This window comes from Pinus tabuliformis, chromosome 5_2, assembly GCF_031772625.1.
Source record: "Pinus tabuliformis cultivar Carrire ecotype Pingquan chromosome 5_2, CPIR1, whole genome shotgun sequence".
Lineage (NCBI taxonomy): Eukaryota > Viridiplantae > Streptophyta > Pinopsida > Pinales > Pinaceae > Pinus > Pinus tabuliformis.
This window is the reverse complement of record NC_142306.1, coordinates 214,683,822-214,828,000: the sequence shown is the minus strand read 5'-3', so window position 1 is coordinate 214,828,000 and position 144,179 is coordinate 214,683,822.

Below are 144,179 nucleotides of genomic sequence, written 5' to 3'. Positions count from 1 at the left end.
CTGACTAAACTAACACACTTGCTAGCTAGAAAGGAAATCTAACCTATCTAAAAATTTCTCCATCCACCATTTTAAGCATAATACCTCTTTAGGTAAAGTCCATTTCTGGGTTTGCCCAAAGAGTCCCCATCAAAATCAACTAACTCATAAGCCCCTTTTGCTAGCTTTCGCTTTACAATGTAGGGCCCATGCCACATGGGAACGAATTTTCCAGCACCTAGCTTATCGTTTGCTTGATCATATAATAGTACTAGGTCTCCTTCCGAAAAACTTCGAGGGGTTACATTTTTATCGTACTGAGCTTTCATTCGTTTCGCGTGAGTCTCGATAGCTAAAGTAGCGTCACGTCGAGTCTCATCTAATTTAGCTAAGTATAACAACCGTTTCTCCTCTTCGGAAGTAGCTGGAAGTAATTCGACAGCCATTTGAAGTGATGGGATTTCGCACTCAATAGGTAACACAGCTTCTAAGCCATAAACTAGCTGAAAAGGGGTGAAACCTGTTGAATTTTTCACTGAAGTTCGATATGCCCATAGTGCCGAAAATAACATGTTATGCCAATTCGTTCGATGGATACCAATGATCCGTCGAATCATGACGACTAGAACTTTGTTGATTGACTCAACCAAACCGTTGGCTTGCGGATAATAAGGTGTAGAGCTATCGTGGCGCAAACCAAGCTGGCTTGTAAGTTCAGTCATCATGACATTTCGAAAATGGCTTCCATGGTCCGTAATGATTGCTTGTGGGACACCAAACCTAGTTATGATATGATTGAATACGAAAAGTGCAGCTGTCTTGCCGCTTGCGTCGAATGTAGGCATCGCCTCGGCCCACTTAGTAAAATAATCAACCGCAAGGATGATATACGCATGCCCCCCGGCCGAGTGAGGGTTACAAGTAATAAAGTCAATGCCCCATTTGGCGAATGGACCAGCGGCAATTATAGGGTGGAGAGGAGCAGGTGGAGCGCGCATCTTGCGATCAAACACTTGACAGTTGTGGCATTTTCTGACGGCAAGGATACAATCTTTAAACATAGACGGCCAGAAATAGCCAGCGCGCAACACCTTCTGAGCTGTGGCATACCCAGACATATGACCGCCACATGCTCCAGAGTGACAATCATTCAAAACTCTCTCAGCCTCATCGTGAGTTAAACAACGTCGAAAAACTAAGTCTGCCCCCAGGCGATAAAGTGTATCTCCAATAATTCTGTATTGCTGGGATTGAAACCGAATTTTTCGACGGTTTTCCTTGGAAGCTTCAGGCCGAAAGGTTTGGGTTTGGAGATAGATGATTATATCCCCATACCACGGATCTACAGTGCTAATAAGAAACAAAGATTCGTCCGCAATGGACTCCTCTGCCACAGTCTCTGTGTCAGCACTCGGGAAATCACACATCAATTCCGCGAAGACTAAAGATTTCTTAGACTTGGACTTCTCAAACTCCAAGTCGAACTCTTGCAGGATGACAATCCATTTAGAGTACTTGCCCCCTAGCAGTTGTTTTGTCAAGATATAAATCATAGGGTTGCAATCCGAAATAACAGTAGTTTTGCGGAGAAGAATGTAGTGACGAAAACGCTGGACAGCTTGAACGGCTGCCAGGGCCAATTTCTCCACATGCGAATATTTTAACTCAGTTGGATTTAAGGTTCTGCTAAGGTAATATATCACATGCTCTGCCTTGAATTCATCTTCTTGAACTAACACCATTCCAATGGTGGAATGCGAAGCTGCGAGGTATAAGAAGTAGTCCTGGTTGTAGTTGGGAGGATGCAATAACGGTGCATGGGTCAACGCGTGTTTCAGTGCATCAAAAGATTGTTGAGCAATCTCGTCCCAAAAGAATTGTACATTCTGTTTCAACAACCGTGTAAAACCTTTAGTGACCTCGGCGTAGTTAGGGATGAATCGGCGTAAAAAGTTTGCTTTCCCTTGCAAGCTTTGGAGTTGGCGCAAACTCGAAGGAGGAGGCAATTGGATGATAGCCTCGACTTTCGAGGGATCGACGCGAATGCCGGTTTTGGAAACAACAAATCCCAGCAATCGACCTGTTTCTATACAGAAAACACACTTGTGGGGATTCAACCGAATTCGATAATGCCTACACCTCATAAAGATTGCTCGTAAATGGACAAGGTGATCAGCTCGGTGTAAAGAATGAGCAGGCAAATCATCGAGATAGGGTTGCACAATGTGCTTGATGTCATGAAATGCATAAGACATGGCCCGTTGAAAAGTAGCACCGGCATTCTTAAGGCCAAAAGGTAATTTGCAATAAGCAAATGTCCCCCATGGACAAATGAATGCTGTTTTTGGTTGATCGGCAGGTAGAATATTGATTTGATTATACCCGGAGAAACCATCCATGAAGGAAAACATCTCACTTCCGGCACAATCATCAATAATTTGATCGATATAAGGCGTAGGATAGTTGTCTTTTGGACAAGCTCGATTGATATCCCTATAATCGATACAGATTCTTATTGTTCCTTGTTTTTTATTGACGGGAACAATATTCGATACCCAATCCGTTAACGGGATCGGATAAATGAAACCTGCTTTCAACAGCTTTTCGACTTCGGCTTTGATTGCAGCTGCTTTTCGAGGGTGAATCTGACGCAACCGTTGCCGAATGGGTTTAGCATCCGGGTAGGTTTTGATTTCATGAACAACAATGGCAGGATCGATTCCTGGCATTTCTTCGTAGGACCAGGCAAACACGTCGCGGAATTCTTGGAATAGGGCCTTGTAAGTTTCAATTTCTTCGTCAGTACATGCGGCACCTATATGAATGTTCTCCTTGATTCCGGGCTTCACTGAAATGTCAATGGGAATAGTACGAGAAATATTCCCTAAATTCAGCTCTGAATCAGAATGTTTCGTTGGATCCTGAGCGTCTTTGACATATTCAGCGGTAAAGATAGATGAAAAATCATTTTCAAAGACATCATCCTTAGGTAAAAACGAAGATCTGTGATGGAGATCGTCCCATGGTAGATCATCTACACTTAGGATTTCGCGAAGTTGTTCGTCAGATGACACTTCTTCGGGAAACGTTATCCGTTCTAAGGGTGAGGTGAAAAGTGACTCTTCACTGACCACATTCATTTGGTCGGTTGAATGAAAGTCGGTAAAAGACATAAGAGCTTCATAAGCAATCTCATACGGACTCAACGGCATAACATTACCGAGTGAGTCTAGCTCAGAGTCAGAGGGAACATACCAAGGATCATCATAAATAATGTTTTCTGACGTGATCATATGAATTGTTGCGAACGAAGGGTCTGCATTGAGTGGAGGGAGAGGAAAAGTTCCCAGTAAACCGGAATCCTTAACTAAACCTACACCAATGTCCCTATAAGGGATCGTCGTTTTACCAACATGCTGGATAGTTTCTAAAGAGGTTGGGTCGGATGAAAAGTATGTCAGCTGATCAATAGTCACGATCTTACCGTTATGTGGAAACTTAATGACTCTGAAGACCGATGAAACGACCGCTGTCATAGCATATGACCAACTTCGACCCAAAAGAAGGTTGTAGTCTAGAGGGGCATCAACCACTTCCACATCCAGACTAACGGTTTTACCTTCGACCCCTATAGGCAATTCTTGTAGAATACCAAACGGACGGAACCCACGGCCATCAAAGGCCTTAAGGATGGTGGGGGATTGGTTCAACGAAGGAGAACCAAGCGATCTCCAACATTGAATCGACATAATACACGTAGAAGCTCCCTCATCAATCACAGTCCGATGAATAGGCCTGTTTTTGACTATCACTGGAATTTGGAAAGCCATTTGATGGGGGAGACGCGGTGTACTACTTTCTAGATCAAAGATCATTAGGTTCGGGTCCTGAACATCGACAGCTCCAATAGCCGACAAAAGCAATTTTCGTTGCGCTGGACATGATTGCAGCACTTCGAGTGCCGACATTGCTGAAGGTGAAACAGCTAAATCTTCAACAATGTTGTAATTCTGGGCTGCTCTCGCATGTGGATTGAAAGCAGACCTTCGAAGTACACCCTTGGCGGGCGGCTTAATCACTAAGTCTGGGTTAGGTTTTTCGATCTGTAGTGGATCGGAACCAGGAGCTGAGGTTGATGGGTTAGAGTTAGAAGATTCTGCTTCTTTACCATCAACAGGAGCCTTACTACCATAATCTTGCGATCGAGTCGCAATCCTGACATGAGACATCATCAAAATGGGTTCTTCACTGGCATTCGAAGAAGAACCTATCATCTTATTTTCCTGCTCGGGGAATGGATTCTTTAACACAGCAGGAGTCGGAGAACCTTTAACTATTTTCACTACCTCGGCCCGATGAGGGCAGTCTCTCGTAAAATGATCTTCTTCACAAATGAGACAAGGATAACGAGGTTTGCGCTTTTCGTCATTAGTTTCCGACTTTTCCGTTTTCTCCTTTGGAGCCTTGTCTGCTTTAGCCTTCTTCTTTCCTTTCTTCTTTCCACCGTTTTTGGATTTGGCCGTAGATGACTCTACAGTGTGAATGTCGGCGGTAAGTTCAGGAGGAGAAGACTCTCCTGTCGGAGAATCAGGCAAAGTGATAATTGGAGTATTGGAGGTCTTGGAAGACTTCTTCTTACTCTTCGTAGTCACGATACCGATCATACCATCAGCGGCATGAGATCCCGAAGGAGCAGCAGCGATTTGGTTTGACTTTGGAAGATCCGGAATTTTCTCGTGTAACGTACCCGACTGAGTGTAAACTAAGTCAAGGTATTGTGCCTGAGCAATGACTTGCTCCTCAGTAACTACGCCGGCCTTAGCTACATCTTCAGTAATTCTTGGTAATAATGATTTTACAAACCATTCAGCTAAAATTTGGTCCGGGATAAAAACTTTCACTAATCTCCTTCGACGTCTCCACTCATGGATGTGATCAGAAATGTACGTGGATGTCGATTGTTTTAGCGAAGTTAATAATTCCGTACCATTATCGTATCTGACTGGTAACTGAAAATGAGTTAAGAATGAAGTAGCTAACTGGCTAAAGTTGTAAAAAGAAGCCCGTGGCAACTCAATGTACCACTTGGCTGCGAGACCAATGAGTGTACGCTGGAAAAGACGTAAGCGGATAGAATCATCTGAGATGGAATTTGATGCACACCAGAGGTGGTAAGTCATCACGTGATTAGACGGATCCTCTCCAGACTTACCTTCGAACTTAGGTATATCGCTGGGCAACTTATTTGGCATTGGCGGCCAGAACGGAAGATATTGAATTGGATCGTTCGTTAGGCGCGTCAAGTCGGGTAAATCTAAAGTCGCAATAAATGGTAACTGCCGGTTAGGATCTCTGAAACTCTGAGTCACAATACCAGCCCCAGGAGGAGGATATCCAGGATAACTAGGAACAGGATTCGCATTGGGGATATTATATCCTCCTGGAAAACCAGGATTAACCGGACCGTACTGGGGTTGTTGAGGTGGTTGATAATTGTACCCAGGATACGGTTGATACTGGTAAACCGGTTGTTGGGCAGCTTGACCAGGTTGATACTGTCCCTGGTACGGAGGTTGAACAAATTGAGGTTGAGTAGTAACAACCGTACTTGTACCAGGTTGACCTACAGGCATCTGGACTGTGGTTTGAACCGTGGGTCCAGACAACGGTACAGATGTCTGAGGAACGGTTACAGGGACAGTAGAAACCGGAGCTGCCGATACTCCAGATGTAAGCATGGTAGATGAAGCGGTAGCTGCTGCAGCCGTGTGAGGTGGAGTACTCGGTGCAATTGGCGGCTGAGTAACTACAGAAGTTACAGGGGTCTGAACACTTGACTGGACAAGTTGCGGTTGCTGGGGTGGACCAGGAACTGCAGGTTGTCCTGCTTGAGGTACCGACTGTATACTTGGTTGCGACATCTGTTGACCCTGTGACGGATCCCATGTTAACATTCCAGGGTATTGACTCGTAACAGGTTGAGGATACTGAGATCCATAGCCGTATTGAGGATAGGGTTGATAACTGTAAGGTGTAGTCCCATATGATTGCCCTTGAGGTGGTTGATAACCTTGACCAGGGTATTGACCCGTAGGTTGATAACCTTGAGGTAAATACGAATACTGGGGTTGACCTTGACCTTGAGGTTGGTATCCTTGAGGTTGATACCCTTGGGGTTGATACCCTTGAGGTTGCCCCCCAGTCACAAATGAAGTACCTTGAGGTTGCCCCCCAGGCATTAACGAAGGTTGCCCCCCAGGCGGTAATTGGCCACCTTGAGGTTGGTTAATGGGAGTTGAACCTGACATCATATAAACTTCACCTATACTCAATGGTACATTACCACTGTTTCCAACTAATAACCCATGATCAACAGGTTGAGGAGATGCTCCCGCAAAGGTACCAGAAAGTGACTGATACCCAGTAGGAACAGAAGGACCGCCATGTAAAAATGATTCAGGACTTTGCGAAAACACAGACGACTGACCAGACATATTTACAGGAGAATGAATTCCTCTAGGTGGAACCGGAGTACGAGGTGTAGAAAAACCTACTGAGTTGTCTAAAAAATTGGTTAATGCAAGGTACCAAGACTCACTTCTAGGAGGACTGTAAAAGATGGATTCACGCTCCCTTAGATCAAGGGTAATTAGATCTTCAGAATCAGAAACGCCTATTTCTTCCTCTGGAACAAGTTCTTCTATAGCAATTAATCCAACAGGAAGATTTTCGGTGATAATTCTTTCTATTCTTGGTGAATCAGGAACACTAGGAGTTGGAGTAACAGGTTCTGAAATTTCAGGTTCTTCGCCTGTTTCACTGGCAGATGAAAAACTACCAGCAAGCTCGGAAACTGTAACAGCTTCGGGATTGTAACCTGTTTCTAATCTTTGGTAATCTGGATGGACTACCAAAGAAGATTCTCCTTCTTCAGGTGAACCTACTCTACTGCCACTAGGAGGAGTTACAAGGACCTTTAACCCTTCTAAATGACCCGGAATGTTTTCAGGAGATTCACCCCGCGATTTACGGAGTTTTCTTAACAAATCTATCCCGGTAACAATCTCAGGAGACTTGCCCCGAAGTCTACGGGACTGTCTCGGTAATTCCGCCACAATTAAAGATTTTAACTACAACACACGAAATCAAAGTAAAAAATTTCAAATCAAACCACCTAAAGTCTTCTAAAGAACCAATCAAATTTGAAGCACACGCCTAAATAATCTAGAGCGTCAAACCACACACAAACAGTAGTCTTCCGGACCAAAAGCGCTAGTTGGTGATTAGGCCCAACCTCGCAGGATTCAGTACAGAAATAGTGGGTGGAACAGTTACCCCGGCAACCTGCTTAATGAATAGACTGGACCAAGTTCCTCCACTTTAACCGTCTCGAAGTGAAGCGAACCCCCCAGAAAATCCAAGTGAGTATAACCGACGTCTGCTCCAGGTACAGTGGGACCTTCCCTCCACCGTCACCTTGGGTAGAATCCTAGATATTATGGCCACTAAGGTTACCAATCACAACAATTACACCTGGGGGAACAGTCTAAACTCCGACAGCACGCAAGGGCAGAGTAGCAAGCTCCAATCCCCTTACCGGCTCCTTGACAACAATCCAAGGTTTACCGATAAGTGACCCCTGGCTCCTCGACAATGGTTAATCCGAGGTTTACCGTTTGTAATACGTACTGCCTGGCGTCGTTCCCAACGAGGGAGGAATGATCCCCTCACTGGTTCGGACACGAGCTCGTGTTTCTCCTTTAAGAGGAGCTTTCCCAGAATGTAACTGAAACAATTGGATTTGTTCTACTCAAGATAGACTATCTGTTTGGTTTTGTAGTCTTGGAGAGTTAAGTACTCACCTACTCCAAGACCCTAGCCTAAGCTATGTTGGTGCTTCAGAGCCCTAGAAAAATAAAGATTACTAGATTGATTTTAATTTAAGCGTTACTTTTAAGGTTGTTTCTTAAGTCAAAAGGTGATGGAAGTGAAACTAGTGGTATGTTGACTCGACTCGAAACCACTACAAAATGCACCTAAAATGATTTATCCACTACTTTACTTTTTCGATGAATTGCTTAACTAAAAAGTTGAGAGAATGCAATCCTTATAAAAGCAACTTCTTAATTGAAGACAATCAAAGAAACAATTCGTTTTTCTTTTCCAAGCATAAAAACATAACTTCTCTTTACATGCACGAAAAAACTCTTTTCGTCTTTTGAAAACAAAAAGCTACTTGAAACAAGACTTTTAAGAAGATGTTTTTGTATTTTTCTTTTAATAAAGCAAATAAATCTAATATAACCAAAAATCAATCTTAAAAACTCTTAAAATCTATGAAAATGCACTCATAAGCAAACTAAAGGCAAATTTACTCTAAGCAATCTTAACGAGGCCAAAACTAACAATGATTATTTCTAAGGTGTTTTACTTGATCACAATCAAATCAAGGACTAGCTTATTGCAGAACCAAAAACTAGTCAAAACAAAATTCTAATCTTTTTGTCCTTTTTGAAAATGGAAATCAATACTTTAAAAACAAGCAATTCGAAATTTGACCCAAAACAACTCAAATGACAAGTTGCTCAAACAAGGAGACTTTACGGCAGGCTCAACTTCTAAGAAGGTTGACTAACCAGAGATATCTAAGGCTGGACAACTTTCTAAGCTCAAAGTCACTACAAAGCCTTACCAAAAATCAAACCCTAGGTCTAAACTTCGTTGAAAACCACTAAAACACTCAAAGCTCACAAAACGAGTTCAGGTGAGAATTCTTGACAGGGTACTAAAGGATCTGGGCGGAAAACACTAAGAAAAAACAAAATCTAAAAGTAATTTAAGGCAAAAATGGAATTTTCTTAACTTTTACAGGAAGACGCAGGCCAGCAGTTGTCGCAGGTGCGACCCCGCACTGTGCAGTCGACAACAGCGCGTCCAAGGACGCACTGTGCAGCACACAGAGACTGCGTCTTTCTGGAAAAAGGAAGAAAAACTAAAGCCAACTAAAGCTACAGCTAAGCCACCCAAATACTAATTCTCACAGTCAAAAACCAGAAAATAAAAATGATTTTCTCAAAGCAAAGTTCATATAAAGGAAAAGACTCTCTCATTAATGGATTCCCCAGCGGAGTCGCCAATTTGTCACACGGAATCTGTCAAGGGTGCGGACACGACTGACCTTCCTAGAAGTCTAAGACATTCTAATGACAAACAAGACAAAATGGAATGATCTTTCTCTAAATACACCTTTTACAACATGAAAACTACAAGTGTTTAGGCTTACCTTATTCCAAAACGCTGTTGTTGAAGTCCGTTCTTGACGATCCGGATGAGCTCCTCCTTCAAGTCAATTCCTGCAACCACAAACAATCAAACAATTACCAAGCACTTGCATTTCATATAATAAAACATATATTCAACATGCAGACCAAGGAACACATGAAATAACTCATTAACACAAGCTATTGAGAAAAATAAACCAGTTTGTATTAATAACGAAACAAAGAAACTCTTACAACCTGGCCTTGGTGTTGTGCAAATTCCTCCCAGGGTCCATCAAGGGTTTTCCTCTACTTTGACAAAGCTCACCCTCTCCCAAGTAGAATCAAGTGAAGACAATCTCTCCTCACAAAGGCTCTAATGGAAGACCTAAATCCTGCAGCATTTACCCAAAGAAAATGTATAGCTCCAACCTCCTCTCCTTCTGGCTCAATGCCTTCATTTATAGTGCTGTAAAGAGGTTATTCAGGTCCACTATCAATGGGATCATCCCCCTCTATGGGTGGGATAGCTCCCTTATTGATGGGATAAGTTCCCCCTTAATAGAGATACATGAACCAACTGGAGGCGCATCCATTTCATCAAACCGACCTCTAGAATGTTCTAGAAGTAACCACAAGTAACTTTTTCAAGATAAAACTCGCGCATTTTGCCTTTTACAGAGGGACGCACCTGTCCTTTAACATACAGAGCGTCCATGGACGCAGATTTTGTGAACATGGTCAGCGTCCCCGCAGGTAAGGCTAGAGAGAACCTGCGACCCCAGAGATAAACATGATTTTTACAAGACTTTCTCTCTTCTTTGAGTTTGAGATGGATAACAGAGGCATGAGACTTGCCTAAGAGGGTAGCATGACTTGTTGATTGGAGCCATACTAACTGTAAGTAGTCAAGGTGACATTTTTTAGTGTAACAGCTTCCTTAGATAACATATGAATATATGAATAACTTTCACATCCTCATATTGCTCTGTGTGTGAAATATTTTCTTTTGCCACAATTCTAAATGAAGGACCTTAAAGGCAATTGTTCCATTGAACTAGTCCACGAGGGCTTTTGAATCCCCAATACTTTAACATATTTCCAAAGGGCAATTCTCATTACACACCACATAGAAAGGAATTAAAATTTATGCCTTAGCCAATACTTAATTTGTATTTACACAATAGATCCTAAAAGAAGAAAATGACTATACCCACACCACAAGCCTTCCTGCCACTACTACCCACCATGAGAGAATCCCCATACTATAACACTAAGACACTCAATTTCAAATTCTAGCTAATTGTTTGACCAATATCATTAAACAAATCTACTCTAAAACCCTCATTGAAATTTCTATAACTTCATTCAAATTTTGCAGATTCATATTACAAGTGACAATATAATTGAAAAATAAGAATCCTTATGAGATGTATCCAGAAGATAATCTAAACAATAATGAAACTCATAGAAACCTCAAAGACAAGATGACAATACATTGTTCCACTAAAACCTTAAAAAACATACAATATAAACATAATAAGAAAATTTTGGCAAAACCTCAATTTTTACAAATCCTGACTGATTCTTCAACCAATATCATTAAACAAATTTGATTTAAAACCCTCATTCAAATTCTGTAACTTCATTCAAATTCTACAAATTCTTATACCCACCTCAATTTTTCAAATCCTGACATATTATTCAACCAATATCATTAAACAAATTTGGTTTAAAACCCTCATTAAAATTCTGTAACTTCATTCAAATTCTGCAAATTCATATAACCACGAACAAGTACATACATTGTTCCATTGAAATCTAGAAATCAGAAGTTTGCTGAACACGAATAAGACTACTTGCCAATGAAGCATTTCTATGAAACCATGTAAATCAAACTGAATTGGACAAAATGATAAAAATAATCCACATAAATCCTTATATTAAAATCCAAAGACATGAGAGCATTGTATCAACACACAAAATGTTGTGTATGAGAGCATTTGTCAAACCTAGCATTCATACAAAACACCATGGAAAATCCAAAGGCTTCATTCCACTGGAATGACAAAATGTCTGAACATAACAAAATTTGCTAATGGGTAAACATTTTTCTGACGTAAGATTCAGAGAAAAAGACTTAGGACCAGATCATATGACCGTGCAAAGTTTTAATTTCATATGAAAAGCCATGAAAGGTGCAGAGAAGGTTATCTGATCTTGTGCTGCATTTCCACTGGACAACCTCCAGGCTTGGCTACCTTCATCGGACGTCGTCCACTCTTTGGTATCCAAATTCAAAAATTTCATCTTCCACCCCCGAGTCTTTGGAATAATTGTGACGTTCTGTTCTCCATCGTACGCCGCTGCTACCTCCTCGTAGGGTGGCTCACGTATTGAAGTAGCCAACGTCTCCGTAGTCAACAGATTCCATATCTCAGTATTGGGAGTTGCCTGCCATAACCCTAACAAAGTAGCGTAAAGCCTTTCAATATATTTAAACCCGAAGATGATACCTAACAGAAACACTTGGCTCTTGTGAACCAGCAGCTTAACGGGTTGCACCTTATACATTAACTTGTGTAATCGCCACCGCCTGCGTAATTGCCACCGCCCCAACTGTAAAAACATTTGTTCAGGAGCGAACAGGGCGGTCTCTGTATTATAAGTAGCCAGAATAGCTCGATTTACTGACATGAAGAAAATGGTGTCGCCAACTGCTGTGGAGTGGAATGGTCCCTTGAAAAATCTGAAGTTGATATCTGGGCACGACCTTACAATCCATTTGTCTGTAGATGAGCTGTAAACAAGAGCGTGCACCATATTCGATCTCAGTTCTCCCCACACCATCACTTTAAATTGGGCGGCGTCTACAACCAGGTGGATGGACACCGACGACTGCACAACCTTACTAGGTGCGGAGTTGTTCTTGTTCTGCCCTAGTTTTTTCTTCAAACTCGATTGGAGCCCAAGGCGCGGGCTGACCTTTGTATCCGGCAGCAGTCTGATGTGTTGCGTTAAGAGACAAATGACCATAATTTTTCCTTCAGTGCTTACGAAAAGCATAAGCCCATCGGCAGCTGCCTGGAGACGCCAACATTCAGTGCGATCTAAGTGAAAGAGAGCCGGGATGAAATACCACTTGCTAGGGTTTTTGTTGAAGAGACCAAAGTGGTAGGGATTCTTGGGATCGCTGGTGAGAGCAATCCATGACTCCCGGTTTCTTTGGTCGTACAACAATTGGAATATCTTGCAGAATGAAATGGTGTGGCGCCAAGCGCGACAAGTAGCCCGAGCTTTTAAGAGGTCGCTGATGGACATGCGAGACAGAATGTCTTGCACAATGTCTTCTGGTAGACGGTCCAAAAAGCATTCCGTTGATTCATCTTCGGGCCGCAGTTTCTTGACAGGATTACTGATCTGCACCTCATGAGGTTGATGGGGGAGTTTTTGATCAATTGTGCATTCGCAAATCCTAGGGCTTTTAGGGTTCGTGCAGAATCTCCCATCACTATTAGTTCTCACATTCTTGTCTTTTTGCCCGTCATCTTGAATCTCAGTAATCTCAATGCTAGTTCTCATCTTTCAGATTCAAATGGTTGCAGCCTTAACCCTAAATGGTTGCAGCCTTAACCCTTAGCGAGAGAAGCAATATCATGAATCAGAAGCCAGAACTTCAAGATCAAGCGAAACCATAAATCACCACTAGGTATCGATTTACTTACAGGAACATGTTTATATCAAGGCTTTGGCATAAAAAATAGGTTAGATGGGCAATAGGGTGAGTCTCCTTCCGGAATTGCGGGATGTTTTATTATGATAATATGTTTTAAACAGTATTGATTTGACTATGTCAATGGTTTTGGATGTCTTATTATGATAATATGTTTTAAACAGTATTGATTTGACTATGTCAATGGTTTTGGACGCTGTATTTATTATTTATATTGGTTTAAGGTGTGGGATTAAAGGATAATAATTTAGTTTTAGTTAAAATTATTATTATTATTTTTAATTTGGTTTGAGAAACTGTTTATTTAATCAGTCAAAATCATCTAGGATCATATCTTGTTTGGGCCATACCACAATTAAGTTGATTAGATTTTTTACTTTTTTAGCATGTATCCACGCTAATACTTGGGCAACAACTTTAGTGAGGTTTGATTTTGGGTAGTCTTACTAAGGAGATCTATTCTCAATTGGTTGTGCTCGTTTATTTGATAAAAACTATTGTTTAATTTAATAAAAATGACTTAGTGTATATAGACCAAACAAAATTTTTCACTGGAATCGGGTAAAACAATTTCAAAAAAGATTGTGATTTTTTGTTATTTAAAATGTTTTTTTGAATATATAAATGGATTCATCACCTTAGGAAACCACTCCGGCACTCCAAATATACAAATTAGATAACTTAAAGTAGAGTTTTTAAAAATTTCTACAGAATTTTAATTACAATTAACCAAAAAAATTGTCATGAGTTTTTTGTCTATAGATTCAACTACACTACTAAAAATTTTGTCAACTATAAAAAAAAATTGAATTTTTATTTTTTAATATATATATATATATATATATATATATATATAAATAATTCTAAAACAATTTAAATAACGTAGGGATAATATATTTTTTAAACTCTTTTCTATATATAAATAATCATAATTTTACATATTACTATTTCTTTAATGAAGAGATTGAAATAGTCTCTAAATTTCTCTCCAAATTTATTAATTGATAACAATTTACATATTTTATGATATTATTGTGTAAATTTTAAATTTCAAATGAAAAATGCTGAGAAGGTTATCTGATATTGGGGTGCAGTTCCATAGGGTGTTTTCATCATTAAATATCCACATTGAGAAATGTCACTTTCGAGCCTGCTTTTTTGTTGTTGGAATAATTGTCACGTTTTTCTCTCAGACTCCATTGTTATACCTCATATGATGAAAACTGTAAACTGTGTAGTCAAAATCTTCTGTAGCCATAAACCCATGAAAGCAGAGGAGTGCACTCCATTAAAATTATGACCGACAATGAGATCTAATAGAAATACTCGTCTTCTTTTAATGAATGAATAAAAACTTGACTTACAAAAAAAGTACTTTTTAAATTTTAAAATATTTTCATAAATCACACACGCACACAAACATAATTTGTTAAAAATAAAAATTATTAAAACATATTAACATAATGAACTTTTCTAAACGTTTTATGACGATACATTTATGCCAAGAAAACCAACACTAATCAGTTTGAAATCCTCATCAAATTTCTATAGCTTCATATCAATTTTCTATAACTTCATTTGAATTTTACAGAGTAATATGTTTTATGGAAACCTTAGGAAACATATAACATGGATATGATAAGAAAAAATGTTTTTGATATTTTATAGGAAATTTAAAAGGACATTCCCTTGCATATCAGTACATTGGATAAAAAAGTAATTTTGATATTTTATAGGAAATTAAAAAAGACATTCCCTTGGTTGCATATCAGTACATTGGATAAAAAATATTTTTGATATTTTATAGGAAATTAATAAAGACATTCCCTTGATTGCATAGAAGTGCATTAAATGATTTAAAAAAAACTAGCCTAACATCTATTAAAGCTTCCTTAGATAACATATGAATGTATGAATAACTTTCACATCCTCATATTGCTCTCTGGACCATATTTTCCTTTGCCACATTTCTAGATGAAAGACCTTAAAGGCAATTGTTCCATTGAGCTAGTCCACAAAGGCTTTTGAATCCCCAATACTTTAACATACTTCTAGAAGGAAATTTTTAAATATTTTCATAAATCATTCATTCATATATATATATAATTTATTAATTTTTTTAATTAAAAATATAAATTATTAAAACATATTAACATAATGAAATTTTCAAAAGGTTTTATGACGATTAGAAATAAAAAAATTTATGCAAAGAAAACCAACACTAATCGTTTCAAAACAATGATCAAATTTCTATAACTTCATATCAAATTTCCTTAACTTTATATCAAATTTCCTTAAATCCATTTGAATTTTATAGAGTAATATGTTTTATTGAAACTTTAGGAAACATATAACATGGATATGATAAGGAAAAAATATTTTTGATATTTTATAGGAAATTTAAAAGGACATTCCCTTGGTTGCATATCTGGATAAAAAAGTATTTTTGATATTTTATAGGAAATTAAAAAAGACATTCCCTTGGTTGCATAGAAGTGCATTGAATGATTTAAAAAAGCTAGCCTAGCATCTAACAAAGCTTCCTTAGATAACATATGAATGTATGAATAACTTTCACATCCTCATATTGCTCTCTGTGTGACATATTTTCTTTTGCCACAATTCTAAATGAAGGACCTTAAACGCAATTGTTCCATTGAACTAGTCCACGAGGGCTTTTGAATCCCCAATACTTTAACATATTTCCAAAGGGCAATTCTCATTACACACCACATAGAAAGGAATTAAAATTTGTGCCTTAGCCAATACTTAATTTGTATTTACACATTAGATCATAAAAGAAGAAAATGACTATACCCACACCACAAACCTTCCTGCCACTACTACCCACCATCAGAGAATCCCCATACTATAACACTAAGACACTCAATTTCAAATTCTGGCTAATTGTTTGACCAATATCATTAAACAAATCTACTCTAAAACCCTCATTGAAATTTCTATAACTTCATTCAAATTTTGCAGATTCATATTACAAGTGACAATATAATTGAAAAATAAGAATCCTTATGCGATGTATCCAGAAGATAATCTAAACAATAATGAAACTCATAGAAACTCATAAAAACCTCAAAGACAAGATGACAATACATTGTTCCACTAAAACTTTAAAAAACATACAATATAAACATAATAAGAAAATTTTGCAAAACCTCAATTTTTACCAATTTTTTACCAATCCTGACTGATTCTTCAAGCAATATCATTAAACATATTTGATTTAAAACCCTCATTCAAATTCCGTAACTTTGTTCAAATTCTACAAATTCTTATACCCACCTCAATTTTTCAAATCCTGACTTATTATTCAACCAATATCATTAAACAAATTTGATTTAAAACCCTCATTAAAATTCCGTAACTTCATTCAAATTCTGCAAATTCATATAACCACGGACAAGTACATTGTTCCATTGAAATCTAGAAATCAGAAGTTTCATTTCATTTAATTACTGCACACGAATAAGACTACTTGCCAATGAAGCATTTCTATGAAACCATGTAAATCAAACTGAATGGGACAAAATGATAAAAATAATCCACATAAATCCTTATATTAAAATCCAAAGACATGAGAGCATTGTATCAACACACAAAAAGTTGTGTATGAGAGCATTTGTCAAACCTAGCATTCATACAAAACACCATGAAAAATCCAAAGACTTCATTCCACTGGAATGACAAAATGTCTGAACATAACAAAATTTTCCACTGGGTAAACATTTTTCTGACGTAAGATTCAGAGAAAAAGACTTAGGACCAGATCATATGACCGTGCAAAGTTTTAATTTCATATGAAAAACCATGAAAGGTGGAGAGAAGGTTATCTGATCTTGTGCTGCATTTCCACTGGACAACCTCCAGGCTTGGCTACCTTCATCGGACGTCGTCCACTCTTTGGTATCCAAATTCAAAAATCTCATCTTCCACCCCCGAGTCTTTGGAATAATTGTGACGTTCTGTTCTCCATCGTACGCCGCTGCTACCTCCTCGTAGGGTGGCTCACGTATTGAAGTAGCCAACGTCTCCGTAGTCAACAGATTCCATATCCCAGTATTGGGAGTTGCCTGCCATAACCCTAACAAAGTAGCGTAAAGCCTTACAATATATTTATACCCGAAAATGATACCTAACATAAACACTTGGCTCTTGTGAACCAGCAGCTTAACGGGTTGCACCTTATACATTACCATGCGTAATTGCCACCGCCTGCGTAATTGCCACCGCCCCAACGGTAAAAACATTTGTTCAGGAGCGAACAGGGCGGTCTCTGTATTATAAGTAGCCAGAATAGCTCGATTTACTGACATGAAGAAAATGGTGTCGCCAACTGCGGTGGAGTGGAATGGTCCCCTGAAAAATCTGAAGTTGATATCTGGGCACGACCTTACAATCCATTTGTCTGTAGATGAGCTGTAAACAAGAGCGTGCACCATATTCGATCTCAGTTCTCCCCACACCATCACTTTAAATTGGGCGGCGTCTACAACCAGGTGGATGGACACCGACGACTGCACAACCTTACTAGGTGCGGAGTTGTTCTTGTTCTGCCCTAGTTTTTTCTTCAAACTCGATTGGAGCCCAAGGCGCGGGCTGACCTTTGTATCCGGCAGCAGTCTGATGTGTTGCGTTAAGAGACTAATGACCATAATTTTTCCTTCGGTGCTTACGAAAAGCATAAGCCCATCCGCGGCTGCCTGGAGACGCCAACATTTAGTGCGATCTAAGTGAAAGAGAGCCGGAGCCGGGATGAAATACCACTTGCTAGGGTTTTTGTTGAAGAGACCAAAGTCGTAGGGATTCTTGGGATCGCTGGTGAGAGCAATCCATGACTCCCGGTTTCTTTGGTCGTACAACAATTGGAATATCTTGCAGGATGAAATGGTGTGGTGCCAAGCGCGACAAGTAGCCCGAGCGTTCAAGAGGTCGCTGATGGACATGCGAGACAGAATGTCTTGCACAATGTCTTCTGGTAGACGGTCCAAAAAGCATTCCGTTGATTCATCTTCGGGCCGCAGTTTCTTGACAGGGTTACTGATCTGCACCTCATGAAGTTGATGGGGGAGTTTTTGATCAACTGTGCGTTCGCAAATCCTAGGGCTTTTAGGGTTCCTGCGAATCGATCTGCTGCAGAATCTCCCATCACTATTAGTTCTCACATTCTTGTCTTTTTGCCCGTCATCTTGAATCTCAGTAATCCCAATGCCAGTTCTCATCTTTCAGATTCAAATGGTTGCAGCCTTAACCCCTAGCGAGAGAAGCCAGCGAAACCATAAATCAACTTCAAGATCAAGCGAAACCATAAATCACCACTAGGTATCGATTTACTTACACAAACATGTTTATATCAAGGCTTTGGCATAAAAAATAGGTTAGATGGGCAATAGGGTGATCTCCTTCCGGAATTGCCGGATGTTTTAAACAGTATTGATTTGACTATGTCAATGGTTTTGGACGCTGTATTTATTATTTATATTGGTTTAAGGTGTGGGATTAAAGGATAATAATTTAGTTTTAGTTAAAATTATTATTATTTTTTTTTAATTTGGTTTGAGAAACTGTCTATTTAATCAGTCAAAATCATCTAGGATCACACTTTGTTTGGGCCATACCACAATTAAGTTGACTAGATTTTTTATTTTTTTAGCATGTCTCCACGCTAATACTTGGGCAACAACCTTAGTGAGGTTTGATTTTGAGTAGTCTTACTAAGGAGACCTATCCTCAATTGGTTGTGCTCGTTTATTTGATAAAAACTATTGTTTAATTTAATAAAAATGACTTAGTGTATATAGACCAGACAAAGTTTTTCACTGGAATCCGGTAAAACAATTTCAAAAAAGATTGTGATTTTTTGTTATTTAAAATGTTTTTTTGAATACATAAATAGATTCATCACCTTAGGAAACCACTAGGGCACTCCAAATATACAAATTAGACAACTTAAAGTAGAGTTTTTAAAAATTTCTACAGAATTTTAGTTACAATTAACCAAAAAATTTGTCATGAGTTTTTTGTGTATAAATTCAACTACACTAATAAAAATTATATCAACTATAAAAAAAATGAATTCTTATTTTTTAATATATATATATATATAATTTTAAAATAATTTAAATTATTATTATTTTTAAATATTTTAATTACAAATAAAACCATTTAAATAACTTAGGATAATATATTTTTTAAACTCTCTTTTCTATATAAATAATCATAATTTTACATATTACTATTTCTTTAATGGAAGATGAAATAGTCTCTAAATTTCCCTCCAAATTTATTAATTGATAACAATTTACATATTTTATGATATTATTGTGCAAATTTTAAATTTCAAATGAAAAATGCTGAGAAGGTTATCTGATATTGGGGTGCAGTTCCATAGGACAACCTCCAGGGTTGGGTGTTTTCATCATTAAATATCCACATTCAGAAATGTCACCTTCGAGCCTGCTTTTTTGTTGTTGGAATAATTGTCACGTTGTTCTCTCAGACTCCATATGATGAAAACTGTAAACTGTGTGTAGTCAAAATCTTCTGTTACTCACCAACGGGATTTGTCTGCCATAAACCCATGAAAGCACAGGAGTGCACTCCAGTAAAATTATGATGGGGAATGAGATGTAACAGAAATACTTGCCTCTTGTAAATCATCAACTTAATGTTCTGCACCCCTTCCAATATCAATCGCAAAATTCTTTCTTCAACAACGAACATGCCGGTTTTTATGTGATAACTCACCAACATAGACCAATTTAATTATTAAAAAAATATAAAAAAAGGTCTTAGTCTAGAAGGCTAACCATTTGGTAAAGAAAAAAAGGTTTTCCCTATATAATTTTAACAAACGTTTCGAGGAATTCTTTGGAAATTTAACTTACAGCTGTCATGTTTTAAAATTTTTGGTGTTCTAGATATTTTCGAAAGTCTTCAATTTTTTTCCATTATTAATTTTTTTTTATAATGTCAAATTAAAAATATAAAAAAAAAAATTAGGTGCTACCAAGGTTCTTCGGTATGGTGAATCCATTTTTACTATTACAAAAATTTAAATATTCCAAATATCCAATTTAAAAAAAAAAACACAAAAACAAAAGAACACCCTAGTTTTCAACTAGAAAATGATAGTGACGCCTAAATTGCTGTACAATTAAAACAAATAAAAAGCTAATTTATTTATGAATATTCATTTTTTTTCTTCTTTTCGTATAAATAAATGAGAAAAGAAATAATATTTTAATGACATACAATAAGTATGAACAAGCTTTAGTCTCCGAGACTATCAATATCCCCAAAAGAAATATATATAAATTTTGATGGTTTTTTTTCTTTTAATAACTGTTTTTAAGATTTTTTTTTTATTAAGAAATTATACATGGTTATGTTAATTGCAGAGGAGATTTGAAAATCGATCAGAACATAGCAATACTGAAATCCCACTCCAAGAACCAGCTTAAGTAGGGCGAAATTGAAAAATGACTCTAAGTATTACGTTTTCTTAGTATGATTACATGTTTCAAATAAGTTTTTAACAACTCAAAATACAAAATTAAGATTTGGAACATAATGACTATTTACATTAATGTGTACATTCAAAGAATTTACTTTTAACTAAAACCAAAAGAGTGATTATAAAATAAGTGTGATTATCCACTTATTCCCTGTCCTCATAATTCTTATTCATCAAATAATCTGGACAAGATTGAAGATTTTCCAAGAAAAACAAGGGAGCCACTGCTGTGGCAGTAGTCCCTGCCGAGGTCTGCCATAACAACAGAATACAAAGGCTCTGTGCAACATGTCTATACACTCGATATAATTATCATATGTCCAATTATTAATGTTATTCATCAAAATTAGATTACCAACAATATTTCCTATGTATAAATTCTAGTAATTCATGCTCATAAGTTCACTCTATTACTGAGCATATTAAGAGATTGAGCTGTAACTCAAATATACTCCATAATCATTGCGCAATACCCATCCAGTTACTGAGACTTATTGATTTTTATACAATAATGAACTGACAAGGAGGGACGTTGGCGTTAGAACCAAGAAAGAAAGAAATGGCAGGGCAGGGGACTTTTATTGCTAAGATTAATGGTGTGCATCGCTGGCTTGCATTACTCACTTGGGATTGCTCGTTGGTGCGAATCTATTGCTAGCTGGTAGGCTGGCTACTTGAGTTTCTATTCCATATCTAGTTGAGCCAGCATCTTGCGCAGTAGTATCCCTTCCATTTGGTAACCTTTTCAAATGAGCTGCATAGGAAGATTTATATTCCGTGTTGCATTCCTTCTATTTCGAGCATTTACTGCCGGGGTCTGCCATAACAACAGAATACAAAGGCTCTGTGCAACATGTCTATACACTCAATATAATTATCATATGTCCAATTATTAACGTTATTCATCAAAATTAGATTACCAACAAGATTTCCTATGTAGAAATTCTAGTAATTCATGTTCATAAGTTCACTCTATTACTGAGCATATTAAGAGATTCAGAATTTTGACAATATCTCCTCAAAAATGTGAGCTGTAACTCAAATATACTCCATAATCATTGTGCAATACCCATCCAGTTACTGAGACTTATTGATTTTTATACAAGAATGAACTGACAAGGAGGGACGTTGGCGCTGGAACCGAGAAAGAAAGAAATGGCAGGGCAGGGGACTTTTATTGCTAAGATTAATAGCGTGCATCACTGGCTTGCATTACTCACTTGGGATTGCTCGCTGGTGCACATCTATTGCTAGCTGGTAGGCTGGCTGCTTGAGTTTCTATTCCATATCTAGTTGAGCCAGCATCTTGTGCAGTAGTATCCCTTCCATTTGGTAACCTTTTCAAATGAGCTGCATAGGAAGATTTATATTCCACGTTGCATTCCTTCTATTTCGAGCATTTACCCGTAAGGAACCACATTAATGGCAACTCCCTTCAAATTAAAGAAGCATAACCTCGTATCAAATCTAAATTAAGTCATTATTTTTAAATCTATGAAATCAAAAAATAAAACAAAATTCCTTAAAGTTTTGTAATCCAAGCAAGTAAATACGAACAAATGTGAAGATGATAATATCACATTTCTTATATCTGTCAAAAGGACTCTGCCACGTTTCATATATTTTTCATGCAGTTCGACGTAAAAGAGCATGTTGTTCACTTTTATTCGAGTCTGGTTCATAAATCTCTCTGCTTATGCGTAAGTGCTGTCGTTTGCTGCACTTTGTCCCTGCTTTATTGTTATCTATATGTAAATGGACTCCATCAACGCCCCTCACCTTCTCAAGGTCGGCTTATGGCGGCTATAGAGGCCGAAGTTAGAGAGGTTGCATATCCAGTTTACCGAGTGAAGGAAGAAGGCATAAGGAGGGGCGTGACAGTTAACCCACCACCGCAGAGAATTGCTTAAACTTGGTAAACGACGAATTCTTGGTCTATCCTATACCAATAGTGTGTGGTCTGGTTGATGCCAGTAAACTGATAATTCCCATCCCCTATTTTTGGAAAACTTGTTATCACAACAGGTTTCTGGGTCATCGAGTGCAGGGAATTTTTCTTTGTGATAAACTCGAGCTATCCATGAATTCTCGTTTGTGAGAGCCGTGTTATTAAATTGACCCTGTTTTGTATCATGCAGAAAATTGCATCTCTCTGTAAGGACAATTCCCCCCCAAAAAGAACTTACATGGCCTGGTCTTGTGAAATCTCTGCAAATTCACCAATCTGACAATGTTTGACCCCCAACCCCCAAACAGAGTCGATCTTCGAAGCTCCTCCGCACCATGTGCAAAGCTACAATTGTCATTGAAGGTGCACGTCCCGGTCTCGAACGTCGCGCAGAGCTTGGTCTTCTGTAGGGAACTCGTGGCAAAGGGGCGGGGCTTGGGAATAAATCCCGCCTGCGGATACGGAGAGCCGAATGGGAAAGCAGGCTGGAGAGGCGGGGCTTCGAAGGTTTTCACTCTTTTCTGCAGCAGTTCTGAGGGTAAATTGAGCTGGTGAGCTCTGGGCTTGGCAGAATTGTTGACATTGTCCCACACATGGATTAGACCCCTGAGTCGGCGGAGAAACGGGCTCGTACTATGGCTCTACCAATTGTCACCCATCAAGGTTCATTTCTGCGAGACACAACTTTTAAAAAGAGCGGTTATTGCGAGAGATTTGTGGCAGATTACGATGGAAACGCTGATGATATTTTGATGTGGAGAAGCTCATTCGACTAGATTGCCCCTCATATACGATGACAAAAAGTATAATGAGAATCAGAAAGAAGTGTGTGCAGCATGGCGATATCAACTTCTTCGATTTTCAAGGGCCATTTACGCGCAGTTGTGTACTACTTCCCTGGTTTTAATGGTAGCTAATCACTACATATTGTTTACCCTGCCTTTCGTTTCTGCATAGAATACAATTCATTTCATTAACAATAAGATTGTAGGTTAACGAATATAAAGCTGCTACACTCTACATCCCAAAACGTTGTTTCATGCATTCTTTTCTTTAGCATTTGAAATTACAAATAAATCTTAGCTGACAAAAAAATGATATGATATGACTTTTTAGGAGAACGAGAGCTTGCGAAGATGGAAAGAGCAACTCCTTGGCAGGTCAGTCTGAAAGTCTGGTATAGGACTCTTGTCCAAATTATGTATATTGATAAAGATTCTAGCTTATTCACTGAAACAAGAAATGTTGTATCAATTAATTTTCATATTTGTACCGGTTCTCATGTTGCTTACCTTGTTTGCCTTGTCTTCTGTGGTGCAGGCGCATATGAAAGGAGTCTCCATTTCTGCCACTCCTCCATTGCTGCCACTCCTGCCATTGCAGACTTCGGCTGACAACGAAAACATTTACTAGCTCTAAAGCCTATCCAACAACAGTCTCACCGGAAACCTTCCTCCGCAGACGGTAAATACTAATTTCATATTGTGTTTGGTGGCAAGAAGTTGAGAGGCGGTGGTAGCCAACTACCTGAGATGTGGCCGACGGTGGTAGCCAGCTGCTTGAGAGGTGAGAGGTGGCAGCTATATAATAAAATTTGCATAAAGCACCAACAGAGATGTTCCCAGCGCCTAAGTTTCATGTTTGTCACCACAATTTTCCAGATTTTGCATAAAATATAGCTTGTCACCACATATTTACATTGGTATAAGCGAAGCCTGCAATAAGAGGTCCTTTCTTGCCCAGCCAAAAACCTTCGTTAAAATTTTGATAGACGAAAATTGTCATTCTAAAACATTGGTTAAACAATGATAACGCAAAAAAAAACATGCTCAACGAATGAATTAATGCGAGGTCAACGATCTATCGATCGCTATAGTCCATGCTCTGTCGTAATCAGGGACTAATAAAGGGTTATAAGTTTGTAAGATTTTGGTTCAATTCCTTAAAAATGTGAATACATTCACTCAAAGATTTCAATAGTCATTAATTTGGTTCAACATGGAGTGAAGATGCAATATCTAGAAAAGTATCTTCAATAACCACTAATTTGGTTCAACCTGGAGTGAAGATACGATATCTACATCTTACTTTTCTATTTGGCAAGATATTTATTATTCTTGAGACTCCCGTAGCCTATAACGTTGTGAGTTTTTGAAATATCTACCATAGAGAAAATGAGAAATATTTAAGTAAACAACTACAACTAAAATGCCTTTAGCTTGCTCCATCAAAAAAATCCCAAAGTATATAGAAATTCAAAGGTGACATAATCAAGTAACTAACAAACTTATATATATATATATATATATATATAATTTCAAGTATTAATAATAATAGTAATCAAAGAAACTTTATAGAAATATAAAGTGGACATAGCAATTTGATTAAACCTAACAATATTATAAAATATACTAGCATAATCATGTAAATTAATTTTTTGGTTAATATTGGTAAGCATTTTAAGCATCAATCTATTATAAGAATCAAAACACTTATTTCATGGTACATTTCACGTTGCTATGATTAAAAAAAATCATTAAAATGGATATTGTTACAATACCATGGGCCAATATCATGGTTTATCAATATTACATTCCCAAAAAAACACAAGTCATTTCATACGACATTTAATCAATATAATTAAAAGGGTAAAAAGTGCATAACTACTTTGGAGATAAATGTGAATCTTCAATTTGTGACTATTGATAATAATATTTTAGGATGTTATGGAAATTAAATCACTACCATCAACCTAATAATCATGGATAATTGTCGAAGGCTTCTTATTTCAACTTAAAGTATTTTTATTTTTTAATTGAGGGCCTAGATCGATTCTCAAGGGAATATGATCACATATGCTTAGTCTTAATGTTTATCAACCACCTTAGTGTATTAAAGAGTTTGTTAGGTTGCATTGACTTTTAATACATTTGCCCACCAATTTCCTAGGGATTTGAGATTATTCTAATTCTAATAGTTCTTCCATGATAAGTTCCTTATTATTATTTATAACATTCATTTATATATAAGCAAATTTCATTTAGTAAAATGGTTCATTACTTTTAACGTGCCACGTGACTCCCCACCCACCAATTTCCTAGGTATTTGAGATTATTCCAATTTTAATAAGCTCCTCATTATTATTTATAACATTCATTTATAATTCCTTTTTTTTCTTAAGTTAAAGTTGACCCATAACCTTTTTATACATGGTTAATCAGGTAAATATGTGCATTAGTAAGACATTATTCGTGTGGCAATAATTTTTTTTGGTTATATTTATGAATCCTTCGGCTATATCAACCACATTAATATTTTTAATATGGTTGTACTAGTTAAATTAAAACGATGATATAATTTTAAGGTTTAATTTACTATATATATTCTAAACCCTATATCTTTGAACCTATGAACTCTTAAAATGAAACACAATTTATTTATATATAAGCAAATTCCATTTAGCAAAATGGTCATTACTTTTAATAAATTAAAAAAATTAAAATTGTGCCACGTGACTCCCCACCCACCAATTTCCTAGTTATTTGAGATTATTCCAATTTTAATAAGCTCCTCACTATTATTTATAACATTCATTTATAATTTATTTATTTTTTCTTAAGTTAAAGTTGACTCATAACCTTTTTATGCATGGTTAATGTAAATGTGTGGATTAGTAAGGCATTCTTCGTGTTGCAATAGTTTTCTTTTGTTATATTTATGAATCCTTCACTATATCAACCACATTAATATTTTTAACGTGGTTGTACTAGTTAAATTTAAACGATGATATAATTTTAAGGTTTAATTTACTATACATATTCTAAACCCCATGTACTTGAACCTATGAACTCTTAAAATGAAACACAATCGTTTAATCTCTACAAAAGCACACATACTCTACTTGTCACTCAAGTTGTAGTTAATGATTATATATTAGTGTAACTTAAATATAAGATGCTTGATGATTAAGAGCATGCATTTCCTTGTAATAGATTACAAGTTCAAAACCAAAGTATGTATGCCTTCATTGTGCATATGTAGGACTCTTGCCTCATAAACAAGGGGGTCTCATGCACCAATTTGGTGTATGGCTTGGTTGTGGCTTTAAAATTCAATTATAACACACCCCTTACTATTCCTATCTTGTACTAAGGGTATAAGAAGGAGGCAGTTACTTTGATGACCCAACCTACAATGTCTAGTTATGGAAATGGGACCTAATTTTTTTGATCTTTTTCAACATCCTCATAAATTAAAACAAATGATATTGTCACATTAGTTTCATTGAGAACTTTCTGGAAACAATACAAAATTTTCCTAAATCAACTCCTGGATCAAAAAGTATGACCAATTAAAAACTAGCCTGTTAGATAATGCCCCATCACTCTGGACTGCCACATGCAACTTACGTGATCTCCATGTGCGCATCCATTCCATAATCCACCCCACAACTACTAACATGTTCATGCTTGGTTCCACATCATCCCCTTTCCATGGTTCGTAAATCTCTCTCTCTATATATATAGTACGCGATGTGGACCCCTCTACAGCCACATCACCCAAAGAATAAAATTGCAACAGGATTGCACCTAGCCCTAATAGAAAATGCTAGGGTATAGGTTTCGACGTTATGTGGCCCTTCTGCAGGCCCCTCTTCCATGTGTCGTATCGTTTTTAGTTGTCATTGTGTGCTCGAGCTCCACCCTACCACATTGTCCCGCCCTTTTCCCTCTCGATGCATTGAAACCGTCGCAGTGATTTGATCTCGGCTCACAACATAAACGTTGACCCACCATGCCACACGATCCCAAGAATAAAACATCAAGACTTTTATACGCAACATTATAAGCTACCATTGGGGAATAAAACATTATCACCCAACTTTATCATCGGGTAATGTGTCCTTTCCTCGGTCACAATGTCAGACTGATGTTAGCGTTCACTTAGCTTATTAAGTGTTTCCATGTTGCTCCTACCCACGGTTCTTGTAAGCTTTTCCGTGGGTCCCTCTATACCCTCCATTCCTTGGTTAAACACATATATTAAATTATAAAATATTTAAGGGGGTCCTCTACCGAGTTATGTTGAATGCTAAGAAAATGGTCCGAGTGCACCATGCCATCTCACAAAACAAATCCTGACAGGATTTTCCCAGCCTCCGTTTGAAGTCTTTAGGGTAGCAAAAATTTGGGGTCCATCTGAAAATTATACAATGCTTAGCCCTCAACAACTTGGATTCCTCCTGCTTGAGAACTTAGTCATCACACCTGACCGTAGGGTTGAAAAGGGTTTAAGCCATTTCCTATATAGTACTAAGATTCTATCCTCGTACGCACATATGAATATGTATATATAATAGTTGTGTAGCAGAGCTATCCTTGTTAAGTTGGTCAAGAATTGGACATGGACATTAAACCATATATCTATCTATCTATATATATATATATATATATATATATATATATATATATATATATATATATATATATATATATATATATATATATATATATACATAATATTCTATATCTTATGAGCTTATAATTTAGAATTTAAGGTTTAATAACTAAATACTTTCAATCATGAAATCATTTAATTAACATAGTTATTGATTCAGATTGGATCTTTATATTGTTTTTCATCCTTCTTGATGCTTTAAGAGTGGATAAGTGGAGGAATCAACTCTCAGGACCATTTTTACTAGCAGGGCTTAGTTTGCAAATTGGGGTTTGAAACCTTCTAGGAGAGTTTTGAGGTATCAAATGATGTTTTTTGGGGTTAAAAATTTGGCGCTTTAGCACCACTCCTTTTTTCTATATTCTACACATAGTGATCGTTCCAACGACACAAGAATCGTGTCAATGGGAGTCTATATGCAAAATTTATGCCACTTAGAAGTTGACCTTCCTCTTTCACCACCATAATTCTAGAGGATACCACATCAACCCCATTATTAATGGAAAATGGGCTAACCATGCGATTTTGATGAAGAATATTCTAGAAGATTCTATATTATAACTATGGTTAAGAGTTGAGGCAGCCAAACCTAACCACTATTAATCTATCAAACTATGTTATAAGTGGGCCACTAGGAGGAAAAGGTTTTCCACTATTTCGAGCCCATAGTTGAGAAAGTCTAGCTGAGAGAGATAGGAGATACAATACACGGAGAGAATTTATGCGTTGTAGTAGCCCACAAGCCACATGTCATACTTCTTTGTCCTCATAGACATTTTATATTTGGATAAAGAGAGCAAAATAGTCTCACATTCTAGCTAGGTTTTTCTCCTGAAAGGGTTTTCAATGTCACATCTTGTGTCAATGTGTGTGTGAGATTTTATTTTGTTATTCTCTATTTTCTGCATAATTTTTAATTCACATGCATGCATTATTAATAATATTCTATAGATCCATAAATCTAAAAAGAAAAAGAACTGTAATAGTGTAGGATTTTAGATTTGATATATATTTGTATCAGAACTATTGTGACAACTTATCTAGTGGAATATCCACGAAAGTTTACAGATCATATTATTATCAAAGCAAGTTTCTCTGGGCATATTGTGGATATTTGCAGGGGATCCAGATTAGCTAGGCCAAAATTTGTAAAACCATAATCATGTCCAACAAATATGTGAATAACCCTCATGTTGTTGGAAAGGGGAGGTTTTCGCAGTTGGAAAAATAAGTCACAGATATAAATAAAATGTGAATCTCCTCATGGCAACTTTGAGCAATAATCTTATAATAGCCATAGAAGATGGGAGTTCAAATGTAGAGGGAAAATCATAAGGGGGAACAAGAAATTGGGAAGAAATGGAGAAACATCTAAAGGAAGAAGCTGAAAAACATCAACCCAATTTGAGTATTGTGAATCAATCATAGCCCCTGTTTAAAATGGAATTAAATGTATATATCAAGCTATACCACAGTGAGATGGACACTCTGAAGCTAAATAATTTGTTGTAGCAACTAGAAGTGTATTTCAGCATACATCAAATTGAGGAATAATAGAAGATTTCATCTGTGTGAATGAAATTATAGGGCCATGCCCTAACTTGGTGGGAAATTCACATAGAGACCTTAAGGTTGGGAGGATAATATCCATTGAATAAGTTGGAGGACAGTAGAGCCTCTACTCTACACCTACTTGTCTACCATTTTCCTCAGTTTTTCCTCGTCTTTTCTTCACTTTTGCCTCATTTTCACTATAAAACCACCCAGATCATTACATTAGGTGTCATTAAGCATGATCAAGCAAGTTTTGCTAATGGATGACTATTTGTTTAGATTTTGACTTACTTGCAGGAATCCCGCAGCTATCTGATGATCCTGCAGCTATCTGATGATCCTGCAGCTATCTTAAGATCCTGCAGCCTTTTTGTTAAACGCAATGTTCCACGTGTCGGTTTGCCAGATGAGCCACATGGGCACTTAGGTATCAACGTGCTCGAGGTTCCTGTCCCATTTTTCCAGCCATCCACGTCATCTTTACCCATGGTCAAAGCTGGTAAAGTTACGGTCAACTCAAGGCTGTTTAACGGTGATTGTGAGCTGCTAGGTCACGTCAGCTTAAACGGTGACTTGTCCACATTCTGCAGGTGGCAGGGGACATGATCCAACATGGGATTCATTGCCCATGACGACAGAACCATTAACTCGTCCACGCAGCCGTATGATGTGTCAAGGGACCATAATTACGCATGACAGTTTGTTGTTTTTCAGTTAATTAGCTGTACGAGTAGGCTATCTTAGAAATGTCTATAAATAGCTGCGTCTGCGTACGCTCATTAGACTTTTTATCAGTTGTAATTTCTGAACTTGTGTTAAATTTAAGAGCGTTGTGAACTCTGTTTTTTTAGTGCTATTCTAGCACTCTGTTTTGTACACTTTTTGCAAATGGAGGAATAGACATAGTACTGTTTTGAAGCTTCCAGATCTCTGAGTTTTCTTGTGGCTGAATGAATAGAGGGCCCCTGCTCATCTCAGCCTCTGTAAAGTATTTTATCTGCAGCATTTCTTTATTTTCCTATTCATTTCTTTAAGCATGTATAGTTTCATTTACTTGTTTTCCTTTCTTTCAAGCTGATCAGTGTTACTTCTTTGCAGGTTTTTTTTAGCCCGGGATTTATTTTTATGTGTGTGTTTGCTTTACAAACTAATGGTATTTGAAGTTGACAAATTCAAGTGCTGCCTTTGTTTTTATAGCTGATTTTTAATCTTATTTCTCAAAGAGCTGCTAACACATGAATGATCTTCATCATAAATTGTTATCTTTTAAGATCAGAATATCACTAACTTGCAGTTGGTTTTGAGTGCTTTTTAGACTATTCTTTCACTACTTTCTAACCATACTTTGCATAGTACATATGGCTGAAGTAGAGAGTTAGAAAGAGCAAAATATTACCACTAGTCTTTAAAGTAGATTTTTGATTTTAAGCGCTTCTTAGACTATTCTTTCACTACTTTCTAATCATACTTTGCATAGTACATATGGCGGAAGTAGAGAATTAGAAAGAGCAAACCGTTATCATTAGTCTTTCAAGCAGATTTTTCTCACTTTTCTAATTCAACTTGAGCTACTTTCTATCCGTGCTTTACACAGTACATGTGCTTTGAAGCATCGAGTTAGAGAGAGATAATCTTTATTTTTGGTTTTAAAAGTGACTTTCTTTTCTTTTATTAGCAGCAGCTTGAATGGTGTCTAGTGCCATTGGAAGTGGTCATTTGCTTTCAAAGTTATTTCAAGTCATTTCAATTCATTTATTCCTTTCAAGCATTTCCTTTCAAGCAAGTAGTTAGAGATCACTAAACACACACTTTCACTCATTTAGGATTCACTCTACACACACACCATCACTCACTTGTTTATAAATTATCACTCCATCTTAGGAATATAATTAACCACAACAACACCCCCAACGATAAGAAAAAACTCTAAGAGGTTACTTAAGTACATATAGTACACCTTCACTTCATCAGCTTACGAGCCCCGGGTTGACAATTAATACTAGCAATTTAGACAACACTAAATTGACTAAACATTTTGGCGCCGTTGCCGGGGAAGTGAAATTAAGTAGCCATATTCTTAGAAAAAAAAATATAAAATTTCAAGGAAAGAAGTTAATAGCCTATCTAAGTATGCTCTCCTCTTGCACTTTGAAGTGATCTGGAGGATCAGAAAGGAGAAAGTTATTGATTTAATAGTTTCTTGAGTATGCTCTCTTCCTGCACCTAGAGTGAACTGGAAGATCAGAAAAAGAACTATTTAACTTGACTTGAAGATAAAATAAAAAATGACATGCATAGAGCTAGAGATTCTAGGGGAAGGTTTTTAGCTAGAGCTCGAAGTTCAATTTTTACAAGTCCATCTACTTCAAGAGATAGACAAGAGACACCTCCCTTATCTCCAACCGAAACTCCTAGTCCTGAAATTCAAGATCCAAGAGTTGACTCTCCTACACCTTCTATTGAGTTTGAACTAGGAAGAGACTCTTCTCTTTCTCCTACAAGAAAACCAATTGTAATTGAGGAAATAGACTCACCTGAAGAGGAAGGAGAAATCTCTTCTCATTCACCCTTTGTAGAAGAACTAGAAGATTTTGAAATCCCTAGGAGAATCATCATGGCAGAGGAAGAAGGAGGTGGTAGAGGTAGATGTAGAGGAGGAGGAGGAAATAACAATAACAATGGAGGAGGTAGAGGTCCCATTGGAGGAAATAGAGATGGGGATAACTCATTTGGGTTTCCCATTGTTAATGAGGACTCCCGAGCCACCATGAAAAACATATCACCATCCGTCCTCCCAAATTTTCATGGGTTAAGAACTGAGGACCCTGAAACATTCTTGTTTGAATTTGAAGTTGTGTGTCGAACCTATGACTATCTGGATGATACTCAGAAACTCAAACTGTTCCCATCAACATTAAAAGATCAAGCTTTGAAATGGTTCATGGGGTTACTTACTCAATCCATTAGGACCTTGGATGAAATGAAACAAACCTTTTTGGATAGGTATTTGGACTATTGTATGCCTACTAATCACAAGGACGAGGTTTTTAAAATGATGCAAAAAGAAGATGAGAGCTTAGAAGATTTACTTGAGAGATTTCAATATAATTTAAAAAGAGCAAAAATGAGTACCTTGGATGAAGAGACCTTAAAAGCCCTCTTATTAAAAGCCATTAGGGATGAATGGATAGATATCTTAAACATGATGGGGAAGGGGGATATTTCTCAACTTTCTCTCAATGATATAGCAGAACTTTGTATCCATCTCTCAAGGGGCAAATCAAAAACTCAAAAAGGGCCTAGAGATCCTTCTCTCCTTAGGGCAAATAAATCTGCAACAGGATCAGTGAGTAGGGCTGAAATCGGTAATATGCTAGATGAATTTAAAACTGACATCTTAGGGAGTCTTAGTGAACAAATTGATACCCTTAAGATTCAAAGTAAACAAAAAGCAGAAGCCGAGGCTATGACTATCTTTTGCCCAAAGTGTAGAAAGAAGCATGCTTTAAGGGAATGTCCCTTGGAAGCACAAGTTGTGGAAACCTGTGTAATTTGCTCAGAAACCCATGAGACCAAGGAATGTCCTTCAATCCCTGGCCTCAAAGCAGTCTTTCAAGAAGATCCAAGTACGCTTGAATCTCTTTGTTTTGTTGCAAGAAGACCTTGGCAGGGGCAGCAAAATCAAGGGTTTAACAACTCTATGAATTTCCAACCCCCACCAAATTGGAATCCTTGGCAACAACCTTGGTCACAACCACAAAATCCTTTCCAAGCATGGTTGCAAAGCATGCAAATGCAAAATCCTTATGGGAGATTTGCCCAATTCTATCAATATCCTCAATCCTTTCAAAATCAGCAAGCTCCCCAACTTCCAAATCAAGGTCAACAATTGTCATTACCATTCCCTCAACAACAACAATCTCCTCCACAAAATCAAAATTCTCAACTCTTGCTACAATCTCAACAGAGGCCAAATCAACTTCCTTCTCAACCTCAACCAAACCCCAATAATAGGAATCCTCAAAGTGCTTATGTGATGGAAGGTCAACCACTCATGGAAGGTCAACCATTCCCTACCTATATGGTTGTTCCTCTCAATGAGGTACAACTCAGATCAGGTAGAATCCTAGACCAACCTTCTACAAGTGCTCAACAACCAAGCATTTCCGAGGAAGAATCTCTCAAATTCAATAAGGGTTCTGAAGCATCCCTTCAAAACCCAAGCATTCAAGAAAAAGAAAAAGAATCAACTCCCTTAGTAGAGCAACCCACATCTTCAACTACTCCTCCTTTTCCTGAAAGATTGCAAATTGATAAAGGAGTGGAGAAGCAGATTTGGTTGCCTGACTATAGCTTTCTAGATGAATTGAAAAATGTCTGCATCAAGATTCCCTTGTTAACAGCCATTAAGGAGATTCCCATTCTAGCAAAGACAATAAAGGAGTTGAGTTTGAAAAAAACAATAAAAAGAACCAGAGATACCAAAAGGATACATCTAGTTGGAAAAATTGCAGACATTATGATGGGTAAAATTACCATGCAAAAATATGTAGATCCCGGTAGCCCTATTGTTAAAACTCATATTAATGGGGTTGAAATCCCAAATACCTTGATTGACTTAGGAGCCGCTATCAACATTATGAGTAGACAGACCATGGATCAGTTAAAACTTCCTAACCTTCTCTTTACACCTACTTTGTTGCAACTTGCAGATAGATCAATCATTAAACCTGATGGTGTATTGGAAGATATTCCAGTCTCACTAGACTCTTGGGAATATCCAGTTGATTTTATGATTTTAACTCCCAAGAACAATCTAGGAGGACATCCTCTTATTTTAGGAAGACCTTGGCTGGCCACAGCTGATGCTTTCATAAGTTGTAGGTCTGGAGACATGTATATATCATATGGTAATTCTACCAAGAAATTCAACTTGTATCCTCCCGCAAAGGCAATAACAGAAATAGGAGAAGATGAGTGGATTGATGATGAGGATACTCTTCAACCTGTTCTAACCATCTCTGAGATCAGTGAGGACAGTCAAATTCTAAATACATTAGAAAATTTTGAGATACCTTTAGAATATGACTCTTCACAGTTTCAGTTAGATGCAGACATTGAATATCTCTCCTCTAGACAGATGTCTCTCTTCTCAATGGAAGAGTTTGGTAGTTCTACAGTTGAAATCTTTCCAGGAAAAACATTAAACATTAACAAGAACTTGGAAAGACTACAACAAGAAGAATTAACTAAACTGTTGCAAAAACATTCCACTGCCTTTGCATGGGAATATACTGACATGAAAGGAATCGACCCTAAGACTTGTATTCATCACATTTATATTGAAGAAAACAGCAGACCCATTAGGCAGCCACAAAGACGGATGAATCCAAATCTTAGGGAAATTGTGAAAGAAGAACTTCAGAAATTGCTCAAGGTAAACTTCATTTACCCCATTTCAGATAGCCAATGGGTTTCTCCCTTGGTTATAGTGCCCAAAAAGAATGGTAAATGGAGAGTTTGCATTGACTATCGAGAATTGAACAAGGAAACCTTAAAGGATCATTTTCCTCTACCTTTTATTGATCAGGTACTAGACACTTTAGCAGGTAAAAAGTATTTCTCATTCTTGGATGGTTTTAGTGGTTACAATCAGATTCAGGTAGCACCTGAAGATCAAGACAAAACCACCTTTACTTGTCCTTGGGGAACTTTTGCCTATCGAGTACTCCCTTTTGGATTGTGCAATGCACCCGCTACATTTCAAAGGGCTGTACTAGGAATCTTCTCAGATCTGATTCATGATTGTGTAGAGGTATACATGGACGATTTCACAGTCTATGGTAATACATTTGAAGAAGCTTTGGCAAATTTGGAAAAAGTACTGGTAAGATGTAAGGAAACAAATCTTTCTTTAAGTCATGAAAAGTGTTTTATGATGTTTACTGAAGGGATTGTTTTAGGACATCATATTTCAGGAGATGGAATCAAAGTTGATAGATCTAAAGTAGAAGTCATCTCTAAGTTACCTGTTCCAAATTGCCAAAGAGATGTTAGAAGTTTTCTTGGGTTTACTGGTTATTACAGAAGATTTATTGAAAACTTCACTAAGATAGCATCCCCTCTTTTCAGACTACTTACTAAAGATTGTGAATTTAAGTGGGATCCTGAATGTCAATCTTCCTTTGAAGCTTTAAAGACTAGAATATCTGAAGCACCCATTATAAGGGGTCCAAATTGGAAACTCCCTTTCCACATTTCTACTGATGCTTCAGATACAGCTTTAGGAGCTGTTTTGGGACAAAAGGATTTGATCCCTTATGCCATTTATTACACAAGTAAGAATTTGACTCCTACTGAGTTAAATTATACTGTTACTGAAAAGGAATTTCTAGCCGTTGTTCATGCTATAAACAAGTTTAGACACTATATAACCGGCTATGAAACCTTTGTCCACACTGATCACTCTGCCATTAGATACCTCATGAACAAACCAGTCACTAATGGTAGAGTTACAAGATGGCTTTTGCTTTTACAAGAATTCAACATAACTGTGTTAGATCGACCAGGTAAACAGAACACAGTAGCTGATTTCTTGTCTAGAATCCAAAACACTAATGAGGACTCTCCTGTAGAGGATAAATTTCCAGATGAGTATTTTTTTGCAGTAACTACCAAAACCCCTTGGTATGCTGATATTGCTAATTATTTAGTTAGTGGAAAGTTACCTTTACATTTATTTCCTAATGAGAAAAGGAAAATCATTCAGGATAGTTCACATTATTCTTGGATTTCTAATGAATTGTTCAGAACAGGGCCAGATTTGATGATCAGAAGATGTGTACGGGAGGATGAAATGCTTGACATCCTTAAGGCATGTCATGACGAACCTTGTGGCGGACATTTTTCTGATAAGAGGACTGCCTATAAAATCCTTTCATTAGGATATTATTGGCCTTCTCTCTTTAAGGATGCGAAGCAATATGTTAAAAGGTGTGACAGTTGTCAGAGAATTGGGAGACCAACTCTTTCAAATGAAATGCCACTACAGCCATAGGTATGCATCGAACCTTTCGAGAAATGGGCTCTAGATTTTGTTGGACCAATTAATCCGCCATCCAAGCAAAACAAATATATATTGGTTTGTACTGATTATGTTACCAAGTGGGTAGAAGCTATAGCATTAACTTCTGCTACTGAAAATTCAGTTGTTCAATTTCTTTTTAAGGATATTTTCACTCATTTTGGTGTCCCAAGAGAAATTGTAACAGATCAGGGGAGCCAATTTACATCAAGGATGATGGAGAAGCTGATGGAGGAATATAAGATCAAGCATAGAACATCTACTCCATACCATCCGCAAGCGAACGGTCAAGTAGAATCTACAAATAAAGTTCTTGAAAGCATCATCACAAAGACTGTTCATCTTCATAGAAGAGATTGGGCAGAAAGGCTTCCTGAAGCCTTATGGGCCTATAGAACTACATGGAGGAACACCACAGGACATTCTCCCTATGAACTTGTTTATGGGAAGGAAGTCATGTTCCCCATTGAGTTCCAAATCAAGACCTTCAAGACAGCAGTTCAATTGGGGATGAGCTTATCAGAAGCCCAGAAGCACAGAATGGACCAGTTAAATGAACTAGATGAAATGAGACAAGATGAAATTCTAAGGACCGATCTAGTTCAGCACCAAAGAAGAAAATGGCATGATCGACATATCAAAGAAAAGAAGTTTCAAAAGGGTGATTGGGCACTCTTGTTTGATTCAAAATTTAAGGACTTCAAAGGAAAATTTCAAACTCATTGGCTTGGGCCATATGAGATTGATGAAGTCTTTAATAATGGAGCAGTTAGAGTGAAGACTATTGATGAACTTCAAACTCCCTTTATTGTGAATGGCCACCGGTTGAAAGTTTACCACAAGCCACTCTCAAAAGAGGAGTTTGTTAAGTTATTCCAAGGCGATTCTGAAATGAGGCTGGTTGAGAAGAATTCTTCTCCTCCATCAGCCTAATCTCTGTTTCTTTCAATTTCAATGAAAAAAAAAAAAGAAAAAAAAAAAAAGAAGAAAAAAATAAATAAATAAATGTATCAGCCTGAAAACCAATCTCTGATTGGCAGTCTCATGCAGAAAACATGAGGTGAAAATCAGGGTCACCTGACACCTCATGTTTTCCAAAAAAAAAAAAAAAAAACTCTCTCTCTCTCTCTCTCTCTCTCTCTCTCTCTCTCTCTCTTTCATCTCATTTCATTCATTCCATCTCACCATTTCATTCCATCTCACCATCCTCACTTCACCTCACTGCTTTCCACCCATTCATTCATTCATTCATTCCATTTCATTTCATTAATAAAGTTTTTTTCAGGCAACTAAAATATTTTATGCAGCTGGAAGACACCATTGCAGTTCCTGCAGCTATTTGGCAATTCTGCAGCCATTTAGCCTTTCTGCAGCCTTCTGCACCTGCACAAGAAACACAGTCTGTTTGAAGAAAATATTTACAGTTCAAAATCATCAAAGATAAGGAGAAAAGAATCATGTGCTAGCAATAAAGTTGACAAAAGGTTAGTAGCAAATTATCAGAAGCCAAATCAAATGCGGATCTGAGGTATGTTTTAAAATCTTAAACCTATAGTTATTTCATTACGCAGAATTTTCTGGGTTATGTCTTGTTGGCCACTAATTGTAATGATTACCCATTTTCTTTTCCATACGACCACAAATCTACGATTACCTCCATAAACCATACTCTATTTTCCTCTCTGTTGTATAGCCAGTAAACGTGTGTTACAGTTGTATTACGACTGCTAGCCACCGTTTTACTGTGTTCACGCTGTTATCCACCATTTAACTCTGATTCAAGCCGTGAATTCTCGGTGTCTGAGGATGTTGCTGCACCCATATATCCTCTGTTCCACAAAGTCTGAACAAGAACCGAGGATTTACTGTGTAAAGCCACCATCAAAGTCGTGTTTTAAACAGAGCTGAGGAGTCAATGGGAAAACTTTTAAGGGCTAAACCAGAAGGTTCGAAATTCTTGGAGGCATACCCTCGGGTTGAGGCATTGCAAAAACCCAATTGGCTACAGTGCATCAAGAAGTTTAAAGGCTACCACAAAGAAGTAACAAAAGCCTTTGCAAGGTCATTCAAAGATAAAGACAGTCAAGTAGAGGTGGGTGATTTAACATTTGCAGTCAGTGAGGGAAGCATAGCAAAGGCTACATCTCTTCCACAAACCGGTGAACGTTGGTTCAAAAACCGGGCAGTCCAGGATCAACAATGGAAGCGGATTTTTAAAAACCCAGGTATGGATACAAGTGTTTTCACCAAAGGAATTCCTATCTCTCATGTTAAAGAAGAATGGAAAATTCTACTGTTGTTAGTGCAAAAAAATTTCACGTGTGAAGGGAGATTTGGGGTATTATACGTTTATCATGGTAAAATTATGCTGCAATTTCAAGGAGAACATGATATAAATCTTCCCTACTTTCTATTCCAAAGCCTTAGGAAAATGTGTTCCATGGCCCAACGGAATCCACGAAACATTGAAGCATACCTCTGTCATCATAGTCTTGTTAAGTTATTAGTGGAGGAACAATTAAAAGAAAAACAAGACACATGGGAGAAATTCCTTGTAAGGAATCATTTTGAAGAACCTGGAGAAACTTCTATACCTAGGAAAAGCAGAAGGAAAAGAAAAGAAAGTACCTCTGAGACTGATATCTTAGAGGGAACTGTTCAAGGACAAACTGTAGAGGAAATAGAAGTACATCATCCTGAACCTGAGATTGAACCTACTGAGGACAGTGCTCAAGAGATTATCTCAGAAACCCTCGCTGAACTTGCCAAAGAAGCTGCCAAAAAGAGAAGAGAAGATAAAAAGAAACAAAAACAAGACAAGGGAAAATCCATAATTCAAGAAACTGATCAGACTCCAGAGCATTCTAGTGATGAAGAAAGAGATAGCCAGCCCTTAGCACAAAGGTTAGCTAAACTCCATGAGAAAATTGCCCTCTCCAAGAAAGTAAAAGTACAAAAACCAAGGAAAAAGGCACAAAAAGAAACACAGAGTGTTGCCACTGTAAGAAGGAGTAGTAGATTGCAGAATAAAGGGAAAGCCACAAGGACACTTTTCATTGATCTAAGCACACCTGAGAAGGGTGCTATAAAAACAGACCTTGAGGATAGTCCACAACGTGAGGCAGCTACTCCTCCAAGGGAGGACAGTCCATTTCAGCCGGAGTTTGAAACTGAAATTGAGCATGAATACAGTCCAAGGAAGTCACCAATTGTTGACCCAGTTCAACAAGAGGTGTACAACTATTTTGAAACATTGGAGCAGAACACTGCTGGCCCAAGTAATGTCATACCTCATGAGCAGCAAATAGACTTACTCAAACAAGAGATCTATGAACTTGAGGTGCTAAACCGCCACATTAAACAGAGAAATGAAGAAATGAAGCAGCAAGCTGATATTGCCAAAGCAATCCAAGATAACACCTTGCTTCACATGGGCATGTGGCAGAAGAAAAACAGCAGACTCAAGAAGAAATGTAGAAGGCTGAACAGAGCCTTAATCAATTTGAAATTCAGATGCATGTTCAAGAGACCAAAAGTTAATGTTTCCACACAAAGGAAGAAGAGGAGATTGGATGTCTTAGCAGAGGCATCCCAGCAGGTGGATTGAGTCGTGTTTTCATTGCATGAGGACATGCAATACCCTCGGAGTGGGGGTATGTAGAGCCTATACTCTACACCTACTTGTCTACCATTTTCCTTAGTTTTTCCTCATCTTTTCTTCACTTTTGCCTCATTTTCACTATAAAACCACCCAGATCATTACATTAGGTGTCATTAAGCATGATCAAGCAAGTTTTGCTAATGGATGACTATTTGTTTAGATTTTGACTTACTTGCAGGAATCCCGCAGCTATCTGATGATCCTGCAGCTATCTGAAGATCCTGCAGCCTTTTTGTTAAACGCAATGTTCCACGTGTCGGTTTGCCAGATGAGCCACATGGGCACTTAGGTATCAACGTGCTCGAGGTTCCTGTCCCATTTTTCCAGCCATCCACGTCATCTTTACCCATGGTCAAAGCTGGTCAAGTTACGGTCAACTCAAGGCTGTTTAACGGTGATTGTGAGCTGCTAGGTCACGTCAGCTTAAACGGTGACTTGTCCACGTTCTGCAGGTGGCAGGGGACATGATCCAACATGGGATTCATTGCCCATGACGACAGAACCATTAACTCGTCCACGCAGCCGTATGATGTGTCAAGGGACCATAATTACGCATGACAGTTTGTTGTTTTTCAGTTAATTAGCTGTACGAGTAGGCTATCTTAGAAATGTCTATAAATAGCTACGTCTGCGTACGCTCATTAGACTTTTTATCAGTTGTAATTTATGAACTTGTGTTAAATTTAAGAGCGTTGTGAACTCTGTTTTTTTAGTGCTATTCTAGCACTCTGTTTTGTACACTTTTTGCAAATGGAGGAATAGACATAGTACTGTTTTGAAGCTTCCAGATCTCTGAGTTTTCTTGTGGCTGAATGAATAGAGGGTCCCTGCTCATCTCAGCCTCTGTAAAGTATTTTATGTGCAGCATTTCTTTATTTTCCTATTCATTTCTTTAAGCATGTATAGTTTCATTTACTTGTTTTCCTTTCTTTCAAGCTGATCAGTGTTACTTTTTTGCAGGTTTTTTTTAGCCCGGGATTTATTTTTATGTGTGTGTGTTTTCTTTACAAACTAATGGTATTTGAAGTTGACAAATTCAAGTGCTGCCTTTGTTTTTATAGCTGATTTTTAATCTTATTTCTCAAAGAGCTGCTAACACATGAATGATCTTCATCATAAATTGTTATCTTTTAAGATCAGAATATCACTAACTTGCAGTTGGTTTTGAGTGCTTTTTAGACTATTCTTTCACTACTTTCTAACCATACTTTGCATAGTACATATGGCTGAAGTAGAGAGTTAGAAAGAGCAAAATATTACCACTAGTCTTTAAAGTAGATTTTTGATTTTAAGTGCTTCTTAGACTATTCTTTCACTACTTTCTAATCATACTTTGCATAGTACATATGGCGGAAGTAGAGAATTAGAAAGAGCAAACCGTTATCATTAGTCTTTCAAGCAGATTTTTCTCACTTTTCTAATTCAACTTGAGCTACTTAATATCCGTGCTTTACACAGTACATGTGCTTTGAAGCATCGAGTTAGAGAGAGATAATCTTTATTTTTGGTTTTAAAAGTGACTTTCTTTTCTTTTATTAGCAGCAGCTTGAATGGTGTCTAGTGCCATTGGAAGTGGTCATTTGCTTTCAAAGTTATTTCAAGTCATTTCAATTCATTTATTCCTTTCAAGCATTTCCTTTCAAGCAAGTAGTTAGAGATCACTAAACACACACTTTCACTCATTTAGGATTCACTCTACACACACACCATCACTCACTTGTTTATAAATTATCACTCCATCTTAGGAATATAATTAACCACAACAACACCCCCAACGATAAGAAAAAGCTCTAAGAGGTTACTTAAGTACATATAGTACACCTTCACTTCATCAGCTTACGAGCCCCGGGTTGACAATTAATACTAGCAATTTAGACAACACTAAATTGACTAAACAAGGACTTCAAAACCCTCATAAAGTCACATTTTACCTTATTGGATATGTAGAGGATTAGTTGATCCAGTGGCACTACTTCAAGAAAAAGTCAGGGAAAAATGAACAACAAGATACCACAGAGTTCAGAAAGATGACCATAATGTTGGGTATCTCCCCAAAGAACCCATATGTATTGATCAAATATTTGGGGGGTCTACACCACCATATCCGAGGGAAAGTGATGTTCTTCAAGCCAAAATCGATGGGCGAGGCTTGTGTACAAGCACAATACTTGGAGAAGATAGGCCTAAAGAAAGTGCAATAAAAAGGATTGAAGCAAAAGGAGAAACATGACACTTCTAAGGAGTAGAAGAAGCAGAAAGGGGGAAAGATAGAAAGAAAGTAGCTAAAACACACTAGTGAAAAGGTCCCAATAACAACTGCAACATTGATGACCATATAGAGGAGAGGATTTGGAAGTTGCATCCTGAGGTTAACTTGAAGAACAAAAGGAAAGGCAATAAGAAGAAGAATCTCATGGCCACTGATTTGAGCAACCAAGTTGAAAAAAGCTTAGATGTGGATGAGAAGATCGTCTATATGTCAGCACCGAAGGAGGGGAGTCTAAGTAGCCTTCAGCAACACGAATATAAATAAATGGTAGACCCTTTCATATAAAGATACAGGTCAAGAATACCAAGATTGGTACATTTTTCAAATCAGGATAGCAAGTGAATCTCATTGCAGAAAAGATAGTCAAGAAATTAGGATTGGAAGTTCATGATCATCCAAGCCCATATCCACTAGGATGGGTAAAAGGTACCAAAATAGTGCAAAACTAGATTTTCCATCAATGTTGATTTTATTAATGAAGTAAAACTAGATGTGGTTCCCCTTGATGTATGTGGAGTCATGTTTGGGAGTCCCTAAAAGTACATGCATGATGTAATAAATATGAAAATATCCAACTAATATCATCTCATCAAGGATGGAAAATCATACACTATCAATGTGCACAAGGGAAAGTAAAAAATATCACTGGTCAGTTTCAACCAAGACAAGAAATTGATAATTTCCAACAAGAAGTATGTTTTCCTTTTTTCAAGGGAAAATTAGTATGTAGAACATTCAATAAAAGGCAAGGAATCCTTAGAGTCATGTACTAAGAAACAAAAATGACAACTGGAAGACTTGTTACATGCATACATGGATGTGTTATGAGAGACTAAATGGTTAACACCTAAGAGGGAAGTGGAGCACGAGATTCAACTATTGTTGGAATTTCCATTGCCAAACATTGGGTTGTACAGATAGACTGTTATAGAAGCTATTGAGGTGAACAAACAATTTCCACAACTACTAGAACAAGGTGGCATTAGATCAAGCACATCTTCATGTGGGTCACCCATCATCCTTGTGCAAAAGAAGGAAGGGACTTGGCAGGCATGTATATATTATAACATGTTGAAAAAAATCACACTCAAGAACACGTACCCCTACCCAGGATAGATGATCAGATGGATCAATTGTAGCAAGAAAAGTACTTAACCAAGTTGGTCTTAAAGTCTATATATCACCAAGTTCGAGCTAAAGAAGAAGATATGTGGAAGATCGCCTTCAAAACTAGGAAAGTTTTGTATGAGTGGTTAGTCATGTCATTTGGCCTATGCAATGTGCCATCTACATTTATGATATTAATGAATGACATATTGTGCCCTTTTATAGGTTCATTTTTTACTGTTTATTTGGATGATATACTAGTATACAATGCTACCTGGGAGGAGCACATCTCACATTTGACGTAGGTGCTAGAGACATTAAAGAAGCACCAACTGCTAGAAAATCTCAAGAAGTGTGAGTTTATAGAGCAACCTTTGGTGTCTCTTGGGTATGTGATAGGTGGAGGAGAGCTGAAGATAGGTCTTGCCAAGATGGAGGCCATCATGAAATTACTGGTGCCTACTAATGTTTTTGAGTTTAGGAGTTTCATTGGGGAAACATAATACATGGGGAAATTCATAGCCTCGTTTTTAGTAATAGAAACACTACTCCACTCCATAATAGCAGGTGGTAAGAGTTTCCAGTTGGGAAAGGGTTAGCAGAGGGATTTCGAGGAGCTAAAAAGGAATATTAGTCCAACACTAGTTCTGGCATTAGCAAACTTACAACAACCCTTTGAAGTGGATATAGGTATAAGTGGGTCTGGTATAGGAGTGGTCTTGATGTAGGGAGGAAGGCTTGAATGCTACCATTTTGAAGTATATCATGGGAAAATTCTTAACTACCCTACCTATGAAAAGGATCTCTATGCCTTGGTTCAATCTATGAAGAAGTGGAAGCACTATCTGATGGGAAATGAGACAATAATCCACATAGATCACCAACCACTACAACACCTAAAAGCGTGAACCAGGTGGATATTAGTGGCCACCCACAAATTCCACTTGAACCCCCACCATTGCTTCTTTCTGTTTTTCAATTTCCTTAATTGTAGCACAATTTACTATTTTTAGCAGTTTTTCGGGTCCTTAACTTCCGGATCCGTTTTGAGGCCCTAAATGATGTTTCTTTTGAAATCTACCACCAATGATTTTCTCTCTAAAATCGTATTTTCAGTCGTAGTTGTCGAAGAGATCTTTCCAACAGGATATCATGCGCATCAAATGAAGATAATATGACCAAGTCACAACCCCAGGAAGTTGGTTGTCCAACTCACCCCAATGGGGCCCATAAACACTTGGTGTTACATCTCCTCAAGTTAGGGTTTTGGTTGTTTAGGGTTTGCTCTTATTGTTCAATAATAAGAAGGCCCTTGAGCCTCATTGTAATGCAGTTCAGAGGCATGTAGCCACCACATCTCTTCCTAGAGATAAGCTACCATCGCCCTAGTTGGTTTATTTCCATCCCTGTTTGTAAGCATATTTCAGTATTTTACATTAATGAAATGAAGTATTATTTCTGCTGCACCTCTGTGTTTATGGTTATCTCTGTGATTTGTTCCGTTCTTGTTTAAATTCGGATCAGTGGTATCGGAGCGGTCTGCTTTTTTTCTCTGTTTTTCTTTGCATGTCCCCAACGAGGTCGGGATATAACGAGTTTGGGCTTGAACTGGTCAAACCTTTGCAAGACCACCCTCGAAAATCCCAATGGGCTCTCATGGCGGATGAAAAGAAAGACGAGAGGGTAGGAGATCCTATCAAAATCTTGCTCGAAGAAGCCCTCGAGTGACAAAGGAACACGATGACGAACAACTTTGCCCAGATCCTTCAGCGACTACCTAGGGGCGATGCATCGGCTTCCAATAGCTACTCTGGAAACACCACACCATTTAAGGTACAAGTTAATTTTGAAATCCCCATATTTAAGGGTCAGATAGACGCAGATGCTGTCGATAAATGGTTAAATGTGCTAGAGGGTTATTTTCTATTCATGATTTTTCTAGTCGAGAAAAGATTATTTTCGCTCTTCTCAAAGCAGCCCCCCACGTCAAGGATTGGTGGGAAACCTACTACGAGCAGAAGGATGAAAGTACAGGCTCAATATTTTCAACCGCACCCACTTGGAATTTATTTTGGGATGCCATCAAGGAGTAGTACTACCCTGTCGAAAGCTATGAGGATCAATACATAAAGTGGACCACGTTGCGGTAGGGAAGGGACCAAGACATGCCAGAGTTTACCAATATTTTCCATACCTTTTGCACAAAGTTGGGTATCAAGGATACGGAGTAGAATTTGGTACTCAAATACCGCAACTACCTGCACAAGTACATCCAGGAAGAAATAGAATTCTTGAACATCTCCTCGCTCGGCATGACATACCGATATGCGGTCAAGGTTGAGCAAAAGTTTAAACAGAAGAAGTGAGACTTTGGCTCTGCAAATCCAAAGCAAGGGAAAGGTGCCCCCAAACTTCAGAATAAAGGACAAAGCCAAGGTGAGGCAGCCCAAGACAACCTGCCAAAGCTGCAAGAAAAGTATAGCACTGCAAAGCCGAGAAAGGACACGAGAAAGTGGTGTGAGTTCCATAAGAGCTCCACTCACAACACAAGTGAGTGTCCGACTAAGCAGTCACTAGTGGCCGAGCTAAAGGTTTTAGAGTCAGATGCATGTTCTGACTCTGAGTCAGAATCCGATAAGGGGAATGACAAAGGGAAGTAGATTATCGATGCGGAGCCCAACGCCACCGTTGCCACCATGAGATCTATAAGGAGGAACTTGAAGATCCAGAGGAGGAGGAGCATCTCTTCCACTCCCAGATGTGGGTAAAGGGCTCCCATTTATAGTTCATTGTCGATAGCGAGAGCCAAAAGAAACTAATTTTGGCAGAGGTCATGAAGCGGCTGGGCTTACCGACCACAACACATCCACAACCGTACACCATCGGGTGGCTTCACCAAGGACGGGATCTTCATGTGAGCCAGTAGTGTCGCCTTCCATACAACATCAAGCCCTTCACGGATGAGCTAGTGTGTGACATTTCTCCCCTTGAATTTTGTGATGTATTATTAGGACAACCATACTTGTAGAAGTGACATGCTATGTATGAATCAAGGCCCCGTGCTGTTATTGTTACTCTGGGAAATAAGTTTTATAGGATACTAGAGGTAGCATTGCCTACCGCCATCTCTTTGGTTACTGCAAAACAATGCAGTAAGCTCATTTCCAAAACCGGGAAATTTGTTTTCCTGATGATACGCCCTCAAGGAAAGAAGAAGACGGTGGCCACGACCTCCAGACAAGGCCCCTCTGCATGAAAAATAAAAATGGACAAGGTCGTGGAGGAGTACGAGGACATCTTCACCTCCCTTGCAGGGGTTCCTCTGCACTGTCAGGTCAAGCACTCCATCGATCTGACCCTAGGTGCGCCACTACCCAATGGACCAATCTATCGACGTTCTGTTTTGGAGAACGATGAAATCAAGAGGCAGATTAAGGAATTGCTGCAAAATACGCCCTCAAGGAAAGAAGAAGACGGTGGCCACGACCTCCAGGCAAGGCCCCTCTACACGAAAAATAAAAATGGACAAGGTCGTGGAGGAGTACGGGGACATCTTCACCTCCCTTACAGGGGTTCCTCTACACTATCAGGTCAAGCACTCCATCAATCTGACCCTAGGTGCACCACTACCCAATGGACCAATCTATCGGCTTTCTGTTTTTGAGAACGATGAAATAAAGAGGCAGATTAAGGAATTGCTGCAAAAAGGTCACATTCATCTGAGTTCAGCACCCTGTGGGATCCCGATCGTGTTGGTACAGAAGAAGGATGGGACTTTGAGACTCTGTATTGAATATTGGGTGTTGAACAAGATAACAGGGGGTGCATGTGGATCTAGCCAAGATCCAAGTCATTTAGGATTGGCCATCTCTAACCACTCTGACAGAGCTTCGCAGCTTTCTAGGTCTTGCCAACTTCTACCGCAGGTTCGTGTTGGGGTTTTCTCATATCACTTAGCCCTTGAGTCAAGTCACCGAGGGAGGAGCGAAAGAAATTTTTTTTTTGGTTTCAATCTCAACAGAAGGCATTCACAGAGTTGAAAGATCGCCTCTACTCGACACTAGTTCTTGCATTACCAGACTTGCAACAACCATTTGAGGTCGAGACAAATGCCTCTGACTATGCTATTGGGGCAGTCCTTACTCAACACGAGCATCCAGTGGCATATCACAATGAGACACTTTTAGACACAGTCTGGTAGTATACCACTTATGAAAAAGAGATGTATTCCATTGTGCAGGCCTGCCGACAATGGAAGCATTACATTTTGGGGAAGGAAATAGTCATCCACACAGACCATCGACCCCTGTAGTTCATACAAACCCAAGGGAAATTGCCGAATGATCGCCATCAGAATTGGTCCACATACCTGCAATAGTTCCATTTGAATATCAAGTATAAGAAGGGCAACATCAATAATGTTGTAGATTGACTTAGTCAACCACCGATCATGGCGTTAACCACCGTGCTCAACTCTTGTGGGCATGAGACTTTTGATTGGACACTTCTTTACAAAAGCGACCCAGAATTTGGACACACATATTGGACACTCTTGGAGGGTCAACATGTTCCAGATTTTCACCTCCAGGATGCCTTGTCATGCCACCTGGGTCACCTTTGTGTTCCTTCAAGCGAGCGTGCCAAGATGATTTAGGAAGCACACTACAATCGGGCTGTTAGGCATTTCAGGGTTGAGAAAATGGTGGCAATATTGCAGAAGTATTTCTATTGGTCGACTCTTCGATAGGATGTTGGGAAGTACATCAGATCATGCACTGCCTACGCCATTGCCAAACTGACCATCAAGAAGCAAGGCCTCTATACCCCGCTGCCTACCCCTAGTCGACCTTGGGAACCCATCTCCATGGATTACATGTCAGGCCTTCCTTCCACTAAGCATGGAAATGACTGTGTTTTTGTGGTCATCAACAGGTTCTCGAACATGGCCATTATGGCGGCTTGCAAGAAGAATATCACAGCAGAAGCCATTGCTAAACACTTCTTTGAACGAGTGGGGGTACACTTTGGGATCCCACAGTCTATCATCTCAAATCAAGACAACAGGTTCCTCAGTACATTTTGGTCTAGTCTCTGGTCGATGCTGGACACCAAACTCACTAAGTCCACAGCCTTCCATCCTCAAATTGATGGCCAGATAAAGGTTGTCAATAGGATGATCATACACATTCGGTGCATGTACAACTCAAAGCATCCATGCACATGGGACGAGAGTCTCCCCTATTTTCAACAAAGCTACAACCGGGCTCTCCACAGCTCGACTGGCCACAACCCTTTTTAGGTGGGCTTTGGACTCCAGGCACTATGTCCCATTGATGTGGCCATGCCATTTGCAGCTACTCAAACAGATTCGGCTCATGTCCAGTCCAAAAAAGATAAGGAAAACAACTTCATTGATCACATCCAACATATTCGCCAGCAGGTCCATGACATTCTAGAGAAATCAAATGCCAAGTACAAGCAGCGACATGATCAACATCGGGTGCCACACAAGTTTTAGGTGGAGGACAAAGTCTGGTTGCATTTGCAAAAGGAACAACTTACCGGAGCCTATTGGAAACTCAGACCACTCCGATATGGTCCTTACACCATTTTCAAGGCTGTGGGAAACAATGCATTTGAGCTCACTATTTCCCCATTCCTTGGCAGCATCGAGTGTTCAATGTGGACCGCCTTCAGCCATACTTTCCACCATTACTAGACACATCCGGCATTGCAGAACAACTCACACCCACAGAGTTAAATCTAGATTGCATGGAACAAGCTGCAACTGATTGGATCATGGATACACAGATCAAACACACTCACTAGCAGAATATCCAACTGTATCGAGTTGTCAAAGCATGCCAACTCCTTCACCAGGGCAAGTGGTTCACCAAGGACCAAGTTCAGCAGAAGTTCCCTCATCTCATGGAGGAACTCAATGCAATTGGGACCATTTCTTCCTAAGGGGAGAGGAATGATCCAGGTGGATATTGGTGGTCACCTACCAATTCCACTTGGACCCCACCATTTCTTCATTCCATTTTTCAGTTTCCTTTATTGTAGCACATTTTACTATTTTTAGCAATTTTTTGGGTCCTAAACTTCCGGAGCTGTTTTGAGGCTCTAAATGATGTTTTTTGGAAATATACCGCTAGTGATTTTCTCTCTAAAATTGTTTTTTCGTCGTAGTCCTTGGAGAGGTATTTCCAATAGGCTATCATGCGCATTAAATGGAGATAATATGACCAAGTCGTGACCCCGGGAAGTTGGCTGTCCAAGTCACCCCAACGGGGCCCATAAACTCTTGGTGTTACATCTCCTCATGTTAGGGTTTTGGTTTTTTAGGGTTTGATATTATTGTTCAATAATAAAAAGGCCCTTGAGCCTCATTGTAAGGTAGTTTAGAGGCATGTAGCTACCACATCTCTTTTTAGAGATAAGCTACCATCGCCCTAGTTGGTTTATTTCCATTCATGTTTGTAAGCATATTTCAGTATTGTACACTAATGAAATGAAGTATTATTTCCACTGCATCTCTATGCTTATGGTTATCTCTGTAATTTGTTGCGTTCCTGTTTAAATCCGGATCAAAGCACAAGATAAGCTATAAAAAACCAAACATTACAAGTGGATGGGGTTTCTACAACAATTTCATTTGGTGATCAAGTACAAGAAGGGTTTCATAAAAAAGTTGGCTAACATGCTCTCAAGGCCACCCACATCAAAGATAACAACTTTGGGGACTCTTATTCACATGGATTTATTCACCCATGATGCATACGAAGAGCCATATTCAGAGGATAAAGATTTCAAGGATGTGTTTCAATACTTACTGTTATATGAAATTTATACATACGGATAAGTATATCTTCCCTAAGTGGGTAGTTACACTTAGAACAATTGAAGTAAGGATGTTTAACTTTTTCCTACAATAAATAGATAAGATAAAATAACCTACTTGTGATCCTTCGTTTCCTTTTATCTCCTTTGATTTGCTCCCGTCGCTCCCTCTCATACTGAATTTGCTCAATTGGTACCTACCATCATAAACAGAAGACGACTAAAGCATATGATCTATTTTTTGTAAGCAAATGGAATCAACAACATTTGAACATACATTCATCATAGATATAGACAAAAGTATTGGAAAAGGAACAAACATATTTATTGATTGATAGAAGGAGAAGTTACACCCATTGTGGTTCGATCTTGTGTCACTCATCTAGCTTAGTCCAAGCCCTCATCACACCAATAGCAACATCAATCCAACAACATAACATTACTTTTACAATGATTTCAAGTCTCTAAACCAACAATATTTCTCTATAATATCCAAGCTCTTTGGCTCTATGATGGGAGGCCAATTTATAGATGAATGCAAGTGGTTTTGTCATTCATATGGCACTGAATGGTTTTCCATAATTGGATGATTAGTTTCCATGCTCAAAGGGATGAGAGGATAGAGGATTAGATTATCCAAGGCTATCCTAAGTCGAGATCATCTTTATAGGATAGGAGCTGGGTTCCTTCTAGAAGGCTATAGAAAGGAGGAATATACTCATGATCCAATGAACATTTCGAGGATTCTCGCCCATCGTAGGCTTGAGTGGGCTTAGGTGCTCTGCAACGCAACCTTGAATGGGGCTACCTGCTTTGCAGAGCACTTACCCTTGACCAGGGGTGCACTGGTGACCCAAGGAAGCACTTTATCTAGGTTTGAAGTCTAGAAACTCTCATGGATGAAAGCACTCAATGAGGTGGCATGTATAGGGTATGTAGCAACTGAATTAGGGTTTGATAGACCCTATTTACATTGATCTGCTCGTTGAGAGTGATGTGCCCAAATAGACCTATAACAAATTCCCCCTAAAGAATGAAGTCAAAAATGAAAATGTTGAGTGATATGCTTTATGATGTGATGAGGAGGATCTGAAGCAGACGGTGACCTGCATCAATTACAATACATAATATCATGATATCTTTGAATTTTTCATGAATTGCTAAGGGAAGGCATACCCATGCTCAACAGATAAAATTTTCATTACATGTACATAAATCAGATAGTAGTCTACATATATAGATCCATGATAAGATGACTATCTGTGTAAAGCCATCGTACAGATGATTTAGTACTCTCCTGAAATCACAATCTAGATGGATGAAAATCTGGAGTCCTCTATCTCATCCAATCATTTGATCATGTACGAGTCTAACCATGTGAAAATGTGATCTGAAGTCGAACATGGGAAGACACCATCTGATTACTAGCCAATGATGTAAGCTATTAAAAAACGCGAGAGAAATCACCAATAATGATAATGATTCTCAAGGTAATATAGTACATTCTGCATGGTGTGAATATATGTTTTGATGTCAAAAACCATACAAAGTCTTTCGGTCAAAGGCCTGTGATGTTAACCTGTCGTCAGAAGTGAGAAACTTTCCATTGATGTATGTAAGACTCAATACAGAATTTGTTATATGGAATTTATACCTACGGATAAGTATATCTTCCCTAAGTGGGTAGTTACACTTAGAACAACTAAAGTAAATATGTTTAACCTTTTCGTACAATAAAAAAATAAGATAAAAGAACCTACTTATAATCCTTCACTTCCTTTGATCTCCTTTGAGTTGCTCTCGTCGCTCCCACTCAAACTGAATTCGCTCAATTGGTACCTGCCAACATAAGCAGAAGACGACAACAATAAAAGCATATGATCTATTTATTGTAAACAAATAGAATCGACAATATTTGAACATACATTCATCATAGATATAGTCAAAAGTATTGGAAAAGGAACAAACAACTTTATTTCAGTTGTTCTAAGTGTAACTGCCCACTTAAGGAAGATATACTTATCTGTAGGTATAAATTCCATATAACAAATTGGCGACTCCACTAGGGAATGACCATCATTCCTCATAGTTATCCCTTGTCTTAGTAGCACCAGTAGACTTTTCTTGAGTTCGTTTACCTATATTCAGTCATTTTGAAGCTTGTTTGGTCAAAATGTGTGCTTATTTGTGTGATGATAGTGCTCTCTGGCATCAACACACTGTTGTTCTTAACACAGTGCCCGAAAAAGTAGCCTTAGCCTAGAGACAGTGCTCTGTAACACATTATCTCCCACTCGGCGCTGTGCTAGTCCCTGTCAAGCCAAAAACCCATCTTTTTTCTTGATTTTTTCCAAACTGTTTCACATTTTGCTTGCTGAATGGTCAATGTTTCTCTTTCCTTGAAGTCCAAATTAGCATTTCTTTTCCATGCCCACTTTGGATTTGTTTTTTCAATGTTTTTTTATGTTTTATTTATCATTTTCAAATCAATCCCAAAGTTAGCTTACATTGATTAGTCTTTACTTTTTTAAAAAAGAATTGTCATAAAGTCTTCATTTCTTTGAAAAATAATCTGCCATAAAGTCTTCGTTTCTTGTGAAAAGTATTGATTGATCGTTTGTGCATTTACTTTCTTTATGTTCATCTAAACATTAAAGGAATGAAAAGAAAAACATGCATAATGCATTTAGAAGTTTGTGTGTGCTTATAGGAATGGTATAGGGAAAGTTGCATTAGATGTGCTCTATGCTCTTTGTTTAAAGATTTTGATTGCTCTATCCCTTTTAGTTATTGTTTCCATTGTTTAAATCAAATGAAAATAATGTTTCCCATCTTAGTTGCATTCTATGAGTTTTAGAAACATCACGCGGTGAACCTGAAAGGCAAAATTTTAAACAAGATCAACTAAAATTTATCTCAATTAAGCTAATAGAGCATTGTAACTTAATGCATAACATTTAGAGGTCTAGGCTAGAGACGTGTTCCGGCGTCGTTAAACATAGCAGTTGTCACTAACAGTCTGTGATACATTCCAAGTGTGATACCTCATTCCATGTACATAAGTATATCGTAGCTCGTCCACATAATGTCGGGTATAGAATGAGGTGTTATACTACAAAAAGTATAAGGGAATGCTCTCACTGTGTGATTTCGCATTAGATAGTGCTAACATGGATTGGGCCTCCATGTACTTTCGGTTATATTTGGGAGGAGTACATTAGGTTTCTATCCATCCATAGGTAACCGATTTGGCCGCCTTGTATACTGTGATACACTGAAAACGACATTCAGGGAGATTACCTGCACGCATGTTAAGTCCCTGGCTCCTTCGAAGTAGTATATTGTAATTCACAGTTACTTCGTAATTCTTTTGCCTAGATTACCCTCTTTTTGTTTATTTCTTTTTATAATAAAATCAATCAAAAATCATGGAAGAAAATCAACCTTTACCCCATCGTTTGTGTGGGACAGCGAGTAAACCACCTTTATTGCTTGAAGCTACAGCTAGTCAGTGAAAGCGGTCTCGTTTAACTGAGTCCAGTACATCACAAACTTCTGGTTCTTCATCTGATTTACTAGAGTCACCTATACCGGTATGTACTATGAATCCAATTACTCCTATTATTACTGGTTTATCTGCTACTGAAGTGGAACCTTTACAATTACCTGAGGACACTGAAAGTGAACTTAGTGAAACAGTAATTGAAGTTGTCCAACAAGAAGTTGATCCTCAACTAGAATTTGTTCAAGAAATTCTTCCTAAACACGTTGTTCTTTTACCAGAACACTTGGATTCCAAAGTTGAACAACGAGATGTTGTTCCTGTACCTTAAGACGATCGACCAATTTACCCTCAGACATCTGCAACCGTTGAGACTTCTCCTTTACCGCAGAGTCAAACACTAGAAATTTATTATAGACTTGACGGCGAAATCCTTTTAGCTGGTTTGATTTCTATTGAAGAGGAATTTGAAGAAGAAACTTCACCTAGAACTCCAACTTTTTTTGGACCAGGGCTTTATCTTTATCCTTATTTTCCTCGGTTAACTTATACTGCTCCTCTTGATATTTTTTACTTTCAAACTCCTATAGATTCATTAGGACATTTATTGGGTCATTTGACTATGGCTAAAACAACATCCCATAGTGTATCATCTATTACAACTATGACATCATCTACTGTTGCTACTTTTTCGATGTTTACCATAACACCTGAGTCACATCTCTATGGTGGTCCGTCCATCCCACTGGGTTACCAATCATTATATGGAACTCACTCCGGTGTTAGGTTAACTTGAAGAACAAAAGGAAAGGCAATAAGAAGAAGAATCTCATGGCCACTGATTTGAGCAACCAAGTCGAAAAAGGCTTAGATGTGGATGAGAAGATCGTCTATATGTCAGCACCGAAGGAGGGGAGTCTAAGTAGCCTTCAGCAACATGAATAGAAATAAATGGTAGACTCTTTCATATAAAGAGACAGGTCAAGAATACCAAGATTGGTACATTTTTCGAATCAGGATAGCAAGTGAATCTCATTGCAGAAAAGCTAGTCAAGAAATTAGGATTAGAAGTTCATGATCATCCAAGCCCATATCCACTAGGATGGGTAAAAGGTACCAAATTAGTGCAAAACCAGATTTTCCATCAATGTTGATTTTATTAATGAAGTAGAACTAGATGTGGTTCCCCTTGATGTATGTGGAGTCATGTTTGGGAGTCCCTAAAAGTACATGCATGATGTAATATTGATGAAAATATCCAACTAATATCATCTCATCAAGGATGGAAAATCATACACTATCAATGTGCACAAGGGAAAGTAAAAAATATCACTGGTCAGTTTCAACCAAGACAAGAAATTGATAATTTCCAACAAGAAGTATGTTTTCCTTTTTTCAAGGGAAAATTAGTATGTAGAACATTCAATAAAAGGCAAGGAATCCTTAGAGTCATGTACTAAGAAACAAAAATGACAACTGGAAGACTTGTTACATGCATACATGGATGTGTTATGAGAGACTAAATGGTTAACACCTAAGAGGGAAGTGGAGCACAAGATTCAACTATTGTTGGAATTTCCATTGCCAAACATTGGGTTGTACAGACAGTCTGTTATAGAAGCTATTGAGGTGAACAAACAATTTCCACAACTACTAGAACAAGGTGTCATTAGATCAAGCACATCTTCATGTGGGTCACCCATCATCCTTGTGCAAAAGAAGGAAGGGACTTGGCAGACATGTATGTATTATAACATGTTGAAAAAAATCACGCTCAAGAACACGTACCCCTACCCAGGATAGATGATCAGATGGATCAATTGTAGCAAGAAAAGTACTTAACCAAGTTGGGCTTAAAGTCTATATATCACCAAGTTCGAGCTAAAGAAGAAGATATGTGGAAGATCGCCTTCAAAACTAGGAAAGTTTTGTATGAGTGGTTAGTCATGTCATTTGGCCTATGCAATGTGCCATCTACATTTATGATATTAATGAATGACATATTGTGCCCTTTTATAGGTTCATTTTTTACTGTCTATTTGAATGATATACTAGTATACAATGCTACCTGGGAGGAGCACATCTCACATTCGACGTAGGTGCTAGAGACATTAAAGAAGCACCAACTACTAGAAAATCTCAAGAAGTGTGAGTTTATAGAGCAACCTTTGGTGTATCTTGGGTATGTGATAGGTGGAGGAGAGCTGAAGATAGGTCTTGCCAAGATGGAGGCCATCTTGAAATGACTGGTGCCTACTAATGTTTTTGAGTTTAGGAGTTTCATTGGGGAAACATAATACATGGGGAAATTCATAGCCTCGTTTTTAGTAATAGAAACACTACTCCACTCCATAATAGCAGGTGGTAAGAGTTTCCAGTTGGGAAAGGGTTAGCAGAGGGATTTCGAGGAGCTCAAAAGGAATATTATTCCAACACTAGTTCTGGCATTAGCAAACTTACAACAACCCTTTGAAGTGGATATAGGTATAAGTGAGTCTGGTATAGGAGTGGTCTTGATGTAGGGAGGAAGGCTTGAATGCTACCATTTTGAAGTATATCATGGGAAAATTCTTAACTACCCTACCTATGAAAAGGAGCTCTATGCCTTGGTTCAATCTATGAAGAAGTGGAAGCGCTATCTGATGGGAAATGAGACAATAATCCACATAGATCACCAACCACTACAAAACCTACAAGCGTGATCCAGGTGGATATTAGTGGCCACCCACAAATTCCACTTGAACCCCCACCATTGCTTCTTTTTGTTTTTCAATTTCCTTAATTGTAGCACAATTTACTATTTTTAGCAGTTTTTCGGGTCCTAAACTTCGGAAGCCGTTTTGAGGCCCTAAATGATGTTTCTTTTGAAATCTACCACCAATGATTTTCTCTCTAAAATCATCTTTTCTGTCATAGTTGTCGAAGAGATCTTTCCAACAGGCTATCATGTGCATCAAATGAAGATAATATGACCAAGTCACAACCCCAGGAAGTTGGTTGTCCAACTCACCCCAATGGGGCCCATAAAATGTTGGTGTTACATCTCCTCAGGTTAGGGTTTTGCCTCTTTAGGGTTTGCTCTTATTGTTCAATAATAAGAAGGCCCTTGAGCCTCATTGTAAGGCAGTTCAGAGGCATGTAGCCACCACATCTCTTCCTAGAGATAAGCTACCATCGCCCTAGTTGGTTTATTTCCATCCCTGTTTGTAAGGATATTTCATTATTTTACATGAATGAAATGAAGTATTATTTCTGCTGCATCTCTGTGTTTATGGTTATCTCTGTGATTTGTTTTGTTCTTGTTTAAATTTGGATCAGTGGTATCGGAGCGGTCTGCTTTTTTTCTCTGTTTTTCTTTGCATGTCCCCAACGAGGTCGGGATATAAGGAGTTTGGGCTTAAACTGGTCGAACCTTTGCAAGACCAGCCTCGCAAATCCCGATGGCCTCTCATGGAGGATGAAAAGAAAGACGAAAGGGTAGGAGATCCTATCAAAATCTTGCTTGAAGAAGCCCTCGAGTGACAAAGGAACACGATGAAGGACAAATTTGCCCAGATCCTTCAGCGGCTACCTAGGGGCGATGCAACGGCTTCCAATAGCTACTTTGGAAACACCACACCATTTAAGGTACAAGTTAATTTTGAAATCCCCATATTTAAGGGTTAGATAGACGCAGATGTTGTCGATAAATGGTTAAATGTGCTAGAGGGTTATTTTCTATTCATGATTTTTCTAGTCGGGAAAAGATTATTTTCGCTCTTCTCAAAGCAGCCCCCCACGTCAAGGATTGGTGGGAAACCTACTACGAGCAGAAGGATGAAAGTACAGGCTCACTATTTTCAACCGCACCCACTTGGAATTTATTTTGGGATGCCATCAAGGAGTAGTACTACCCTGTCGAAAGCTATGAGGATCAATACATAAAGTGGACCACGTTGCGGTAGGGAAGGGAACAAGACATGCCAGAGTTTACCAATATTTTCCATACCTTTTGCACAAAGTTGGGTATCAAGGATACGGAGTAGAACTTGGTACTCAAATACTTCAACTGCCTGCACAAGTACATCCAGGAAGAAATAGAATTCTTGAACATCTCCTCGCTCGACATGACATACCGATATGCCATCAAGGTTGAGCAAAAGTTTAAACAGAAGAAGTGAGACTTTGGCTCTGCAAATCCAAAGCAAGGGAAAGGTGCCCCCAAACTTCAGAACAAAGGACAAAGCCAAGGTGAGGCAACCCAAGACAACCTACCAAAGCTGCAAGAAAAGAATAGCACCGCAAAGCCGAAAAAGGACACGAGAAAGTGGTGTGAGTTCCATAAGAGCTCCACTGACAACACAAGTGAGTGTTCTGCCAAGCAGTCACTAGTGGCCGAGCTAAAGGTTTTAAAGTCAGATGCATGTTCCGACTCTGAGTCAGAAATCGATAAAGGGAATGACAAAGGGAAGTAGATTATCGATGCGGAGCCCAACGTCACTTTTGCCACCACGAAGATCTATAAGGAGGAACTTGAAGATCCAGAGGAGGAGGAGCGTCTCTTCCACTCCCAGATGTGGGTAAAGGGCTCCCATTTATAGTTCATTGTCGATAGCGAGAGCCAAAAGAAACTTTATTTTGGCAGAGGTCATGAAGCGGCTGGGCTTACTGACCACAACACATCCACAACCGTACACCATCGGGTGGCTTCACCAAGGACGGGATCTTCATGTGAGCCAGTAGTGTTGCCTTCCATACAACATCAAGCCCTTCACGGATGAGCTAGTGTGTGACATTTCTCCCCTTGAAGTTTGTGATGTATTATTAGGACAACCATAATTGTGGAAGTGATATGCTATGTATGAATCAAGGCCCCGTGCTGTTATTATTACTCTGGGAAATAAGTTTTATAGGATACTAGAGGTAGCACTGCCTACCGCCATCTCTTTGGTTACTGCAAAACAATGCAGTAAGCTCATTTCCAAAACCGGGAAATTTGTTTTCCTGATGATACGCCCTCAAGGAAAGAAGAAGATGGTGGCCACGACCTCCAGACAAGGCCCCTCTGCATGAAAAATAAAAATGGACAAGGTCGTGGAGGAGTACGAGGACATCTTCAACTCCCTTGTAGGGGTTCCTCTGCACTGTCAGGTCAAGTACTCCATCGATTTCACCCCAGGTGCGCCACTACCCAATGGACCAATCTATCGGCGTTCTATTTTGGAGAACGATGAAATCAAGAGGAAGATTAAGGAATTGCTGCAAAAAGGTCACATTCGTCTGAGTTCATCACCTTGTGGGAGCCCGATCGTGTTGGTATAGAAGAAGGATGGGACTTGGAGACTCTGTATTGACTATTGGGTGCTGAACAAGATAACAGGGGGTGCATGTGGATCTAGCCAAGATCCAAGTCATTCAGGATTGGCCATCTCTAACCACTCTGACAGAGCTTCGCAACTTTCTAGGCCTTGCCAACTTCTACCGCAGGTTCGTGTTGGGGTTTTCTCATATCACTTAGCCTTTGAGTCAAGTCACCGAGGGAAGAGCGAAAGAAAAATTATTTTGGTTTCAATCTCAACAGAAGGCATTCACAGAGTTGAAAGATCGCCTCTACTCGACACTAGTTCTTGCATTACCAGACTTGCAACAACCATTTGAGGTCGAGAGAAATGCCTCTAACTATGTTGTTGGGGCAGTTCTTACTCAACACGAGCATCCAGTGGCATATCACAATGAGACACTTTTAGACACAGTCTGGTAGTATCCCACTTATGACAAAGAGATGTATTCTATTGTGCAGGCCTGCCAACAATGGAAGCATTACATTTTGGGGAAGGAAACAATCATCCACACAGACCATCGACCCTTGTAGTTCATACAGACCCAAGGGAAATTGCAGAATGATCGCCATCAGAAGTGGTCCACATACCTGCAATAGTTCCATTTGAATATCAAGTATAAGAAGGACAACATCAATAATGTTGCAGATTGACTTAGTCAACCACCGATCATGGCGTTAACCACTGTGCTCAACTCTTGTGGGCACGAGACTTTTGATTGGACACTTCTTTACAAAAGCGACCCAGAATTTGGACACACATATTGGACACTCTTGGAGGGTCAACATGTTCCAGATTTTCACCTCCGGGATGCCTTGTCATGCCACCTGGGTCACCTTTGTGTTCCTTCAAGCGAGCGTGCCAAGATGATTTAGGAAGCACACTACAGTCGGGTTGTTGGGCATTTCAGGGTTGAGAAAATGGTGGCAATATTGCAGAAGTATTTCTATTGGCCGACTCTTCGATAGGATGTTGGGAAGTACATCAGATTATGCACTGCCTGCGCCATTGCCAAACTGACCATCAAGAAGCAAGGCCTTTATACCCCGCTGCCTACCCCTAGTCGACCTTGGGAATCCATCTCCATGGATTACATGTCAGGCCTTCCTTCCACTAAGCATGGAAATGAATGTGTTTTTGTGGTCATCAACAGGTTCTCGAACATGGACATTATGGCGGCTTGCAAGAAGAATATCATAGCAGAAGCCACTGCTAAACACTTCTTTGAACGAGTAGGGGTACACTTTGGGATCCCACAGTCTATCATCTCAAATCAAGACAACAGGTTCCTCAGTACACTTTGGTCCAGTCTCTGGTCGATGCTGGACACCAAACTCACTAAGTCCATAGCCTTCCATCCTCAAATTGATGGCCAGACAGAGGTTATCAATAGGATGATCATACACATTCTGTATATGTACAACTCAAAAGCATCCATGCACATGGGACGAGAGTCTCCCCTATGTTCAACAAAGCTACAACCGGGCTCTCCACAGCTCGACTGGCCACAACCCTTTTTAGGTGGGCTTTGGACTCCAGCCACTATGTCCCATTGATGTGGCCATGCCATTTGCAGCTACTCAAACAGATTCGGCTCATGTCCAGTCCAAAAAAGATAAGGAAAACAACTTCATTGATCACATCCAACATATTTGCCAGCAGGTCCATGACATTCTAGAGAAATCAAATGCCAAGTACAAGCAGCGACATGATCAACATCGAGTGCCACACAAGTTTTAGGTGGAGGACAAAGTCTGGTTGCATTTGCAAAAGGAACACCTTACCGGAGCCTATCGGAAACTCAGACCACTCCGATATGGTCCTTACACCATTTCCAAGGCTCTGGGAAACAATGCATTTGAGCTCACTATTCCCCCATTCCTTAGCAGCATCCAGTGTTCAATGTGGACCGCCTTCGGCCATACTTTCTGTTATAGATATTTTTGTGCCTTACAGATCTAAGCATGAAATGTCCATAAACCAAGGTATCTTAAGTCCCTAAAGGTGTTGTTCCAGCTCCTAAAGAAACAAGGTCAACAAATTACAGCTTCTCCCAGAAGTTCTCCACCAGAAACTGCTCAGAACTAGTCAAATCAGGATCATTCCAGTTGTTCCACTAGCTAGCTGCGGTGCAAAGCACCTAAATACACTAGCTAGGTGCATTGCAACACACTTGAATGCACTACCAGGGTGCGTTGAGCGGGAAATGACAAGTGGCAGAGTCATTCCACGAGGTGGAGAGACAATGGAAGCTTCCAGGATCTTCTCCAATGACACTTGCCTCACTGAATTCGACCAGTGATGAGTAGGAGGCTCTCAGTCTCCAAGTGGAAGCAAGAACTAATAGAGATAGGCCACTAATCAATTCATGAGCTGACTCATCCTCTTTGCATACATCTATATATGGATCCCTCACCAAGAGATCCAGAGGCTGGAATTTTGTACATTGCAAAGAATTGTTGTTGGTTTTGAGATAGATATCAGAGTATTGGGTGATTTATGCTTTGTTGGAGGTGAAGAGGGGATTGTATGCTCGGAGGTTGATGCTGGATCAGGAATCATCGGTTGTAACTCCTCCTGGATCTTCTTGTTTTATCAATAAAACTATTTGAGTTTCTCCTACATGCTTGTATATCATTGACGTTTGTTATATTTGTATGTTTAGCTTAAATATGATCCTAAGCTATTTATGAACATAGATCCATGTCTTTGTGTAGTTTCTTTCTTTTGTGATCTTACAGGAACTTGGTGAAGCTGGGAAAGTAAGGGAGCAGGTAGCTGGAAGTTGTCAAAGAGGAGAGAGATTGGATCAAAGGACTTGCGCAAGACACAGATTGGTTCATGCTATTCCTCTTCATTTATAGTTCATAAAGGAGAATACAAGAGTAGTTTTCCTTGTTTGTTTCCGAGGTCACTGTCACACCTCAGTGGGATAGGGTCGTTATAAATAGACACTTTTCCCGTTAACAAAATGGTGACTCCGTTGGGGATCGTGTCTAGTTAGTTTGTTTGTGTTTCTCTTGTTGTTTGCTTCATAAACTTAGAAGTAGCGAATCGAACTGCATTTGCCATTAACAAATGCAAAGTAGACATCTGTTGCTTCAATCCATTCACTGGATCTGTTTATGATTTGAACAGTTGGTTCACAAATGATCTGATTACCCTTTGTGATAGCTCTTAAACCTTCATTAAATCAACCTTCTGACTGTGCATTACTGATTTCTTTTACCCGGCCAAAAACCATAGATTAAACTGCAATCCGTGACACAGAACCCGGATAGAATTCTCGTTTCTGCCCCAGCGCAGGTGCTGTGAAGAGTTCCTGCATTTCAGCGCAGTTCCCGAGAGGGAAACCTGCATTGCAATCCAGTTTCTCTGTGTACCAGGTGCGTTGATCAGCTTAGCCCTGTGCAACTGAGGTTCTTTGCTCGTTTTTTCCAGTTTTGTCTCTGATTTTCGCAGCCTGTGATCAGTGTGTGTGTCTGTTTAAACACCCCTTTTCTTTGATGATATTCTGCCTCAGTTGTATAAAAGAAACTATAGATGTTTTTGTGTGTTTGTTACGTCATTTACAGTTTTCCATTGCAAAAGTAGAATAGTCATATTGTCGTCCTTTGATTTAGATCTGTCGCAAGTGTCGATTTTGATCATAGGAGGAAGTTTATTTGTTGTTGACAGTCGATTATGCTTTTACTTTTGCCTTTGGTTTGAATTTGTGACTTTCTAGTGTCGAAACGAGTGTTTATTTCAAAATCATAAAGTGTTGTAATTGTCTCTACCTTTTGATTTCGAAAAGAAGCTTGTTTGTGTTTTTCACTTGAAAGAGAATTCAAATTTGTACAACAACTTTATTTTTAGGCATCAATATTAAGAAAGTGAAAAACAAAACACATGTATGTGCATTTGCATATTGACAGCCTGTTTGGCTTGATTTAGGAAAAGTGCATTTACAGTGTGCTCTTTGCTCTTTGCGAAAATATTGTGTCTTTCTTTTCCCTTGTAGCTAGGATTTTCATTGCTGAAAAGAGATAAAAGCTTATTTATCATCTTTAGATTGCATTTTAGGAATTACATATACATCTCGTGGTGATCCCAAAAGGCAAACTTCATAAGAAAGATCAACTTAAAATAAATTCAATGAACTTAACAACGCTTTGTAACTTAACACACAACATTTAGAGGTCCAGGCTAGAGATGTATTCCGGCGTTGTAAAGCCTAGTAACTGTTGTCCTCACTGATGGTTGGGTGATTCCTCCACTTTGAGACGATAAGTGCCAGTACGGACTTGTGCTCCCACGTACCGTCGAGTATATATTGGGAGACCCCTATAGGCTTAAAACCTTTTATCCATAGGAAGTCGTGTCGGCCGCCCTACTGGTCGCAATGCACCGAACACAGCATTCGGGAAGATTGACTACTGTACCGTAAAAAGTATTCTGCATTTTTGCGATTGGTTTGGTACTCCCTCTACCTAGACCTCCAGAGCAGTCCCTTTCGTTCCTTTTCAGACTCCTTAACGGAAAAGGTCCATCTGAGCACTTGTCACTTCAGGCTCATTAAAAATCGAAGGAGACTAGAGTCATCTTTTGTTTTTTCTCGACTCTTTAAAACTGAAAAAACAAGTTGTGTCAAAGCGTGTTAAAATTTATTTTAAGCGAAATATTCATCCCTTTTCCTACATTGATCTTTGGGTTGAGAAAATGGAGCCTACCAACCAAGGAATTCCCCTTGGTGGAAATCCTAGTCCCTTCTCCTCTTGGGTAGATGTTGGTGCGCCCCATATGGCCACATTGTCGCTTCCAGGATTGACAATTGGCTTGCCAGTATGGCTCTTCTCAACCAATGTCGTTCAGAACACCACTATTCCTGAACAATCGAATCAGCAATTAGACGAGTCCAGAGTTACCCGCCAGCCTTCTACTTCCTCTAATTCTTCCTCTCCTCCTTCCTCTTCGCTTGACGGGACTGGTAAAGCTAAAAGCCAAGTTCCTAAGGAGAAGAAGGAAAAGAAGAAGAAAGAGAAAAAGAAGAAGGAGCCAAAGGCGAATGGGGGAAAACGAGTGTTGTCTAACGAGAATCCACACACAGCACCGACCAGGCCTAAATCGCCATGTGTCATTTTCAAAGGAGACCACTTTCACAGAGATTTTCCTTGCATCCCCCGGATACTAAGGGACTGGCCTCCTCATTTGCACAATCCGGTGTCAGCAACCTCTGGTGATCATGTTGAAAGCACACTGTCAACTAGTGAAAGTGAAGCCCCAGGACAAAAAGGGAAAGCTAGATTTCCCTGTAAACTGTGTGAAGGAAACCATGCCCTCCACCGTTGTCCCTTATTAGAGGAAGCTAAAAGAGTTTTGGATGATCGCCCGGTTTCACCGTTACGACTCCCTCTTGGATATAAAAAACTCTTGCCGAGTCCGTCACTAGTTGAGAACCCAGCTGGCCCGCTCAGGTGGTCGGCTGAAGCGCCTATCATTGAAGATAAACCAACTGAATCCATACCAGACGAAAGTCGAAAGGTCGAGGTGACAGTTGACCCGGTCTTTCCTTCAGAGGTTCTATCTTCGGATGATACAGTCACTGAAGAGAACAAGGATGACACCATCCAAATTCTCTTCATCAACACAGACTCCGACGAACATGGGGGCAATCTACCCGTTCCTTTACCGCAGGAAGGAAGTTCGTCAGAGCTATACCCGACCGTCTACTCGGTCCCACCTCCAAGCAACCTAGTTGTCTCCTTCGACTGGAATCAACTAGGCAGACCCCGCCTACAGGCAAGCATACCATTCTGAATTATCGTTCAAATATATAGAATGGTCATGGTTGGTACCATCATAGATGAGGGGGCTTCTGTGAGTATCCTTTCCTCTACTACTTGGAAAGCGCTTGGTTCGCCATCGCTTTTTCCTAAGATGAGAAATCTGACAGGCTTTGATAAAGGAACCAGTCGACCTTTAGGGATCCTTCCCGATGTGCCCATAACATTGAGAGGGAAGACAGTTCGCATGAACGTCATGGTAGTTCAACGACCCTTGGATTATAACCTACTCCTTGGACGAGACTATATTTATTGCATGGGAGCCATTGTCTCCTAACTCTTTAGAGTAATGTGTTTTCCGCACGAAGGAAGAGTGGTCAAGCTCGTGGACCAGCTTTCATTTTCCGGATCACGCATAGCAAATTGTCATATACCGTCCCTAAATGGTCTCTTCACACAAGAAATGTCTCAACCCCCAGTCCGTCCTCCCGATGAGCGCGAGTAATTCGGAGGGATTTGACTGAAACACAGGGGGCATGCATCCTGGTCTGCTTCGGCAGGAAAACTTCAGGTATAGAGTAGGTTTCCGCGGGAGAATATGACTAGTCTGTACCCCTTCCGTCAGTGGAAGAGGGGTTATTCTAGAATAAGATTCTCTTGTCAAAGTTATGTGAGTTGGCGGGCATTGTCACTCACCTTTGTTTATTTCGAGCAACATCGCCGAAGAAGTGTTTTGTTTACACCGTAAATAGAACAATCTTTGGGTAACCTGTAAGAGGTAGGCCTCTCCTGATAGAACAAATGTTTTGTCTACAAATTGAGAGGTAACCTTGAAACTCTGTTTTATACCTGGGGGCATGCAAACCTTTTGGAATGCAAGCGAAGAGCGACTATTTATTTTTTTAAATTTATAGGACCTCTAACCCTTTAAACTCGTAGGATTGGTCGTTTCCTAACTTGCATAAAGAAAGGATATGAGGCAACACTCGAAAGATTTCTGCTTTTATATGAGACATTCTTATCATATGACTGGATTAATCGAGCAGTTCTAGCGCATAGTTCAAGCTCGTTAAAAAATAAACATAAGACTGAGCAAATGTTTCCATCCGCGTTTAAGCTCGTTAAAAAATGAACTATCCCCCCGGTAAATAACCACCGTGAATAAAGCATTTTCAGCCATTAAAGCCTTGGTCGTGTTTGCACCGTCACCTCCACTTTTCCATTGGCCGATCATTCACCTCCATTTGATTGTTTACCGATTTTGAGGAACAGCTGCGAAGAGTGATTTCACTAGCCATCCTTGTGACACTGCCATGATTGGAAAATTCCAAACCTTACCTGGAATCAGCTACTACCCATTTTATCACTCGTTCCTCAAAAGATGAGTCTTCTTTAAGCTCTTTTCAGCTGACTCGTAAAATATGAAAAGATTGCCGAGTTTTGGCCTTCCAGCTCGTTAAAGCGACAGGAAGTGCTATCCCTCCTCTAGATTTTAATCTTTTTGGACCTGAGGGATTATTGCACAAAAAGATCGAGCGCTTGTTTTGTTCGGCTCGTTAAAGCTAATCGAAAATTCATCCCTTCTGTATTGTTTTATACTTTTTCAGACTTAAGGGATTAGATGACGAAGAAGGAATTTTGGAGTTACCTTTACGTACCTTTTCAGACTCTCTAAAAATGAAAAGGACTGAGTTATCTTTGTCGTTAGACTCGTTAAAAAGATTAATAGCGACAAACTTGTCTTTAGGCGAGAACGAGTTTCACTATCGCTAGGCTCGTTAAAACATAGCTATGGGTTTGCCCGAAGGGAAAATTATAGAACAAGCATATGTTATCCTCCTCAAGCTTGACAAAAATAAAGAGGTACTGGTCAGCAATGACTGGGGAAAAATTGGGAAGAAAACTCAAAGAAACTTTATTGGTAGCAAGTCGCTCTTGAACATGACACTTCCACTCCGTGCCTCAGTCGGGTTGGGTTGTTTCATTCACCGGTCACATCACCATGGTCACGCCATACCATCCACATTTTGGGTAAATGCTACCAATCCATCACATAAGTGTCGCTGACATGTTCAAGAGAAGTCATCCAGAGAAGTCACCCGTGTCCCATCCACTACCATACAGTATACTTCATTATTTCATGACCGCCACCCTGAACCATATATCACTAGATCGTTTTCACCTCCATCAAAATCATTTTCTCCGTTCTGTGTCATTGATGTGGGATTCATTAAGGCCCTCCTTTGATGGATCGCTTCTTGTCGACATCAGCTCATTATCCAAGCAGTTGATCTAGGAACAACCCCTTCAGTACTTTGAAGCTTGCATGCATCAATGGCAAGTTTCTCACTTCCAGCGACAGGTATACATCAATGAACTTCGACCGAAAGATTTTGCGTGGTGTTCGACGCCAAGTCCTTTATTCACACCATGTGAATTGTACTGCAGTGCCTTGAGGGTCATTATCATTATCGGTGATTCCTCTCGCGCTTGTTAACAATTTACATCATTGACTGGTAATCAAGCGATGTCTTTCCATGTTTGACTTCAAAAAATTTCTCACATGGATCGACTTGTACTTCGAGTGAAGATCGGACGAGATTGAAGATCCCGGATATAGTTTCATTCATCTGGGCTGCGATATATATTCAGGAAAAATAAAGACATTGAAATGTGCAGCATTGCAACATAGATAATCATCCTACCAAAAGGATGATGACTTCATCAGAATCATCAGTCTACCATCAGACGATTGTCTGTCCTATGTACATGAAAATGAATTTATAAAGCTGAGCATGGGAATGCCCGCCTCAGCTAGATCATGAAAACAGTATGAAGATAATGTATTGTATCTTATTACAGGTCTCCTCTCAGCATTGAAAGAACTTCGGATCCTCCTAATAAAGCATTTCACCCGATAAACGGCCTCATACTTTAGGGGGAAACTGTTATAGACATTTTTGTGCCTTACAGCTCTAAGCATGAAATGTCCATAAACCAAGGGATCCTAAGTCCCTAAAGGTGTTGTTCCAGCTCCTAAAGAAACAAGGTCAACAAATTATAGCTTCTCCCAGAAGTTCTCCAACAGAAACTACTCAGAACTAGTCAAATCAGGATCATTTCAGCTGCTCCACCAGCTAGCTGCGTCGCAAAGCACCCAAATACACTGGCTAGGTGCGTTGCAACGCACTTGAATGCACTACCAGGGTGCGTTGAGTGGGAAATGACAAGTGGCAGAGTCATTCCACGAGGTGGAGAGACAATGGAAGCTTCCAGGATCTTCTCCAATGACACTTGCCTCACTGAATTCGACCAGTGATGAGTAGGAGGCTCTCAGTCTCCAAGTGGAAGCAAGAACTGACAGAGAGAGGCCACTAATCAATTCATGATCTGACTCATCCTCTTTGCATACATCTATATATGGATCCCTCACCAAGAGATCCAGAGGCTGGAATTTTGTACATTGTAGAGAATTGTTGTTGGTTTTGAGATAGATATTAGAGTATTGGGTGATTTATGCTTTGTTGGAGGTGAAGAGGGGATTATATGCTGGGAGGTTGATGCTGGATATGGAATCATCGGTTGTAACTCCCCCTGGATCTTTTTGTTTTATCAATAAAACTATTTGAGTTTCTCCTACATGCTTGTATATCATTGATGTTTGTTATATTTGTATGTTTAGCTTAAATCTGATCCTAAGCTATTTATGAACATAAATCCATGTCTTTGTGTAGTTTCTTTCTTCTTTGATCTTACAGGAACTTGGTGAAGCTGGGCAAGTAAGGGAGCAGGTAGCTGGAAGCTGTCAAAGAGGAGAGAGATTGGATCAAAGGACTAGCGCAAGACACAGGTTGGTTCATCCTATTCCTCTTCGTTTATAGTTCATAAACGAGAATACAAGAGTAGTTTTCCCTGTTTGTTTATGAGGTCACTGTCACACTCAGTGGGATAGGGTCGTTCTAAATAGACACTTTTCCCGTTAACACTTTCCACCATTACTAGACACATTCGACATTGCAGAACAACTCACACCCACAGAGTTAAGTCTAGATTGCATGGAACAAGCTGCAACTGATTGGATCATGGATACACAGATCAAGCGCACTCACTAGCAGAATATCCAACTGTATCGAGTTGTCAAAGCATGCCAACTCCTTCACCAGGGCAAGTGGTTCACCAAGGACCAAGTTCAGTAGAAGTTCCCTCATCTCATGGAGGAACTCAATGCAATTGGGACCATTTATTCCTAAGGGGAGAGGAATGATCCAGGTGGATATTGGTGGTCACCTACCAATTCCACTTGGACCCCACCATTTCTTCTTTCCATTTTTCAGTTTCCTTAATTGTAGCACATTTTACTATTTTTAGCAGTTTTTTGGGTCCTAAACTTCCGGAGCTGTTTTGAGGCCCTAAATGATGTTTTTTTGGAAATATACCGCTAGTGATTTTCTCTCTAAAATTGTTTTTTCATCGTAGTCCTCGGAGAGATGTTTCCAATAGGCTATCATGCGCATCAAATGGAGATAATATGACCAAATCGTGACCCCGAGAAGTTGGCTGTCCAAGTCACCCCAACGGGGCCCATAAACTCTTGGTGTTACATCTCCTCAGGTTAGGGTTTTGGTTTTTTAGGGTTTGATATTATTGTTCAATAATAAAAAGGCCCTTGAGCCTCATTGTAAGGTAGTTTAGAGGCATGTAGCCGCCACATCTCTTTTTAGAGATAAGCTACCATCGCCCTAGTTGGTTTATTTCCATTCATGTTTGTAAGCATATTTCAGTATTTTACATTAATGAAATGAAGTATTATTCCCACTGCATCTCTATGTTTATGGTTATCTCTGTAATTTGTTGCGTTCCTGTTTAAATCCGGATCAAAGCGCAAGATAAGCTATAAAAAACCAAACATTACAAGTGGATGGGGTTTCTACAACAATTTCATTTGGTGATCAAGTACAAGAAGGGTTTCATAAAAAAAGTTGGCTAACATGCTCTCAAGGCCACCCACATCAAAGATAACAACTTTGGGGACTCTTATTCACATGGATTTATTGACCCATGATGCATACGAAGAGCCATATTCAGAGGATAAGGATTTCAAGGAGGTGTTTCAGTACTTACTGTTATATGAAATTTATACCTACGGATAAGTATATCTTCCCTAAGTGGGTAGTTACACTTAGAACAATTGAAGTAAAGATGTTTAACTTTTTCCTACAATAAATAGATAAGATAAAAGAACCTACTTGTGATCCTTCGTTTCCTTTGATCTCCTTTGATTTTCTCCCGTCGCTCCCTCTCAAACTGAATTTGCTCAATTGGTACCTACCATCATAAACAGAAGACGACAACAATTAAAGCATATGATCTATTTTTTGTAAGCAAATGGAATCAACAACATTTGAACATACATTCATCATAGATATAGAAAAAAGTATTGGAAAAGGAACAAACAAATTTATTGATTGATAGAAGGAGAAGTTACACCCATTGTGGTTCGATCTTGTGTCACTCATCTAGCTTAGTCCAAGCCCTCATCACACCAATAGCAACATCAATCCAACAACGTAACATTACTTTTACAATGATTTCAAGTCTCTAAACCAACAATATTTCTCTATAATATCCAAGCTCTTTGGCTCTATGATGGGAGGCCAATTTATAGATGAATGCAAGTGGTTTTGTCATTCATATGGCACTGAATGGTTTTCCATAATTGGATGATTAGTTTCCATGTTCAAAGGGATGAGAGGATAGAGGATTAGATGATCCAAGGCTATCCTAAGTCGAGATCATCTTGATAGGATAGGAGCTGGGTTCCTTCTAGAAGGCTATAGAAAGGAGGAATATACTCAGGATCCAATGAACATTTCGAGGATTCTCGCCCATCGCAGGCTTGAGTGGGCTTAGGTGCTCTGCAACGCAACCTTGAATGGGGCTACCTGCTTTGCAGAGCACTTACCCTTGACCAGGGGTGCACTGGTGACCCAAGGAAACACTTTATCTGGGTTTGAAGTCAGGAAACTCTCATGGATGAAAGCACTCAATGAGGTGGCATGTATAGGGTATGTAGCAACTGAATTAGGGTTTGATAGACCCTGTTTACATTGATCTGATTGTTGAGAGTGATGTGCCCAAATAGACCTATAACAAATTCCCCCTAAAGCATGAAGTCAAAAATGATAATGTTGAGTGATATGCTTTATGATGTGATGAGGAGGATCTGAAGCAGACGGTGACCTGCATCAATTACAATACATAATATCATGATATCTTTGAATTTTTCATGAATTTCTAAGGGAAGGCATACCCATGCTCAACAGATAAAATTTTCATTACATGTACATAAATCAGATAGTAGTCTACATATATAGATCCATGATAAGATGACTATCTGTGTAAAGCCATCGTACAGATGATTTAGTACTCTCCTGAAATCACAATCCGGATGGATGAAAATCTGGAGTCCTCTATATCATCCAATCATTTGATCATGTACGAGTCTAACCATGTGAAGATGTGATCTGAAGTCGAACATGGGAAGACACCATCTGATTACTAGCCAATGATGTAAGCTATTAAAAAACGCGAGAGAAACCACCAATAATGATAATGATTCTCAAGGTAATATAGTACATTCTGCATGGTGTGAATATATGTTTTGATGTCAAAAACCATACAAGGTCTTTCGGTTAAAGGCCTGTGATGTTAACCTGTCGCTAGAAGTGAGAAACTTGCCATTGATGTATGTAAGACTCAATACAAAATTTGTTATATGGAATTTATACCTACGAATAAGTATGTCTTCCCTAAGTGGGTAGTTACACTTAGAACAACTGAAGTAAATATGTTTAACCTTTTCCTACAATAAAAAAATAAGATAAAAGAACCTACTTGTAATCCTTCACTTCCTTTGATCTCCTTTGAGTTGCTCTCGTCGCTCCCGCTCAAACTGAATTCGCTCAATTGGTACCTGCCAACATAAGCAGAAGACGACAACAATAAAAGCATATGATCTATTTATTGTAAACAAATAGAATCGACAATATTTGAACATACCTTCATCATAGATATAGTCAAAAGTATTGGAAAAGGAGCAAACAACTTTATTTCAGTTGTTCTAAGTGTAACTACCCACTTAAGGAAGATATACTTATCTGTAGGTATAAATTCCATATAACAAATTGGCGACTCCACTAGGGAACGACCATCATTCCTGGTAGTTATCCCTTGTCTTAGCAGCACTAGTAGACTTTTCTTGAGTTCGTTTACCTATATTCAGTCATTTTGAAGTTTGTTTGGTCAAAATGTGTGCTTATTTGTGTGATGATAGTGCTCTCTGGCATCAACACACTGTTGTTCTTAACACAGTGCACGAAAAAGTAGCCTTAGCCTAGAGACAGTGCTCTGTAACACATTATCTCCCACTCAGGGCTGTGCTGGTCCCTGTCAAGCCAAAAACCCATCTTTTTTCTTGATTTTTTCCAAACTGTTTCGCATTTTGCTTGCTGAATGGTCAATGTTTCTCTTTCCTTGAAGTCCAAATTAGCATTTCTTTTCCATGCCCACTTTGGATTTGTTTTTTCAATGTTTGTTTATGTTTTATTTATCATTTTCAAATCAATCCCAAAGTTAGCTTACATTGATTAGTCTTTACTTTTCTGAAAAAGAATTGTCATAAGTCTTCATTTCTTTGAAAAAGAATCTGTCGTAAAGTCTTCGTTTCTTGTGAAAAGCATTGATTGATCGTTTGTGCATTTAGTTTCTTTATGTTCATCTAAACATTAAAGGAATGAAAATAAAAACATGCATAATTCATTTAGAAGTTTGTGTGTGCTTATAGGAATGGTATAGGGAAAGTTGCATTAGATGTGCTCTATGCTCTTTGTTTAAAGATTTTGAATGCTCTATCCCTTTTAGTTACGGTTTCCATTGTTTAAATCAAATGAAAATAATGTTTCCCATCTTATTTGCATTCTATGAGTTTTAGAAACATCACACGGTGAACCTGAAAGGCAAAATTTTAAACAAGATCAACTAAAATTTATCTCAATTAAGCTAATAGAGCATTGTAACTTAATGCATAACATTTACAGGTCTAGGCTAGAGACATGTTCCGGCGTCGTTAAACATAGCAGCTATCACTAATGGCATGTGATACATTCCAAGTGTGATACCTCATTCCATGTACATAATTATATCGTAGCTCGTCCACATAATGTCGGGTATATCATGAGGTGTTATACTACAAAACGTATAAGGGAATGCTCTCACTGTGTGATTTCGCATTAGATAGCGCTAACATGGATTGGGCCTCCACGTACTTTCGGGTATATTTGGGAGGAGTACATTAGGTTTCTATCCATCCATAGGTAACCGATTCGGCCGCCTTGTATACTGTGATACACTGAAAACGACATTCAGGGAGATTACCTGCACGTATGTTCAGTCCTTGGCTCCTTCGAGGTAGTATATTGTAGTTCACAGTTACTTCGTAATTCTTTTGCCTAGATTACCCTCTTTTTGTTTATTTCTTTTTATAATAAAATCAATAAAAGCTACAGCTAGTCGGTGAAAGCGGTCTCGTTTAACTGAGTCCAGTACATCACAAACTTCTGGTTCTTCATCTGATTTACTAGAGTCACCTATACCGGTATGTACTTTGAATCCAGTTACTCCTACTATTACTGTTTTATCTGCTACTGAAGTGGAACTTTTACAATTACCTGAGGACAATGAAAGTGAACTTAGTGAAACAATAATTGAAGTTGTCCAACAAGAAGTTGATCCTCAACTAGAGTTTGTTCAAGAAATTATTCCTTAACACTTTGTTCTTTTACCAGAACACTTGGATTCCAAAGTTGAACAACTAGATGTTGTTCCCGTACCTTAAGACGATCAACCAGTTTACCCTCAGACATCTGCAACCCTCAGACATCTGCAACTGTTGAGACTTCTCCTTTACCGCAGAGTCAAACACTAGAAATTTATTACACACCTCACGGCGAAATCCTTCTAGTCGGTTTGATTGCTATTGAAGAGGAATTTGAAGAAGAAACTTCACCTAGAACTCCAACTTTTTTTGGACGAGGGCTTTATCTTTATCCTTCTTTTGCTCGGTTCCTCGTGATATTTTTTACTTTCAAACTCCCATAGATTCATTAGGACATTTATTGGGTCATTTGACTATGGATAAAACAACATCCCATAGTGTATCATCTATTACAACTACGACATCATCTATTGTTGCTACTTTTTCGATGTTTACCATAACACCTGAGTCACATCTCTATGGTGGTCCGTCCATCCCACTGGGTTACCAATCATTATATGGAACTCACTCCGGTGTTTCTTCTAGTCCATGATCTTCACCCATGTCATCCACGAGAATTTTACTTGGTTCTTCACTTATGGATACTGAACAATTTGATCCATCAAGTCAATATCAAGCTGGTCCATCTGGTTACCATCCAATGTATCGGCTTAACACTAGATTACCCACACCACAAACCTTCCTGCCACTACTACCCACCATAAGAGAATCCCCATACTATAACGGTAAGACACTTCAAATTCTGGCTAATTGTTTGACCAATATCATTAAACAAATCTACTCTAAAACCCTCATTGAAATTTCTACAACTTCACTCAAATTTTGCAGATTCATATTACAAGTGACAGTGTATTGTTCCACTAAAACCTTAAAAAACATACAATATAAACATAATAAGAAATTTTTGCAAAACCTCAATTTTTACAAATCCTGATTCTTCAACCAATATCATTAAACAAATTTGATTTAAAATCCTCATTCAAATTCTGTAACTTCATTCAAATTCTACAAATTCTTATACCCACCTTAATTTTTTCAAATCCTGACTTATTGTTCAACCAATATCATTAAACAAATTTGATTTAAAACCCTCATTAAAATTCTGTAACTTCATTCAAATCCTACAAATTCATATAACCACGGACAAGTACATTGTTCCATTGAAATCTAGAAATTAGAAATTTCATTTCATTTAATTACTAAACACGAATAAGACTACTACTTGCCAATGAAGCATTTCTATGAAACCATGTAAATCAAAGACTACTACTTGCCAATGAAGCATTTCTATGAAACCATGTAAATCAAACTGAAGTGGACAAAATGATAAAAATAATCCACATAAATCCTTATATTAAAATCCAAAGACATGAGAGCATTGTATCAACACACAAAAAGTTGTGTATCAGAGCATTGGTCAAACCTAGCATTCATACAAAACACCATGAAAAATCCAAAGACTTCATTCCACTGGAATGACAAAATGTCTGAACATAACAAAATTTGCCAATGGGTAAACATTTTTCTGACGTAAGATTCAGAGAAAAAGACTTAGGACTAGATCATATGACCGTGCAAAATTTTAATTTCATATGAAAAGCCATGAAAGGTGCAGAGAAGGTTATCTGATCTTGTGCTGCATAGGTTATCTGATCTTGCGCTGCATTTCCACTGGACAACCTCCAGGCTTGGCTACCTTCATCGGACGTCGTCCACTCTTTGGTATCCAAATTCAAAAATCTTACCTTCCACGCCCGAGTCTTTGGAATAACTGTGACGTTCTGTTCTCCATCGTACGCGGCTGCTACCTCCTCGTAGGGTGGCTCACGTATTGAAGTAGCCAACGTCTCCGTAGTCAACAGATTCCATATCCCAGTATTGGGAGTTGCCTGCCATAACCCTAACAAAGTAGCGTAAGGTCCTCCAATATATGTATACCCGAAGATGATACCTAACAGAAACACTTGGCTCTTGTGAACCAGCAGCTTAACGGGTTGCACCTTATCCATTGCCGTGCGTAAGTGCCACCGCCCCACCAGTAAATTCATTTGTTCAGAAGCGAACAGGGCGGTCTCTGTATTATAAGTAGCCAGAATAGATCGATTTTCTGACATGAAGAAAATGGTGTCGCCAACTGCTGTGGAGTGGAATGGTCCCCTGAAAAATCTGAAGTTGATATCTGGGCACGACCTTACAATCCATTTGTCTGTAGATGAGCTGTAAACAAGAGCGTGCACCATAGTCGATCTCAGTTCTCCCCACACCATCACTTTAAATTGGGCGGCGTCTACAACCAGGTGGATGGACACCGACGACTGCACAACCTTACTAGGTGCGGAGTTGTTCTTGTTCTGCCCTAGTTTTTTCTTCAAACTCGATTGGAGCCCAAGGCGCGGGCTGACCTTTGTATCCGGCAGCAGTCTGATGCGTTTCGTTAAGTGATTAATCACCATAATTTTTCCTTCGGTGCTTACGAAAAGCATAAGCCCATCGGCGGCTGCCTGGAGACGCCAACATTTACATTTAGTGCGATCTAAGTGAAAGAGAGCCGGGATGAAATACCACTTGCTAGGGTTTTTGTTGAAGAGACCAAAGTCGTAGGGATTCTTGGGATCGCTGGTGAGAGCAATCCATGACTCCCGGTTTCTTTGGTCGTACAACAATTGGAATATCTTGCAGGATGAAATGGTGTGGTGCCAAGCGCGACAAGTAGCCCGAGCTTTCAAGAGGTCGCTGATGGACATGCGAGACAGAATGTCTTGCACAATGTCTTCTGGTAGACGGTCCAAAAAGCATTCCGTTGATTCATCTTCCGGCCGCAGTTTCTTGACAGGGCTTTTAGGGAATCTCCCATCACTATTAGTTCTCACATTCTTGTCTTTTTGCCCGTCATCTTGAATCTCAGTAATCCCAATGCTAGTTCTCATCTTTCAGATTCAAATGGTTGCAGCTTTAACCCTTAGCGAGAGAAGCAATATCATGAATCAGAAGCCACAACTTCAAGATCAAGCGAAACCATAAATCACCACTAGGTATCGATTTACTTACACGAACATGTTTATATCAAGGCTTTGGCATAAAAAATAGGTTAGATGGGCAATAGGGTGAGTCTCCTTCCGGCAATTAATATGTTTTAAACAATATTGATTTGACTATGCCAATGGTTTTGGACGCTGTATTTATTATTTATATTGGTTTAAGGTGTAGGATTAAAGGATAATAATTTAGTTTTAGTTATTTTTTTATTTTTTTTGGTTTTGTTTGGTCAATTTTGTTTGAGAAACTATCTATTTAATTAGTCAAAATAATCTGGATCACATCTCATTTGGGCCATACCATAATTAAGTTGACTAGATTTTTTATTTTTTTAGCATGTCTCTACGCTAATATTTGGGCAACAGTTTTGTGAGGTTTGATTTTGGGTAATCTTACTAAGGAGACTTATCCTCAATTGGTTGTGGTTATATATTATTTTTTATTTTGTTTGATAAAAATTATTGTTTAATTTAATAAAAATGACTTGGTGTATATAGACTAAACAAAGTTTTTTACTGGAATCCAGTAAAACAATTTCAAAAAAGATTGTGATTTTTTGTTATTTAAAATGTTTTTTTGAATACATAAATGGATTCATTACCTTAGGAAACCACTGAGAGCACTCCAAATATACAAATTAGACAATTTAAAGTAGAGTTTTTAAAAATCTCTACAGAATTTTAGTTACAATTAACCAGAAAATTTGTCATAGAAAAAACCATTTTGTGTGTAAATTCAACTACACTAATAAAAATTATAATTTTTATTTTATATATATATATATATATATATATATAATTCTAAAATAATTTAAATTATTATTATTTTTAAATATTTTAATTACAAATAAAACCATTTAAATAACTTAGGATAATAATCATAATTTTACATATTACTATTTCTTTAATGAAAGATGAAATAGCCTCTAAATTTCTCTTCAAATTTATTAATCGATAACAATTTACATATTTTATGATATTATTGTGCAAATTTTAAATTTCAAATGAAAAATGCAGTTCCATAGGACAACCTCCAGGGTTGGGTGTTTAGTAATGTCACCTTCGAGCCTTCTTTTTTTTGTTGTTGGAGTAATTGTCACGTTGTTCTCTCAGACTCCATTGTTATACCTCATATGATGAAAACTGTAAACTGTGTGTAGTCAAAATCTTCTGTTACTCCAGAGGAGTGCACTCCAGTAAAATTATGACGAGGAATGAGATGTAACAGAAATACTTGGCTCTTGTAAATCGTTAACTTAATGTTCTGCACCCCTTCCAATATCAATCGCAAAATTCTTTCTTCAACAACGAACATAGACCAACGAATTCTTTCTTTCTTCAACAACGAATTCTTTCTTTCTTTTAATTATTTAAAAAATTAAAAAAAAAGGTCTTGGTCCAGAAGGCTAACCATTTGGTAAAGAAAAAATGGTTTTCCCTATATAATTTTGACAAACGTTTGGAGGAATTCTTTGGAAATTTAACTTACAGCTTTCATGTTTTAAAATTTTTGGTGTTCGAGATATTTTTGAAAGTCTTGAATTTATTTCCATTATTAATTTTTTTAATGTTAAATTAAAAAAATAAATAAATAAAATTAGGTGCTCCCAAGGTTTTTCGGTATGGTGAATCCATTTTTACCATTACCAGAAAGAACACCCCAGTTTTCAACTAGAAAATGATAGTAATGCCTAAATTGCTGTACAATTAAAACAAATAAAAAGTTGATTTGTTTATGAATATTCATTATTTTCTTCTTTTCGTATAAATAAATGAGAAAATAAATAATAGTTTAACGACATACAATAAGTATGACCAAGCTTTAGTCCCAGTTCGCCTGGTAAGTCGCCGAGACTATCAATATCCCAAAAGGAAAATAAATAATAGTTTAACGACATACAATAAGTATGACCAAGCTTTAGTCCCAGTTCGCCTGGTAAGTCGCCGAGACTATCAATATCCCAAAAGAAATATATATAAATTTTGATGGTTTTTTTTTTAAATAACTGTTTTTAAGATTTTTTTTTTTTTTTAATTACGAAAATATACATGATTATGTTAATTGTAGAGGAGATTTGAAAATCGATCAGAACATAGCAATACTGAAATCCCACTCCAAGAACTAGCTAAAGTAGGGCGAAATTGAAAAATGACTCTAAGTATTACGGTTTCTTAGTATGACTACATGTTTCAAATAAGTTTTTAATAATTCAAAATACAAAATTAGGATTTGGAACATAATGACTATTTACATGAATGTGTACATTCAAAGAATGTACTTTTAACTAAAATCAAAAGAGTGACTATAAAATAAGTGTGATTATCCACTTATTCCATGCCCTCATGACCCTTATTCATCAAATAATTGGAATAAGATTGAAGATTTTCCAAGAAGAACATGGGAGCCACTGCCGTGGCGGTAGTCCCTGCCGGGATTTGCCATAACAACAGAATACAAAGGCTCTGTGCAACATGTCTATACACTCTATATAATTTTCATATGTCCAATTATTAACGTTATTCATCAAAATTAGATTACCAACAATATTTCCTATGTAGAAATTCTAGTAATTCATGCTCATAAGTTCACTCTATTACTGAGCATATTAAGAGATTCAAAATTTTGACAATCTCTCCTGAAAAATGTGAGCTGTAACTCAAATATACTCCATAATCATTGCGCAATACCCATCCAGTTACTGAGACTTATTGATTTTTATACAATAATGAACTGACAAGGAGGGACGTTGGCGCTAGAACCGAGAAAGAAAGAATCCAGTTACTGAGACTTATTGATTTTTATACAATAATGAACAGACAAGGAGGGACGTTGGCGCTAGAACCGAGAAAGAAAGAAATGGCAGGGCAGGGGACTTTTATTCCTAAGATTAATGGCGTGCATCGCTGGCTTGCATTACTCAATTGGGATTGCTTGCTGGTGCGAATCTATTGCTAGCTAGTAGGTTGGCTGCTTGAGTTTCTGTTCCATATCTAGTTGAGCCAGCATCTTGCGCAGTAGTATCCCTTCCATTTGGTAACCTTTTCAAATGAGCTGCATAGGAAGATTTGTATTCTGCATTGCATTCCTTCTATTTCGAGCATTTACTGTCGGGGTCTGCCATAACAACAGAATACAAAGGCTCTGTGCAACATGTCTATACACTCAATATAATTATCATACGTCCAATTATTAATGTTATTCATCAAAATTAGATTACCAACAAGATTTCCTATGTAGAAATTCTAGTAATTCATGCTCATAAGTTCACTCTATTACTAAGCATATTAAGACATTCAGAATTTTGACAATCTCTCATCAAAAATGTGAGCTGTAACTCAAATATACTCCATAATCATTGTGCAATACCCATCCATTACTGAGACTTATTGATTTTTATACAATAATGAACTGACAAGGAGGGACGTTGGCGCTGGAACCGAGAAAGAAAGAAATGGCAGGGCAGGGGACTTTTATTCCCAAGATTAATGGCGTGCATCACTGGCTTGCATTACTCACTTGGGATTGCTCGCTGGTGTGCATCTATCGCTAGCTGGTAGGCTGGTTGCTTGAGTTTCTATTCCATATATAGTTGAGCCAACATCTTGTGCAGTAGTATCCCTTCCATTTGGTAACCTTTTCAAATGAGCTGCATAGGAAGTTTTATATTCCGCGTTGCATTCCTTCTATTTCGAGCATTTACCCGTAAGGAACCAAATTACCTACAATGGCATCTCCCTTCAAATTAAAGAAGCATAACCTCGTATTAAATCTAAATTAAGTCATTATTTTTAAATCTATGAAATCAAAAAATAAAACAAAATTCCTTAAAGTTTTGTAATCCAAGCAAGTAAATACGAACAAATGTGAAGATGATAATATCACATTTCTTATATCTGTCAAAAGGACTCTGCCACATTTCATATATTTTTCATGCAGTTCGACGTAAAAGAGCATGTTATTCACTTTTATTTGAGTCTGGTTCATAAATCTCTCTGCTTATGTGTAAGCGTTGTTGTTTGCTGCACTTCGTCCCTGCTTTATTGTTATCTGTCTGTAAATGGACTCCATCAACGCCCCTCACCTTCTCGAGGTCGGCTTATGGCGGCTATAGAGGCCGAAGTTAGAGAGGTTGCATATCCAGTTTACCGAGTGAAGGAAGAAGGCATAAGGAGGGGCGTGACGGTTAACCCCCCACCACAGAGAATTGCTTAAACCTGGTAAACGATGAATTCTTGGTCTATCCTATACCTATAGTGTGTGGTCTGGTTGATGCCATTAAAATGATAATTCACATCCCCTATTTTTGAAAAACTTGTTGTCACAACAGGTTTATGGGTCATCGAGTGCAGGGAATTTTTCTTTGTGATAAACTCGAGCTATCCATGAATTCTCATTTGCGAGAGCCGTGTTATTAAACTGACCCTGTTCTGTATCATGCAGAAAATTGCACCTCTCTCCGTAAGGACAATTTCCCCCCAAAAAGAACTTACATGGCCTGGCCTTGTGAAATCTCTGCAAATTCACCAATCCGGCAATGTTTGACCCCAAACCCCCTAACGCAGTCGGCTATGTTGCCAGGAAACATGGGTATGGGGACGGGGACGAGAACGGGGACGGGGACGACATTTTTGGAAACAGGGTGCGTGGGTTTGTCGGGTAATATAATAATATTAAATGTTAATAATTATATTTTATAAATTATAAATTTATAATTAATAATATATATGAAATTTGAATTTGTATATTTTTTCAACTTTAAACAAGAAAACTTTAATGATAATCATTTAAACATGCACATCATTGAACATTCAACATTGACATTGAAATTTCAAATTTTATCACCAAAAAACTGTTCTTTTGAATCTTTTCTGTGTAACCATGACACTATGACAGCTATGTGAGAGAGCTCAAGGCTACTACTAACACTGAAAATTCAAAATACATACTAGGATAAATGCTAGACTCAGCTATTTTGGTGAAACTTGGGACAGATTTTGTCACACACAGGCTTTAAAATAACTATGCAGCTTAGGTTCATTTGCAAGGATGCCTATAAATGAATCAGGCTGTGGTTGTACAGACCCTTCCTCCTACACAACCAAGGAGTGTTAACATTTCTGCCTACTGCTCTATTTAAAGGCAACTTCTCTCCTTATTGAAATTGCTCATTCTGGCTGGAGCTTGAGCTTGTAACTTTGCTTTGAATGTTTAGTCTCCCCCATATAAAAACACAATTTTTTCATAGGAGATTCTTTTCAACCTGATAGTGGTCTAGAATTTTCTTGATGTCTAATCATCCACCTGCCCCATGCATGGTGTGCTCTGTGGTAAAGCAATCCCAAAAATAGTGGCAGCCTTACCCTTGCACAAAACACGTTTATCAGTGTTTGTTTCCCAATAAAATGCACAACAGCCATCTGATGGCTTGAGGGATAGTTTGTCTTTGAGTGCGAAGCTCTGCCTGAATATTAATTATCTAAACATAAAACATCTTCGCAGTTTTTAGAGATTACTTGGTGTACAAGTCTGTAGAGACCATATACGATTTAGGCATATTTTCCTAGTTTTAATCTTAACATGATGTTATCAGAATGCTGTGAGAAATTGGCAGATTTTGATACTTAATTTAGCCATTGTCCAAAATAGCCCTTCGCCATTTAACACCATCAGCTGATTACAGCTTATGGCTGGTCTCAATCCTACTTTCTATTTAACCAAAAATGTCTGAACCTGTATGTGTACATTTACAGTTTATAATTTGATGGTTATTTGGCTTGGGAATGAATGTTTCATTCCAAATTGATTTACAAGAATTCTTAAAAAACAAGACTTTTAAAAAAATTAAAAAACTGGGTGTGGGTACCCGTGCAACACAGGTTTTGATGGTAAGGACCGTGAAAGAATGTTTCATTCCAAATTGATTTACAAGAATTGATTTAGGGTTTTTTAGGTTTTGTTATAAGTTTTACCTTTGTTATAAGTTATTTTTTAATTTCAATAAAAAAAAATTATTTGAAAATTAAATTTTTAATATAGTTTTTTTTATGAAAAACCCAAAGAACACGAAGAACCCAAAGAACCCAACTCGAAGAACCCGAAGAACCCAAGAACCCAAGAACCCAAGCGACCGAAGAACCCAAGAACCCGTTAAAGGAAAAGAACCCAAATTTTTTTTTGAAGAACCCGGTTCTTCATGGAAGAACCCGTACCTGAATCCGGTACTTGGGTGCGGGAACCCCGGACGGGTTCGAGAACCCCACCCCAGGGTGCGGTTACCCATGCAACACAGGGTATCGGTCTTTGGAGCTCCTCCGCACCGTGTGCAAAGCTACAATTGTCGTTGAAGGTGCACGTCCCGGCCTCGAACGTCGCACAGAGCTTGGTCTTCTGTAGGGAACTTGTGGCAGAGGGGCGGGGCTTGGGAATAAATCCCGCCTGCGGATTCGGAGAGCCGAATGGGAAAGCAGGCTAGAGAGGCGGGGCTTCGAAGGTTTTCACTCTTTTCTGCGGCGGTTCTGAGGGTAAATTGAGCTGGTGAGCTCTGGGCTTGGCGGAATTGTTGACATTGTCCCACACATGGTCAGGGGTGGGATTAGACCACTACGCCAATGGAGAAATAGGCTCATACTCTGGCTCTTCCAATGGTCACCCATTAAGGTTCATTTCTGCGAGAGACACAACTTTTAAAAAGAGCGGTTATTGTGAGAGCTTTGTGGCAGATTACGATGGAAACGCTGATGATATTTTGATGTGGAGAAGCTCATTCGACCAGATTGCCCCTCATATACGACGACGAAAAGTATAATGAGAATAAGAAAGAAGTGTGTGCAGCATGGCGGTATCGACTTCTTCAATTTTCAAGGGCCATTTACGTGCAGGTGTGTATTACTTCCCTGGTTTTAATGGTAGCCCATCACTACATATTGTTTACCGTGCCTTTCGTTTCTGCATAGAATACAATTCATTTCATTAACAATAAGGTTGTAGATTAACGAATATAACGCTGCTACACTCTGCATCCCAAAACACTGTTTCATGCATTCTTTTCTTTAGCATTTGAAATTACAAATAAATCTCAGCCGATAAAAAACTGATATGATATGACTTTTTAGGAGAACGAGAGCTTGCGAAGATGGAAAGAGCAACTCTTGGGCAGGTCAGTCTGAAAGTCTGGTATAGGACTCTTGTCCAAATTATGTATATTGATAAAGATTCTAGCTTATTCACTGAAACAAGAAATGTTGTATCAAATAATTTTCATATTTGTACAGGTTCTCATGTTGCTTACCTTGTTTTCCTTGTCTTCTGTGGTGCAGGCACAGATGAAAGGAGTCTCCATTTCTGCCACTCCTCCATTGCTGCCACTCCTACCATTGTAGACTTCAGCTGACAATGAAAACATTTACTTGCTCTGAAGCCTATCCAACAACAGTCTCACCGGAAACCTTCCTCCGCAGATGGTAAATACTAATTTCATGTTGTGTTTGGTGGCAAGAAGTTGAGAGGCGGTGGTAGCCAACTACTTGAGACGTGGCAGATGGTGGTAGCCAGCTGCCTGAGAGGTGAGAGGTGGTAGCTATATAATAAACTTTGCATAAAGCGCCAACAAAGATGTTCCCAGCGCCTAAGTTTCATGTTTGTCACCACAATTTTCCAGATTTTTCATAAAATATAACTTGTCACCACATATTTACATTGGTATAAGCAAAGCCTACAATAAGAGGTCCTTTCTTGCCCAGCCAAAAACCTTCGTTAAAATTTTGATAGACGAAAATTGTCATTCTAAAACATTGGTTAAACGATGATAACGCAAAAAAAACATGGTCAACGAATGAATTAATGCGGGGTCAAGGATCTATCGATCGCTATAGTCCCTGCTCTGCCGTAGACAAAGACTAATAAAAAGTTATAAGTTTGTAAGATTTTTGGTTCAATTCCTTAAAGATGTGAATACATTCACTCAAAGATTTCAATAGTCATTAATTTGGTTCAACATGGAGTGAAGATGCAATATCTAGAAAAGTATCTTCAATAGCCACTAATTTGGTTCAACTTGGAGTGAAGATACAATATCTACATCTTCCTTTTCTAGTGGGCAAGATATTTATTATTCTTGAGACTCCCGTAGCCTATAACGTTTTGACTTTTGGAAATATCTACCATAGAGAAAATGAGAAATATTTAAGTAAACAACTACAACTAAAATGCCTTTAGCTTGCTCCATCAAAAAAATCCTAGAGTATATAGAAATTCAAAGGGGACATAATCAAGTAACTAACAAACTTTTATATATATATATATATATAATTTCAAGTATTAATAATAATAGTAATCAAAGAAACCTTATAGAAATATAAAGTGGACATAGCAATTTGACTAAACCTAACAATATTATAAAATATACTAGCATAATCATGTAAATTAATTTTTTGGTTAATATTGGTAAGCATCAATCTATTATAAGAATCAAAACACTTATTTCATAGTACATTTCACATTGCTATGATTAAAAAAAAATCATTAAAATGGATATTGTTACAATACCATGGCTTATCAATATTACATTCCCAAAAAAACACAAGTCATTTCATATGACATTTAATCAATATAATTAAAAGGGTAAAAAGTGCATAACTACTTTGGAGATAAATGTGAATCTTCAATTTGTGACTATTGATAATAATATTTTAGAAGGTTATGGAAATTAAATCACTACCATCAACCTAATAATTATTGATAATTGTCGAAGGCTTCTTATTTCAATTTAAAGTATTTTTATTTTTTTAATTGAGGGCCTAGATTGATTCTCAAGGGAATATGATCACATATGCTTAGTCTTAATGCTTATCAACCACTGTAGTGTATTAAAGAGTTTGTTAGGTTGCATTGACTTTTAATACGTTTAAAAAATTAGGTTCATGCCATGTGGCTACTGCCCACCAATTTCCTAGGGATTTGAGATTATTTTAATTCTAATAGTTCTTCCATGATAAGTTCCTTATTATTATTTATAACATTCATTTATATATAAGCAAATTTCATTTAGTAAAATGGTTCATTACTTTTAACGTGCCCACGTGACTCCCCACCCACCAATTTCCTAGGTATCTGAGATTATTCCAATTTTAATAAGCTCCTTATTATTATTTATAACATTCATTTATAATTCCTTTTTTTTCTTAAGTTAAAGTTGACCCATATCCGTATGTTTGTTGAACGTGGCACATAGTAGACCTAAGAGCTCTGATGCTGAAGCGACTGTGCGGAAAAAAAAACCTAGACGCCGCCGCTGCCGAACGCACCTGTGCTGGCTGCAGCAGGCTCTGCTACTGACAGTCCTATGGAGGCTGTTGTAGGAGGGGAGAGCTCTGCCTCCCCTCCAATGGGGACAACCCATACTGACAAGCAACAAAAGGCAGAAATACGGCACTCTGCAATCAACGACCTAGAGAAGGAACAAGACAAGCAAAAGACGCCAGAAGGACAGACGTCCTCAGATCGAAATGTGGAGGATGAAGAAAGCAATGGTCGGCACAACACAACTGGCTCCTTTCAGACAAAAGTGACTTCAACGACTTGTATCCCAAAGGCAGCAGATCCGATCAAGATCGAACTACCAAGCCACCACATCAATGGGGAAATCTAATTTATACAAGATTACGCACTCATTGGAAAGTTCTTGGGCTTTTGGCCCACAGAAAAAGCCTTACAAGGTTGGATAGCCTCCAAATGGAAGCCCAAAGGACAAGTTACGTTACAGCTCGGCCCAAAGGGCTTCTTTACAGCAATTTTTAATTGCTTAGAAGACAAAACAAGGATATTTGAAGGAGGCCCGTACTTCTTCAACTCTTCAGGTCTATATCTAACGGATTGGAAGCCTCGATTCAATCCAGACAAAGAATACTTTAGTTGGGCCCCTGTATGGATCAGAATGTATTCCCTTCCGGTGGAGTACTGGTGAGAAGAAACGCTGGCAGACATAGGCAACAAGCTGGGAACCTTCATCAAAGTGGCTACTGAAACCAAGACGCTCAAATACACCTCTTACGCCAGGATCTGCGTTAAGATGCACCTCACCAAGACCTTAGCAGACACGGTAAGTCTTTTTCACGATGATTATGAATGGAAACAGACTCTAGATTATGAGCACATCCCTTTTCGTTGTAGAAAATGTCATGAGCATGGTCACCTCTTCCGTGATTGTCCCTTAAATGTGCAGCCCAAATTCCCCTCCAGTGATAGTAACTTGGACCCTGATGGTTTCACGAGAATCCCCATCCGTCGCCGACATGCAAAAAAAAACCAAGCTAATCCAGCTCCAGCTTTCAAAGCGCCCCCCCATAATCACTTCTCCGTTCTAGCCTCACAAGACATTCCAATCAGCCCCAAAGCGGATATCCCAGAACTGCTGCACCCCACCCAGTCGTCCCTCAACCGCTCTGAACCGGCCTCATCTAAATCTACTAATCCTCCCTTTGCTGAAAAACCCATCTCTGTCTCAGAGCCAGGGTCTCTAATCATTTCCAAAGGGAAAACCATGCCAAGCGAGATTCCTCAAGCTTCGGATATGGATCTAGATGCAGCCCTGGCCCTAAGTCTTCATGATCAATCCGTGGAGGAAGCCCTCATTGCCTCAAATGACATGGAGGAAGATCGAGAAGATGTCGATCTAGAGGAATTCGACATATCCAAGCTTGACATATCCAAATTGGAGGCAGCATGCAAGCAAAAAGAGTATAACTCAATCCCTCCCTGGCAATTAGACAAAATTGAAGGAGTCCTCACAAGGGTACAACACCATAAAAGTTTGGGCATCCAAGGAGGCAGTCATTGGGATGGAAGAAAAATCATCAAAGAACCAAAGAAAAGGGGCAGAAAAACAGATCTACAGCGCACAATAGCAGTAGGTGAAATACTCATGGATTCGGGGCAATTCCCCAAGTTGACCAAGTTCTACAAGCCCAAATCCCCGTCTACATGAAGCTTATCTCTTGGAATGTAAGAGGACTTAACAGTCCCACAAAACACAGAGTGATTAAAAACCTGATAATGCAAGAAAAACCAGCAATAGTCTTTATTCAGGAAACAAAAAGTAGCAGCTCAACAATAGACAGTCTCAGTAACAAAGCCTGGGCAGGTAGCAGTTCAATTGCAGTAGACGCCTCTGGGGCCTCCGGCGGTCTAGCCATTCTATGGAATCCACAGATTGTGTCACTTGATAATTTTCATGCCACTCTGCATCTCATTCAAGCAACATTCCACCTCATCAGTACCAACATCCATGGGCATCTCACCAATGTTTACTTCCCGCAGACAATACAGCAAAAATTAGATCTCTTGGACACGATTTCCCTCCTCAATGCAAACAGAAACTTTCCTTTATGGATTGGAGGAGGCGATTTCAACATCATAAAATCCATGGAAGAGAAACAAGGGGGAAGGACTAGGCTAGACAGTGATAGCAGCGGCTTCAAGCAATTCATTCAAGACAATCGACTCATGGATATCTCCACCTCAAATGGCATCTTCACTTGGTTGAACAAGAGAAAAGGGGTTCACCAAATCGCATCACGATTAGACCGATTTTTAATTTCAGACAATGCCATCCACCTCGGAGGAGATTTCAGTGCCGAGATCATTCCACAAGGAGGCTCAGATCATTGGCCCATTCTTCTCCAATGGTCCAGACCTGGCAATTGCAGCAATCGACCATTCAAATTTGAAGCCTTCTGGCTCACTGATAATAATTTTAAGGCAGTGGTCAATCAAGCCTGGACATCCTTCATCCCGCCGGCAGGAGCTAAAATGTATCAGTTCCAACAAAAGCTGAAACATTTGAAGCAAACTCTCAAAATTTGGAACCGAGATCATTTTGGCAACATACAGAAGAACAGACACAAATTAGAACAGCAGATGAAAGAATTACAACAAAGATTCATTCTGGAAGGACGCACCGAAGAACAAACTCAACAAGAGCAAATCCTTTGGAGTCAAATAGAGGAGCGTCAAAAACAAGAAGAAATTTTATGGTGGCAAAAGTCGCGAATAAGCTGGCTCAAAGAGGGTGAGAGAAATACTAAATTTTTCCACAAAACTACCATCCAACGGCGTATGCACAACAAAATCACCTTTGTTAACAATCAGCAGGGTGAAAGAGTGGAAGCTCATGAAGACATGGAGAAAGAATTCACTGGATATTTCAAGGACATACTAAAGGAGCCTAATGGAAACAGAGATGAGGCAATCCAAGCTATCACACAGCACATTCCTAAAATCATCAATGAGGATCACAATACTCAACTGCTCCAGCCAGTCACGCTAAGGGAAGTAGAAGACGCCATAGCTCAGCTTAAAGACGGAAAGGCACCGGGGCCTGACGGATTCACGGCCAACTTTTTCCATGAATTTTGGGATCTCATAAAAATTGAAGTCTGGGATCTGGTGGAAGAATCCCGCAGCATGCATTGGGTACTACCGGCCCTCAACTCAACCTTCATTGCCTTGGTACCCAAAGAAGCAGCCTCAAACAAACCGGAGAAGTATTGGCCAATAGCGCTCTGTAATGTAATTTACAAACTAATCTCAAAGGTTATTGCAAACCGACTCAAACCGCTCCTACCCTTGCTTATCTCCCCAGAACAGACAGGGTACGTTGAAGGTCGGCAGATCATGGATGGAATTATTCTATCAAACGAAGTCATACACTCTTTAAAGCTTCTCAAGAAACCAGGTATGCTTCTCAAATTGGATCTTTCTAAAGCCTTCGACAAGCTTAGCTGGAAATACATACACAAAATGCTCTTAGCTTTTGGCTTTAGTGCAACCTGGACCAGATGGATCATGAACCTCATCACTTCTCCTAGTTTCTCTATCATTATGAATGGATCCCCCTCACCTCCTTTTCGCCCCTCTCGTGGCATCTGGCAGGGGGACCCTCTATCTCCTTTTCTCTTTGTATTAATGGCTGAAGGCCTAAGCAGGCTCCTCAAATCAGATGTATCCTCTAATGCCCTTAAAGGAATTTCCCTTCATGGTCGCTCTCCTCAAACGCATCAGCAATTTGTTGATGATACAATGCTCTTTGGGCATCCTTCTGCAAAAGAAGCCTCTGCTTACAAATCCCTTCTATCCCTCTTCTCTGAAGCTTTAGGCACATCCATTAACGCCTCAAAATCACAACTTTTCTTCTTTAACACTCCCCCCTTCTTGCAAAGGATTATAGCCCGGATTCTGGGATTTACAATTTCCCACCTGCCTTCAAAATACCTAGGTGCCCCCCTTACCGACTCAGCGATCAAGCAGGTATCTTGGAGATCGTTATTGGACAAATTAGAATCAAAGCTTTCATCCTGGACTTTCAGGGCATTAAATCTGGCAGGCGGACTCGTTCTTATCAAATCAGTTTTACAAGCTATGCCGCTTTATTTATTTTCTATCTTAGCAGCTCCGAAAGGGATTCTAAAAGAAATTCGCAATCTTCAGAGGAACTTTCTCTGGGGATCCACAAGCTTGAACAGGAAATGGGCTCTTATCAGATGGACAGAGGTATGCAAAACCAAATCAGAAGGAGGGCTAGGTCTTCGAGATCTGCTCCAAAGCAATAACACTATGGGAGCTAAAATTTGGTGGAATTGGGTCTCCAAGCCAAACACCCCCTGGGCCCAACTATGGCAAGCTAAATATGCCCGCGGCAGTCAATGGAATGACCTCATCAGAATCAATCCAACTGTGTAGGGATCACTCATTTGGAACAACGCAAAAACCCAAAGCAGCTTCATCCAGGATCATAGCTTCTGGGAAATTAATTCGGGCAAGGCAGCTAGATTCTGGGAAGATTCATGGCAACAACTTCCCAAATTGGCTAATTTGTTCCACAAACCTCATTGGCAGGCTCAAATGAACCAAGCAAGCATTCCTTTGGTACACCAGTTCTGGCAGCCATCTCCAAATCACGACTTCCAATCATGGAAGCCAGCGCGTCTCTGGCAAATAGATTGGCAGGGAGAAGTGTATACAGACATAGATCAGGAACTCAGCAATAGGAAGATTCGCCCCTCGAATCAGCAAGACAAACTCAGATGGGGCTACACAACCAAAGGTACTTTTACCACCAAGGAAGCTCATCACCTGCGCTATTCCAACCTCAGGGCGGTTAAAGATCAACTATGGGAGCAAGTATGGCAAGCCGGGCATTGGCCCAAAATCTCAACCTTTTTATGGCTTCTTAGCAGAAAACGTATTCTTACCTGGGACAATCTGATGAAAAGGGGCATTGTAGGGCCATCCAGATGCCCAAATTGCAACATAAATTGTGAAACCATCAATCATTTAATGGAAGAATGCCCATTAGCAAAACAAATCTGGGAGAAAGTCGAGAAATGCAATATGAGAGCTCACCCTAGGCTGGAGGACATCACAGAAACCATAAGGACCTGGGAAAAATATCCATATAAGTGCAAGATCCTCAACTCCTTATGGCGCATTATACCAGGATTTCTATACTGGACCCTATGGAAAGAACGCAACCACAGAATCTTCAATAGCACATCTAGATCCATAGATGATCTCTGGCTCACGCTTAAAAAGAACTTACAGGAAACTCTGGCCATCAGAGTTTGGAGTGATAATGATATGCCGGAAAATCAACAGGAACGCCGCATTATGAAGGAATGGAATCTTGATCTTAAATCCCTAGTCAAAACGACCACTAAACCTTCCACCAGATCCGCTTCACCATCCTTTTGGTCCCCGCCTGCACACAATTCATACAAGCTGAACTTCGACGGTGCGGCCAAAGGCAATCCTGGCCCAGCAGGCTTCGGAGGAGTAATCCGTAGACATAACGGCGAAGAAATGCTAGTATTCTATGGCTCAATAGGGAAAGATACTAATAATGCCGCGGAGCTAGAGGGTCTTTGGAAAGGAATCTGTTTAGCTGAACAGCATCACCTCTCCCCTCTAGAAGTAGAAGGCGACTCTCTCATTCTTATAGAGGCAGCTAAAAGAATGCAGGCAGGAGCTAAGGCAGTCAAAATAGCGAAGAGCTGGAGATTGTTAAACCGTTTGGAATCCCTGGAAGAAAAGCTCCACGCTCCCCACAATCTATCCTTCCATCATGTAAGAAGAACAGCTAACCAGGTAGCCGATCGGCTAGCAAATCAGGGAGTGTCACAGTCGACTCATTTCTTCTCCGGCTCTTTGGATATGGTTGAAGATGACAAACTCAAGCAGGAATGCATCTCTTTGGTGCACAAAGACATCCTTCCCCCGGATGCGGGTGTCCATCATGTATGAATGGCAGGTGGCCATTAAGGCTCTCCCGCGCCTCTATACCTGTCTCAAAGCCAAGGCAGCGAGTAGGTATGAGACTGCGATGGCGATTAAAAATCATTCAATGCTCCAGGCAAACGAAATTAAGGGAGGACAGAGCACAGTTGAGGTCGCATTGATGTCGAGCAAGCCTGCTCCGGTCTCGAGGAGATCTGATGTAATGGAGTCAGATACGCAGCATCTGGTGAGGGCGAAGTTTTGGTTATATACCAACATCGCACAGAATGTCGGTAAAGAATGTTGTTTGCAGTGGGCAACAGGCAAACTACTGCCCTGCAACATTATCTCCAGAATATTGAGCAGCGTCTCAAGGCGCTCAGGTTGGAACCAGTGATGCGTCGTAGGGGCATGCCTTGCCGTGGTGGGCGTTCAGGGGTTCGCTTTGAGATAGAAAGGGAGGAACCACACCCGATAGCACCTATGGCTGCCATTTCCCCCTCCTCTTCCAGCTCTGAGGAGGAATTTCTGCTAATGCAGGATTCCTATCAGTCTTTCCGCCTCCGCATACCCAAAGGGATCCTTCAGTCGGATGTTATGGTCAATTTCACTGTGTATCTTTCAGAGGCGCCTCCTATCAACCCCTCATGGCCCTCCCTTGCTTTTGGCAGTCTCCAAAGCAACGAAATTCTACTGGGGGATATGCAAGGAAGAGTGCATAGGATGCCCCGTCCGCAGGCACCCATGGAACATGTCGACCAGCCTCAGCAGGCTCAGAACCAGGCGAACTCAATTTGTGATGAATCAATGCAAGAGATTCAGCCATCAATAAACTGTGTCCAAATTGGGAATGCGGAACCGGTTTTCGCTCTTCAGGGTTTGGAGGGGCATCTTCAGGTGGATGAGGAGTCCGTCATATGGCCCGTTCTGCCCAGCTCGATGCAAAGGCAACCGCCAACTTCGCCCAGTCACCCTTCCTGAATTTGTTCGAAGGTGTTTCTCCAGGTTTCTGCATTTTTGTTTTTTTCTCTTGTCTATGTTGGTCAACTCCCCAATCTCGCTCAGTTCCTGTTCTCGGCCCTATAGTGGCAGCTTGTTAAAAGTTTGAATTAGCAAGGTAATAGAGTCGGTTTTTGTGAACTATAATGTTGTCCAAGGTGCACATCTGGACAATTTTTGTAATGCTGTCTCAAAGGTCTGTTAGTCTGTCCCAGCTGTCTCAGTTTGAGGGTGGCCTTGTCCCCCTCCGTTGATGTAATTTATGTAAATACTTTTCCTGCTTAATATAGAAGTTACTTTTACCCAGAAAAAAAAAAAAGTTGACCCATATCCTTTTTATACATGGTTAATCAAGTAAATATGTGCATTAGTATGACATTATTCGTGTGGCAATAATTTTTTTTGGTTATATTTATGAATCCTTAGGCTATATCAACCACATTAATATTTTTAATATGGTTGTACTAGTTAAATTAAAATGATGATATAATTTTAAGGTTTAATTTACTATATATATTCTAAACCCTATGTCTTTGAACCTATGAACTCTTAAAATGAAACACAATTTATTTATATATAAGTAAATTCCATTTAGCAAAATGGTCATTACTTTTAATAAATTAAAAAAATTAAATTTGTGCCACGTGACTCCCCACCCACCAATTTCCTAGGTATTTGAGATTATTCCAATTTTAATAAGCTCCTCATTATTATTTATAACATTCATTTATAATTTCTTTTTTTTTTCTTAAGTTAAAGTTGACTCATAACCTTCTTATACATGGTTAATCAGGTAAATGTGTGGATTAGTAAGGCATTCTTCGTGTTCCAATAGTTTTCTTTTGTTATATTTATGAATCCTTCACTATATCAACCACATTAATATTTTTAAAGTGGTTGTACTAGTTAAATTAAAACGATGATATAATTTTAAGGTTTAATTTACTATACATATTCTAAACCCCATGTATTTGAACCTATGAACTCTTAAAATGAAACACATTCGTTTAATCTCTACAAAAGCACACATACTCTACTTGTCACTCAAGTTGTAGTTAATGATTATATATTAGTGTAACTTAAATATAAGATGCTTGATGATTAAGAGCATGCATTTCCTTGTAATAGATTACAAGTTTAAAACCAAAGTATGTATGCCTTCATTGTGCATATGTAGGACTCTTGCCTCATAAACAAGGGGGTCTCATGCACCAATTTGGTGTATGGCTTGGTTGTGGCTTTAAAATTCAATTGTAACACACCCCTTACTATTCCTAGTTTGTACTAAGGGTATAAGAAGGACGCAGTTACTTTGATGACCCAACCTACAATGTCTAGTTATGGAAATGGGACCTAATTTTTTTGATCTTTTTCAACATCCTCATAAATTAAAACAAATGATATTGTCACATTAGTTTCATTGAGAACTTTCCAACAATACAAAATTTTCCTAAATCAACTCCTAGATCAAAAAGTATGACCAATTAAAAACTAGCCTGTTAGATAATGCCCCATCACTCTGGACTGCCACATGCAACTTACGTGATCTCCATGTGTGCATCCATTCCATAATCCACCCCACAACTACTAACATGTTCATGCTTGGTTCCACATCATCCCCTTTCCATAGTTCGTAAAGCTCTCTCTCTCCCTATATATAGTACGCGACGTGGACCCCTCTACAGCCACATCACCCAAAGAATAAAATTGCAACAGGATTGCACCTAGCCCTAATAGAAAATGCTAGGGTATAGGCTTCGACGTTATGTGGCCCTTCTACGGGCCCCTCTTCCATGTGTCGTATCGTTTTTAGTTATCATTGTGTGCTCGAGCTCCACCATACCACATTTTCCCGCCCTTTTCCCTCTCGATGCATTGAAACCGTCGCAGTGATTTGATCTCGGCTCACAACATAAACGTTGACCCACCATGCCACACGATCCCAAGAATAAAATATCAAGACTTTTGTTCCCAACATTATAAGCTACCAGCGGGGAATAAACATTATCACCCAACTTTATCATCGGGTAATGTGTCCTTTCCTCGGTCACAATGTCAAACTGATGTTAGTGTTCACTTAGCTTATTAAGTGTTTCCATGTTGCTCCTACCCACGGTTATTGTAAGCTTTTCCGTGGGTCCCTCTATACCCTCCATTCCTTGGTTAAACACATATATTACATTATAAAATATTTAAGGGGGTCCTCTATCGAGTTATGTCGAATGCTAAGAAAATGGTCTGAGTGCGCCATGCCATCTCACAAAACAAATCCTGACAGGATTTTCCCAGCCTCCATTCGAAGTCTTTAGGGTAGCAAAAATTTGGGGTCCATCTGAAAATTATACAATGCTTAGCCCTCAACAACTTGGATTCCTCCTGCTTGAGAACTTAGTCATCACACCTGACCATAGGGTTGAAAAGGGTTTAAGCCATTTCCTATATGGTACTAAGATTCCTCCCTCGTGCGCACATATGAATATGTATATATAATAGTCGTGTAGCTCTTTCAGAGCTATCCTTGTTAAGTTGGTCAAGAATTGGACATGGACATTAAACCATATATATATATATATATATATATATATATACGCATACTATTATATCTCTTATGAGCTTATAGTTTAGAATTTAAGGTTTAATAACTGAATACTTTCAATCAAGAAATCATTTAATTAACATAGTTATTGATTCAGATTGGATCTTTATATTGTTTTTCATCCTTCTTGATGCTTTCAGAGTGGATAAGTGGAGGAATCAACTCTCAGGACCATTTTTACTAGCAGGGCTTAGTTTGCAAATTGGGGTTTGAAACCTTCTAGGAGAGTTTTGAGGTATCAAATGATGTTTTTTGGGGTTAAAAATTTGGCGCTTTAGCACCACTCCTTTTTTCTATATTCTACACATAGTGATTGTTCCAATGACACAAGAATCGTGTCAATGGGAGTCTATATGCAAAATTTATGCCACTTAGAAGTTGACCTTCCTCTTTCACCACCATAATTCTAGAGGATACCACATCAACCCCATTATTAATGGAAAATGGGCTAACCATGCAATTTTGATGAAGAATATTCTAGAAGATTCTATATTACAACTATGGTTAAGAGTTGAGGTAGCCAAACCTACCACTATTAATCTATCAAACTATGTTATAAGTGGGCCACTAGGAGGAAAAGTTTTTCCACTATTTCGAGCCCATAGTTGAGAAAATATAGCCGAGAGAGATAGGAGATACAATACACGGAGAGAATTTATGCGTTGTAGTAGCCCACAAGCCACATGTCATACTTCTTTGTCCTCATAGACATTTTATATTTGGATAAAGAGAGCAAAATAGTCTCACATTCTAGCTAGGTTTTTCTCCCGAAAGGGTTTTCAATGTCACATCTTGTGTCAAATGTGTGTGTGAGATTTTATTTTGTTATTCTCTATTTTCTGCATAATTTTTAATTCACATGCATGCATTATTAATAATATTCTATAGATCCATTAATATAAAAAGAAAAAGAACTGTAATAGTGTAGGATTTTAGATTTGATATATATTTGTATCATAACTATTGTGACAAACTATCTAGTGGAATATCCACGAAAGTTTACAGATCATAGTAGTATAAGAGCAAGTTTCTTTGGGCATATTGTGGATATTTGCAGGGGATCCAGATTAGCTAGGCCAAAATTTGTAAAACCATAATCATGTCCAAAAAATATGTGAATAACCCTCATGTTGTTGGAAATGTTGAGATTGCAACAAGATGATGGAGCTTAGTGAAAAGAGTCGCCTTCACTAAGTGGGCCCGCAGGCTATTTTTGGCGCAAGTCTATTTTTAGACATATGGATCATGTCTATGTTTATGGATGATTGATCAAGTTGGGAAAAATAGATGGACTTCTATTTTTGATGAAAGTGTGAGTGATCACAGTGTGAGTGATCAAAGTCTATTTTTAGACTGGCTGTCAAAAATAGAAAAGTCAAATATTATTATCTCACAATAATATTTGGACTATAAACTTAATCTTATTCTCTTGGAGCACTTCAGTTTGAGCTACAGAAGTGGCACATGCAGCTGTCAGAAGGAAATACGCTTTTCTTATGAGTCAGTTGAGTTTTTGCATGCATGACTTCAGTTAGAACTCAATCAGTTGAGTTTGGTGGAGTTGATTGTGGAGTTGATGGAGTTGTGTTCAGTTTAGCTTTGTTAAACTGGTTGTATTTAGTCTAACTGGCAAATAGACTAGAGATGAGTTGGGTGAATTAGTTATTAATTAATTCACAAGTTATTAACTCATAATACAACTAATGAATACATCAGTTAACTCAGTTTCATGTCAGTGCATGTTCAGTTCAACAGGGACAGGTGGTAGAGAATCAGATTGCTATCAGTTGTGACTATAGTTGTGCACCAGATCTTGCACAATCAAGGGATTGAGTATGCCAATGAGTTTGCTCACGTATTTGCCCACATTTTAAGCCGTTTCTCACGTCCACAAAGAGTGAGTGACTATTTTGCAGGTGAAAAACGAGTTTGGGAAGCCATTCTCATCAGTTCTTGAGCAAGTATTGAGCAGTGGAGGCAGGCAAGCAGTGGAAGAGATTTGGAGATCAGATCTGAGTTGCATTGTGTGTAACAGAGGTGGAGATACTTGCGAGAAGTATTATGCTGTGTAATGTTACATGACTTAATCATTAATATACAGATAGTTGGGGTTTTTAGCGCGATGCTTTCCCCGGGATACATACTGTGTTAATGTGTGAATGCTCTTGATGTTTTATTGTTATTGATGTTGCTATATTGTTGATCAACGTAGAGGAGCTTATGTATTGTGTATGTTTTCCGCAATAGTACATGATCAGGATAATCTCCATTGAATATGTGTTAAATTATTCAAAATTTCTACATGGTATCGGAGCTGTTGATCATCAGATCTACTATTCAGGAAGTGTTTTACATTCTATTTCTCTAGGCAGAGCCTGTAATCGGGCCAGGTAGCCTCTGGATTCATCCTTCCTTTGGAAGGTGAAATATCCGGTAAAAGCCCATACAGTCAATCTCTGTACGAGAAATATTTTGTTCTCACGAATTCTAGATCAGAAGCAGTTGAGTTGGTTACTGGTGGAATTCGAATTTGCAGCAATGTCTTTCAACGGATTGCGATTGGAGTATGCTCTTGAGGGCAGCTTAAACTATATTGCATGGAAGGACAGGATGGAGGCAGTATTGGATGATAACGGGCTGAAGGAGTTCATAGATACGGATATCCCAAAGCCTACTGATGCTACTCAAGCTGATGCTTGGCAAAAGAAGATCGCAAAATGTCGAAGGATTCTGTTGGAGGGCGTGAAGGATCACATTGTGTCCAGCCTCCATGGAAAGGCTACTCCATATTTGATGTGGAAATCATTAACAGAATTATTCCAAAGCAAGAGCGATCAGAGGAAGCTGGCGCTCAAAGATAAACTCAAAAACATCAAATGCGAGAAGGGAGACAATATTCCCAAGTATCTCACGAAGTTCACTCAGTGTCGAGATGAGCTGGGAAGTGTGGGGGTTACTGTCGATGATGAGGACTTGGTGAGCTTGGCTCTCCTTGGTCTTCCGAAGAGTTGGCATTCCTATCAGGACTCTGTCAATGGTCGGGAGAAGTTGCCAGGATGGGAAAGACTATGGTCAGATCTTGTGCAGGAGGAGATCAGGTGGAGTACCAGGGACGGATCTTCGTCAAAGGGAGTTGATGAAGAGAATTGTGCTTTGGCTACCAAAGCAAAGAAAGGGAAGAGCAAGAAATCTTCTCAGTCTAGTGCGAAAGGCAAGAAGCAGGATATGTCCAAAGTGAAGTGTTTTCACTGTCACCAGCATGGACACTATGCCACAAATTGTCCGCAGAAGAAGAAGAACAAGCAAGCTGTTGGATCTGCAGGGGGAGAGGCCTTAGCTTCTCAGTTTGAGCTTGATTTTTCATTGATCGCATGCTTGGTTTCAAGTGTGATGGGATCAGTGTGGTTCTTGGACAGTGGTGCGTCTTTTCACATGACGGGAGATAGAGATTTGTTCTCTGATCTGGAGGACAAAGATCTTGGAGTGCACATCGAGATGGGCGATGATGGTAGATACAGTGCGACCGGTATCGGTACCATTTCCTTTGAGAGGGAGTCTGGTAAACCCTTTGTATTGAAGGAAGTCATGCATGTTCCAGGATTGAAGAAGAATCTCATCTCAGTGGCGATGTTAGAAGACAAGGGGTATGATGTTATTTTCAGTGAGGGAAAGGCCTTCCTGCGCAGCAAGACAACTGGTGAGACCCAGAAGATAGGGGTTCGAGTGAGGAACCTTTATCAGTTGCATGTAGATGGATGCGCAGCAATGGCAGGCAAGGCAGAAGGATTGGTGAGCCGGGATGATGGCGAGTTGTGGCACAGGAGATTGGGTCACCTTCACCATGGAGCCTTGAAGATACTGCAGCAGATCACTACAGGGCTTCCTAAAGGCACACTTGCGCAGTCAGATCAGTGCAAGGGGTGTACTTTGGGGAAGTTTGTGAAATCCACCTTTCACGAGAAGGATAGTCGCGCCACGACGATCCTTGAGAGAATTCACACAGACGTGTGTGGACCTTTCTCAGTTGCTTCGACAGCAAAACACAGGTATTATGTGATTTTTGTTGATGATTTCTCTCGTAAGTGCTGGATCTTCTTCATGCAGAAGAAGAGCCAGACATATTCAAAGTTCTATGAATTCAAAGGACTGGTCGAGAAGGAGTCGGGGAAGAAGGTGAAGTCTCTTAGGAGCGATAATGGTGGTGAATACATCTCGGACGAGTTCAAGGATTTCTGCAAGACAGAAGGGATTCGTAGAGAGCTCATAGCTCCCCATAACCCACAGCAAAACGGGGTAGCTGAGCGGAAGAACAGAACGATTGTGGGTGTTGCACGGGCAATGTTGCATGATCAGGGCCTACCCCTTCACTTGTGGGAGGAAGCATGCAATACAACAGTTTATGTGCAGAACCGTTGTCCTCATAGGATACTTGGCATGAGTACACCTGAGGAGACTTATTCTGGTAAGAAGCCTGATCTTTCTCATTTGAGGATTTTTGGTGCTAACGTTTACATGCATGTGACGAAGGATGCCAGGAAGAAGTTGGAGCCTACTGCAGAGGTTGGGATATTTGTGGGGTACACTGATACGCCCCACAACTATCGTGTGTATTTTCCAGACAGTGGTAAAACTATTGTGCGACGGGATATAAAATTTCAGCAGGAGAAAGCCATGAAGTGTTCGCTTGAGAGGGAGCTACACTTGCATGCAGATGAGGAGCTATTAGTTCCTAAGGATGAGCTTCAGGACGTGGATCAACCACAGGACGAAGTTCATGGAGTGGAAGAGACCACTCATGCAGTGCCAACCATCAGAGGGCGAAAGTGCTTAACAGAAGCTGAGCGACTGGCTCAAGATGCAGAGAAATTTGTAGGACTACCTACAGCCCAACGCAGGCAGAGACAGTCATCTGATCGGTACACTGGATACATGGATCTTATGAGAAAGTGTGTTGTGACTGAGCCATCCTCTTTCGAGGAAGCTGTGGAGGATCCCGCATGGGTAGACGCCATGGTGGAAGAGTATGATTCTATTGTCAGAAACAGTGCATGGGAGATTGTTCCTAGACCGGAAGGGAAATCAGTGGTGAGTTCGAGATGGATCTACAAAGTTAAGCAGGCAGCTGACGGGAGTGTGGAGAAGTACAAGGCAAGATTTGTTGCCCGAGGCTTTTCACAGATTGAGGGGATCGATTATGAGGAGACCTTTGCACCTGTCGCAAGGTATTCTTCCATACGGACGATTCTTGCTCTCTCAGCGCAGATGGGATGGCACATTCATCAGATGGATGTGAAGACTGCGTTCCTCAACGGAGTCATTGAGGAGGAGGTGTACATTGAGCAACCCGAAGGCTTTGAAGTCTTCAGCAGCGAGTCGCATGTGTGCAGGCTCAAGAGAGCGCTGTATGGGTTGAAGCAAGCACCACGTGCTTGGTACACACAGATAGACAGCTATTTCACAGGACTTGGATTCTCCAAGAGCGAGGCGGATCCGAACCTATACCAGATTGTGGTGGAGGGTAAGTTGCTTATCATTGTACTGTATGTTGATGATTTGATTCTAACGGGTGATGAGCTGTTGATATTGTCATGCAATAAGGATCTTGCTACAGAGTTTGAGATGAAGGATTTGGGCCTCCTTCACTATTTCCTAGGATTGGAAATATGGCAGCGCAGTGGTGGACTGTTTGTTTCTCAGGGCAAGTATGCTCGGGAGATACTGGAGAAGTTCAACATGCATGGCTGCAAGCCTGTTGATACTCCTCTTCCTGGAGGTTGGAGGAAGGAGGATGCCACTTCGGGAGAAGAAGTGGATGCCACTGTTTATCGACAGTTGGTGGGGTCGCTGATGTATTTGGTCAATACACGACCCGATATATGCTATGCAGTTAACCAGCTTTCACAAGCTATGGTTAAGCCTACCAAGCTCTTCTGGAAGGCGGGCAAGCATGTATTGTGCTACTTGAGAGGCACATCGGGATATGGTTTGTGGTACAGACAGGAGGATGAGGTGAAGCTATGTGGCTTCACGGATGCAGATTGGGCAGGGAGCCCAACAGACAGAAAGAGCACATCAGGAGGGGTCTTCAGTATCGGATCGAAAGCAGTTTCTTGGTACAGCAGGAAGCAGAGATCCGTGGCACTCAGTTCAGCGGAGGCCGAGTATATGGCAGCAAGTTTGGCTGCATGCGAGGCTATATGGATGAGGAAGATCCTGGTTGGTTTGTTCGGTTCTCATTTGGATCCTACTATGATTTACTGTGATAACCAGAGTTGCATTAAACTCTCGGCTAATCCTGTATTTCATGATAGATCTAAACATATTGACATCAGGTACCATCATATCAGAGATTGTGGGTAGCGGAGGATCATGTTACTTTCGTACATTCCAACGGAGGATCAGGATGCTGATATTCTGACGAAGGCTCTCACTAGGAGAAAATTCGAGTACCACTGAGGCAGGATAGGGGTTTTTGATAATCCATATCTTGTCGAGAGGGAGTGTTGAGATTGCAACAAGATGATGGAGCTTAGTGAAAAGAGTCGCCTTCACTAAGTGGGCCCGCAGGCTATTTTTGGCGCAAGTCTATTTTTAGACTATGTCTATTTTTAGACATATGGATCATGTCTATGTTTATGGATGATTGATCAAGTTGGGAAAAAATAGATGGACTTCTATTTTTGATGAAAGTGTGAGTGATCACAGTGTGAGTGATCAAAGTCTATTTTTAGACTGGCTGTCAAAAATAGAAAAGTCAAATATTATTATCTCACAATAATATTTGGACTATAAACTTAATCTTATTCTCTTGGAGCACTTCAGTTTGAGCTACAGAAGTGGCACATGCAGCTGTCAGAAGGAAATACGCTTTTCTTATGAGTCAGTTGAGTTGTTGCATGCATGACTTCAGTTAGAACTCAATCAGTTGAGTTTGGTGGAGTTGATTGTGGAGTTGATGGAGTTGTGTTCAGTTTAGCTTTGTTAAACTGGTTGTATTTAGTCTAACTGGCAAATAGACTAGAGATGAGTTGGGTGAATTAGTTATTAATTAATTCACAATTTATTAACTCATAATACAACTAATGAATACATTAGTTAACTCAGTTGCATGTCAGTGCATGTTCAGTTCAACAGGGACAGGTGGTAGAGAATCAGATTGCTATCAGTTATGACTATAGTTGTGCACCAGATCTTGCACAATCAAGGGATTGAGTATGCCAATGAGTTTGCTCACGTATTTGCCCACATTTTAAGCCTTTGCTCACGTCCACAAAGAGTGAGTGACTATTTTGCAAGTGAAAAACGAGTTTGGGAAGCCATTCTCATCAGTTCTTGAGCAGGTATTGAGCAGTGGAGGCAGGCAAGCAGTGGAAGAGATTTGGAGATCAGATCTGAGCTGTATTGTGTGTAACAGAGGTGGAGATACTTGTGAGAAGTATTATGCTGTGTAATGTTACATGACTCAATCATTAATATACAGATAGTTGGGGTTTTTAGCGCGATGCTTTCCCCGGGATACATACTGTGTTAATGTGTGAATGCTCTTGATGTTTTATTGTTATTGATGCTGCTATATTGTTGATCAACGTAGAGGAGCTTATGTATTGTGTATGTTTTCCGCAATAGTACATGATCAGGATAATCTCCATTGGATATGTGTTAAATTATTCAAAATTTCTACAGGAAAGGGGAGGTTTTCGCAGTTGGAAAAATAAGTCACAGATATAAATAAAATGTGAATCTCCTCATGACAACTTTGAGCAATAATATTATAATAGCCATAGAAGATGGGAGTTCAAATGTAGAGGGAAAATCATAAGGGGGAACAAGAAATTGGGAAGAAACGAAGAAACATCTAAAGAAAGAAGCTGAAAAACATCAACCCAATTTGAGTATTGTGAATCAATCATAGCCCATGTTTAGAATGGAATCAAACGTATATATCAAGCTATACCACAGTGAGATCGACACTATGAAGCTAAATAATTGGTTGTAGCAACTAGAAGTGTATTTCAGTGTATATGAAATTGAGAAAGAATAGAAGATTTCATCTGTGTGAATGAAATTATAGGGCCATGCCCTAACTTGGTGGGAAATTCACATAGAGACCTTAAGTTTGGGAGGAGAATATCCATTGAATAAGTGGGAGGACTTCAAAACCCTCATAAAGTCACATTTTACCCTATTGGATATGTAGAGGATTAGTTGATCCAGTGGCAGTACTTCAAGAAAAAGTTAGGGAAAAATGAACAACAAGATACCACAGAGTTTAGAAAGATGACCATAATGTTGGGTATCTCCCCAAAGAACCCATATGTATTGATCAAGTATTTGGGGGTTCTACACCACCATATCCGAGGGAAAGTGATGTTGTTCAAGCAAAAATCAATGGGCGAGGCTTGTGTACAAGCACAATACTTGGAGAAGATAGGCCTAAAGAAAGTGCAATAAAAAGGATTGAAGAAAAAGGAGAAACATGACACTTCTAAGGAGTAGAAGAAGTAGAAAGGGGGAAAGATAGAAAGAAAGTAGCCAAAACACACTAGTGAAAAATCCCAATAACAATTGCAACATTGATGACCATATAGAGGAAAAGTGTTGGAAGTTGCATCCTGAGGTTAACTTGAAGAACAAAAGGAAAGGAAATAAGAAGAAGAATCTCATGGCCACTGATTTGAGCAACCAAGTTGAAAGAAGCTTAGATGTGGATGAGAAGATCATCTATATGTCAGCACCGAAGGAGGGGAATCTAAGTAGCCTTAAGCAACATGAATAGAAATAAATAGTAGACTCTTTCATATAAAGAGACAGGTCAAGAATACCAATATTGGTACATTTTTCAAATCAGGATAGCAAGTGAATCTCATTGCAGAAAAGCTAGTCAAGAAAGTAGGATTGGAAGTTCATGATTATCCAAGCCCATATCCACTAGGATGGGTAAAAGGTACCAAAATAGTGCAAAACTAGATTTTCCATCAATGTTGATTTTATTAATGAAGTAGAACAGATGTGGTTCCCATTGATGTATGTGGAGTCGTGTTTGGGAGTCCCTAAAAGTACATGCATGATGTAATATTCATGAAAATATCCAACTAATATCATCTCATCAAGGATGGAAAATCATACACTATCAATGTGCACAAGGGAAAGTAAAAAATATCATTGGTCAGTTTCAACCAAGACAAGAAATTGATAATTTCCAACAAGATGTTTTCCTTTTTTCAAGGGAAAATTAGTATGTAGAACATTCAATAAAAGGCAAGGAATCCTTAGAGTCATGTACTAAGAAACAAAAATGACAACTGGAAGACTTGTTACATGCATACATGGATGTGTTATGAGAGACTAAATGGTTAACACCTAAGAGGGAAGTGGAGCACGAGATCCAACTATTATTGGAATTTCCATTTCCAAACATTGGGTTGTACAGACAGTCTGTTATAGAAGCTATTGAGATGAAGAAAAAATTTCCACAACTACTAGAACAAGGTGTCATTAGATCAAGCACATCTTCATGTGGGTCACCCATCATCCTTGTGCAAAAGAAGGAAGGGACTTGGTAGACATGTATATATTATAACATGTTGAAAAAAATCATGCTCAAGAACACGTACCCCTACCTAGGATAGATGATTAGATGGATCAATTGTAGCAAGAAAAGTACTTAATCAAGTTGGGCTTAAAGTCTATATATCACCAAGTTCGAGCTAAAGAAGAAGATATGTGGAAGATCGCCTTCAAAACTAGGAAAGTTTTGTATGTCTGGTTAGTCATGTCATTTGGCCTATGCAATGTGCCATTTACATTTATGATATTAATGAATGACATATTGTGCCCTTTTATAGGTTCATTTGTTACTGTCTATTTGGATGATATACTAGTATACAATGCTACCTGGGAGGAGCACATCTCACATTTGACGTAGGTGCTAGAGACATTAAAGAAGCACCAACTACTAGAAAATCTCAAGAAGTGTGAGTTTATAGAGCAGTCTTTGGTGTATCTTGGGTAGTGATAAGTGGAGGAGAGCTGAAGATAGGTCTTGCCAAGATGGAGGCCATCATGAAATGACTGGTGCCTACTAATGTTTTTGAGTTTAGGAGTTTCATTGGGGAAACATAATGCATGGGGAAATTCATAGCCTCGTTTTTAGTAATAGAAACACTACTCCACTCCATAATAGCAGGTGGTAAGAGTTTCCAGTTGGGAAAGGGTTAGCAGAGGGATTTCAAGGAGCTAACAAGGAATATTAATCCAACACTAGTTTTGTCATTAGCAAACTTACAACAACCCTTTGAAGTGGATATAGGTATAAGTGGGTCTGATATAGGAGTGGTCTTGATGTAGGGAGGAAGGCTTGAATGCTACCATTTTGAAGTATATCATGGGGAAATTCTTAACTACCCTACCTATGAAAAGGAGCTCTATGCCTTGTTTCAATCTATGAAGAAGTGGAAGCACTATCTGATGGGAAACGAGACAATAATCCACATAGATCACCAACCACTACAACACCTACAAGCGTGATCCAGGTGGATATTAGTGGCCACCCGCAAATTCCACTTGGACCCCCACCTTTGCTTCTTTATGTTTTTCAATTTCCTTAATTGTAGCACAATTTACTATTTTTAGTAGTTTTTCGGGTCCTAAACTTCCGGAGCCGTTTTGAGGCCCTAAATGATGTTTCTTTGGAAATCTACCACCAATTATTTTCTCTCTAAAATCATCTTTTATGTCGCAGTTGTCAGAGATATCTTTCCAACAGGCTATCATGCGCATCAAATGAAGATAATATGACCAAGTCACAACCCCAGGAAGTTGGTTGTCCAACTCACCCTAACGGGGCCCATAAACTCTTGGTGTTACATCTCCTCGGGTTAGGGTTTTGGTTATTTAGGGTTTTCTCTTATTGTTCAATAATAAAAATGCCCTTGAGCCTCATTGTAAGGCAGTTCAGAGGCATGTAGCCGCCACATATCTTCCTAGAGATAAGCTACCATCGCTCTAGTTGGTTTATTTCCATCCCTGTTTGTAAGCATATTTCGGTATTTTACATTAATGAAATGAAGTATTATTTCTGTTGCATCTCTGTGTTTATGGTTATCTTTGTAATTTGTTGCGTTCTTGTTTAAATTCGGATCAGTGGTATTGGAGCGGTCTACTTTTTTTCTCCGTTTTTCTTTGCATGTCCCCAACGAGGTCAGGATATAAGGAGTTTGGGCTTGAACTGGTCAAACCTTTGCAAGACCAGCCTCGCAAATCCCGATGGCCTCCCATGGCAGATGAAAAGAAAGACGAGAGGGTAGGAGATCCTATCAAAATCTTGCTCGAAGAAGCCCTCGAGTGACAAAGGAACACGATGACGGACAACTTTGCCCAGATCCTTCAGCGGCTACCTAGGGGCGACGCATCGGCTTCCAATAGCTACTCTGGAAACACCACACCATTTAAGGTACAAGTTAATTTTGAAATCCCCATATCTAATAGACGCAGATGCCGTCGATAAATAGTTAAATGTGCTAGAGGGTTATTTTCTATTCATGATTTTTCTAGTCGGGAAAAGATTATTTTCTCTCTTCTCAAAGCAGCTGCCCACGTCAAGGATTGGTGGAAAACCTATTGCGAGCAGAAGGATGAAATTACAGGCTCACTATTTTCAACTGCACCCACTTGGAATTTATTCTGGGATGCCATCAAGGAGTAGTACTACCCTATTGGAAGCTATGAGGATCAATACATAAAGTGGACCACGTTGCGGTAGGGAAGGGACCACGACATGCCAGAGTTTACCAATATTTTCCATACCCTTTTCACAAAGTTGGGTATCAAGGATAGGGAGTAGAATTTGGTACTCAAATACCGCGGTTGCCTGCACAAGTACATCCAGGAAGAAAATAGAATTCTTGAACATCTCCTCGCTCGGCACGACATACCGATATGCCGTCAAGGTGGAGAAAAAGTTTAAACAGAAGAAGTGAGAATTTGGCTCTGCAAATCCAAAGCAAGGGAAAGGTGCCCCCAAACCTCAGAACAAAGGACAAAGCTAAGGCGGGGTAGCCCAAGACAACCCGCCAAAACTGCAAGCAAAGAATAACACCGCAAAGCCGAAAAAGGACACGAGAAAGTGGTGTGAGTTCCATAACAACTCCACTCACAACACAAGTGAGTGTCTGGCCAAGCAGTCAATAGTGGCCAAGCTAAAGGTTTTAGAGTCAAATGCATGTTCTGACTCTGAGTCAGAACCCGATAAGGGGAATGAAAAAGGGAAGTAGATTATCGATGCGGAGCCCAACGCCACCGCTGCCACCACGAAGATCTAGAAGGAGGAACCGGAATATCTAGAGGAGGAGGAGCGTCTCTTCCACTCCCAGATGTGGGTAAAGGGCTCCCATTTACAGTTCATTGTCGATAGCGAGAGCCAAAAGAAACTCATTTCGGCAGAGGTCGTGAAGCGGCTGGGCTTACCGACCACAACACATCCACAACCGTACACCATCGGGTGGCTTCACCAAGTACGGGATCTTCATGTGAGCTAGTAGTGTCGCCTTCCATACAACATCAAGCCCTTCACGAATGAGCTATTGTGTGACATTGCTCCCCTTGAAGTTTGTGATGTATTATTAGGAAAACCATACTTGTGGAAGTGACATGCTATGTATGAATCAAGGCCCCGTGCTGTTATTGTTACTTTGGGAAATAAGTTTTATAGGATACTAGAGGTAGCACCGCCTACCGCCATCTCTTTGGTTACTGCAAAACAATGCAGTAAGCTCATTTCCAAAACTGGGAAATTTGTTTTCCTGATGATACGCCCTCAAGGAAAGAAGAATACGGTGGCCACGACCTCCAGACAAGGCCCCTCTGCATGAAAAATACAAATGGACAAGGTCGTGGACGAGTATGAGGACATCTTCACCTCCCTTGCAGGGGTTCCTCTGCACTGTCAAGTCAAGCACTCCATCTATCTGACCCCAAGTGCGCCACTACCCAATGGACCAATCTACCGGCATTCTGTTTTGGAGAACAATGAAATCAAGAGGCAGATTAAGGAATTGCTGCAAAAAGGTCACATTCGTCCGAGTTCATCACCCTGTGGGAGCCTGATTGTGTTGGTACAGAAGAAGGATGGGACTTGGAGACTCTGTATTGACTATTGGGTGTTGAAAAAGATAACAAGGGGTGCATGTGGATCCAGCCAAGATCTAAGTCATTCAGGATTGGCCATCTATAACCACTCTGACAGAGCTTCGCAGCTTTCTAGGTCTTGCCAACTTCTACCGCAGGTTCATGTTGGGGTTTTCTCATATCACTTAGCCCTTGAGTGAAGTCACCGAGGGAGGAGCGAAAGAAAAATTCTTTTGGTTTGAATCTCAATAGAAGGCATTCACAGAGTTGAAAGATCGCCTCTACTCGACACTAGTTCTTGCATTATCAGACTTGCAACAACCATTTGAGGTCGAGACAAATGCCTCTGACTATGCTATTGGGGCAGTCCTTACTCAACACGGGCATCCAGTGGCATATCACAATGAGACACTTTTAGACACAGTCTGGTAGTATCCCACTTATGACAAAGAGATGTATTCCATTGTGCAGGCCTGCTGACAATGGAAGCATTACATTTTGGGGAAGGAAATAGTCATCCACACAGACCATCGACCCCTATAGCTCATACAAAACCAAGGGAAATTGCAGAATGATCGCCATCAGAAGTGGTCCACATACTTGCAACAGTTCCATTTGAATATCAAGTATAAGAAGGGCAACATCAATAATGTTGCAGATTTCCTTAGTCAACCACCGATCATGGTGTTAACCACTGTGCTCAACTCTTGTGGGCACGAGACTTTTGATTGGCCACTTCTTTACAAAAGCGACCCAGAATTCAGACACACATACTAGACACTCTTGGAGGGTCAACTTGTTCCAGATTTTCACCTCCAAGATGCCCTGTCATGCCACCTGGGTCAGCTTTGTGTTCCTTCAAGCGAGCGTGCCAAGATGATTTAGGAAGCACACTACAGTCGGGCTGTTGGGCATTTCAGGGTTGAGAAAATGGTGGCAGTATTGCAGAAGTATTTCTATTGGCCGAATCTTCGATAGGATGTTGGGAAGTAAATCAGATCATGCACTGCCTGCGCCATTGCCAAACTGACCATCAAGAAGCAAGGCCTCTATACCCCGCTGCCTACCCCTAGTCGACCTTGGGAATCCATCTCCATGGATTACATGTCAGGCCTTCCTTCCACTAAGCATGGGAATGATTGTGTTTTTGTGGTCATCGACATGTTCTCGAACATGGCCATTATGGTGGCTTGCAAGAAGAATATCACAGCAGAAGCCACTGCTAAACTCTTCTTTGAACGAGTGTGGGTACACTTTGGGATCCCATAGTCTATCATCTTAGATCAGGACAACAGGTTCCTCAATACATTTTGGTCCAGTATCTGGTCGATGCTGGACACCAAACTCACTAAGTCCACAGCCTTCCATCCTCAAATTGATGGCCAGACAGAGGTTGTCAATAGGATGATCATACACATTTTGTGCATGTACAACTCAAAGCATCCACGCAGATGGGACGAGAGTCTCCCCTATGTTCAACAAAGCTACAACCGGGCTCTCCACAGCTCGACTAGCCACAACCCTTTTTAGGTGGGCTTTGGACTCCAGCCACTATGTCCCATTAATGTGGCCATGCCATTTGCAGCTACTCAAACAGATTCGGCTCATGTCCAGTCCAAAAAAGATAAGGAAAACAACTTCATTGAGCACATCCAACATATTCACCAGCAGGTCCATGAAATTCTAGAGAAATCAAATGCCAAGTACAAGCAGCGACATGATCAACATCGAGTGCCACACAAGTTTTAGGTGGGCGACAAAGTCTGGTTGCATTTGCAAAAGGAACACCTTACCGGAGCCTATCGGAAACTCAGACCACTCTGATATGGTCCTTACACCATTTCCAAGGCTGTGGGAAATAATGAATTTGAGCTCACTATTCCCCTATTCCTTGGCAGCATCCAGTGTTCAATGTGGACCGTGTTCGGCCATACTTTCCACCATTACTAGACACATCCGACATTGCAGAACAACTCACACCCACAGAGTTAAATCCAGATTGCATGGAACAAGCTGCAACTGATTGGATCATGGATACACAGATCAAGCACACTCACTAGCAGGATATCCAACTGTATCGAGTTGTTAAAGCATGCCAACTCCTTCACCAGGGCAAGTGGTTCACCAAGGACCAAGTTCAGCAGAAGTTCCCTCATCTCATGGAGGAACTCAATGCAATTGGGACCATTGCTTCCTAAGGGGAGAGGAATGATCCAGGTGGATATTGGTGGTCACCTACCAATTCCACTTGGACCCCACCATTTCTTCTTTCCATTTTTCAGTTTCCTTAATTGTAGCACAATTTACTATTTTTAGCAGTTTTTTGGGTCCTAAACTTCTGGAGCTGTTTTGAGGCCCTAAATGATGTTTTTTTGGAAATATACCGCTAGTGATTTTCTCTCTAAAATTGTTTTTTTCATCGTAGTCCTCAGAGAGATCTTTCCAATAGGCTATCATGCGCATCAAATGGAGATAATATGACCAAGTCGTGACCCCGGGAAGTTGGCTGTCTAAGTCACCCCAACGGGGCCCATAAACTCTTGGTGTTACATCTCCTCAGGTTAGGGTTTTGGTTTTTTAGGGTTTGATATTATTGTTCAATAATAAAAAGGCCCTTGAGCCTCATTGTAAGGTAGTTTAAAGGCATGTAGCTGTTATGAAACCAGCTCAAGAAAAGATAGAAAAGATAGATCAACGCCTTAGAATTCAGCCTCTTCGAGGGGGCAACCTCCTTTACATTACATAAATGAACAATTCTTGGATGATTCAAATGACAAAACCTCCTTTCTATATATAGGAGTCTATGGAGTCACAATATAATCCAGCTGACCTAACAATAATAATATAAAGCCACAAAAATAACAATAGAGGGATTCTATGGGCACATTAATAACAATATGGGGGTAATGGGGGCACAACAATATAAATAAGGGGTATAAATACAATAGTAATGGGGTAATCACTAGTATTATAGGGACCCAACATGCCCCTCTCCTTCAAGAAAGTGTTGTCCTCAACGCTTGAGTAGTTCAGGATACTTCTGCATAAAATTCTCATCCTCCCATGTGGAATCTTCAGCGGATAAGTTCTTCCACTTGAGAAGGTACTCTGAAATTGATTGATTTCGTAGCTGTTGAGTTCTTGTTTCTATAACTGCTTCCGGTTCCAATATAATTTTTCCTTCCTTGTCAAGTTCTGGCAATATTGTTTGAACTGGGAGCTTGTCGCCTATAACCTTCTTTAAGCACGAAACATGGAAAACTGGGTGCAATCGAGAAGCTGCAGGAAGCTCCAATTTGTATGCCATAGTACCAATCTTTTGCAGCACCTTGTACGGACCATAATACTTTGGTGATAATTTATTATCCTTCTTAGCTTGCTTGAGGGAAATTTTCTTATATGTTTGTAGCCATAGGAATACCCAATCACCTACATCAAAACTTCTTTCACTCCGATGTTGATCTGCATGTTGTTTCATTCTATTATGTGCCAACACGAGGTTATCCTTTAAGAGTTGGAGGACTTTTTGTTGATGTTCGATGTGATGTTCCACTGCCTGAACCTTAGAATTTTGTCTTAAATATGATGTGATGGATGGTGGTTGATACCCATAAAGTGCCATAAATGGGATCATTTTTGTTGCTGTATGAAAGGAAGTGTTATACCACCATTCAGCCAGAGGCAACCATTTGACCCATTGTGTCTGTTTATCAGATACAAAGCAACGAAGATATCCTTCCAAACATTTGTTTACTATCTCAATTTCCCCATCAGATTGAGGATGATAAGATGAGCTATGAGCTAACTGAGTACCAAGACAAGAAAATAATTGTGTCCAAAAATTTCCAGTGAAAATGGGATCTCTGCCACTTACAATAATCTTTGGGTTTCCATGTAGCTTTTGAATTGTTTCCATAAATGCAGTAGAAACTGTACTGGCTTTAAATGGATGTGATAATGCACAAAAGTGTGCATACTTGGTAAGTCTGTCAACTACCACCATGATGACACTCTTTCCCTCAGACTTGGGTAAACCTGTGATAAAATCCATTGATACCTCCTCCCAACGTTTGCTTGGAATGGATAAAGGTTGTAATAGACCTGGTGTCTTAATTTTTCAACTTTATTTTGTTGGCAAACCAAACACTCTGCCACAAACTTTTGAATATCTGATTTAAGGCCATCCCAAAAAAATTCCTTCTTAACCCTGTGGTAAGTTTTTAAAAATCCTGAGTGCCCTCCTAAGGGAGAAGTGTGCAATTCCATAAGAATCTTTTGTTTTAGTTGGGAATTCTTACAGAGGTATAAGCGATCTTTGTACCATAACGAATCATTTTTCCAGCTAAATGTATCAGACGTACTGGAATCTTGTTGTAGCTTTCGAATAAGTGCCCAAACTTCTTCGTCATTCTTCCATTCCTCCCTTGCTTCATTTATCCAATCTGGTTGGATGATAGAAATAGCGCACAACAATGCTTCCACGTCCTCATCCTTCCTTGAGAGTGCATCTGCCACCACATTTTGCTTCCCTTTTTTGTAGATGATTTCAAAGTCGTAACCCAACATCTTTGTGACCCACTTTTGTTGCTCTTCAGAGGATAATCTTTGTTCTAAAAAGTATTTAAGGCTATCATGATCTGTTTTTACCTTGAAGTGTCTTCCCATTAGGTAGGGTCGCCATTTCTTAAGTGCATGGAGTATTGCCAACATTTCCTTCTCATAAATAGCTTTGCTTAAAAACTTTCCCTTGATTGGACGACTTTCAAAAGCAATGGGTCTTTCATCTTGCATTAGAACAGCACCAATTCCATTTCCTGAAGCATCACATTCCACAATAAAGGTTTTTGTGAAGTCCGGTGTAGCTAAGACCGGTGCTTGGCACATTGCCTCTTTAAGATGTTCAAAGGCCTTTGTTGCTTCCGGAGTCCATGAAAATGCATCTTTCTTCAATAACGTCGTTAGAGGTGCTGCTATTCTCCCATAATTCTTAACAAACTTGCGATAATACCCTGTCAACCCAAGAAATCCGTGCAAATGCTTTATGTATGTGGGTATTTTCCATTCCTTAATGGCTTTAATTTTGGTAGGGTCTACCTTAACTCCTTCATGATATACAATACGACCCAAATATTCCACCTCCTGGACTCCAAAGAAACATTTGGATCTTTTGGCATATAATTATTTCTCTTCCAATAGTTGTAGCACCCTATCAACATGTTCACATGATCCTTCCAAGACTTGCTGTAGATAAGTATATCATCAAAAAATACTAACACAAATTTTCTAAGGAATGGTTTGAAAATTGAATTCATAAAACCTTGAAATGTTGAAGGTGCATTGGTAAGGCCAAAAGGCATGACCAAAAATTCATAATGACCCTCATGAGTTCTAAATGCCATTTTCGGAATGTCTTCAATCTTCATTCTGATTTGATGATATCCTGAACAAAGATCCAACTTGGTGAAGTAAATTGATCCATGAAATTCATCCAGTAATTCATCAATGACAGGAATGGGGAACTTATCTTTAATAGTGAGGTTGTTGAGCTCCCTATAATCCGAACACATGCGCCATGATCCATCCTTCTTGTGCACCAATACTACTGGAGCAGAGAAAGAACTTTGACTCGGTTGAATTATACCAGCCTCTAGCATTTCTGCAACCATACGTTCAATTTCACTTTTTTGGACATAGGGATATCTGTACGGCCTGATGTTTGGAGGAACACTTCCTGGAATCAGATGAATAGCATGATCATGATCACGCATAGGTGGGAGACCTTTGGGAGTCTCAAATACCTTGGAATGATTGTCCAGGACTTTTTGGAGATCTGGAGAAATAGATGACTCTAATGTGGAAACATCTAACGAACATAATTGTGCAATTACACCCCTTTGCTCCTTTTTTAGAAGCTTTGTCATACCATTAGAGCTGATTATCTTTCCTGGTTTCCCTGCAATACCCCTTAATTCAACTTCCTTTCCTTCCATAGAAAATTTGATGAAAAGTTCTTGAAAATTAAAAGCTATTGTACCCAAGGATTGTAGCCATTGGACTCCTAGTACAGCATCAGCACCTCCCATTGGAATGGAAAGCATTGGGCTAGTCAATACATATTCTCCCATGGATAGCTTGATATTATGGCACTTTCCAGAGCAATTTTTTGTTCCTCCATTTGCAATCATCACTTGACACTCTGGTACTGGATATAGGAAGCAATTCAATTCTTTTGCTATCCTACAATGAATAAAATTGTGGGTGCTTCCTGAATCAATCAACACTATCACCTTTTTCTTCTTGATTTGTCCTTCTATCTTGATGGTTTGAGGAGTGGTAATTCGCGCCAATGCATTACAAGATATGGTCAGATTTATTTGTTCTTCATCTAGGCTTTGTTCTTGGAGCATATCCTGTTCTTTTGACCTTTCTTGCTCCTTTTCTTCTTCCTCTTCACAATCTATGTAGAATAATTTCTTCTCAGCACACTTATGACCTTTAGTGTATTTGCTATCACAACTATAACAAAGCCCTTTTGCTCTTTTTTCTTCCAATTGTTGTGGTGTCAACCTTATAGGTTGTGGAAGACTAGGGGCAACTGCACTTCCGTCTTTATAGTTGTGAGTGGTATGCTTCCTGGTTGCCATAATTTTGCTTTCCGTTTTTCTTGCTAACCTGAATGCCTTCTCTAATGAATCAGGTTCCCAAAGTCGAACATCATGTTGGATATTATCCTTTAAAGACCCTATGAACACATCAATCCTATGCTGCTCTGGAATATCTTTTACCCTTATGTTCAATTTTTGGAACTCCTCAATGTGCTCCATTATTGAACCCTTTTGTTTGAGACTTATCAATTGGCTAAAAAAAGTGTTGCTTTTTGTATCCTCATAATGTGCTATCAATTCTTCCATAAAAATTGCCCAAGTGATAAATTGTTTACGAGAGCAAAGCCATTGATACCATACAAATTGATTTGGTTCCAAATATAAAGTTGCCGTACGTACCTTTTGTGTGTTTTGCACATTATTGAGATCAAAGAACTGCTCCATCTGTAATATCCATGTGGCGGGATCCTTGCCATCAAACTTCCTCATATCGATTTTTGGAATATGGTGGGTCTTCGATCCAACATTATAGTCTATGGAATCATGATTAACATTTCTTTTGTTCACATCATGAGTTTCCTTTACAACCTTTTCACCATTAGTAAGTATTTCTTGTAGAAAATTTGTCAAATCTGTCTTCAAATATGCCATGTCTGTCTTCAAATCTGTCCTCAAATCTGTCTTCAGATCATCCATCTTAGCTTCCATGCCATTTATCTTAGGTTCCACGTCATTTATCTTAGCATTTGTTAGCTTTTGTGAGCATGACATTTGTTGCACTTGTTCTTGTAATTTTGATATATCATGTAGTATTTCTTCCTCTTCTTCATGAGTCATGCTAGAGCTTTCAGATTCTTTACTAGGTGTTTGCATTTTCTTTCCTCGGGGCATCAATTACTGATAATAATGCTTTACTATGCCCTTTGAATTCCTTCAAACCAAGCTTATGCAAAAATAAAAAATAAAAACTACACACCTTTTTTTACTTTGTAGAAACTTGATATTGAATCCGATGTATCTCTGTAATTTCGAATCATCCAGTTCTGAAATTGTGACCTGTAGTAGCCTTCTATGTCCTCTTTCCAATGCCACTAGTCTGAACCAAATTGGATTCTCCAAGAAAGAGTTATGCACAATCTCCCGCAGTGACCTGATTATAGACTAGTTCAGTGGAGCGAACTTGTATGAAGTGCCGCGTGTCACTGTTTCAACCTTTGACTTTGAAAAATATATAAAAGAAAACTAAATTCCGTCCTCTTTCTGTACCTTCATACGAAAATTCAATCCGATGCTCAGAAAGAAAGTTATGACGATTTTCCCCAGGTCACCTGTTTTGAGTGTAATTCAGGAGTCTGCAAAAAGACCAACTTCTGGAGATCATATCTCCGAAAATATCACGCGAAAAGTTCTAAAATTTGGACCCAAGGTTCAGCATGATTTCTTCTCAAATGGGTTTTTTTTTGCGACTTCTGAAACGTCACAAAAAAAAAGTTATAGCGAAAATGCCACGATGACCTGTTTGGAGCAGCGAAACCCTAGAATCCAAAGCTCTGATACCAAATGTTATGAAACCAGCTCAAGAAAAGATAGAAAAGATAGATCAACACCTTAGAATTCAGCCTCTTCGAGGGGGCAACCTCCTTTACATTACATAAATGAACAATTCTTGGATGATTCAAATGACAAAACCTCCTTTCTATATACAGGAGTCTATGGAGTCACAATATAATCCAGCCGACCTAACAATAATAATATAAAGCCACAAAAATAACAATAGAGGGATTCTATGGGCACATTAATAACAATATGGGGGTAATGGGGGCACAATAATATAAATAAGGGGTATAACTACAATAGTAATGGGGTAATTGTTGAGCCTTAGTTTTGGTCTTATTTTTGCTCAAAGAAACTTACTTATCCATCTATTTTCCATCCATTTTCCCTTCATTTATCCCATTTTGATGTATATTTGATATCCATTCAGGTATTTAATTTTAATTTTTCAATTTCTAAAGTTTTTATGGAAATTTGGTTTTTAGTGCAAAATTGGCAGATTCAGAAATTCCCGTAATAGCTCTATCGTTGATATGGTTTCAGGACACTTGGGCACGAATGGAATGCATGGACGGACAGCTTGGGAACTAGGACTAAGCCATCAATGCTTAGTTCGAACTGAACAAGCTTTATTAGGCCCATTTGGTGCTAGTCAACCATGACTAGTCATGCAGGAATCCCATAGAAATAGGGTTGTTTTGAGATTTCATAGGAATGGTCATCTTTCTTGGGATGGGGATAATGAATTCGACTTGGATAGGTGGATGAGAGTAGATGGGTTTGTTTGAGTGAATATAGATCAGTTTGTTCATGAGACTTCTTATTTAAAGCCAAAACTTTGATGGCTTATGTATTGATTTTGTGATATACTTTTATGTTGTGACATCTTTGGATTGAGAAGTTAATTTGAAGACTTGTGTTATTATTATTTTTTTGTGCAATGATATGGATGTGTGACTGATCTAAGCTTCTGATATCACCTCTTAAAGTGTGCAAGGCAAGGGTGGAGGGCCCCCACTCCAAGCTAAGTACACTTCCTTGTTAAACTAGTTTTATTTCCTTGTAATTTGGTTGATTGTAGCACTAGTTTTTCAAAGCTTTATTTCAGTTTGCTTTATGGTTCATGCATAGTGATTGATTTCGTTTTTTAATAGCTTATTCATCACTTTATTGAGTTGGAAAAACAGGTGTTCAAGTTGGGCATCCCTTCTGCTAAAATGATGAATCAAAACTAATTTCTTTTGTTTACATGCAAGCAATTTTATTTCCATTTAGATTTAGATATTGAGATGAATGAATTATGATGGAATATCTTATGTGTCTCTTAAGTTAAGAGCTTCTTTCATTTATAATTTATCCATCTTAAGCTTTTGGTTTCAATCTCTGATTCATTAAGTGATAATTGAGGTGAAGGTGGACTTCTTGAGGTCAAGAACCCTTTCAATGTTTCTCTCTTTTTAAGCTGATTGAATTAGAGTTATAAGATGTATTATCTTTAGCTTTTGAATAACTTATCTTTCAAGGTTTGGTTATATCTGATATTCACATATAGTGAACTTTCCTCAAAGCATAAACAACTCGGATTGATAAGAAATAATTGTGTTAATTTAGGACCATAAATTAGCTCAACATTTTGGCGTCGTTGCCGAGGAGGCAAATATCGGCATAGTCAATAGAAAGATAAAAAAAAAAATCAAAATCACAAAAACATTAGTTACATTCCATTTAAGTTATGTTTCTTTATGCCTAGATATAGAGATCCTCAAGGTAGATTTATTAAAAACCCCCCAAAAGTAGAAATAGGATCATCACACACTCCAGTTACTGGTAATCCAACAATTGAGGAGTTGGTAGAAAAGCAAAGAACTGGCCAAAAATTAACCTTGATTGAAGGCAAACTTTGTTAGCTTGGGAAGCGAAACAAAAACAATTCTCCACTTCCGGAAAACAAAAAGAGAAAGGAAAACAACTTGTTTTTCCATCCATCAATCCTCCTATCTTCCAACAATTTGAAATTCCGCTTGAAATTGAAATAAATCAAACAATGGCAGAAGAGGGACATGGATCCGTTATTCTCACTCCTGAACAACAAAGGGCTGAATATGAAAGACAACAGAGAGAATGGAGAAGGAAGAGAGAGGAAGAGGCAAAACATGAAAATGATAAGAAGCTAGAAAACGACCGGAAAAGACAAGAAGATGGACTTGACCAAGAAACTACTTTTGGTTTTCCAATAGTAGACACAAGTGCAATATTGGGAGAAGAAGTAAAAATGAAAAATATTCCACCTTCTGTATTGCCAAACTTCTATGGAATGTCTACAGAAGATCCTGATTCATTCATGTTTGAATTTGATATCTTATGTAGAACATATGGATATACTGATGACGTTCATAAACTTCGTCTTTTTCCTGCAACATTAAAAGCAGCAGCTTTAAAATGGTTTATGGGTTTAGGAGAACAAACAATAGCCTCTTGGGATGATATGCGAACCGTCTTCCTTAAGAAATATCAAGCTTATTGTAGATCTAGAGATTCAAAGGAAGATGTTTTTAGAATGGCACAACAAGAAGATGAAAGTTTAGAAGAATATTTGGAAAGATTCGCATATAATCTTCAGAAGTCTAAACAACATTCTCTAACTCAAGAAACTGTTCGCACAATCTTTCTCAAAGGTGTAAGGGATGAATACCTTGACATTTTGAATGTGATGGGTAAAGGAGATATTTCAAACCTTCCATTTGATGAAATTGTCGAGTTATGTCAGAAATATTCTAGAGGAAGATCAAAAACCGGAAGAAGGGAAGTGAGTTCCAAAGCAGCAAAGTCAGCTGCATGAGGGATAATAAGAGCTGAAATAGGAAGTCTATTGGAAAATTTCAAAACAGATCTTTTGAGTACATTAGGGACACAAGTGGATGTGCTAAAGGCAAACAAGAAGAAAGGAGAACAAGAACAAGATTTAGCAATATTTTGTTCAAAATGTAAAAAGAAACATCCTTTGAGAGACTGTCCTTTGGATAGTATTCAGGTTTGTGGTCTTTGTACAAGCAATCATTCCACAGAGAGTTGTGTAAAATTGAAAGAGTTACAAATGAACTCAATGGAAGAAGTGCCAAGGACAGAAGGTTTCTATTATGTTGCACCATGAAGACCATGGAAACCTAGGATGCCTCAACCAAATCAGCGACAATTCCCTCAACAAAATTATGCTTATCCACCTTATAATCCTTGGACCCCTCCAATGCCATGGCAAGCCTGGCCTCCACAACAATATTCACAGCAACCTGCACAAGGTTGGAGAGGATATGGTTATGGAAACCAGCAACCTCAACAGTATCAACAACAATACCAACAGCAAAACCAACAACCATTTGCATATCCACAATATCCGCAATCCATACCCTTTCAACAACAACATTCTGTATATCCACAATCCATCCCATTACCATAATATAATCCTCCATCGTTGTTGACCCAACCACAACAATTACAGCTACCTGCAAATCAACCCAGACCAACTCAACTGCCAGCCCAACCAATGGCCAATCCAAATAACAAGGTGGACAAATCTGCATACACTGTAGAGGAAGCAGCATGTTTTCCTACATATTCGACCCTTCCTCTTGATGATGTCCATCTAAGGTCTGGAAAAGTGCTTAAAAAGGATTCTCCTCCAATTATAGAAGAACCAACTGAACAAGGAGAATCATCTGAAACATCACAAACTGAGGTACAAAATCAGAAAGGAACAAATGTTACAACACAAACACCACCTTATCCTGAAAGGTTAGTGGAGCAACAAAACCAAATAATCCTTCCTGAATTTGATATCTTAGATGAGTTAAAAAATGCTTATGTCAAAATTCCTTTGTTGAAAGCAATTAAAGAAATACCAATATATGCTAAAACAATAAAGGAATTGTGCATTCGGAAATCATAGAAAAAGAAAAAGGATCCTACAACAATCCAAGTCATTGGTAAATTAGCAAGTCTCATGTCTACACAAACCATAGTAGAAAAATATATTGATCCTGGTATCCCAATGGTTACCATATCAATAAATAATTTCTCTGTACCAAATACATTAATAGACTTGGGAGCAGCTATAAACGTAATGACAATGGAGACAATGAAAACTTTGCAATTAAACAACATTAGATCAACTTCTACAATCTTGGAATTAGCAGATAGATCTAAAGTTGTTCCTGAAGGAATATTAGAAGATATCATAGTCTCCTTGGATTCATGGGAGTATCCTGTTGACTTCCTGATCTTGCAACCAAAGACAAACTTGGGAGGACATCCTTTAATTTTAGGCAGACCATGGTTAGCCACTGCTGATGCCTTCATAGGATGCAGATCTGGAAGCATGATTATTTCACATGGAGATGAAAGGAAACATATTACTCTTTATTCACCTGCACAATCCACTTCTTTAGAATCAATACTTGAAACTCAAGAAAAGCAACAACCAAAAGCAGTTTTAAGTATAAATCAATTCTTTGATTTTAGAGAAGAAGAAGAGAATGAAGATTTAATGGACCTTTTTATCTCAGAACCAAGTATCTCAGAGCAGCTTAGAGAAGCTCAATATGAAGCTGCAAATGAATGAACTTTTGAATCAATGTTTTCAGGAAACTTGCATTGTTCAAACTTTGCGGAAATCTTTTATAGACATCTTTCCTGTAAACACAATCTCCACTCCTACAACAAAAACAATTGAGGTATATCCTGGAAAACAATTAAACATTGGAAATCAATTGCAATCAACACAAGAGCAAGAGGTAATTGCACTATTACAGAAATATTCAAAAGCTTTTGCTTGGGATTATACTGATATGCAAGGAATTCATCCTAGCACATGTATCCACCACATCTATACAGATGACCAACTTAAACCTGTAAGACAACCTCAAAGACGAATGAATCAGATGATGAAGGAAATAGTGAAAGAAGAGTTGCAAAAATTGTTGCAAGTTGGATTCATTTATCCTATTTCAGATAGTCAATGGGTTTCTCCACTGGTTATTGTGCCAAAGAAAAATGGAAAATGGAGGGTATGTGTAGACTACCAGGAATTAAACAAAGCTACACTCAAAGATCATTTTCCTCTACCTTTCATTGACCAAGTGTTAGACTCATTAGCTGGCAAGAAATTTTTCTCCTTCTTAGATGGGTTTAGCGGATACAACCAGATCAGAATAGTAGAAGAAGACCAAGACAAGACAACATTTACTTGCCCATGGGGAACCTATGCATATAATGTTTTGCCATTCGGTCTATGCAATGCACCTGCAACTTTTCAAAGAGCAGTACTTGCAATATTTGTTGATCTAATTCATGAATGTGTAGAGGTCTATATGGATGACTTCACAGTTTACGAAAACACATACAATGATTGTTTAAACAACCTTGAGAAAGTTTTGAAACGATGCATTGAAACAAAATTGTCATTAAGCAATGAGAAATGCTATATGATGTTGACAGAAGGAATAGTTCTGGGACACCACATTTCTGCTTCAGGAATAAAGGTGGATCCAGCCAAGATCCAAGTCTTAGTAAACTTAATGCCTCCTACAACACAGAAAGAGGTTAGAAGTTTCTTAGGCTATGCAGGCTATTATAGATGATTTATTGAAAACTTTAGTAAAATATCCCAACCTCTGTTCAAATTATTAGCAAAAGACATTGAATTTCACTGGACAAAAGATTGTCAAAATGCATTTCAAATTCTGAAAGAGAAATTGTCTGTTGCCCCCATTCTTCGTGGACCAAACTGGTCTTTACCATTCCATATCTCAACTGATGCATCTGATACAGCGATAGGTGCCTCTCTTGGACAGAAAGAGAACTTATTTACTTATGCAATATACTTCATCAGCAAAAATCTAACACCTGCAGAAATGAACTACACAGTCACAAAAAGAGAAATGTTAGCTGTTATACATGCAGTAAATAAATTCTGGCACTATATAACAGGATATCAAGTTTTCATCCATACTGATCATTCAGCAATCAAATAATTGATGAACAAACCAATCACCAATGGATGAATAACAAGATGGTTACTGTTACTACAAGAATTTAATATCACAATCCAAGACCGGCCAGGAAAAGAAAATCAAGTGGCTGACTTTCTGTCCCGCATACACTCACCCCCTGATCCAAATCCAGTTGTAGATAACTTTCCTGATGAACATCTGTTTGCCATCACAGTCAAAACACCATGGTTTGTAGCTATTGAAAACTATTTGTCATCTGAAAGGTTTCCAGCTCAATTCACTGAAAAGCAAAAACACAAAATTGTTAGAGCAAGCTCTAGATATACATGGGTCAATGATGATTTATTTTATACTGGTTCAGATCTAATAATTAGAAAATGCGTACGAGAAGATGAAATATTAGACATTCTAAGTGCATGTCATGATGAACCCTGTGGTGGCCATTTTGCAGATAAACGAACGGCATATAAGGTGCTGCAACTAAGCTATTACTGGCCATCCATCTTCAGAGACTCTAAGAAGTATGTCAAGCAATGTGATAGCTGCCAGAGAGCAGGACGACCAATAACATCAGATGAAATGCCACTAAAGCCACAGGTTCTCATAGAACCATTTGAGCAGTGGGCACTTGACTTTGTTGGACCTATCAATCCACCATCAAATGGGAAGAGGTACATCTTAGTATGTACAGACTATGTAACCAAATGGGCAGAAGCAAAAGCAGTTAACAGAGCAACAGAAGATACAGTGGTCACCTTTCTTTTTGAAGAAATCTTTGTCAGATATGGAGTACCTAGACAAATTGTAACAGATCAAGGAACACAGTTTACATCAAAGATGGTACGAGATCTCACAGAGAAATACAAGATCAAGCACAGGAAATCAACACCATATCATCCACAAGCAAATGGTCAAGTCGAATCAACAAATAAAGTCGTGGAAAATATTATGACAAAAACAGTACAGATGAATCGAAAAGACTGGTCTGAAAAATTAAAGGATGCGCTCTGGGTCTATAGGATCACTTGGAAAACAACAACTGGTTTCAGTCCATACCAGTTAGTATATGGGAAGGAGGCCCTACTTCCTATAGAGTTTCAGATACATACATACAGACTAGCAACTGAACTAGGACTCGACTTGACAGAAGCACAACAGCAGCGGATCATGGAACTGAATCAGTTAGATGAGCATCGTTAGCAAGCTATGGAACATACTACATTAGTGCAACAACAAAGAATGAAGTGGCATGACAGATACATCAAAACAAAGACATTTCACAAGGGAGACTGGGCATTGCTTTTCGACTCCAAATTCAAAGACTTCAAAGCAAAGTTCACAACACACTGGCTAGGCCCATATGAAATTGATGAAATCTTTGACAATGGAGCAGTAAGGATCAAGACAATCGACCAGGATTCCACCTCATTTATAGTGAAATGGACATAGGCTCAAAGTTTATAATAGGCCTATCAGTAAAGAATCATTTATGAAACAACTGATCGAAGTCACAGAACTGGAACTCATGGCGCAGGATTCGTCATCTTCCAGTCTACTAGTTGAATAAAAATTAAAAAAAAAAAAAACCAAAACAAAACAAAAACAAAAAAAAAAGAGAGAGAAAAATATATAAAAAAAAAACATCAAAATAAATAAATTGTTTGCAAGTGAAAACCAGGAAACTGGCACATTGCAAGCACGAATTCATAGGGGAAAACCAGGGCAACTTGGACTCTATGAATTCTTTCTACTTGTTCTACAATTCTCTGATATCTTTACTGCAGGTACACTCCACCAACCAATGACTTGAGGACAAGTCATCTCTTCAACAAGGGGGGAGACTTGCATTTGCTCTTTAAGTGGACAGATGAAGTTGCAACCATCAGCTCTTTAGCTGGAAACAAGACCTGTATTGTCAATAAAAGGACCTGATATACCAAATCATTGCCGGGGGACCTGAAAGACCTGCCAATGTCAACACAACATGTGCATCTTTTGTAAGCAGAAAAAGGGACCTGAAACAATGAATCATTACAGAGGGACCTGATTATCAATTCAAGATTAGAACCTGAAGAACAAGGAGTAGCAATAAAGTTTACATTTGAATCCATCTACAACATCTGATCAATTCATCCTACTTGTACAGCCATCATCCAGGGGAGTATATGTGGTCATTTTGTGCTTTAAAAATTCAAATTTTTCTTAGAAATTTTTAGTTTTTGTTAAGTTGAAATTAGTACCTGGGGATATTCATTATCATTTACATCCTATATTCCTATAACCCTTATACATTATAACCCTATTCCCTTTCATTTCCATACATTTACCTCTTTTCACTAACCCTACTACCCCTAAGTATTTTTCTTTGCAAGCTTAAAAAGGCCAAACTAGGACAACTTTCAACCTGCACATACAAGTTCATGCAACTCAGAGCATTAGTAATGGTAATAATTTTTAACAATACCCCAATGGTCATTTTAAATTTATAAAACTATGTTATATAAAGTCAAAAAAAAAACAAAACTTATGCGCTATATGGAAATCAAAGAATATATATACCACAATATATATGGAAATATCAAACAATATATATACCATAGGTTGAAAAAAGGAGTGTATTTGTTTTTGTTTTGGGCCGAGAGTTTTTATGAGACAGTCGAGAGCGGTTTTTGTAAACTTTTGATGGTCCGAGGATTGTATTTTGCTAGGGTATTTGTAATTTGTTTATGAGGCTGCGAGCATGATGCGTTGTGTTTATTTATTTTTAGAGGCTGAGCGTATGTGAATAGCCCTCTAGTTGCCATGCTAAGGTTAAGTTGCCTTCGTGCTCATAGCTCTGTTGCACCTGAGTGTCGTTTGGTATGTGATTGAGGCAGTGTGCATAATTTTGGCACATTACACAGTCAATTTAAAAAAAAAAAAAAAAAAAACGATATATTGGGTTAGGCCGAGAGCATTTTTGAACATTTGTTGGTGAGGCCGAGAGCCAAATGTATGTGCATTACACAGTTTTCTTGGTTAAAACATAAACAGTCATCAATTATTTGAATTTTGGCAAAATAAATAAGGACCAGGAGCATGTATAAACATTGTTTGTATGTGTATTTTTGTTTTCAAGAACAGAGGGCAGCATATTAACAGGGTATACAGGCATTTGTTGCATTGAACAGGGATTAAAACAGTGTTGTTGCAGAGGGCAGAGTCAAACAGAGGTGAATTGAGTTGATTGAAAAGAGGAAGGTAAGGTTCTTTGCCTTCAAAAATTTCATTTCGAAATCAAACAAATAATTGCATCTTTCTTTCAAAATGAAATTAGTAACAGCAGAGGAATTTATTCATTGGTTTACAGAAGCAATGTCAATCAGAGTAGAGCCAAAATTCCAGATAGAGAGTTGGGGGAAGGAAACAATAGAAAAACTTTACCAAGCAGGGATGATAAGTTTCCTACAAAAATTTGATGGCCACTATGAACAAATAACCAGAGAGTTTATAAACAATTTCAATCAAGACCAGACACGGGTGGGAGATGTCATTATTCCTATAACCCAGGAATATCTTTCCCAAGCCTTAGATCTGCCCATGATAGGTGAGAAGTATTACAAAGGCCTGCACTTTAAAGAGAAAGCTTGGACTTTCTTTCTTGAGAAGAACCGGAAGGGGACATTTGACAGAACAAAAGGGATACCCAGGGAATGGTTTAATGAACCATGGGGTGAGTTGGTTTTGGTTATCCAAAAGTTCTTGACCTGTGATAGGGGGTATAGCATGGCTCACTTGTATCATGTCAGACTTCTGCAGCATATAAAAGGGGAGGATAGGATAAACTTGCCTTATTTCCTATATAGGAGCCTCTTGAGAATGATAGAAACAATCAAACATGAACACATGCCTAAAGCAGGACAGATATACCATCAAGGATTAATCAAAATCCTAGTTGAGTATCAGGTGAGATCACAGGGCATAGTGTGGCGAGAATTCATGTCTAGAAATCAATTCATTGAACAGGTTCATGAGGTACAGGATAAAACAGAGCAGGAAAGCAAAGGATTGATGAACTCACCCTTATATCCTAGAACAAGAGCCAAGCAACAGAACAACATGGCCATGCAAGAAAATGAAACATCTGTTATGTCTATTCCTAGGCAAGTTAGGAATAAGAGTCCCATTGACTTAGAGAAGGAAGTAGAAACATATTCCCCAAGACAGCAAGAAGAAAATGATTTTGCACAAGAGGCATTTGAGAAGGATTCTTCCTATGATGGTGCAGCAGCAGCATCACTTATGAAAACAACACAATATTTTGAAAGAGAACTTAATTTAGGAAGAATCAGGGATCTAACTGACCAATTGGAAATTAGCAAAATCTTAGAGAAGCAATTAAAAGAAGAAAACAAAGCAAATAAGAAATATAATGCTAAATTGGTCAAGGCAAATGAGAAATCGAATGAAGAATTGGGGAGGTTGAAAAGGAAAAATGATCTACTTTCTAAGCAAGCATTTAAGTGGCTAAAGGAAAAGAATATGTGGCAGGAAAAATATGAAAAACAAAAGGTCAAAGCAGCTTTGTTTAGGAAGAGACATGATACAGGTTTGGATTGTTTGGCCAGGGTAGCACAGTAGGAAGCATCTACAGGTACAGCATCTACTACAGAAAGGCGAAGGTCAAAGAGAAACAAGCAAGCATGGGGACATGCTTGATGATAAGCAAGGGAGAGATGTTGAGCCTTAGTTTTGGTCTTATTTTTGCTCAAAGAAACTTACTTATCCATCTATTTTCCATCCATTTTCCCTTCATTTATCCCATTTTGATGTATATTTGATATCCATTCAGGTATTTAATTTTAATTTTTCAATTTCTAAAGTTTTTATGGAAATGTGGTTTTTAGTGCAAAATTGGCAGATTCAGAAATTCTCGTAATAGCTCTATGGTTGATATGGTTGCAGGACACTTGGGCACGAATGGAATGCATGGATGGACAGCTTGGGAACTAGGACTAAGCCAGCAATGCTTAGTTCGAACTGAACAAGCTTTATTAGGCCCATTTGGTGCTAGTCAACCATGACTAGTCATGCAGGAATCCCATAGAAATAGGGTTGTTTTGAGATTTCATAGGAATGGTCATCTTTCTTGGGATGGGGATAATGAATTCAACTTGGATAGGTGGATGAGAGTAGATGGGTTTGTTTGAGTGAATATAGATCAGTTTTTTCATGAGACTTCTTATTTAAAGCCAAAACTTTGATGGCTTATGTATTGATTTTGTGATATACTTTTATGCTGTGACATCTTTGGATTGAGAAGTTAATTTGAATACTTGTGTTATTATTATTTTTATGTGCAATGCTATGGATGTGTGACTGATCTAACCTTCTGATATCACCTCTCAAAGTGTGAAAGGCAAGGGTGGAGGGCCCCCAGTCCATGCTAAGTACACTTCCTTGTTAAACTAGTTTTATTTCCTTGTAATTTGGTTGATTGTAGCACTAGTTTTTCAAAGCTTTATTTCAGTTTGCTTTATGGTTCATGCATAGTGATTGATTTCATTTGTTAATAGCTTATTCATCACTTTATTGAGTTGGAAAAACAGGTGTTCAAGTTGGGCATCCCTTCTGCTAAAATGATGAATCAAAACTAGTTTCTTTTGTTTACATGCAAGCAATTTTATTTCCATTTAGATTTAGATATTGAGATGAATGAATTATGATGGAATATCTTATGTGTCTCTTAAGTTAAGAGATTCTTTCATTTATAATTTATCCATCTTAAGCTTTTGGTTTCAATCTCTGATTCATTAAGTGATAATTGAGGTGAAGGTGGACTTCTTGAGGTCAAGAACCCTTTCAATGTTTCTCTCTTTTTAAGCTGATTGAATTAGAGTTATAAGATGTATTATCTTTAGCTTTTGAATAAATTATCTTTCAAGGTTTGGTTATATCTGATATTCACATATAGTGAACTTGCCTCAAAGCATAAACAACCCGGATTGATAAGAAATAATTGTGTTAATTTAGGACCATAAATTAGCTCAACAGTAATCACTAGTATTATAGGGACCCAACAGTAGCCGCCACACCTCTTTTCAGAAATAAGCTACCATCGCCCTAGTTGGTTTATTTCCATTCCTGTTTGTAAGCATATTTCAGTATTTTACATTAATGAAATGAAGTATTATTTCCACTGCATCTCTATGTTTATGGTTATCTCTGTAATTTGTTGCGTTCCTGTTTAAATCCGGATCAAAGCGCAAGGTAAGCTATAAAAAACCAAACATTACAAGTGGATGGGGTTTCTACAAAAATTTCATTTGGTGATCAAGTACAAGAAGGGTTTCATAAAAAAAGTTGGCTAACATGCTCTCAAGGCCACCCACATCAAAGAAAACAACTTTGGGGACTCTTATTCACATGGATTTATTCACCCATGATGCATACGAAGAGCCATATTCAGAGGATAAATATTTCAAGGAGGTGTTTCAGTACTTACTGCTATATGAAATTTATACCTACAGATAAGTATATCTTCCCTAAGTGGGTAGTTACACTTAGAATAACTGAAGTAAATATGTTTAACCTTTTCCTACAATAAATAGATAAGATAAAAGAACCTACTTGTGATCCTTCGTTTCCTTTGATCTCCTTTGATTTGCTCCCGTCGCTCCCGCTCAAACTGAATTTGCTCAATTGGTATCTGCCAACATAAAAAGAAGATGACAACAATTAAAGCATACGATCTATTTATTGTAAGCAAATGGAATCAACAACATTTGAACATACATTCATCATAGATTTAGACAAAAGTATTGGAAAAGGAACAAACAAATTTATTGATTGATAGAAGGAGAAGTTACACCCATTGTGGTTCGATCTCGTGTCACTCATCTAGCTTAGTCCAAGCCCTCATCACACCAATAACAACATCAATCCAACAACATAAAATTACTTTGACAATGATTTCAAGTCTCTAAACCAACAATATTTCTCTATAATATCCAAGCTCTTTGGCTCTATGATGGGAGGCCAATTTATAGATGAATGCAAGTGGTTTTGTCATTCATATGGCACTGAATGGTTTTCCATAATTGGATGATTAGTTTCCATGCTCAAAGGGATAAGAGGATAGAGGATTAGATGATCCAAGGCTATCCTAAGTCAAGATCATCTTGATAGGATAAGAGCTGGGTTCCTTCTAGAAGGCTATAGAAAGGAGGAATATACTCAGGATCCAATTAACATTTCGAGGATTCTCACCCATCGCAGGCTTGAGTGCGCTTAGGTGCTCTGCAACACAACCTTGAATGGGGCTACCTGCTTTGCAGAGCACTTACCCTTGACTAGGGGTGGACTAGTGACCCAAGGAAGCACTTTAGCAGGGTTTGAAGTCAGGAAACTCTCATGGATGAAAGCACTCGATGAGGTGGCATGTATAGGGCATGTAGCAACTGAATTAGGGTTTGATAGACCCTGTTTACATTGATCTGATCGTTGAGAGTGATGTGCCCAAATAGACCTATAACAAATTCCCCCTAAAGCATGAAGTCAAAAAAGATAATGTTGAGTGATATGCTTTATGACGTGATGAGGAGGATCTGAAGCAGACTGTGACCTGCATCAATTACAATACATAATATCATGATATCTTTGAATTTTTCATGAATTGCTAAGGGAAGGCATACCCATGCTCAACAGATAAAATTTTCATTACATGTACATAAATCAGATAGTAGTATACATATATAGATCCATGATAAGATGACTATCTATGTAAAGCCATCATACAGATGATTTAGTACTCTCCTGAAATCACAATCCAGATGGATGAAACTAGATCTGGAGTCCTCTATCTCATCCAATCATTTGATCACGTACGAGTCTAACCATGTGAAAATGTGATCTGAAGTCGAACATGGTAAGACACCATCTGATTACTAGCCAATGATGTAAGCTATTAAAAAACGTGAGAGAAATCACCAATAATGATAATGATTCTCTAGGTAATATAATACATTCTGCATGGGGTGAATAGATGTTTTGATGTCAAAAACCATACAAAGTATTTCGGTCAAAGGCCTGTGATGTTAACCTGTCATCAGAAGTGAGAAAATTTCCATTGATGTATGTAAGACTCAATACAGAATTTGTTATATGGAATTTATACCTACGGATAAGTATATCTTCCATAAGTGGGTAGTTACACTTAGAACAATTGAAGTAAATATGTTTAAACTTTTCCTACAATAAAAAAATAAGATAAAAGAACCTACTTGTGATCCTTCACTTCCTTTGATCTCCTTTGAGTTGCTCTCGTCGCTCCCGCTCAATTGGTACCTGCAAACATAAGTAGAAGATGACAACAATAAAAGCATATAATCTATTTATTGTAAACAAATAGAATCGACAATATTTGAACATACATTCATCATAGATATAGTCAAATGTATTGGAAAAGGAACAAACAACTTTATTTCAGTTGTTCTAAGTGTAACTACCCACTTAGGGAAGATATACTTATATGTAGGTATAAATTCCATATAACAAATTGGCGACTCCATTAGGGAACGATCATCATTCCTGGTAGTTATCCCTTGTATTAGCAGCACCAGTAGACTTTTCTTGAGTTCGTTTACCTATATTCAGTCATTTTGAAGCTTGTTTGGTCAAAATGTGTGCTTATTTGTGTGATGATAGTGCTCTCTGGCATCAACACACTGTTGTTCTTAACACAGTGCACGAAAAAGTAGCCTTAGCCTAGAGACAGTGCTATGTAACACATTATCTCCCACTCAGGGTTGTGCTGGTCCCTGTCAAACCAAAAACCCATCTTTTTTCTTGATTTTTTCCAAACTGTTTCACATTTTTCTTGCTGAATGGTCAATGTTTCTCTTTCCTTGAAGTCCAAAATAGCATTTCTTTTCCATGCCCACTTTGGATTTGTTTTTTCAATGTTTCTTTATTTTTTATTTATCATTTTCAAATCAATCCCAAAGTTAGCTTACATTGATTAGTCTTTACTTTTCTGAAAAAGAATTGTCATAAAGTCTTCATTTCTTTGAAAAAGAATCTGTCGTAAAGTCTTCGTTTCTTGTGAAAAGCATTGGTTGATCGTTTGTGCATTTAGTTTCTTTATGTTCATCTAAACATTAAAGGAATGAAAAGAAAAACATGCATAATGCATTTAGAAGTTTGTGTGTGCTTGTAGGAATGGTATAGGGAAAGTTGCATTAGATTTGCTCTATGCTTTTTGTTTAAAGATTCTGATTGCTCTATCCCTTTTAGTTACGATTTCCATTGTTTAAATCAAATGAAAATAATGTTTCCCATCTTAGTTGCATTCTAGGAGTTTTAGAAACATCACGCGGTGAACCTGAAAGGCAAAATTTTAAACAAGATCAACTAAAATTTATCTCAATTAAGCTAATAGAGCATTGTAACTTAATGCATAACATTTAGAGGTCTAGGCTAGAGATGTGTTCCAGCGTCATTAAACATAGCAACTGTCACTAACGGTCTGCGATACATTCCAATTGTGATACCTCATTCCATGTACATAAGTATATCGTAGCTCGTCCACATAATGTCGGGTATATCATGAGGTGTTATACTACAAAAAGTATAAGGGAATGCTCTCACTGTGTGATTTCGCATTAGATAGCGCTAGCATGGATTGGGCCTCCGCGTACTTTTGTGTATATTTGGGAGGAGTACATTAGGTTTCTATCCATCCATAGGTAACCGATTCAGCCGCCTTGTATAATGTGATACACTGAAAACGACATTCAGGGAGATTACCTGCACGTATGTTAAGTCCTTGGCTCCTTCGAGGTAGTATATTGCAGTTCACAATTACTTGGTAATTCTTTTGCCTAGATTACCCTTTTTTTGTTTATTTATTTTTATAATAGAATCAATCAACAATCGTGGAAGAAAATCAACCTTTACCCCATCGTTCGCGTAGGATAATGAGTAAACCGCCTTTACCGCTTGAAACTACACCTAGTCGGTGAAAGCAGTCTCATTTAACTGAGTCCAGTACTTCACAAACTTCTGGTTCTTCATCTGATTTACTAGAGTCACCTATACCGGTATGTACTATGAATCCAGTTACTCCTACTATTACTGGTTTATCTGCTATTGAAGTGGAACCTTTACAATTACCTGAGGACACTGAAAGTGAACTTAGTGAAATAGTAACTGAAGTTGTCCAACAAGAAGTTGATCCTCAACTAGAATTTGTTCAAGAAATTCTTCCTAAACACGTTGTTCTTTTACCAGAACACTTGGATTCCGAAGTTGAACAACCAGATGTTGTTCCCGTACCGGAAGATGATCGACCAGTTTATCCTTAGACATCTGTAACTGTTGAGACTTCTCCTTTACCGCAAAGTCAAACACTGGAAATTTATTACGGACCTGACGGCGAAATCCTTCTAGCCGGTTTGATTGCTATTGAAGAGGAATTTGAAGAAGAAACTTCACCTAGAACTCCAACTTTTTTTTGACGAGGGCTTTATCTTTATCCTTCTTTTCCTCGGTTAACTTATACTGATCCTCTTGATATTTTTTACTTCCAAACTCCCATAGATTCATTAGGACATTTATTGGGTCATTTGACTATGGCTAAAACAACATCCCATATTGTATCATCTATTACAACTGCAACATCATATACTGTTGCTACTTTTTCGATGTTTACCATAACACCTGAGTCACATCTGTATGGTGGTCCGTCCATCCCACTGGGTTACCAATCATTATCTGGAACTCACTTCGGTGTTTCTTCTAGTCCATGATCTTCACCCATGTCATCCATGAGAATTTTACTTGGTTCTTCACTTACGGATACTGAACAATTTGATCCATCAAGTCAATATCAAGCTGGTCCATTTGGTTACCATCCAATGTATCTGCTTAACACTGGATTACCTCCATATGGAGAACAATATACCCAATCTACTTATTCTCCATACACTGGGGGGCCACCATATGGCAGTATACCATCATCTTTAGGTCCAACTTATTATGGAATGGCTGTTTGTTAATGGAAGCCTACAATGCCTGTTCAACCAAGGCTTGTGTATTCATCACAACCAATACAACCTATTTCATCCATACCTACTATGCCTGTTGTTACGAATTTACCACAGTCGCAATCTCAGTTGATTGTATCTCAACCTTTGCAAGATGGTCTTTCAACCTCTTACCCTCAAGTTTTAGGTCTATAGACTTAGTCTTTTGAGGCCATTTTACAACAACTATTTGTGTCTGGAATCCAACAACCTCAAGCCAGTTTCCCATTAACTGGGATGACTCAGACTTATATTGGTCCAATTTATCCACAACCTTGTCAAACTTATACTAGTGGGCAACAACCATTGTATCAACAACTTGGCAGCCACAATACCAACAACAACAATTCCAACAATACCAAACTTATCCTGGACTTGGTCAACAAGCCTGTGCTAGTTTTGGTCAACAACAAGCTTACCCAGGTTCTAGTCAACAATCCTATGCTAGTTTTGGTCAATAAAAAATTTATCCTGGTTCCCAACAAAAACCTTATACTGGATATGCTCAACAAACCTACCCCTATGAAGGTTACCAACGGTAGATTCCTTATGCTAGTATGCAAAGACCTATTGTCGAGGAAATTCCATCTTACCATGGTTATGCTCTACCCGACCTAAACCGATAATTGCCTTTTGTTGTAACACTTGAATTACCATATTTAAATCAGCTTACCAATGATCCCATTCTTAATTTAGCTCGATGGCCGGCGATTCCACACAAATTGCCTTCTGATATTCCTAAGTTCAATGGAAACCCTGGAGAAGATCCGTCCAATCACGTTATGACTTTTCATTTATGGTGTTCATCCAACTCCCTAAATAATGATTCAATAAGACTACGTCTTTTCCAGTGAACGTTCACTGGTCTGGCTGCAAAATGGTATATTGAATTACCACGAGCTTCATTTGACAACTTCATAGTCTTAGCCACCATATTTTTAACCCATTTCTAGTTACCCATCAGATATGAAACTAGAATAGAACTGCCGAAAAAATTTAAGCAGACCACTGCTACTCACGTTTTTTATCATATTCATGAGTGGCGTCATCGTCATTGAATGGTCAAAACTTTTGTTCCTGATAAGCTTTTAGCTGAGTGGTTTATTAAATCCTTGTTGCCATATATCACCGAGGATGTGGCTAAAGGAGGAGTTTTCACTGAAGAGCAAGTAATTTCTCATGCCCAATACTTAGACTTGATTTACACCCAGTTTGGCGCGCTCTATGATAAGATTCCAAATGCACTTAGACCAAATTTTACTGTTCCACCACCTCCATCCAGTAAGGACTCTCATGCTGATGACAGTGTGATAGGTTCTTCAAGCACTCAAACAACAAGTAGACCATCTAGTCAAACACTTGCTATTTCAAATCAAACCTCTAATACACCTGATAATACACTTGCTTCTAAAATAAATGACGTGCCATCTGACAAAGGTAAAAATGAAAAGCAACCTGGAAGAAACAAAAAGGGGAAAACCAAAAAGAAACAAAATTCCCCCCCTCAAGAGAAATCATCTGATTCCTCTTCTCCAGCTAGGAAACCTTGCTACCCATGTTTAGTTTGTAATGGGAAGCACTTTACGTGAGACTGTCCTCTCCGCTCTAAAGTCTCAAAACTTCTTAAGACTTCTAGTACATTTGTTGTGTTGACAAACCCTTTTCAAAACTCAGAGACTCATTTGGTTGCTACAGATCATGCTTCCACTTCACAAGTGCTTATCCCATCCGCCACTAAGCCTAAGGATGATGTTTTGGTGACTACACGAAGTAAATATTATGGTAATTCACCATCGTCATCGAATAACCAGGTTATATATCAACCCAATACTTCGACTTTGACTTCGTCAGACTCCATTCCACCACCCTTTGCACTAGAGTTAACAATAAAACCACCTAAGGGAGTTGTTCATAAATCTACATTCAACCCTCAAGTTCGAGTAGCACAAAATTATAGTAGAATATTTAGCTCAATTGCCTTCTGCTATGTTAATGCTTGAGGTGCTTCAAAATTGTCCCTCCCAAAAGCATGCTTTATTGTTAGCAATTGGTGGAATTGATCCCATGGATTCCTATCTCGTAGTTTTTAACCATGCGGGTTATACGCCACAATTACCAGCACAGTTAGAATTCTTGATCCAAGTAAATGCTTTGAATCACCTCATTCACCGAACCATTGTTGACGAAGGTGCATCTACTTGTATCATGTCAATGAATTGCTAGAAAAAACTTGGCTCACCGCCTTTGTCATGATCACCTATAATGTTAAAATATTTTTACGGTCACACTTATACACCTTGTAGAATTTTAAGTAACCTGCAGATAGAACTAGGGGGAAAACTATAACAGTTGAAGTTGATGTCATTGATTACAATATTTTACTAGGAATACCATGGGTTTACGCTATAGCTTCTGTGGTTTTGACATACTTTCATATGATTGCTTTCCGTCATAAAGGCAGAATCATAGTAATTGATCAACTCGCCTTCTTCGCCTCTAGTTCACAGGAAACTGGAAGCAATACGTTAGTTCACATACCTCCTTTATCTCTTCAGAACTTTGGAGTAGGTCTCTTCAAAGATTCTTCCCTAATGGGCACCTTTTCACTATCGTCACCATCAAAAATGGTGGAAGTTGCAAAAGTTGAGACCTGTAACATGATATCTTCCACTTCATCTGAATCATGGAAGATTTCCAATAATTCCTAAGTTAATATGCATAATGAAACCATGCTGCTAAGCCCAATTGAGCTCGCATAGAAATCAATATTTTTGTCTTGCGTAGAAAATCCAAATCCATCATCACCGATTGTATGGGTTGATTGTTCGTTAGAATATAGTAATTCCCCTGATCCCTTTTCACGTACATTTTATACTGATGAAGGAATCATCCAATCAATGATGAAATAAGAAGAACCATGGGTAGATTATCATCATCGATCCCATCTTCCAGATCACATAGAAGATATTCCAAATGAACTAAATCGCCCTTCAATCATTGATTTTCTTTCAAATTATGTATTTATAGACAGTCGATTCCAAACAAAACTTATCGAATATTGAAGAAACCATTTCTATCGATATTTCGACCAAACCTTTAATTGTAGAAAACATCCATGTTGGAAAATCTTGTTCTCCATCAGAACTTGAAACTTACCGTGCCATTTTTCATGAATTCCACAATATATTTTCTTGGTCATATGAAGAAATGCCAAGTATTGATTCTAGTATAGTTGAACACGAGATTAAAATGTATCTTGATGTCAAGCTAGTACGACAACACCTCCATCCTGTTCATCCGAAGAAGGCTGCTACCATAAAAGCAAAAGTTGAAAATTTTTTGCATACTGGTTCCATATACCCCGTTCCTCTTACCGATTGGGTTTCCAATATTATTCATGTCATGAAGAAACAAGTAACAATACGAGTGTGTGTTGATTATAGGGATGTTAATCATGCTTGTCCATAAGATAACTATCCCACTCCCTTTATCGACTAGATAATTAATGAATGAGCCAGATGTGAAATATTTTCATTTATGGATGGATTTTCCGGCTATAATCAGATCAATATCTGCCCAGAAGACCAATCTAAAACTACCTTTATTTGTCCTTGGGGCACATTCGCATATAGGAAACTCCCTTTTGGTTTGAAGAACGTTGTGGAAACTTTTCAGAGGGAAATGAATTATGCCTTCCATGACATCATTCATACCTGCTCCTTCACGGAAATAGGATGATCACCTGCAACATTTGAGAGCCATATTTTTATGGTGCCGACACTAAAAAATTTGACTCAATCCACATAAATGTGTGTATTTGTTGGTTCTGGTCATTTGCTTGGTTTTTTAGTGTCCAAATAACGAATTCAACTCAACCCCTTAGGGGTTAAGGCAATTCTTGATCTGCCTCCACCTTCCAATTTACTTCAGTTATAGAGACTCCAAGGGAAGGCTAACTTTCTAAGGAGATTCATTCCCAACTATGCTGAAATGGCTAAAGGATTCACTCCTCTTTTGAAAAAGGGAATTAAATTCCATTGGGACCAAATTGCACAAGCTTCCTTTGATGCTCTCAAAGATACCCTGATCCGAGCGTCATTAATGTATTCACCTAATTATCAAAACTACTATTTCCTGTATCTCACCGTTGCAGATACAACCATTTTTATGTTTTTAGTCCAAGAAGAAGATGGGATTGAACATCTGATCTATTATTTGAGTCGTAATATCAATGATACAAAAATTAAGTATTCTTACGTGGAGAAGCTAGCTTTGGCTTCCTTTTAAGTTGTACAGAGGTTTCACCATTATATCCTGCTCCGAGAGACCACTGCCATTTTGGATTACAACCCTATGACATACATCTTGTCGCGTCAATTGCTGGGGGGAAAATATTCAAAATGGATCATTATTTTGCAGGAATTTGATTTGGAAGTCATAAAATCCAAGTGAAAGAAATCTCTAGTTTTTGCTGAGCTTCTTTGCGACCTTCCCTCTACCGACATTGACTCAACAACGAAACCACCAATTCTAGATGAGTCTTTGTTTCTAATCTTGTCATCTGAGCCTTGGTATGGTATATACTGATCCATCTCCAAACCCAAACTTTCTGGTCCGATACCTCTTGCTTGCAACAATGAAGTATTCAATATCAAGCCAAAGATTATCTAATCATTGGTGACACCCTTTATCGTCGTGGTATTGATATAATTTTTCATAGGTTCCTCACGCATGAGGAAGACAAGAAAGTTCTAAATGATTACCATTCTAGTTCTTGTGGTGGACATTTATCTAGTTATGCTACCGCACAGAAGATTCTCCATGCTGGTTATTTCTAGCCTACCATATTTAATGATTGCATTATTGTTGTCAGAAGTTGTCATGCATGCCAGATTTTTGAGCATATAACTCGATTACCACCTACACCACTGCATCCTGTCATTGTTGTTGGACCATTTGCAAAACAGGGCATTGATTTCATGACATGCAACCCTCACTCGGTCGGGAGGCATGGGTTTATTATTTTCGTCGTTGACTATTTTATGAAATGGGTCGAGGCGATGCCTACATTAAACAACAGTGGTGAGACAACTGCACTTTTTTTCTTCAACCATGTGGTTGCATGGTTTTGTGTACCATGAGCTGTAGTTACATAATATGATTCACATTTTCGCAATCACATGATGACTGAATTAACTGCTAAGTTAGGACTCTCACATGATAGTTCTACTCCTTATTATCCACAAGCTAATGGACAAGTCGAAGCCATCAACAAATTCCTTAAGTGAATGCTTCAATGAATGATAGGAGTTCACAAATGAAACTGGAATTTGATCCTGTACTCAACTTTGTGGGCTTACCAAACCTCGGTAGGAAACACAACTGGATTCACACCTTTCCAATTGGTGTATGGTCTTGAGGCAATCTTGCCAATACAATGTGAGATTTCATCACTAAAACTTGCAATTAACTTGTTACCTGACATGATGAGGAAGCACGTTTCTTAGAACTCATCCATGTTGTAGAAAATATGGTGGCAGGTTAACCCAATAGTGCAATATAAATCAAAGAAGAATACTATAACCTACTTCTACCATCAATTTGCAGAAGCTTAAAGATTGAGCTGAACAATATAACCAGAATAAGAAGAATCAATCGCACAATACACATGAAAATACGTTGGGGAAATCCTCAGCTAAAAACCCCACCCTATTGTATTATCATACATGGTGGAAATACATAGGAATTATACAAAGCCTTAGCTCTCACAGCTAGCCAACTCTTAGTACAATCCTCATAGATGCTCACAGGAAATCTTGGCTTCTCTATAGCCTTCCTCTCTACCCTCCAAGCTCCTATTTCCTTGTGTTGTTCCTTGTGGATGATTCACCTCTTACCTAGTGGATGATCTCCTTCAAAATTGCGCAATCCTCAAGGATAAATCCTTGACTACATGCATGAGCTTTCTCCATGAGAAAACACATGAAACTAATAGTACACTGTCCTTGAAATTAATCTCAACTATGTCTTTCTCAGAATAGACATGCATGAGTTTCTGATGAGGGAATCTTTAGTTAACTGGAGTAGCACTAGTTGAGTGCATGCATGCATCAACTGACTGTTAACTCTCTATTAGTTCCTCAAACAGTTTGGAACTAATTTAATTGGACTTAACTCAGTAAACTGAGTTAACTAATTACAACTCAAATATAACTCAATCTTATCTCCTTATTTTAAGGGATAACTCTTGCATGACTTCAGAAAGACTTCTAACTTGAATTTCTCCAACTAATCAATTTAAAATAATTTAATTAATTATCCAAGTAGCTGTTAATACTAAATTTGATTTTAATTCACAATTTAATTCAAGGACGAATTAATTTGGAATATTCTTGTTGCCATATTTCAACACATCTAGATGAAACACGTCGTGAAGCTACATTGACCAACAAAGCACATAAGAAACGAATTAAGGTGCAATATGACCACAATGTCAAGCCTCACATATTCTCAAAAGGAGACTTAGTCTTGCTTTATGATCAGGAAGCCGATAAATTAGGAACAGGAAAATTTGAACCACTATGGATGGGCCCCTACATTGTCAAGCATGTTTTGGCAAAAGGCGCTTACGATTTGGTTGATTATGATGGAATTCCATTGTTGTAGCCCCGAAACGGGTTGTATCTTAAACGTTACTATGCTTGATTGTGTGTAGTAAAAACACTATATATATGCTTTGATTACGTGTGTGTGTCACAGTGTGACTTTTAGAGTTTTTATGTGGTTAGTAATCCGCTTTGCATTTGTTGCAGATGTCGGAATCTTTGGAACCATTTGTTGGTTATGCCGATGGTGCTAGTCATAGTACGTAGAACCTATCCTCTGCAGCATGGGCCATATTCGCTCCAAGTGGCGAGTTAGTGAGTTTTCAAGGGATTTGTATCGGTCGTTCTACGAACAATATCATTGAGTATAGCACATTGATCAAACTCCTCTCTGATGCCATTTCACTTGGAATTCGCATTAGGCTAGACTCACAACTTATCATACTACAACTTACGAATGTTTATACCATCCGAAATCCAATTATTCATCATATATTCCTTAGAGTTTGTCTCTTAGAAAGACTGATTACATTCAATATCAACACATTTCCAGAAACTTTAACACATTGACTGATTCTTTAGTGAATTACGTGTTAAATAGACATTTACGACATATGTAAAGAGTAAATTTTCAATTCACATCAACAGTTGAATAGGACTTCACATAACCATACAAAAACACTGAAAGTAAAATAGATAGATGTTCAAAGTTTTTACAAAAAATTGTGTCCAAGACATGTTGGTCATCTGACCTCAAAACCTAAAAATGCATACAGTAAATCATCCTAAGTAGATCTAATGATGCTCACGATAACATGTCACTGTTTGAGCTATCATGCGCAATAGCCTCATCCAACGGATAGGTACACCAATAGTATGGTGTTGTAGTCTCATCGATAACTCTTCGATGTGAACATCTGGTATACCAAGGGTTAACCCCTCTATATGATGTTGCAACTCCGTCAGCGTCTCGATCAGATCTAAATCCTAGAGAACTGATCTTCCGACATTTCTCCCCACTAGTTCACCCACCTCCTATTGATGACCCATTGGTCGAACAATGCCAACATCTGTATACATGAGAACATTTTTACTTTAGTCTTGGAAACATAAAAAAACACAAAAGAATGTAAAAAATCAAAAAATAAAAATTACATGGTCAAAACAATTTACCTATAGCACCCCATTGAGCACCCACTGGTAATCTAAAATATGGATCTCTACAGAAATCCATCCTTGCATATGGATGCTCCTCTATGAAAATATGTTGTCGATGGAGCTAACTTAAGAATGCGGTAGAAAATGAGATTGATGTTTGAGCAGCATGTCTAGCCATCAACTCTACCCATCTCTGCATTTGTCGATCTCTAGGACTAGCTAAACTCAGTGTCACATACTCAGGTTGCATCAATGGAAGTATCTCCAACGTAAAAGTGATCAACATCGATTCATAGCTGTAATTTTTCATCTTACTCCTTTTTACTTTAGTTAGCTGCTCTTTCATCAAAGAGAATACTGCCTCACACCAGTTGAACATATTTGGCTCGAGACACTCGAGCGCATACTTCATGTATAATCTATTCAAACATGAAGTGTCACTCTACCCACAAACTTTGCGATAGTAAAGAGGATTGTTCGCAAGAGCATATCACGAACATCCTTGATGTTTATCTTTCCATCTTTGCTAGGTTGTGTACTTGGCCGACATAATTTTCGAATGTAGTCCCTCATTGATTCATCCCCATGGGTAGAACCTGAAAGAGAAATGGGGGCACCATGTCTCGACAACCTTGTGAGAAAGTAAATATCATTGATCAATATAGGGAGCACTTTGTCCCCTATGTGAAAAACATGTTCTGCTAGATCCCATGAATGAACCAAGAACTGCGATAGTTCTAACTGTTGCATCATCCTGGATAACATGAAATATTTGAGTAACCCACAATCTCTGAGGGTCTCAATAGTACCAAGATCATTTAGGGAAACCATATGCTATTCTTCATGTTCTCTTTCACGCCATGTGATAGCCATTATGATCCGATCAAAGTATGAAATCACACCATAGGCTTACTTAGGATCCATTTCATGCAAAAAATTGAAGACATTTTGGGTAGAAACGATGAATCAAATTTCTAAATTGCACCCAACGCACCTATGATCTTTAGACAGTGCGATGCAGAGTAGTTTCCCTTCTGTTAGACTGCTCTACAGTGCAATTTTCAATGCATAAGGGTGCATTGATCCTAGGGCGTGATATATTTACCCTAGGGACCCAAAAACCTAAAAATTTTGCCTAAAATTGAAAAAGAATGACCTCAAATGAAAGAGAAGAGGTAGATCTCCTACCCAACCCTAACGACATGAAGAATGATCCACAAAATCTCCCGCAATCAGCTGCTGAAGTTTGAGGTAAAAACTGGTTCAGAGCACAAAACTGAATGGTAAAATGACTTGGTAAATTCTTGTTTTATGGTTATTTCATGTTCATTAAATGAATAAACTATAGTTTTTACCTATTTTTACCAATGAAACGGGTATGTTTAATCCGTTTGGTGGTTCTTTGAGCAGGTTTACAACTGACATAGGGAATTTGATGTGCATGATCGTAAAATGTACTTTTGACCAAAGAGCATACTTTTATCTCTTTTTTCGAGCTCTGTTAAACATCGAAAAAGGAACCCCCCTAGAGTCCTCTTTTAGCTCTTTTCAGACTCTCAAAATATGAAAATATTGTCAGGCGCTTGTCCTTTTCATCTCGTAAATGGATTGGAAATGACATCTACTAAATATAAGTTTAACCCTTTTCTGGACTGAGATAGATTACTTATGAAAAAGGAATATGTTGATCGAACATGGTCAATAGCTTCTCTCTTGTATTATTTTACGCTTTTTCAGACTTGAGAGACAAATTTACGAAAAATAACTTATGGAGTTTTCTTTTTGTCCCTTTTCAAACTCTCTAAACATGAAAAGGACCAAGTTCTCATTATCGTTAAACTCGTGAAAGCATTAAATAGTGACTAACTTGTCCATCATGACAAGACCGAGTTTCACCTTCGCTAGACTTGTTAAAACATCACATGGCGATGGATTCACTTGAAGGGTAGAATTACACATCAAGCATATGTTATCCTCCTCAAGCTTGTTAAAAAATAAAGAGGTATTGGTCAACAATGACTGGGGAAAATGGAAAAAGGGATAAATCACTTTATGGTAGCAAGTCGCTCTTGAACATGACACTTTCAATTCATCTCCGTGACTATTTGGATTGGGTTATATGTTTGATGGTTATTATACCTATGGTCTATCACACCATCCATCGCTTTGATTTTGGGTCAATGCTTCCAATTCATTCAATGTCGCCGACATGTTCAAGAGAAGTCACTTAGTAAACTTCATCCTTTGAAATACTGATAAACCTTCATTTTCATGACCTCCATTCCTGAAAATTGTGTCATCAGTCACATTCTATCTTCAAAA